Source organism: Rhamphochromis longiceps, linkage group LG17, assembly GCF_057381845.1.
Source record: "Rhamphochromis longiceps isolate RC_006_pf linkage group LG17, R_longiceps_female_GT1.1, whole genome shotgun sequence".
Taxonomy (NCBI): domain Eukaryota; kingdom Metazoa; phylum Chordata; class Actinopteri; order Cichliformes; family Cichlidae; genus Rhamphochromis; species Rhamphochromis longiceps.
In genome coordinates, this window is record NC_140573.1 from 16047949 (window position 1) to 16192127 (window position 144179).

Genomic DNA, 144179 nt, shown 5'->3' on the forward strand with positions numbered 1-144179 from the left:
TCCTTCAGGATTTTCTGGTATAGAGCAAAATTCATGGTGTGGCACTGTTTTTTACTTCAAGTCATGTTTCTCTATTGCTATTGCTTTATGCTATTATGCGTTTTAAACTAAACTACAGTGTAGTTTAACTAAACTAAACTACAGTGTAGTTTAGTTTAGTTAAACTACACTGTAGTTTAGTTTAAAACGCATAATAGCATAAAGCATAAGGTTAAACTAAACTAAACTTTAGCCCATCCTGGAAGACGGCAACAACCAGTTTACTGCCAACACTTACTTATCACTCATGCTTTCGCTTATGTCCAGATCTGTCCTGCTTCCACGGCATCTCCACACCAGACTAGCAGCTATTTATAAACACAATATTCTCAAAACATTTTGGGAATTTTTACTTTTACACAAAGTGATCACTAAAAATCTTAGTGTTTTAATTACCAACAGTTTAACTTCAGTGTAATCAACCAAAATCAGTTACTGCAGAGTGGTGGGGCTGCTTTCAAGGGCTCCCTTAATCACACGGATTTGCCACATATTTGTTTTGGATTTTTTTTTAACATTTATTTTTATCCCAAATGCCCCACTGACACAGCCCTCAAGAGATCTGTGGTTCCTCCCGGGACTGCGTCAGGGGGCTTTTGCTTGTTAGGGAAAGGTGTGAAAGGGAGAGTGGCTAAACTGCTGGTGCAGAGTATCAGTGCATAATCTGGTTAAAATGACAGATTAAGGTTTAAAGAGATCTCTATCTATACAGTAGTATTCACAGTTGATTTTATGTACAGTAACTACATTATTGGTTACATTGTGCTGCAAAGGAAGCAACAGCATTATTATTAAAAGGTGTTTCCTTCATTCTGTTGTTGACATTTTTATCAGGCAAGTTTTTCCAGCAGGCGATGGTGGAAAGAACGAAGGCGTGCCAAGATCTCCTCCAGAGTGGAAGGAGGAGTCAAAATACACAGCCTGAGAGAGAAGGAAAAAGAAACACACCAACACAACATTAACATATACTACCTTGAAAAAGAACAGTCACATGAAAACTACTTACATTTTTAATGTGTTTAGATCACCAAGCATTTGACCTTTGGAATAGTGCCTGCATTTGCTCGATTTTACCAATTTTAAATATATACAACGAAACTAAATAGAGCCCTACATTTCATAAAGTTACAAATAAAGGATCCAGATTGTGTGCTAATTATTAGAACCTAATTATTAGTATCTGATTAACTAGTACTTATATAGCATTTCTTGCACTTGCTCTAACTGAGCACTAGAAGCACTTTATTACAAGACATGTTTCCCTATTCACACACATTCATATAATGCTTTAATCTGTACTAAAGTGTTAGCCAGTAAGCGTGGCTTCACAGAAAGATCTGTGAAACTGGTTTATTTTATTATATGTCTTTGTGTTGTTTCTGTGCTGCTAACCAACCAGGCTAGCAATAGCTGACAACTCTGTAATATGGCCACTTCTGGCTTTAAAAAACAACAACAACACAGTTAGGGACTTGAATGTTAACATTGAGGCTTCAGAAACCAAAGAGTGACAGTTCGTGGGTTAACTTAATCTTTTACATACAGTTTGCTATTTAAGATTTTTCAAAAACCTCTTTAAATAATGCGGTAGGAATGAGAATGCAATTCCAATAAAATTAAGCAATTAGCAATCAAAAAAGACCCAAGTAAAAATGTTAATGAGATAATGGTCAGCACAACAGCATCAGCAAACTGTTTATTTTGTCTACAAATCATTCTCTACATTTTTTTCACAAAATCACACATTTAGGGGACTAAGGGCTAATTAAAGATCTGACTAGAAACATAAAATAAAATTTTACCTGATGTGATAGTTTTTATCTTCCTGTCCATTCTCACAACCTGCCCCCACACAAATACCCTCTTCTCTCAGCAACCTCTGACAGTAAAGCACATCCGCCTTCACTTCCAGCCTCTGAAATTAAAGACAGTAAAACATTGTATCAATTTATGATTTTCACTGTTACATAAAAATGCAAGCAATTAAATGCTGGATTTTTAATGTTAACAATTTTTTTTACTCATATATACTGCTCAAAAAATGAAGGGAACACTTGAAAAATCCTAACTTTTCCTGACTGAAATCCTTACTTTTGGTAAGATTATAAATCTCGCTCATCCAAGTTGTGGGAGACGAAAAAATGCTTCTCCCGCTAAATTGATTCTTTCATTCACCCAAGTGACAGAAGAAGTGACTTGGGTGAGATCCAAGTGAAGAGAGACCTTTTTTTCTTCAGGGTGCATTTATGTTCCCAAACTGGGAAGTCTAATGTGATGTGGGGCAGTTTATAAGTTAATATAAACTGCAGTGGGCTTTTATTTTGACATTATCTTAAAAGCAAAGCTGTAAAAACATACTGGATTAAATTTTACCCCTGAAATTTAAAAAAGTAGGAATGTAAAGTTCCCTGAAATCGAATTTAAAAAAAAACAGGCACACAATCAGAATAACATCCATATTTTTATCTTTGAAATCTCACCTTAGCCTCCTCTACGATGTGAGGTGGCAAGTGTACCCGGGGATAAAGAAAGAGTCCTGCCATTGATGGCTGACAGCTCATCCCTTCTACTCTATTCAGAAACTCACACGCCCGTTTAGCATTCTGGGAAAGAGTATCCTCAATATGATGAATCTCCTTTAAGAATAAAATAAATATTACTGTAGGCTGGGGAGCTCCTTGAAAAACACTCATTTACTCAACTGCAGTTTTATTCAACATATTGTATCTCATATCCTCTTGGATGCTATGGCTCACTGGGTCATGCTGACGCTGCACCAATGCTGTAAATATTCACAAGACTTTGGATTCACCTAACAGAGTATATCAGGGAAAGGAACAATCCCCCTGCCAGTTTAACAGTTCAAGTGTTATGATAATGGTAAATGGCCTGCATTTGTATAGCGCTTTTCTAGTCCATAGGACCCCAAAGCGCTTTACACTACATTCAGTCATCCACCCATTCACACACACATTCACACACTGGCGATAGCAAGCTACATTGTAGCCACAGTTGCCCTGGGGCGCACTGACAGAGGCGAGGCTGCCGGACACTGGCGCCACCGGGCCCTCTGACCACCACCAGTAGGCAAACACGGGGTTAGTATCTTGCCCAAGGATATTTGGCATGCAGCCAGGGTGCAGCCTGGGATCGAACTACCGACCTTCTGATTAGTGGCTGACCTGCTCTGCCACCTGAGCTACCATAGGACAGTCCCCTTACCTGTGTGTATGAGTTATAGGAAGAATCTTCAGGTCTAGGTGGATTAACACTAAGTTCCAGTGCCAGCTGTGGTAACACTGAAGCGCTGGAAATGACAGTTAAGTACTTTTTCACTGCTGGGTCAATGTTGATTACCTCCATATACCCTCCTCTCAGACCACCCCTAAACAAAGCAAATGCAGAGTTTAATAAACAGCATTGATTAACACTGATGAATGCTCTATCATTCAGGAAAGGAAATTCCAAAAGGTTAATTGTATTGATCTGGACATTGTATTTTCAGAGGCAGAGAAAACGCTTCTCGAACTCATTCCAGTGACTCCTTCAGTCACTCAAACCAGTGACTGACTAGGATGAGTGACAGAATCAACTTTGTAGGGTGTTCTTATATTCCCATCAGCAGTCGATTTGTATATCAAAAATGGACCCTACCGAGATGCCAACCACTTTTATGCTCTGAAGCTTTAAGAAAAAGTCAATTTTAGAGTTATTATATTTGAAGGCAAAAGTGATCATATTTAGACATGAGTGTTCATTTATCAACTAACAGTAGCAAGCTTGGTTAGAAAGTCCATAAACTGTACAAGTACATAGATATCTGTGAAATAGAGCTAACTAATAAGGACATTGGGATAATAGGGACAATGACTAACACATGTTGAGGTTAGACATTGATCATTGAATGACACTCACTCTCCTATGTGGGCTGTGGAAATTGAATGTAAAGACACCAGCTCCATTGTCTCAGCATACATTTTACCCATCTCAGACAGCACTTTCTTGTAGGAAATAAATTCTTTGTCCTGGCCGTACACACTATCCTGGTGCACCTAGACAGTACAAGTGAACATCAAAAGAAAAAGTGAAAAGTGAAAACCTGCACAACTCCTCCAAAGGGCAAGGGCTAAACTAAAACAATGAGGTTTTATGATATTTGAATTACTACGTGCTGACCTCGAGCTGCTTTTATAATAGCCCACTGCTTTCTGACCTTGGAACTATGATCTTGAAGGATTACATACTAAAATTGTGTATTTTATTGTCTTTACCCATATGGTTGGAGAAGAATTTGCTTATGTGTGATTTTCTGAAACATTATAGCATCATTGTGGTAATAAAAACTGTTGTATAGCTCTCTCCATGCCCTTTTTAATATGACATATTACTTAACATGGTTTCTTGAAGTCAACCTTGGATGCTAACAATGAAAGTTTGAAGACAATCTATAAAAAATTGTGGGTAATATAAGTTTGTTTGTTTTTTTTTTACATATTTTTATATTTGGTTTCACTTGATTTTCACAAACATTAAGTCAGCTCGAGCTGTTACTGGTAGCTACCATCACACAAACTTTGTACATGATATTTTGAAAACTGTGGAGGTTAGACTGCTAACAAACAGGCAGGCAAAAACAGCCAGACTGATGATGTACTCTTTCTCTTTGAGGGGAGAGTAAACGTTATGCTTGTGGTCACCTCTTCAGCCAGTATGATGAGGCCATTGGTAGCAGCAAAGTGAATCACCTTCTCAATAGTTTCTCTGTCTTGCACGTAACCTACCAGGGGAAAAGTCACGTTATTGAATGAGCTTCTATGAAGTAGCTGTAAACCACAAATCCACATGTGCAGTGCAAACAGCTAGAAAGAGACTCACATTTTAGTTTTTATTTAACTCTTAGGCTTTAAGACAGTTGACCTCTTAGCATGATATAGTTTTAAAAAGAGGACGAGGATTCTCTTAACGTATACACGAATATAGAATAGATCAAAAGCTGTGCAGGATGTACCAACAATGGGCTGCTCACCTGTAGGTTTTCCTGGGTTGCTGATGTATATGGCTTTGGGCTCACAGTGGACTCTTCCAGCCTCTAAAGCTCTATGCAGCTCATCCAGGTTTATAGCCCAGCCTTGTTCTTCAAAAAGACGGTATGGAACCAGTGCCAGCCCAGTCATGTCCAGCAGCATGGGCAGAGTATGTGGACAGGGCATGGGGGTCAGCACACCTGTCTGAGTTTTGCCCTCTCCGCTGGTAAGCAGGTTCAAAAACACCTATAGTGCAAAAATTATGTTGTTTTTGTCATAATAATAATAATAATAATAATAATAATAATAATAATAGATGAAAATAGTGGGTAGTTTTGTGCATGATCAAAAGATGTGGTTGCAGCAAAGTGGTGAATTCACAGTAAGGAATGGTGTGGGACTGATACACAGTGGCGGTGGTGCTCATGGTCAGTGTTCGGTTACATCAAGCATAGCAGAGATTAATTTTAATTTAAGCTGAAGAGAGTTGATTACAGCTTAGACTCATTCACTCAAGTCCTCCTTTATGCCAGTTATATACTATGATAAAGACACTGTTAGTGTAGGAAATAGAAATCAGTCTAAATAGCTGGGGGGTTTTTTGTTTTTCATTCACTGCTTGTATCCTAGATACAGATTCAAGCTAAGTACATTTGTATTCTCGTGTGCTGATATTTTTATATTAAGATACCAGCAGGTTCAGTTACCTTTGTATAAAAATAGATGGTAGAATTGTCCTTCAAGGAGCTACCTTTTACTTTCTTACTCTGAGTACATTTCAGAGTCTGCACTTGTTCGCTTCTGCAACTTCTTAAGTGAAGAAGTTGCAGAAGTACGTTAACTTTTACTGCATTTTACTTTTCCTTTTTCTTGGCTTTGCCAAGTGGTTACATTTCTGGTGGTTACAAGTTAAAGGAATGGTTGGCCTGCGTCTCACAATCAGGATTTAAAGTGTCTGTCAGAGTCCAGAGAATAAGAATGATTTGCTAAGAAACACACCACATCACTCACAGATTACATCTGGTGGAACACCTTTCCAAGAATTGGCCAATTTTTAAGCATTTCTTAAGTAACTAATTATACAAAGCAGAAAGATATAGCTTTATTTAAAAAAGAAAACAAAAAGAAACCTTCATTAAAATGTTCAGTATAAAGTGTCACACCGACAAACTCTTCTGTAATCCAGTAGTTAAGATAATGTCTTCTGGATGAGAAGGCACGCCACCATCTCGCCTTGTGATAAATTCAGAAATGCTTTTCTGGACTTGTGGTAAACCACCGGAGGTTGTGGAGTATGAACCTGTCACAGGCAAAGTGATTAGACTGGCCAGCAGAAGCATTTATACTCACTTTGTGCATTGCTTGCAGATATAATTGTTTTTTCTCACCCACACTCCCTCCAGAACACATGTCCAGAAGCTTCTGTGCCCTTTGCCTGACATCCAGAGGAAGGCTTTTTTCTTTGAGGAGCTCAGGGTACAGACACACTGCCATAACCTAAGAAAGCAATCAGAAAGTGATGTGCTCAGGTTGACAGAGAAGTGCAGGTAAAATTCACAGATGATACATAAAACACCAACCTGGCGAATAAATGAGATAGGTGGCATTCCTGCCTTGTGTGGATCACCTGAGCTGACATCAATCACACTCTTGAAGGGTTTTTTTACACTCTGGAAAAATACATCAGTGTTTATCAATATTGACCGTTTTTTAAATTGACAGCTAAATTCTATCTATGCCAATCATGTACTTATCTCTTTAACCCTTTGACATTTGGTTTTCCCTTGGCTAATTTAAACTATATAGAGATAGAGAATGAATTCAATATTAACCATATATGACATAACCATAGCTTATACTTGTGGTTAAAAATGTACACTCATCCTCATCCATTTCCTTGACGTGGAGGTCAAGGAAATGCTGGCCTTTTTTTTTTGAATAAGTAGAAGAATAAGAGAGCACAAGGGAAAAAATAGTCTGATCCGTGGCCTTAATATTTATTTGGTTTTCAGACATTTCATTTGTAGTAACTATCAAGTTACTATATATATATATATATATATATATATATATATATATATATATATATATATATATATATATATATATACCACAGGTGGATATAATCCTTTGACAAAAGAGGATAAGCTGCAGATGTGTGGTTGACCAAATTGAATGACTACTATTTACTATTAAACTGCTAAGAATGACTCATAATTTATACTGTCTCTCAACTTCTTTACAGCTGACTCACCTGTGCAATCTGCTCTGAGATGCATGCTGCTAGACCCTGCAGGTTCACTGGGGCTCGGATCCCACGCACCCTGGGATTCACGTCCTGCACAGTGCTCATCTCTCCTGATTCAACTGTCTAACTGATCAAGGTCCAGTGAGAGGCCTGGAAATACACTCAGGAGGCGGGTACTTTGTAATTAGAATACCCGCCTCCTGATGAGTCTGGTCTTTAAGAGAAGACGGTGTCAGATTATTCAGCACCTTTTAAATTCAGATTTAGAAAAGAGCAAATGAGGAGAAACTAATACGGAAGAAATATACTCTTTCCTTCAAAGTTGCTGCTGACTGGTACACTCCAGGCTAATCACAGTTTGCCAGTGGTAACGCAATAGTGTTATCTGATTATATCTGAAGTTTTTGTGCCTTAATTGTTAAACTGCCTTTAATATCTGAAATTGTCCATATGACTTTTTCACCTGTGACACTTTTTGTATAAATAAAGCTTAAAAATGAATTTTACATACTTGGATAATAGCATATGTTTGAATCGGAATCCTTTGTAGTTTTTCTGCAGTCTGTTCATTTTGTTCGCTTTTAAATGTTTACCAGAGAAGTCTACTATTCTTAGAACTTGAACTTGTTCGTTTAAGACTTTTCCTACTTTAAAAACAAAAGAAATGTTTTAACCTTGTGACAAGCAGCACAGTCTGGAGTTTAAATATAAAACTAACTGCTTGTTACTGACTGACATAATGGGCCTTAAGTTCAAAAGTATAATCATACAGCAAAATAAGATCTTTTATTATTCCTTGGTGTAATAACGTTTTAAAGAGTTAGTACAAGCAGATATTGTCATGCCTTTTTAAAAAACTGAGTATATTTTAATCTGGGAGTATTTCCTGTAATTATATCTATTGTCGCTCTATGAATTATGTTAACTTTGCAGCTTTCTTCTTGTTTGATGGCAGATACTCCCTTCACCCTGGCCAAAAAGCCTAAAATGACCAAAGAAAAGTGGGAAACAGCTAAACATGAGAGGTTTTTAGACAAAATTGGTGTTTTTTTTCCATTGATTAAGCACTTTTTCCAGCCAAGAGTGATACCATATATGCCCTATAGCTGCAGAAAAGGCTAACATTGTTATCTTTTTACAAAAAAAAACAGCTAAACATAAGAGGTTTTTGGACAAAGTGTGTGTTCTCCATTCTTTAAGCACCGGTTCGAGCACCAGTTCGAGCACCGTTTAAGCACCGGCACCATTTCAAAAGTACCGGTTTGTTACTGGTATTGAATAAAACCTAAACGATTCCCATCCCTAGTGCTCAGTGTGTCTGGTTTTGCTTCCCCTTGTCTCATTAGGTCTGATTCATCCCAGCTATCTTACCACCTGTTTCCATCCTCTCGTTGTCCTGCTTGTGTATTTAAGTCCCGTGTTCCTTCCTGTTAGCTGTTATGTTGTACCTTCACTATACTGTGTTTCTTCCCTCCGCATTCCCACTTAATTCCTAGTTGTCAGTTCCTCATTTATTTTGTAGTGTTTTAGTTTGAGTTTTTTAGTTTCAAGTTTTCTTTTTGTATTTGTAGTAAGTTATTTACAGCGAAATAAAAGCTGCTTCCTTTAGTTCATTCCTCTGTGTCCTGCGAGTCCTGCATTTGAATCCAATATCCTGCTTGCACACAAAACATGACATTAATCGTATGCTAATTGTTGCCTACCTACCGAGCTATGGTTAAGATAAGGTAAACACATTAGAAGAGCAAAGATGGAGGATGAGTGTTAGAAGGATGAGAAAATAAACTTTTTTCAGTAAAAGTTAATGTGGGAATCCCTGATAGGCAGAGACAAATGCAATCATATAGTAAAACAGATGCTGAAAATGGACCAGACTTCAGTCAAGACAACATCTGAGATCCATCCACAACACAAGGTTAATTAAGCTCCATTCTGTCCATGTAATCTTTCAGATATACCACGTGTTCATGTGTGTGTTTAAACATTCAACGATTACATTCCTTTTCAAGATAAATAAAGCACATAGAGACAACATGTTTCCATGCACCTCAATTTATTTAAGATTTCCACAACACATATGAATCAACGATAAGACCTAGACAGTTATAATTCATCTAAAAGCGTCACTCTTAGCTTTGTTCACATTAACTGGAAAACCAAAAAATCTGTTTTATTTGTTGTTGGATATCATCCACCTATGCTTTATTCAAATTTTTTATACAAGCCCAGATAAATGGTGTGGGTTGTATCATGAAGATCATAAAGAATGAAATTTCTGTACCACTTTGTTCGTGGCCCAGGTTAATAATGACTGACTCTAGTGTTGTAAGCTGACAGAGTGCTGGCTAACACTCTAACTTCTAAATAAAGTGCTCTGATTTGTAAAGCTGATATGATGGAGAAAAGGAAGGTTTTGCGTGTGAATGAGACCAGGAAAGAATGAGATGGACATCAATGATTTACTGTGGCACACAAAAAGGGAGCAGCTGAAAGAAGAAGAAGAAGAAGACGCTCACTACTGAGAATCATGAGCATCATGTCAAAACTTCAATATAGCCTATGTTGTTTTTGGCTAAATTCTTTACTGTTGGAACTGTTGCAAAGCAGATGTTACTATTGCAGAATGACACTGAAATCTTTCTAAAAAAAAATATTATTTTAGTTATACAGACAGTTATTTGAATTATCCTCTTGAGATACTTCACATAAATCTGACCAATCTCAAGTTTACACTTAGTTTAGGCCACCCTCCTCCACAGGGCACTATAAGCTGACTTCTTGCTTCTCTTTCTTTACACTTCTGTTGGGGTCACAGTGCCACCCATGAGACGGCAGTGAAAGGAGGTGAGGCGAGCTAGGACCTCTACCAGGGTGTAATGAGGAACAAGGATGCATAATCTGCGGGAGAGCACCACAAACAAGAGTCAACTTTTTGAAGCAATACAACATGCAGTACAAACCTCAAAAGGTTTTATGATTTCATATACTTTACCTCAAATGGAAGCTGTCAGTCATTTCCCCATGTTCACCTGCACCAGCTAATACACCCTCCTCTTCCAGTAATTTCTGACAGTACAGAACATCAGCTTTCAGCCCCAATAACTGAAAACAGAAGTGCATATAGGACAGTATGGCTTTCAACTTTTGTACCATCAGAATGATGGTTTTTTTTTTTTTAATATTCACATTTTTTTCACAATCCCTCAATAGTCTGTTTTCAAGGTTAAGCCATGTAAGGAATAAAGATGGAATCAGGTTCAAGTAAGGATAATGGTTTGGCATTCATTTGTAATGGCTAAACTTAGTGGTTAGACTTGGTATTCCATTAACATTGATAATAGACTGATGGAGAAAGAAAGATGGAAGATTGTTGGAACATTTCCCACCTTGGCCTGCTCCTTAATCCCACATGGTAAGTGCAGGCGAGGAAAAACATAGATTCCTCCAAGCACTGGCTGACACCTTACCCCTGGCAGTTTATTTAGGAGCTCCTGAACCCATTGAGCATTATGGGACAGAGTAGCCAGGATGAAGAAGGTCTCCTTTGTGAACAGAACAACCAGTAATTAAAAGTAAGAGTGTAACAGAGGACAACTGTTGGCTTTTGCTGTTTCCTCACCTGCATGTATGTGTGATACGATGGGTCTCCAGATTGTGGCGGATTGACCATAAGATCCAAACCAAGCTGTCCTGTGACTGGAGTACTGATATCACCACACAATGTGTTATCAAAATAATAAATCACCTCTGGATCCATATTAACTACCTCCATGTATCCAGCCCTCAGACCACACCTAAGATGCAGACACAGATTATCTTAATTAATTTATCAATATAATGCATTTAAAATTTGAGAAATGTCTAAACTATTCATTTAAATGCATGTATGGTATAAGAAGGCATGAAAAGTGAAGCTTGAAAGTATATTTCAAAGTGTATTTAGCCTACATTAATTCTAATGATCAGTATGTGGTTGCATAAACAAGCTATGCTATAGAAGCCTAAAGCCCTTTTCACAAAGGATATGGCGCATACAGTGCTGCGCACAGAAACACATTCATTTCTATTGCTTGTGGTGCAGAATAATGGTTTACTGCTGCGTCAAGCAAAGTGCAGCGCAAGCATATCAGCAAAAGGTACTGACACATCCCGTGGTCAAAGTTCAAACCAGTTTAACTTTGACTGCTGCGCGTTGTTATGTAAATTTGTGCAACCAATAAAAAAGAAGCCCACAGTTGCACTAAGTTCTATGAGGTGCCGTAAGGGACATTATTACTGAAACGCTCTCACACACACTACTGAAACGCTCTCACACACACTACTGAAACGCTCTCACACACACAACTGAAATTTTAGCTCTCACACACACTACTGAAACGCTCTCACACACACAACTGAAACGCTCTCACACACACTACTGAAATTTTAGCTCTCACACACACTACTGAAACGCTCTCACACACACAACTGAAACGCTCTCACACACACTACTGAAACGCTCTCACACACACAACTGAAACGCTCTCACACACACAACTGAAACGCTCTCACACACACTACTGAAATTTTAGCTCTCACACACACACTACTGAAATTTTAGCTCTCACACACACAACTGAAATTTTAGCTCTCACACACACAACTGAAACGCTCTCACACACACAACTGAAACGCTCTCACACACACACAACTGAAACGCTCTCACACACACACAACTGAAACGCTCTCACACACACTACTGAAATTTTAGCTCTCACACACACACAACTGAAACGCTCTCACACATACAACTGAAACGCTCTCACACATACAACTGAAACGCTCTCACACATACAACTGAAACGCTCTCACACATACAACTGAAACGCTCTCACACATACAACTGAAACGCTCTCACACACACAACTGAAACGCTCTCACACACACTACTGAAACGCTCTCACACACACAACTGAAATTTTAGCTCTCACACACACACAACTGAAACGCTCTCACACATACAACTGAAACGCTCTCACACATACAACTGAAACGCTCTCACACATACAACTGAAACGCTCTCACACACACTACTGAAACGCTCTCACACACACAACTGAAATTTTAGCTCTCACACACACACAACTGAAACGCTCTCACACATACAACTGAAACGCTCTCACACATACAACTGAAACGCTCTCACACACACTACTGAAACGCTCTCACACACACTACTGAAACGCTCTCACACACACTACTGAAATTTTAGCTCTCACACACACAACTGAAACGCTCTCACACACACTACTGAAACGCTCTCACACACACAACTGAAATTTTAGCTCTCACACACACACAACTGAAACGCTCTCACACACACCACTGAAACCAGAGGCATTTCCGCTGAACAGGAAGTTGTTTCCTGACAAGGAAACTGATGGAAAAAGTGGTATATTTCAAAACACTACAAGGATCAGCAACCTGCTAGTACGGCAGTCCCCAACCTTTTTTGCGCCACGTAAATGATATAAAAATAAAAAAACGATAAATACCATGAAAACCATAAATAGAAATGTGTTCGAATTTTTGTGGAGGAATAAAACCCATTACATAGAAAGATCTCAGCTTGTGAAGGGATACAATAAAGGTGGTATCAAAACTCCAGAATTGGAATTTATGGTTGGCACCCTTAGAATTAAATGGTTAAAATCTTGTCTGTCACAGCCAGACTCTACTTAGCTCCACATCCCATGATTCTTGTTTAATAAAATAGTATACAGGATTAGACTTTATTTTGAAATGTGATTTTGCGGCAAATAAAATCCCCATAAAGATATCAAACTTTATAAAACAGACGTTGCATTTTTGGGAAAATGAGATTTACCCACAACTTCTCCTCATAATTCAACCTTATGGAATAATAGGGTAATAACACTTAATCAAAAATCAATTTTCAAGAGTGACTGGTTTGAACAAAAATATTATATTCATAACAGATTTGTTGGATGATAACGGTGTCATTCTAAGTTACACAGACTTTTCAGAAAAATATTGTCTAAACTGTTCTCAAAGAGAATATAACAAATTTTGTGAACTGGTCCCACTGCCTCTGCTTCATTTGATTAAAATTTTTATGATATACAATAATTTCTCATCAGTGCTCCCAAATTTATTGCTAGGGCAATGTCAGCTGTTTGATAAAAATGCAATAAGAAATTTGTTAGTAGTTTCTTCAAAGACAAAATATTTCATAGTTACAACAGAATGGTTACATGGCATGGTTCTAATTTAGTTATTTCATATACACTGGATAAAGCATACTAAAAATTTATGAAATAGCCTATTCTACCTAAAGTTAAAGAAACACTTTAAACAAAACTAATACTGTGGCAGAATTTCTAAAAAAAGAGATTTGGCTTTGAGGTGGATCAGTGTTCTTTTTGTACTGATGAAAATGAAACCCTAGAACATCTTTTTTTTTCTATGCCCTATCACACAATGTATTTGGTGCAACTTAAAAAATTGGATTTCCCTAAATATTAATGATGTGCCACTGTTTGAATTACATCATAATTTTTTTTATATGGATCATCTAGCATTGGATGTCTCAGACATTATTAACATCATCATACTTTTGAGTAAATATCATATCCATTGTGCTAAATGGAGGAACGCTAAGCCTTCTCTCCCTGGTTTTATTGATGATTTTAAGATATTTTTCTTTGCTAAAAAAGACAAAAAGCACATATGCCAAAAAAATAACCAGGATAATGCACGTCTCCCGCTATTCTAAATTTTGACTTATGCTGAGGCTAATATATTGTTAAGTAATGCAGCTGTCTCACTAAGGTCCAGAATCGATTTGTTCCACGATTCGATTCAATTCAATTCGATTTGATTATGGGGAATTTTGACAGTCAGAAATATTATAATTCAGATCAGTACATTTACATATTTTTGTATTTAAAAAAAGGAAGCTGACACACGCAAGACTTTATCAAAGGTGTGAGCATCACAGCAGATGCCTTTGTGTCAAAGTAGCTGAAGATAAAACACATAAAAACATGAAGGTGGTTTTCCTGGCCTGGGATTTTATAAAAAATATTCTGCAGTACATCAAAAACGAAAGAAAACCATTAATCAACATATGAACGTTACCTCTGACGTTACAGCGGTTTTATTAGAGACACGGCTAACGTTTTGCATTTTGCATAATTTTAAAAAGTTTAAATTTATTCAGTATTGAACGGCAGAAATTAGGTTTTCTTTTCGGAAGTATGTAAAATGAAAAAAAAAAAAACAGCGGCCGACTGCGCTGTAAACAACAGTAGACTTGTGCCTAACAAGCAAGCGAATAATGCAGAAAACAGATTTTTAAACGGAAAACTGTTCTTGAAGTACAGAGAGAGAGAAAGAGAGAGAGAGGGCTGTGCATGACGTGCGATTTTATCGTGGTGGAAGCAAAACAGTGAGGGAATTCATGACGATGTTTATGTGAAGCGCAGTTTGGATCTTCTTTTGCTGCTGGTTCAGTCAATATTGTTTGGAGAGAGATCAAACTAACAGCTTTAGAATCGGCGCAAAAACGGCGTGAAAACAAAGCGCGGACCTGCCGACAGATCAGAATCAGTGAGCTGTCGGCTTTCAGCCCCGACCGTGTCCGTGCTGTCGGGTGAGAAAGGCGACATCTCACTGATTCTGATCCGCGGGTCCGCGCTGTGTGTTTACGTCTTTGTGCAGAAGCCGTGTACCTGCTCTGATTTACTGTCTTAGCTTTTTGGTGGTTGTTGAAATTTTGTGAGGTTTCACCAGAGATTCTGGCATTTCGGGCAAAATAAATTTATATTAAAAAATCGATTCAGGATTTTAATGAATCGATTTCACGTTATCCAAGCCAGAATTGATTTTAATCAATAAATCGATTATAAAAACCCACCCCTAACTAACAGGTTGCTGAGTAGACATCTGTGTAGTGGTTTGTTTGAAATCTAACACTTTTTCCTTCAGTTTCCTTGTCAAGAATTAACTTCCTGTTTAACTGAAATGCCTTCCTGTTCAACTGAAATGCCTTCCTGTTTAACTGAAATGCCTTCCTGTTCAACTGAAACGCCTTCCTGTTCAACTGAAACGCCTTCCTGTTTAACTGAAATGCCTTCCTGTTCAACTGAAATGCCTTTCTGTTCAACTGAAACACCTTCCTGTTTAACTGAAATGCCTTCCTGTTCAACTGAAATGCCTTCCTGTTCAACTGAAACACCTTCCTGTTCAACTGAAACACCTTCCTGTTTAACTGAAATGCCTTCCTGTTCAACTGAAATGACTTGGTTTTTCAGTTGTGTGTGTGAGAGCGTTTCAGTAGTGTGTGTGAGAGCGTTTCAGTTGTGTGTGTGAGAGCGTTTCAGTAGTGTGTGTGAGAGCGTTTCAGTTGTGTGTGTGAGAGCTAAAATTTCAGTAGTGTGTGTGAGAGCGTTTCAGTAGTGTGTGTGAGAGCGTTTCAGTAGTGTGTGTAAGAGCGTTTCAGTTGTGTGTGTGAGAGCTAAAATTTCAGTAGTGTGTGTGAGAGCGTTTCAGTAGTGTGTGTGAGAGCGTTTCAGTTGTGTGTGTGAGAGCGTTTCAGTAGTGTGTGTGAGAGCGTTTCAGTTGTGTGTGTGAGAGCTAAAATTTCAGTAGTGTGTGTGAGAGCGTTTCAGTTGTGTGTGTGAGAGCGTTTCAGTAGTGTGTGTGAGAGCTAAAATTTCAGTAGTGTGTGTGAGAGCGTTTCAGTAGTGTGTGTGAGAGCGTTTCAGTAGTGTGTGTAAGAGCGTTTCAGTTGTGTGTGTGAGAGCTAAAATTTCAGTAGTGTGTGTGAGAGCGTTTCAGTAGTGTGTGTGAGAGCTAAAATTTCAGTAGTGTGTGTGAGAGCGTTTCAGTTGTGTGTGTGAGAGCTAAAATTTCAGTAGTGTGTGTGAGAGCGTTTCAGTAGTGTGTGTGAGAGCGTTTCAGTAGTGTGTGTGAGAGCTAAAATTTCAGTAGTGTGTGTGAGAGCGTTTCAGTTGTGTGTGTGAGAGCGTTTCAGTAGTGTGTGTGAGAGCGTTTCAGTTGTGTGTGTGAGAGCTAAAATTTCAGTAGTGTGTGTGAGAGCGTTTCAGTTGTGTGTGTGAGAGCGTTTCAGTAGTGTGTGTGAGAGCTAAAATTTCAGTAGTGTGTGTGAGAGCGTTTCAGTAGTGTGTGTAAGAGCGTTTCAGTTGTGTGTGTGAGAGCTAAAATTTCAGTAGTGTGTGTGAGAGCGTTTCAGTAGTGTGTGTGAGAGCGTTTCAGTAGTGTGTGTGAGAGCTAAAATTTCAGTAGTGTGTGTGAGAGCGTTTCAGTTGTGTGTGTGAGAGCTAAAATTTCAGTAGTGTGTGTGAGAGCGTTTCAGTAGTGTGTGTGAGAGCGTTTCAGTAGTGTGTGTGAGAGCGTTTCAGTAGTGTGTGTGAGAGCGTTTCAGTAGTGTGTGTGAGAGCGTTTCAGTAGTGTGTGTGAGAGCTAAAATTTCAGTAGTGTGTGTGAGAGCTAAAATTTCAGTAGTGTGTGTGAGAGCGTTTCAGTTGTGTGTGTGAGAGCGTTTCAGTTGTGTGTGTGAGAGCGTTTCAGTAATAATGTCCCTTACGGCACCTCATAAAGTTCAACCATAGGATGAAGAAAAAATTTTTGTGCATATTCGAGTTGGGTGAACTTTTTGACAGAAGTTAAGGTGCATAGTTTTTAAACTTCCAGAACTTCTTCTTTAAAGCTTTCTTCTTTGAGAGATACTTTTTTTTTCTTCACATTTGAACATAATACAACACAAACTCTCAAAGAGGACACAAAGTCACAGAGATACATGTTTTGAAATGACACGGAGCTGGGGCATCTAGTACATGTAGAACGGCCATAAACAAAACTGACATACAAGCAGAGCGCAGCGGCATTTTTAATAGATAAAAGGCAAATGGTTTGAACATGAATTAAGGCTGTAGATTGGGGAGAGCCTCAGGTGGGACTGGCAGAGGCTCTCAGGCCAGGCAGATCTCTGTGTACTAATGACAAGCTTGTATAGCAGAGTGTGTCAGATATAGATAGAGCTAAAGCAGACCCAGCAGACTTGCTGTGGTGCAAGTAGTGGTAGAATGGCCTGTTCTGGCTGGAACCAGGCTGGAACCAACTCTGGTGTTTCCTAGCATTTGCTACAATTGATTCATTTGCAACTTCAGCCAAATAGCCCAAACACTCACTAACCTAACATCTCCCAAAATTCCTTTTCAGTGGATGCCTCCACTCAAGAAGCCTTTGACACACTCTTCGGTTCAGCCTCCATCCCCATTAAGCCACATCCATCTCAGGTAAAATGCACCCATATGCCTTTTTCTCTCGCTGTCTCTTTCCCAAAAAACAATAGACAATGATGTTGGAGACATTGGCTAGAAGGAGTTGAGCACCCTTTTCTTTGCATGGACAGACCTTAGCCATGCCTTTTGCTCATCAAGCCATACAGATGCAATTTTTTCTGCACAAGTCTGGAGGCCTCCACCCGAGCCGGAGGTTTCTGCACCTGCTGGTCCCATCACCTCCGCCGGTCCACAGTGGAGCATCGCTGGACTGGCAATATCTCAATTATAAAGTATAGAAAATTGACTGAGGCCTAAAATGATATTATTACAAATATCTTTAAAAAAAACTACATTTTTGCGCCTCCGGCTTCCAGTTGAGCTCCAATGCCACCACTGTCCATGCGGCCATCCACCAGAACTTTTGTCTAGGATCCTGTTGGAAATTGTTGTTGACAAACATAAGAGACAGAACTCACTCTCTAATGCAGGTACTGGATAAAGAGTGGAAGGAGATCAGCTGCACTGTTTCTGCAAGCTCTATATCCATTTCAAACAGGACTTTCTTATAGGAAATAAACTCTCTGTCCTTCCCATACACGCTGTCCTGGTACACCTGGAGTGCAGAGGAAAGAAACTGATAGATAAAGAAAACCTGACAAATGCATAATAAAAAGCCAATCTGAAAAGACAGCTCATGGTCACCTCATCAGCTAACAGTAGGACTCTCTCAGCTGCTGCGAACTGAATCACTTCCTCTATTGACTTCCTGTCCTGCACATGGCCTAGAAAGACAAAGGTAATATAAACAGTGATGAAAGAAGACTGTATCTCCATCTAATGTACAGTACAGTGCAATAGTTACACCATTTGGCACATCCTCTACAGTGAAAATAACAAATAGCAAAGTTTTACAGATTACAGTCTAAAGTAAAATGTCAGTCATATATATTTAACCTCTTTAATATTCTGGATATTTATAATTGAGCTATTTGTATATATTAGAGCTATTTCTAATATTTTGTAACTTTTTAATATATTGTATTATTGAATTTATTTCAGTCAGTTGCTGTCCAGCAACTGTAACCACATAATTTCCTTCGGGATTAATAAGGTGTGCTGATTCGGATTCTCATTTCACTTAGCTACTGTGTTTTACTTACCTGTGGGATTTCCCGGGTTGCTGATGTAAATGGCTCTGGGCTCACAGTACCCCCGAGCAGCCTTTAAAGCTTGATGCATGTTGTCCAGGTCTACAGCCCACCCTCTCTCCTCTGTCAGCTGGTACGGTACCAAGACTACCCCAGCCTCCTCCAGCACATTGTACAGCATGTGTGGGCAGGGCCCAGGTATCAGCACGCCTGTCCGAGTATTCCCCTCACCACTGGCCAGCAGTTTCACAGCAATCTTATAACAATAATCGAAAAAGCTATATTTTTTTCCTTTAGGGAGAGCAATCTTTTCTGTCACTTTTTGCTACAGGTTATTAAAAAATCAGGAATAAATGAAATAAAATAAATGTTTGAAGCAGAAAACAAAGTAAAACTGTTTCCCCTCGCAACTCCCTTTGCAACAATGAGAGATCACTCACACATTTAAGCTTTTCTTTACAACTAACTCAATAAACTATGTTTAAAGGCTAAATTAATACAATACACCTGGTTGTTTCAAAGATTCTAAAAATATGTTACATGTAGAAGTAAAAATGTTTAAGCTGTTGTTTGAGAATATTTTGGTTATTTTGGTTGAGGTTTTTACAATGTGTAAAGACTGGACATTATTATTAATACAAATCATATTATTTTTCAGTTAAGTGCAAAGATAAAATGTGAAAGCTAAACAACTACTACAGTTTGCTATAGCAGAAGATACATAAAAAAGTCATGGAAAGGATTTCCACGTCATCAAATTGCTTTATTTCAGCATTATGCAGGTCTGTTATTCCAACTTAATGTACTTGAGTTGGCTTATTAATTAATGATGAATCAACTTATTTACTGCAGTTGAGTCCAGCTTAATTTAATTGAGTTGATCCAAGCCACGCAAATTACATTAGTCCAGCAAAAGCACTTAATGCTGATAAAAAGTCATTTATGAACAATAAATAGCAATAGCATACACGTGGTGTGTGTATAATTTCCTGCCTCTTGTGACCCTAGTGATTTTCCTGTGGTTTGTAATGATTTTGTGATATTGCTAGTCCAGGCAACTAACCAGTCTTGCTAGCTTGCATTATGTCATCTCAACAAGAATAAATTTAGCAAGTGTTATGCTGATGAATTTGATGCAGATTGTATATGTTTCAACTATGTTCACTATAGAAACATCAAATTGTTTAGTTCAAATTATAACTTAGACTCTTTAAATGAAATAACTATCCAATTTTAGTTTTTTGAGCGATGGTAAACCCTAAAGATTTGTGGGTGTGTGGTCTGAGTGATAGGTGTGTTCACTCAGATAACTGCACTTTCCAGCTGTCTGTTTTTATGCTATTGTGTCCTTTCAAAGCATTTTAAAAAAGATAAAGTGGCTGATAAAGTTGGACATTGCATCTTGCTTAAAATGTGTTTTATTGTGTGGCCTCCCTTGATGTTAGACATGTTTAATTATGTAGTGCAGCGGTCCCCAACCCCCCGGGCATCGGACCGGTTCGTGAGTCGTTTGGTATAGGCTGGGACTGATCCACTGCCCTGCGACTTATAGGAATAGGTGGCTGAGATGAATGTCATACGTGCTGTTGATATTAGTTTACTTGTTTCTAGTTTTCACGGTGCTCCATGATTGTGAGAGGAATAAAAGAATTGTGGACATCAGTATGAAGCGTGGATTCTTTCGACCAGAGTAGATACATGTAGCATTTGTGTAACTAGAAATAGTACGAATAGTGTTCATAGTCATACCATTATAGCCCTTTGAGAGCCAGCAGAAATAAAGATGTTTTGGGCATATGAAGGAACTCCATCTCTTTTTGTGATGAACTCAGCGATGCTTTGCCTCACATGACGAAGACCAGAGGATGCAGTGTATGAACCTATCAAATTATAATTATTTAAGTATATTTCAATATACATGTGAGTTAAAATCCCAGACTCTCAAGTTTAAAATTCAGTTTGTACATGCAAATTTTTTAACCCTCACCCACACTTGCTCCGTCACAGGCCTCCAGGAGTTTCTGAGCTCTTATCTTGACATCCAGAGGAAAACATTTGTCTTCCAGCAGCTGAGGGTATATACACACTGCCAAGACCTGAGGAAGTAGGCCAGATTCAGAGAGGAGTTTGTAGACAAGACTTTTTGAACAAGGAAAGTGTTTTTAACACATTAAGAAGACAACATGGTTACAAATATAGGATATGTATGGTGCAAGAGTAATATAAAATGCAGGAATTAACAATAATCACTATACATTACATCCACTGCAGAAAGTAATGGACATAAATAAAGCACATGAAAATAAAATGGATAAATAAGATTACACTTAAAAAATCACAACTTATATGACAGATACACAAGTTTGACAGGAATGCTTACACAACACAAAAAGTTACACAACACAATTAATGAACACTAACCTGTCGAAGAAATGAAACATGTTGTAAATCAACTCTGTGGGGATCACCTGAGCTAACATCAATCACCTTCTTGAAGGGTTTCTGCGCCCCCTGCAGACAACACATGTTTAGGACTCAATTCTCTAGACCCGAAACAGATTTTCTCATTTCTCGCAACATTTCTGAGGTTCTCAGCTCCCAAGTTAGCTAACAGTTTTAGAGAAACAACTCAGTTAAAACAATTAACTCATAAATGAAGAAGCAGTTTGAATGTTTATTACAGCTGAAAGTTTCTTTGATTTAATGAAAACCAGCCTGGTTAAAATATTTAGATTTTTAATCAAAATGGCAGTGGACCACAGAAGTGTGTTCCTCATCTTCAAATTTTCTTAACTCTTTAACCCTTAAGTAACCCCTGAAGTTCCTTTCTGAAGTGAGCCATTTCTGTCATATTTAACGCTTTTGGTTTAACTCTTTCACTGAGACTTCAACTTTGCTAGCTCTTCATTCCTCAAAGATTTTATCCAAGCAGCTCCGCTATGTTTGAAATTGCTGCAAACCTGTTGTGTGTGTGCTCTGTGAATATGCTTACATATATCAGGGGCAAATATGGGTTTAATATCTTGCCCAAAGACACTCAGTTAATCAGACTTGAAGAATCAGGGACTGATATTGTGTTTAATTAAAAATATTAAGTAGGTTGAACTCAATTTTTAACAATTTGTTATTAGAACTCAATTTAAGTAAGTTACCAGTACTTTTTATGCAAAAACGCTGATCAACTCAATTTATTTGAGTTGTCTTAACTTAGAAAAACTAAGTAAGCTGGAAATGTTGCTTCTCAGTGCGGAAGGCTGAAAGACGTGTTTTGAAAGTGCCACGCCACTACTGTCCCCCTCCCTAGCATGGATGTTAATGTTAGCTATGTTATATTGCTGCCTCTGTTCGGTGGTGTCGAGCCAAACGGACTTTAACGTGTGTTTGAACGAGCTGACGGTTCACTCGTTAAGCTGAAAGAAAGATGCTTTAATCACAGGAGTCACACATGTGTCCACTGAACCATCTGGGAACTCTTCTTGTTTCGTAATAACACAAATACTAAATCCTCCTTCTTTTGTGCTGTTTTGTAGCAGTGTATACACCTGAGACTGTCACCTGTCTGTCTGTGCTGCACTCTCTCTCTGTTTCTTTCTCTCTGTGTTGTGTAATAAAAGTATGAACATGTATTTATAAGTTACACTTGTGTTTGAATCCTGCAGCTTATCACACATTTGATTTCCATGTGTGACAACTGCAAGTGTCCAGAGTGATGACAGACTGAGGGACCCACTGCTGCACATCATCTGTGAGGCATTGCACTCACTGAAGGAATAACTGAAGGAACAACATTTGTCTCTTATATATGATACACCTATATATGCACTGTCAAAGATACTTGTCTTTGAGTGAAGATTTAAGGTGATAAGACATATAAATAACTGCAACTTGAATCTGTACTGAGGCTCAGTATTTGACACAGAGTTCATGTTCACTGCTGTAATAGCTAATAATGATTAATATAATAACTATAATAATATTGGGCATATTATATTTACATTACCAAAGTGATATGACTTTAGTCTCATGAACAACATTAGCTAATTGTTATTTACTAACTAATCTTGAAATAACTGTTCAGTACAGAAATGAAGCCCAAAAATCATGTTTTACTGTCCTGTGGTCTCAGCCTCAGATACTTATCAAATCACACAAAGCTCTTGTAGAAACAAACAAACAAATGAACAAAATATGTTCTCCCTCATTTCTGTCAAACCAAGTTGTATGACACATTTCCAGCGGTTAGTATCATGGTTGCTAGGCAACCTGGGAAGCGCGACGGAGACTAGACCGTCGCATACAGACAAACTTGCTGTTTAATTTGCAAATCGAGCTCAACACTGCCCCTAGCGTCCTGGAGCACTTCCGTTGTGTTTTGGAATTTGCATGTGTTTTGGAGTTTGCATGTGTTTTGCATTTTGCAAGTGTTTTGGAGTTTGCATGTGTTTTGCATTTTGCAAGTGTTTTGGAGTTTGCAAGTGTTTTGGAGTTTGCAAGTGTTTTGCATTTTGCAAGTGTTTTGGAGTTTGCAAGTGTTTTGGAGTTTGTACGTGTTTTGGAGTTTGCAAGTGTTTTGGATTTTGCAAGTGTTTTGGAGTTTGTACGTGTTTTGGAGTTTGTGAGATTATAATATTATTTTATGCCATGTTATACCCCTAATTAAAGATTGTGAATTATTATGTAGTTTTAGTTTGCATTATTCTCCTGAATTAGAAGAAGGTGATAACTATTGCATTTGTTAAACTGATTTGCATTACATTAGATTGCTGATTTATTGTGAATGAATGATATTGTTTTATGATGCATTATACTGCTGAGTTATAAGAAATACTGTTCGCAGAAAGTCATCGCCTTATTTGTCTGATTAGAAGAGAACAGAACATACTGGAGTTTTCTGCCCCATCTCAGCAGGAGCAGATAAACAGGGAGCCAAGGTCGTAGCTTAGGCACTGTGTGAGAGAAAGCATGTGAATGTTTAGGCTTTTATGATAAGGTGGGGGCCACTAGAGGCTATAAGAGTTTGATCAATGCTCCACCATTTTGAGATCTGATGCTGTCTGCGTACGGTGTCCATCTCCCACGCGTGTGATCATTAAAATCATTGTTTGACTCAACCCGGCCGGACCAGTGTTGTTATTGTGGTTTTTCCTCTTGTGTCCATCCCCAATATTTGAATCCGTAACAAGTTTGCAAGTGTTTTGGATTTTGCAAGTGTTTTGGATTTTTCATGTGTTTTGGAGTTTGCAAGTGTTTTGGAGTTTGCAAGTGTTTTGGAGTTTGTACGTGTTTTGGAGGTTGCAAGTGTTTTGGAGTTTGTACGTGCTTTGTCTCTAGGGGCCACCGTAAGAATGTAACCAAACTGTTTATCATTGAGAAAGTGTGATGGAACATTAACATAGTGTTAGTTTTTAACCAGCTGTTGTTATTATTTAGCCAGTTTTTGTCTGTTGGAATCTTTCTCCTACAACAGAACATAGATGTGATGCTTCATATCTTGAATATGGAGGAGCAGACATGAATTAAAATGTATCCTCACAGTATGCAAATGCCTACGGGGACTCTCTTCTCTTCTACATTTGGTATTTTACATTTGGCCCACATAAAACGTGATTAGTCTGATGAAAGAAGTCCTTCCCGACCACTGCATTCAAATAGAGTGGGACAACATTGCTGCTTCCACAAACTGCAAACCCACTGATGTGTATTTTTAATAGATTAATTATATGTTTGTTGGAAGACGTAATTACACACCAACCTCCTATATATTTCGGAGTACACTATGGTTTTTGGCTATTTAATAGTGTAAAATAAATTACTGACTTCACCTTTAAAGGTGGTGTAACACTACTGCTGTGTATGTGGAGAAGATGTAGACATTTGTTCACAACCCTGTGACAACCATTAAAAAAATAAACAATTAAACAGGAATCTGTAACTCTCAATTTGTAAGACCTTCTGATTAGTAGACGGCCTGCTTCAACATCTAAGGCACAGCCGCATAGTGTAGTTGCATGTTGTCACCTTACTGAGATGCTGTATGTTACTTTAACTCCTTTAATTTAGCACTCCTCAGTAGATCTAAGAGTGTGTAGATAACTGTAAATCCTGTAAGCAAGTAGAGCTGTCTTGTCACAAGTGATTTTTGTGATTGTTTGCTATGACAGATCTGTAAATACCTTTTATGTGTAAATCAAGGAGTTTGGCAAGTGTCAACTTACCTATATTTACATCTCCAGTAGGGAAATGTATGCATTCTCATTTACACATTTGGCTACATGTTCTAAAAATAAATAAATAAATAAAAAAAACCACACATTGCGTTACCACTTGAAGAGAGGCTAGTCTTTCCCGATGTTTGCTACAGAGATTGCATTTACTTTATTCCACGGACACTTTTACTTAAAAGAAAGATATTTTGGATATATACGTTTGAGCTGATTGCCAGGACTTACCAGTGAAATCTCTTTTCTGATTCGTTCAGCCAGATTCTGAAGCATAGTTTGCGGAGAGTCTCTAAGCCCTCTCACTCTGGGGTTCACATGTTGAAGAGAAGTCATCATCTCCATGAAACAGTTGAACTCAAATGTTGGAGCTGTCCATTTAAAACTATTGCAGTCCGAGGAGCTTTGCCAGACAGACACTGCTTCTTCCAAATTACTTTCTAGCACAGACTTTCCCAAAATGTGGGGCCCGCCCAAAGCCATTGCGGGGGGCGGGGGCAACGCTTGGACACTGCTAGCACAGGGCGCCACACAAATGCAAAGCAGGAGATGAAGCATCGCTGAATGTTTCCAAACCAACTTCATTCTAAGCCAAAGACTAGAAAATATGGTGAAGCATATCTTCCCTTTCAGATGTTAGCTCTTTATACAGTAAAGTTACAGTGGGATACAAATAATATCAGGCTGATTCTGCCATCCTACCACGATTTGGTCCCCCTGTCTAAACAGACAAATAGTATCCCACAGCTGTTTATGTTTTTAAACCCATTTTGCACAGAGAAGCATTTTTTGAAAAATGTATTGATAGCAATGTTGAATATTATTACACAGAATAAAAACAACTACATGTAAAATAATTACACCGTGACGCCTCTGCCGTTCTAAATAGAGACAGTAACTGCGTGTTTATATGCAAGCGTGTAAAACCTGTAAATCTGAATATCTGCCATTCTGCAATTCATCTCATGTAAACAATAACGTGACGCACAGCGTGACGTGAAAAAAGGCACATACCTTTGACGTTGCATGACGAACTCTGTATTCCTCCTCCACACGTAAACGCAAAAAAGGAGTTTTAAAATCTCCGTTTTCTGTGATTCGAAACGCCGTTTACGTGCGGACGAAACCGCTGCATTTTCAAAAATACCCGTGTAGGTGCGGACGTAGCGTAAAAGAGTTATTAGTTTATTTCCTTACTACCTGTAATTTATTGCAATTACTTGTATTTGCGTAACTGTTTACTAAATATTTGAGGTGTGAAATAAACCGCAATGGAGCAAAATATGGGTGTGTGTGGTTGGAGGATGTGATTGTGCGTGAGTGTGAGTGTGCGCGCGCGGGGGGGAGGAAAAAAAGTTTGGGAACCACCGCTTTTCTTTGCAAGCTCCTTTGACTACGATGACCTGGATGACTGAGAACCTTCACAGACATTTTGGGAACCACTGTTCTACCACAACAAATTAAAGAATAACTAACTGGTGGACCACTTCAACAGAATGAAATGGGACTGCAGGTTTAATATGTAATTCTTTGACCAGAAAGAGACCTATGTACTGGTCTAAAAGAAAATAATTTAATGTAAAACCCAAGCAAGAATATTTATATATTAACTTGTATTTTTAAATAGATCACAATATTTTAGAAATTTGTGGTTTTAATACTGTTTTTGCAGTTATTAATGACACCATTCCTTTTATAAGGCTCTTATTTAATTTACACTGGGGCTCCAGTCACATACATATCAGCATGTTCCGAATAAATAAACAAGGGTCAATAAATATTTTTATCATATGACTACCTGTTGAACAAGCTCTTTGTAATGCTTGTAATGTAATGCTTTGACAAAATCAGAATAGAAATCTACTTCATTTGCCGATCAAGGATAAAAAGCTTGGCAACAACAATTCTTCAGAAATGCAACATAGGAATAAGGATAAACACCGTACAGAGGAAAAATAATAACTAATAAAACAACATTAAAATAAAGTGGGAAATCTTTTTACAGACAACTATGACAAAGTGCAAAAGTAGAATATTTTGGGAAGTTTGGAATGAAATGGATTGTGCTAGCCCATAACTTTGAATTTTCTTTAACTGGTAGCAGCATAGCAGCATTTAAACAGTTCTTAATTTGGTTCACATAATGACTCAGTGAAAAATGTTGCTTATCAATTACTTGACACATATATAATTGTATAAGTTTAGCTTTTATACAACAGAGCAGACTTGGACTAGACCAGGGGTGCCCAATCCCGGTCCTCGAGAGCTACCGTCCTGCAGCTTTTAGATGCATCCTTGTTCCCACACACCCGAATCAAATGAATGGCTTGTTATCAGGCCTTTGCCAAACATGATGGCATGCTGAAGAGGTAATCAAACCATTTGATTCAGCTGTGTTGGAGTAGGGATGCATCTAAAAGCTGCAGGATAGTAGCTCTTGAGGACTGGGATTGGGCAGCCCTGGACTAGACGGTCCCTTTCCTGCCACGGGGTGAAATTACCTGAGACGGTTAACCAGGGCCCCACCCTGGAGCCATACCTGAGGAGGGAGCTAGGTGGAGAGCGGCTGGTTGCCGCACGTTAGGGGACAGAATTTGTTTGGATGCAATTTTTTTTAATCATTAGAAGAAGAAAAAAGAAGAAAAAAAAAATATATCAATAAAAATGTGATCACTCCTTTTTCTGGATTTTTGTTTTAAAATGAAAAGACACTCTGCCGATTACATGAAAGAGCTTTATTAAATGGAAACTTGCACATGATTTGCAATGCAGAATAATAATACTGGACAGTTAGCATAGGTGCAGAGAGAAAAACACAACTTGTGTCAACCGCCTAATACACAATGGCTATAGGCCAAAACGATGACCTTTGCATAGAAGTCCCTACCCAGTGCAACTGCAGTGTAGGGAGAAAGATAGGTTTGTGTCTACGGGGACAGTTAAAGGGAGCTCCAGGTACACAATAATAATTTCTACATAAAGTTATAGTATCTTCAATCTGAAGTCCGCTAGCATCCTTGTAGCACGTTCTTTTATCTATTAAAACAGGATCTACAGCTGTCTGATAAATAAAAGAAGTTATATACAATGAGAAATCAGACAGGGGAGGAGATGAAGTAGCTACAGGGGTGGGTGGTTAAATATAAAGTCATGCAGAGGGTCCAATCAAAGCTGCTTTTGGCAAATTCAGGACCAGTTGGGCCACATCTGTTGATTAAAGTCAGATGATGGAAACTGATCTTGATCGATGGTTTAGAAACAAGGCATGAAATCAGAGCTGGCAGGTAAAAAGAATGCTTTACTAGGTTTTTTTTGTTGTTGTTTTTTTTCTTTGCTTGGTTTTTTTTTTTTTTTAGTGATAGCCCTTTATTTGTGGGTGTTTCCCTGTAGAGGCGAACACATCTGAGCCCCTATGCAGACACCCAGGGGAGCGTTCTCGTCTCCTCCCCCACTCACTGTTCTCACACTTCTCTGAAGGTAGTATAGATAAATTTAGAGCCCTTTGAAGAAATATTGAAAAAAAACTTCTCTACGTGGTTTGGTGAGAATTTGTGCTCTCCCCGGCAGAACAAGAAAGTCTATGACAGAAGCCCCCACCACCTGGAGGCAGAGTTCAAGTGATCAACCGAGGACTTGGTCTTGATTAGGAGGAACAGACTTGCATCTTTAGATCCCTTTAAACCCTATTTCATGGGTAGTGGTCAAAAACCAAATGAGCATGTTCCTCTAGACTGTAGATCGTTTTCCCTAAAAGGGAAATTATTCCAGTTGTAAAGAGAGCTCCTGTTCTTTCTTAAATACAAGAGTAATTACACTCCAGAACAAAGGCACATACAGGATACTTCCTTTTTGCTACAAGTGCCCTCTAACCCCTTTTTCCATCCATTACGAACAGTTTAATTTTTCATTCCCCACATTTGTGTAACCTGAGTTTTCGTCTCCCTTTTTATCCTGTTTTTCTTGGTAAAGCCTGAAACAAAGTAAGTGCAAATTTCAGGGGGAGCTTTGTAGGTAAATTATTGTTTAAATTGTACAGCATTCATCTGAAAATGTCAAATGGAAATTTATATTGTGTTTGCATTTGAAAAAGTGCTAGCTGTATTTACTGCTGATTCCCACAATGACTCTTTATAATAATGGCAAATAATAATTAAAGAATAATTTCATTATTTGTTATTGTACTGATTGTTTTTCCTTTTTAAATAACTTCCAGGTCCATCAAAATAATGAATAATGTCTGTTTTCATAAATATTTCATTTTCAAACACTTTCTTTTTCTCACCAATGGTTTAAACTTCCCCAGATTCCATTTCATTGGACACTATTGCCAAAAGTATTAGAAACACGTTGTAGTTTTGTTATGCGATCTACTTTTCATGAAATCTGTCACAGAAAAACCAGTTTGCAATTAATATGTTTCAGCCTTTAGTCCACGATTGTTTTTATAGCTTAGTTTTATGTCTTTTCAGTCCATGAGATACTTATGTTTGTGTTTACTTTTTTCATTCTGCCCTCAGCACAGAACGTTGCTATACTATATGATATTTTCTCGTCAAAGAACATGTTTTCTTCACTTCTAAATGGATTGCATGTGGCTGCTGTAGAAAGCCTGCTAGAGTCTACTCCAGGAAGCAGGTTTATCTAACAACTCTTTGTTAACCCTGAGATGAGGAAAACGCCAGGTTTTCTGTTCCAGAAAGCGAGTTAACTTAAACTCAGTCACTGGGTAAACAGAACTAAACCCACTCAATGTCCTGCTGCTGCTGAATCAGCTGACTGATACTCTGATTCAGCTCCTCATTCACTATGAAAGTGCATAGCACAGGTAATTCATTTAAGGAAATTTACATTTTTAGAAAAACACAAATCCCAGTTAGACCTCAGTTAGCTGTTTTTAGATTTGAGTGCTTTTACCCTCACTCAGATCCATCTCTTCTGTGACCCTGTGGACAGCTGTGTAACTGTCAGCCTATCAACAAGTTTAGAGCACTGTAGCAATTACTGTTTATGTTAAATTGATCTGTATGAAGCGTTAGACAGACAACACACTGGTCAATGAACTTCATTTCCCGTGTTGCTATCGGTCATACTATCAGTCACAGATGTTGGAGATGAATATTTGAATGAAGATTAGGCTGAAAGGGCATTAAGAGTCTAAAAATGTATTTTAAATTGGCTTTTTAGGCAAAATGCGGTGTGTTCTGTAGATTTCATGTTGAAATGTGTTCACAGATTGATATTCAGTCATTAACTCATTAAATTAAAGTCAAACATCAGGCTGAATGGTAGAGAGTCTGAAAATCAGAATTTGAATCTGATGTTTTCGACTAAAAAAATCACCTGAATCTTTCTCATTGGATCAACTCAGACCCAGATTTGCCCACAGGTAGCCTATGATAGGCTCCACAATGGATCAAAAACTATGTTCAGGTTGGAGTCCACTTGCACAACAGAAAAGATTAAAAATGGACAAGAATCACAGATTCATACTGGATCGGGCCTGGATTGAATTCGGCTTCAGTAATTTCCCAGTTCATGCGTTTTTGGTCCGTTTTGGATGCACATCTCATGTAAAGGACTGTGAACACGATAGAAAATTTTAAATTTCATATAAAAGTTTGTAAGGTCTGTAATGATAACAGACTGGTCCAAGCAAATTAAAATGAGTCCCCCCCCCCCCGATAAATGTCATAGTCAGCACTGGCACATGTTCACATTCCTCCATTCATTTGATTAAAATTGAGACTCTGCACTATATTCCCCTGTTGCATTGTGGTATCTGATCTTCAGTGATGAGTGTTTCCTTTCTCTACTCATGCAAGTGAGTAGAGAAAGAAAACACTTATGAGCAGTTCTGAAACTGAAAACCTTGAGCTTCTGATATCAGAGTTAATCAACTAAGAGTTTATCAGACTAACAGTTTATTGAATATACTTCCTGGAACCGAGCCCTGTTCTATTCAGGCTGTCACCACACAACCTATGAGGCACAGTTTGTGTTGGAGTTTAGCGCTCTCGGGTGGACGGGAGGATTAGCTGCGCTTTGCTATCACCTGTTGTCTCAGCTTCTCCCTTCTCTTCTTCTCCATCAGCCTGAAAGAGCAGCAAGAAAAACAGTGACAGATTAGTGGAAGACAGACAGATAGCAGATGTAGCAGATACAGATGTAATTTGGAGATGTTAAATTAAAGCTTGCAGGAGCCACTGCTAAGGGACTAACCTGCGGTTGCGAGCCTCCACCAGCTCACTCAACTGGTCCTGAGCGGCTCGGAGCTCCTCCAGACTTTGCTGATAGCTCAGGTCTGCGGAGCCTGACCTCTCCAGGAGAGAAACCTGGTTGGACAGCTCGCAGGTTCGATCTCGCAACCGCTGGATGGATGTGTACAAGTTCTCATCGTCTTCCTCCTTGTAGCCACAAGGTGGATAGAGAATACAACAGCTTTATTTCAGAATGTAATACTTAACAGTGGGATTTGATAAATGTGGATTTGTAATGAATCATAAATTTTGAACATTTTTAACAATTCATGAATTTGTGACTTTTAGTGCCTAGTTGAAAAAAGAGGCTGTGTGATATTTGTTTTGTGGAAATAATGATGAAGACGTGTTCAAAAAGGTTATTTCACGCTGGAATTTTCACGTTCAGATGGTGGTGTTCAGCTTCAACTAACAGCAGTGCTGCTAACTGGAAATCCAGAAATCATCAAATATGACTGTGCTTAGTGAACTTTATTTGCTGATACCATGTTATTTGTGGCTATGTATCTCACAGCGGTGAAAGTCAGGGGTTCTGTGTGTAGATTCCACATCAACAGATCTTTGAACTACAAATGGAAACCAAAAATCTTGCCTCATGCCTGCAGAGTACTATTATTCAGATGTCCTGTTTGTTGCAGAGATAAAGTAGCCCAAACCTTAGCATTGACGATTTCTATGTGAACCAGAAGGGACGCTAGCTCGAGCTCCTCACTGTAGCTGTTCTTTAGAGGTACACTCCTGTAGCCTGGTAAAACAGAAAATTAAACCAATTCAATGTAAATTAAGATTAGGAAATATTTCCAGAAACATTGCAATCTAAAAAATACAAAAATAAATAACTCATAAGTTTGTATTCTGGAGACATTTGCGCACTCACCTGTTTTGAGCAGACGGACTGGGTAGGTTGCCTGTGCCAGGAAGTTGGGATCGCTGAACATGTCCTCCTCGTAGACAGTGAAGCGCAGAAAGGCGAAGGTGGGGTTGTGGATATCAAACACAAACTGCTTCTGCACCCACACAGGATTCAGACCATTATCAGCTAGGAGGGTGGAGAAAAGCAGAGGGTTAACACTGCAGTGAGTGCACATAAACTGCTGAAATGTTGCATTTTCATTGCTGCTATGCAGCAGCTGTCTTACCTACAACATCTGTCTTGCACTTGTAGCTGTCATAGTCGGCTCCACAGATTTCCAACTCTACAAAAGGACAGACAATGCTCCGACCATTCTTAGGCAGATGGCGAGCTCCCAGCACCTGGGAAACAGAGCAAGAATAAGCAAGACAGTGGGAAAATTGGACACTTCGATTTTACTTTGTCTATAAGTGCTCCTGGCCCACTTTAATATTCTGTCTGTATTTTTTAGAAATCAGCTGAAATTGGCTCATGATCATATTGTCAGACAACTGACTTCATATGATATTTTTTTCACTCCGCTTTGAAAAAAGGGGGGAGCAAAAATACCACCTTCTGTATGAACTGATCTGCCAAAACGGTGGCTGAGTGTGACTTTGTGGCCTTTCTAACTCTAGCTATGGTCAGTTTCTTCCATTAACTTTCATTATGGTTCAAAGAACAATAAAAGTGTAGTTTTAAGCTTGTTCTCACCTAGAAAGGGAGCATGCCTGGACAATGTGAACTGCTCCTTTGCTTTCTCTTAGGATTGACTTAGCTGTACAATCAAACTCCCTCTATCCTGCTTATTTAATCTGACCTGTAATTGGATGGTGATTGGCTCCACGTGCAATGTGTCCTTGTCGAAAGGGTCAAACATGTCATCCCTCATGATGTCAGGCTGGGGAACATAGCCACTCCCACCTCCAAGCATGAACAAAGCTTGGTTCAGCTGCATGGGTTTATCTACAAACAGACAGGTTTTAAAGAATGAGTGTAAAATTGTATTTAGCATCACTAATTGATTACTGATCCATCACAGGTTGAGTATGTGGACAGACTGCGGCCTGTTGTTCTTAGAGGCAAATAGGAGCTTTTCTGTTAAAGTAAGCCAGATGTTACACTGTATCAATGTCTCCCCCTGGTGGCCACTGCTTGAGTCAAATTTGTTAGGAATTTGTTAGCGATAACTTGCTCAGGAGCCAGGCCCGGGGAGCGTGCCTGAGGGCAAGCATCAGCCGAGTGTAAAGCAGTGGGAACAAGAGTCTGCGCCTCCAAATCTGAGGCCATGGTACTCAGCTGGAAAAGGTGTGTGTCCACTCCAGGTCAGGGACGAGTTCCTACCCTGAGTCGAGGAGTTTAAGTATCCAGGGTGACAGGTCACCAGTGATGGTAGAAGGGAGCGGGAGATCCACAGACAGATTGGTGCTGTGACTGCAGTGATGTGGATGCTGTTACGGTCTGTCGTGGTGAAGAGAGATCTGAGTATAAAAGTGAAGCTCTCGATTTACCAGTTGTTTTACGTCTCCACCCTCACCTATGGTCACAAGCTGTGGGTAGTGACCAAAAGAACAAGACTGTGGATAAAAACGGTGGAAATGAGCTTCCTCCGAAGAGTGGCTGGCCTCTCTCTTAGAGATAGGGTGAGAAGTACAGCCCTCCAGGAGGGGCTCAGAGTAGAGCAACTGCTCCCCCACATCGAAAGGAGCCAGTTGAGGTGGTTCGGGCATCTGTCACGGATGCCTCCTAAGTGTCTCCCGGGTGAGGTGGGTCTGCCCGGCCTCTTGCTCCTCCTCACTCCTCCAATGGGAGGAGGCTACGGGACAGACCCAGAACACGCTGGAGAGATTATATCTCTCGGCTGGCCTCGGAACACCTTGGTGTTCTCCCACACAAGCTGGAGGAGGTAGCCAAAGAGAGGGAGGTCTGGGCTTCTCTACTTAGGCTGCTGCCCCCACAACCCAGCCCCAGATAAGTGGAAAAAGATGGATGGATAAATTTCTCTGAGAACAGACATGAATTAGTGTCTGAGATGAGGAAAATCTTACAACTTGCCATCAACCCATGCTGTCTTGGACTCACTGTGTGGATAGAAAGGCTCTCTACAGTAATGCATCCACACACTAACCTGGGGTCTGGAAATTGAGTGCAACCAGCTGTGAGCCGCAGAGCCACATAGGTAGAGGGTCATAGTTGGAGGAGTCCAGCCTCTGTCCTCTGGGATAAATCCTGGAAAGCTGACGACGGTTGTACTGCAGAAAGCGTTTCCCTCGGCCACGGGTCGCAAACTTTTCTGCCTTTGTCTCCGGGAAGGAGGACATATCCCGGTAACATGCTCGCTCCGTCCCAATCTCTGCAAATGAAACAGGAAGTGAGACATGAGATTGCATACAGCAACAGTTTATAATGGTAAAAGAAATGAAATGGTATGGTCCTTACTGTCCTCATTGAAGGGCACTGGTCTGCAGTAGACCACGAGGTCAGACAGCTCCACTGCAATCTTCTTCCTCCTCTCCATCTGTTTCTCCTCCTGCATCTGTTACCATGGAGATGAGACAACCATACAAATATGAACATTTCTTAAACATATGTCACATTTTTTTCTGCAAACGGTTTTCACACCATGAAAACAACAACATGGACAACAAGGAGCAACATTCCTGACCGCTCCGCTCAGACTATGCATGTGACAAATAAAGAATCTTGAATCTTGAACATGGCATCATCTTCTGACAACATTAACTATATTTTCTATAAACAACCGACATTATAACAGCATGTATCTGACATATGAGTATGAGGAAACTGTCAAGTTTGGAGTTTCACTATTTGACAAGGTTGTCCCGTAGAAAACTTTATACATTCACACTCTCTACTCTAGCTGAGATTACTGCTGGTGGTGTAGCAGTTTGATTCAAAAACATGCTTCAGCAGCTTCTAGGAATCCCATTTGGAATGTACCCACCTATGACCTACAACTCTTATATCAACTTAAACTGACAGCAACTTCCAACTAAGTTCCCCATGTATCATTCTGTGATGTAAACAGTGGACTAGGAAACAGATCCAAGCATCTTGAGGGGATTGCTTTCTCCACTGCCATGTTGAACCTAAATGCCCAGACCCGGTTACAGAGACAAAATCCAAGTGCATTTATTGCTATCGCTTGAGAATTTAACCACAACACCTTTGACACCGCAATAACCACCTTCACCCAGCAGGCTAGCTGCCCCACCAAAAATGACAGGACAATAGATCTGCTCCAAACCTGATCCTCCCCCCCACACGCTTAGTCGTTTGGATCACAGCCTGGTTCACATCACTCTGTGCAATGCCCCTTTAGTCAAGAGATAGCCTGTGACCACAAGGACGGTGGGGAAATAATCAGTGGATGCTTTTGTGGCTCTCCAGGGCTGTTTTGAGGTGACTAATTGCCAAGCACTCTGTGGGAGGATATCGATGGGCTCACAGAATTAACCACAGACTACATAAATTTGTACACCGACTCCACAATTGCAACAGAGAGTGTGAAGTGTTATCCAAACAACAAGCCATGGGTAACAAAGGACATCAAAGCACTGCTCAACAGGAAAAAGAGAGCTTTGAGGTCTGCTAACAGGGAGGCAGTGAGAGAAGTTCAAAATGAACTGAAGGCATAAGTCAGGGAGGCCAAGGACAAATACAGGAGGGAGCTGGAGTGGAAATCTCAGCAAAACAACATGAGGGAGGTCTGAAGACCATCACTGGTTTAAGGCCAGCCAACAGCAGTGGAGTCGAAGAAGTGGGGAGTTAGCATGCAAGAGTCAACAAAGTGATTCCCACAGTGTTTTTGTGTTTCTCACAGACTTGTGTGTTGCTGATCACAAAACACAGGAAACATATCTCCTATCCCGTCTCCCTTTCTCTTCACCCCAAACACCACAGACTTTAGGCTGGTGATGAGGAAGAATGCAGCAAAGCACAACCATCTGCAGCTTAATGAGGTAACGACCTAGGAACTGGTTGTGGGCATGAGGAGGACAACAACACCAGTGATCCCTATTTCCATTCCCAAGCTCTGTTTGGAGACAGCAGAGGGTTACAAGAACCTCAGTGTTCACACTAACAGTAAAGTGGACTTCTGCAAGACTGAGAGCGTGTTCAAGTTTTACACTACACCATAACGTAGGGGTAGGGAACTGCAGGTTTTAGATGTGTCCTTGATCCATCACAGCTGATTTAAATGGCTAAATGACCTCCTCAACATGTCTTGAAGTTCTCAAGAGACCTGTTAATGAACTAATCATTTGATTCAGATGTGTTGACCCAGGGTGAGATCTAAAACCTGCCCTCGAGGCCTGGAGTTCCCTCACCCCTGCTGTAGTGTATTAAAGAAGACATGAAAACGTGGTGCATGTAGACAATTTTAAAGTGAAATCTGAATACAACATTGTCAGGAGCAGATGATGTCCTCGGCAAGTGACTAAAGTGCTTTGACCAGGTGAAGAGAGAGCCCCCTTCATAGCACAGATATAACTCACCAACCCATTAATCTCTCAGTTTGTCACCCCCAAAATTAGATATTCAGCAAGACAAAACTGCTAAGCTCACCACAGGCTCGGACCCATAAATGCAGACTCCGCTTAGAGATGAAAACATTTCCTAATCTCTAAATTTTTTATATGTAGTTTCCTGCTTTATGATCAAAAGAGTAACCATAAGTCAGTTTGACAAACACAGCAAACATCCAGTCCAATCGAGCATAAAGATAAAACAAATCATTTTACACAAACATCTGAAAAATATTCATACTTAATTGTTCTAGAAAAGCCACATATATCATATACATAGTCATAAATATTGCTATTTACAAAATTTAGTTGTGATGCGAAGTGTAATCGAGGCTCTGTCACGTTTTCATGTAAGCAAGGAAAGTCCTTAAGTGAAGTCCTGACGACCTGCGGTCTAATTATTCAAGTAGCAAAAACTCTAACAGATGTGTTTGCACTCATCTGTGTATGTGTGCGGAGTTGCACTCACTCGTGCATCAGCATTCTGTGCAGCCTCTCTGATCTTGCTGACCCAGCCGGTGAGATCTTCCAGACTGTCAGCTGCTACGTCCAGAGTCTGGACCGGATGAGAAGAGAGGTGTTGGGAGTGGATAGTGAACACAAAGGCCCGGGAATTCTTTCCGTCTTTATGCACCACTGCAGAGATTAAAGGAGGTACAAGTGGAATGAGAAAAAAGGGAGGGAAGAAGTTAGAATTGGATAAATGTGCCTGTGTAGTTTCTCATTCATCTAGGTCATGATAGTCTTGAGAGCTGGTTTATGAAAACATTTTACTGATCATCCAAGAGGCTTCTTCAGTCCTAAAACAACTGGCTGGACTTCCTGGTTTTGAATTTTGAGCCCAGTATCATCTACATGTGCAAAGCAGTATTATGCCTAGGTAAGAGCCCAGAGCTTTACTTTCCACTAATGAATCCACGCAAATCTAAAACCCTGACTAATTTAATTTAGGCCAATCTCACCTTCAAGTTCATCATCTTTTGCATTTCTGCCTCGCTACCAGTGATGGGTTTTTTTTTTAGACTGCTCTGTTTTGTGGCCTCTGTGATGCACGACAAGTCTCTTTCATTCTGTGTCAAAACACAGAAATCTTGAACTTGAAATTCATGTTGGTGACGATGATGAAGTCTTAAAGTTGAGAAAGTTGAGACATGTGGAAGTCACAGCAGGGGCAAGCCTGCAAGGAGTGAGAACAGGACTTCCACAGAGCAATCTAAAAACAGCATTAACAAAATCTGTTATGCTGTTTTTACTTTAATACTTCAATACTAATATAACTCTGTAGAGCCCAGTTGTCACCATGTAAGTGCAACCGCTTCACCCACATTTGTGACTAAAAATACACCTGCAGTAGAAATGTATCATGTGTATGAATAAAAAGTGACGCCCAATTTTTCAACAAAAACACTGATTCAGATCAACTGTTAACTTAGTCTGAAACCATGTTTCAATTTGGTAGCTTAAGGTTGACAGCAGCTATCCAGCTTTAAATAAGGGCTTGGAGTGTACAAGATGTATGTATTTCACATAAAAACCCACAATTACCTCACTCAGGAGATACAATACTGTCAGAGTCCTTTTTTGCCTCGTAATAATGTTGGAAAGCATTCCAAGAAGATAAAGGCTTATTTTTTTATATACCTTATTTAGGTTGCATGTACACCTTATCTTATTTGACACTACTTTACTTATTTCTTTTCTTTTGCATGTAAGAAATTGTTTTCTTTAAAATAATATTTTTTAATATGACATGTAAAACAATAAATTGTTCTGGTAAACACATGTATGCAGTTAAACTATTAAAAACATTGCATTGTCTAAAATACAAACCAGAGAGCAGCTCGTTTTAAAAGACCAAATCCTCGATTTCTAAAATAGTCAATGATCCTAGTTGTGGACTGATCTTTTTGATCAAGGTTAAATTTCAACATCATTTTGAGCAGGAACTAGTCCCTTCCTGCAGTAATTATTTAATATACCTGATAAAACTATAACACATAAGAACGTTTATCCACTAACCCAGGTGGCAGGTTGGTACATCTATGAAGCCTTTGAGGAAAGTTCCCAGAGGACTGTTCTCTGTGGACTGACACAAAAGAATAAATATTTGTCAGAATAATACACAGTGAAAGCTGGAAGCTCATTTGAAAGTAGTGAGTGAATCAGAGCTCACTGCTTCATCCATCTCTCTAGTGGGGGAACTAGGGACCTCCTCTACATAGTTTGCAGGGAACCACAGCTGCTTCTTTCCTCCATAGTCACCTCTCCACCTAAAGGCAGGTCGCATATCAACAGCAAGAAGGTATGCAGAAAACAGAAGAAGGTACATGTGCACCTGAGCGTCACTCACCAGCCGCCCTCCTGCTTATCCACATTCAGGATGAGCGCTTGTTTGGGGAAACATAGCTCGTCTTCTCTCTGAGCTCGATAGTCATACAGAGCTTTGACCGTACACTAAAACATGCAGGGAGAAACAGGACCAATTCACAAACTCTGATGCAATTAAGAAAACACAATTTTAGAGAAATGAGAACGCACTTTGAGACATAACTAATGCTGTGGAGGTTTGAAACGTGAATTAAAGTGATAAGAAGCATCACATGTGTTGCTTTCACTGAGTTCATTGCAGCATTTATGCCACTGTTACGGCCCTAGCTGGGCCTCCTGATACTGCCCTTGTGTGGGCGTGGTGTTTTCTTCTCCCTCTCCTCCTCCTTCGTTCTGGCCCCTCCCCTTGTCTCTCTCTGCCCCTGCCTTCTCCTTTAGGTCACACCTGCTGCTCATCTGCTCTCGTTACAACCAATTACCCTCAGGGGTGATATAAGCTGGAGAAGAGCAGTGTGGAGGAGGAGGGAGAGGTTTCGGGTGGATTTCTGCTGTGCTGGTCAGAGTGTGCTACTGGCTTAGGTGTGGAACAGCCTTCTGGTGTGTGGCTCTTTGTGAGTAGTGCTTAACTGAGCAGTGATTGCCCATGAGTGACGGCAGCCTTCATTAGTTTGTGTGGCCTGCCTGGATATTGTTTGCTAGCAGCATTGCTGTCTCTTTCTGTTGAAGCCTTATTGTTGCTTTCTTTGTTGAAGTGGTCATTACCACTTTGGGTTGACCTCCCTGATTTCTCATTAAAGCAGCGGCGCTGTCTCCTTTTGTTGTTGCCATTTATATGATTATTGAGGTGTTTGCCTACAATAAAGATCTATTTTATATTAAATACCTCTGCCTGGCGTTCTTTTCATTCCACCTGGATCTAACTGTTACTGTCCCCCACCCTCATCGCCTAGCTTTTAAGTGGGGACGTAACAGCCACATTGTGCTTTAGATGCAGCCGCTTGATGGCGCCAAAGTTAATTACATTTTTTTTTAAACTGTCTCTTAAAAACACAGCTGGTTCTTTCCTTCTGTTCTTTCTTCGTTTGTTTCTTTCAGTCACAGCTTCTCTTTTTAAATAAACAGTCTCTCTTTTTGGTTCCTTTAATTATTCTAAAAGCACAAACCCCACTCTCTTCTTTGGTGCCAGTAGTTTTACTGTTAGCCCCTCAAGAAGGACATTGGACTCCCAATACCTGACTGAAAACAAACATTTCCTGTACTTTGTACTTGTGCTGCTACTGCAGAGAGCTGCCAAAGGCTATTAGACCGTGTTTCCATAGTAGCAAAATGAGGCAATTAAAACTACTAATCATTTACTAAAGAATATGATAATATGTGATAATCAATAAACAAACCCATTAAACTTAAGGGCCATAGGCCATGTGTTTCCAGTCACACTCACCCGTGCTGTGGGCATCTTATTAGCCTCCACATAGAAATGAGGAGTGCGAACTTCATACAGCGCTCCATAGTCAAGCTCCTGGAAAAATAAATAATCAAGTTTTCAGCCACCATTTTTGTTTTGTTACTTCTGACTGACTTTGAATTAATTCAACATACACTAACATCAATATTTGACTTTGGCAATGTTTAATAGAAGCATTCCACCATTGGAACAGTGTGCATGTTTAACAGGAAATACAAGGTCTGCCTTTTTGTTTGCTATTGTCAGACATAGACTAAACAACAACGAAATATTAAGCACATTAAATTATTATTAGATTAATGACTCCGTTGCACCCTAAAACTCTGAAAATCAGCTTTTTATATGTTCATATTGAATGGAAATTCACTTAGTTGTGTAGCATTTCTTGATGAGTAGTAGTAGTATAATGTAAGAACTGATTTTGTACAATTTTAACAAGCATGAAAGCCAATATTTAGTATCAGCACCTTTATTCTTCAACATAGCCTGAGATCTTTTAGGCAAGGTTTCTTGTCATTTCTGTAAATATTCTTCAGGAATGGTTCTCAAAGCTTCTTTAAAGTCATTCCAAAGCTCTTCTTTGGATCATGGCTGCCTTTTGTTCTGTTCTCTGTCAAACTGATCCCGCACCACTACAGCAATGTTGGGACTCAGGATCTGGGGGTGCCATGACTGACAGTGTTCCATTGGTGTGTTTTTGTATGCAGCTATGCTTTTACTGCATACGTAATGTATCAGGGATCATTCTTATGCTGAAAAATATAGCTGCTGCCATTCAGGTGCTTTCCAGATGCTATTGCATGACTGATCAAAATCTGATGGTACATTTCTACATAATTCCATCAATTCTATTAAGATCCCCATCCCCACTGGCTGAAATTCAATAGTGTATAAAAATGGTTGCCACTGATTTTCAGTCCAGCTCTTCTGTAATTTGGCATATGTCTGATTTTTCACTGTGCATTTTTCGTGATTCAACCAGTGAAATGTAAACAAATGATGTGTCTTTGTGACCGGCTGCTAGTTACAAAACGATAAAATGTAAAATTCGTTCTTTGCCAAGTTGTCTGTTATGTGTAACAACACAGGTCCGTGCCTTGAGTTAGATGCATTTTCATGTTTGAATAATTCAGTGTTGAGTGGCTCAACAAACAATCAAAACACTGAAAATGGTCCAGTACAAGGACTGGACTGAAAAGGAGTGAAAATTTCATTACATTTTGTCTCCCTGTAGAGAAAATAAAAAGAAATGAGGGGGCGCTTAAGACTACACAATACTGTACAACAAGGTTATGCTTTGAAGTGAGGTGTGTCTTGACCAACCGTGGTGCCCATCCGGTCCAGAGTGTCTTCATTGATGGGGTAGCGGAGCCTCATTTTACGATACAGAGGATGTTTCTCATAGTAGCTCACCAGATCCACCAGACTCTCAAACTCTGCCGAGCTACCCAACATGAAGAGACGGCCTTCTTGCTGGATACGGCAGTGTTTGATCTTACCCTCTGCCCTACACACAAAAAAGTTATAGACAAAAATAAATGACATTTTTATGCTGGCTTTAAGAATTAACTGAGCAGAGACCAGAACTCATATTTTTGTCCTTTACGGTGTGTCAAGTTCTACCTGAAGGAGATGGCGTAGGAGTTGTGTTCACTGCGTTTTCGAACCAGGAAAGCTCCGTCTCTGGGCACACGCATCAGCATGTGTTCAGCCTGAACACGGGACAGGTTGGAGTGGTACCACCTGAACAGCAACAAACTTCATTTTAACAGTTTGTTATTTGCACTGTCACTTGTGGAGTACATTGAGCAATGAATTCAGTTTGCTCCCTGGGCTTCAACCTTTTAAATTGCTGGCAGGACAAAAGCTGTTACTTTAATTTTATGATTGTTTTAATGAACTAATTACTAACATAATTCAAAGACGATTTGATTCAGTAATGAAAATTATGTAACCTGCAGTCTATAAAATACAATAAATATTAAAGGCATCAATAATAAAGATTCATATTTTTTCCTCTATTCTAGCATCATTTTGCTTACATTACAGGACATTTTTAATGCACGACTTGAACTTGTAATGTATTTTTACACTAAAGTATCAATACATTTACCCTCTACTTTATTATATTAAGATGTGAGTCACTCACTCTCGGCTTTCGTGTGCATTCGGCTGAGGTACAGGGTTTCCCAGCCTCATCTCAAACTCGTTGCAGCGGAGCGGCGTGTCTCTATAGTGGCAGATGAGCCGGTAGAGGCTGTCAAACACCAGGTTATCAGTCAGGTAGAAGCGGGTGGAGCCAGACTCTTGACGTGAATGTATCCTGCAGTGCTGGACCCGACCAGAGCGCCTGGAAGGCGAATAAGATTGCATTAGTACTGTGATTTAGTTCCTTCTCTCTAGTCTCTTTAGTCCTATCTTCTTCAGTCAGAGTTTTATCATATGTGGGTCCCTGAACTGTCGATGATTTATTCTTCTGTAGGCAACTTCTAAACATTTAGGTTCCTTATTTGCTAAAGTTTTTTTTAAGCCTAGTTACCGCTAGTCATTTTAGGAAAGCCTGGGCTTTCCTAAGCGAGTCTGTCTAGTGTGTAAAGCTGTTCTGTTAATGAACTTTCAAGATAATTAGAAACCTTTTCTGACATTCCTGGATATGGGGTTTGGAGATAATTTAAATTTGAGATGTCTGATCATGAAATGGCAATTTTTTTTTTACAAATGTTGTTTTTTTTTTTCTTTCTCTGCACCAGATTGTGTTACTAATTTATCAGCTATTTTATGACAGAAAACACACGGACCAGAAGGAGAGGGTGTAGTCTCCAACAAATGTCTCACTCTCCCGGACCAGGAAGGTGCCGTCTTTGGCCCCGCCCTCGCAGTACTCCTGCAGGAGTTTCTCAGCCACCTGTCGGCCATCGCGTCCTCCACCCAGCTTCCCATGAAACCAGCGCTCTGCACAGTGCTGCTCATTGTTGTTGCACTCCTGACCAATTACAAAGACATAGGAGGTAGTAATACCAAAGTTGGTTGCGAAAGCACCAAGTTTTGCCATGTGTTGCTATGTGCCACTTTTCTACCTCCTTTCCTTCATCATCCTCCTCTTCATCAGCTGTCTGATAATGAGACGTCTCCTCAGAGTAGTAAATCTTATTACTGGTCAAGACAAAATAATGTGGCGTCCATGTCTGCAAATGGATACACACATTTTAGACACACAACGATCAGTATAGTTAGAGTTAGAGGTTAAAGTATATTTTCTTCATAATCACTTAGCCAAGCTTACACAAACTCACATGGTCAATGGGGTCTTCGAGGTAAAGGATGCCGTTCTTTAGGGAGTTACTGATGTCGTTTTCAGAGTAGCTGGCTGACGTCACCTCTTCATACAGGGTTCCTTCAACCAGCTTCTTGTGCTGTGACAGAGGAAGAAAGAAAGATGCTGAGCACCACAGGTTTACTGTCCCAGGAAAATCTCAACCAGGTGTATTTTCCATTAATGTGGAATCTGAAATGTTAATTGACAGCTCAAGGTAAACAGTGATCTCATTGTCAGACATCACCATTTAGGGAATGGAACTGTCAGTGTTTGCATTTGTACGATTTCAACACGGCCTGAAATGATGTCAAAGAACTGGCCACCATGCCATGACATACAAGCCATTTTTAAGTAAAATCAAGGGGAAGAAAAATCTACACATACAAATCAAAACAGTGTATTATTTTGCCGCACTCATTACCAAAGCAGTTTTTCTTGAGTTTCTTGTCATAATCAGAAACCTTTTTCTCTTTTTAAATTATGACAAATTGTGTGGAAAAAAATGTGGGAAAAAATATATCTTGCCTAGGTGGAGGTAAGAGTATGCAAGTGATATCAAGACAAGAAATAAATACCTGGCATTATAAATTTTATAGTGGTTTGAAAAAGTGTTTGTCCCCTTCCTGATTTCTCCCTTAGCAGCAACAACTGCAATTAAGCATTTGTGATAACTGGTAGTGAAGCACTGTGGAGGGATTCTGACCCACTCATCTTTGCAGAATTGTTATAATTCATCCACATTGGAGGGTTTTCCAGCATGAAACACCCTTTTAAGGTCATGCCACAGCATCTCAGTCAGATTCAGGTCAGGACTTCGACCAGGCCCCTCCAAAGTCTTCATTTTGTTTTTCTTAAGCTATTCAGAAGTGGACTTGCTGGTGGGCTTGGGTTCATTGTCCTGCTGCAGACCTGAGGTGTGCTTCAGCTTGAGGTCACAAACAGATGGCTGGACTTTCTCCTTCAGGATGTTTTGGCAGACAGCAGCATTCATGGTTCATTTAACACAGCAAGTCTTCCAGGTCCTGACCTGCCCCAGACCATCACACTGTTAATATGATGTTCCTGTTACTTTTACGCCAGATGTAATGAGGCACACACCTTCCACAAAGTTTAACTTCTGTCTCATCAGTCCACAGAGCCTTTATGTTGCTTTTTGCCCAGTCTCTTTCTTATGGTGAACACTGACCTTAACTGAGGCAAGTGAGTCCTGCAGCTCTTTGGATGTTGTTCTGGGGTCTTTTGTGAGCTCTTGGACTAGTCGTCGCTGCGCTCTTAGGCTAATTTTGGTCAGCCGGCCACTCCTGGGAAAGTTCACCTCTATTCCATGTGTTCACCATCTGTGGATAATGGCTCTCACTATGGTTCACTGGAATCCCACAGCTTTCGCAGCAATCACATTTTCACACAGGGCGATGCAGTTCATTATTAAGGTTTGCCCCTTAATAATAAAGACCTTCATTTAGAAATGGCATGCTGTGTTTACTTGTGTATCATTGTCTAATATTTACATTTTGTTTGATGATCTGAAACATTTAAGTGTGACAAACAACAAAACAAAATAAGAAAACAGAAAGGGTGCAAAAACACTTTTTCACACCAATGTATAAATATAAAACGATTTTTCGACATTTCATTTAACACCTTTTTTGTAGGTGGCATTTCATTAACTTAAACTTCAAAGAGATTTTTGTTTTTCAAATGGCCAAAAGTAACTCTTTGTCTTAACTATAGGCAGACTAATTGTGCTTGCGTGCATTTCTAGCCTATAATCAGGAAGGATTGGCTGGTCATAGACAGGGTGGGACGCTGTGCTTTGGGGCTGATGACAGAGAGCTGAGGGCAGCATCGTAATTACTGTCAGCTACTCTATCTACCACTCTGTGGAATAGTCAAGCTTTCTGGTGAACATGTGGTGTAAATTTTCAGGATATGATGAAACTTTTGACCAGATATATACAGAGCTGAGAGCAATACAGCTTTGAATCTATTTTGAAGGCAACCTTTAAAAATAGTTTTATTTTTCCATTATCTACACCTCCTCCATTGTTCTGAATTAACTCACATCTCTGCACACATTGTTACCACCTGACAAACATCACTGTGTGATATTAACTTCAATTTAAAATGAAAAATCTCTTCAGTGTTGAGGTGTTGAGTATATACTTTGATGAGGATCTTCCTGCGGAGCTGGTAGGGCGAAGGAAGCTCCTCTGCGTTATTGTCAACCGGTTTGGTGAGCAGCAGATCTCCGAAAACTTTCTTGAAGTGCGTGGCCATGTTCCTCTGCTGGACCACACTGCAGTGGTCCTCGATGGATAAGATCACAGGATACCTGCAAAGACACAACAGTAGGTAGAAGAGCTGTAATGCTAAAGAAAAAAATGGTGATTCAGTCGCTACTTAAAACTGCTACTTTAGCAATACGGCTCAGTAAATGAACACAATCATGTACTCACTCAGATATAACAAAGGCATGTTCTTTGATGGTATGCAGCACATCCAGGAATTTGATCTTGGAAGTTAATGTGTGGCCGTGGTAGATGATTGGCAGGTCATCAGGTCCATCCCAGCAGTCCACTTAGATTAGAAATTAAAAATCAAACATATAGTTAAGATTTTAGACCCTGAAATGAAGCCTGTATTGGTTAACCCAAAGCTTGTGGAACAGCACTATGTATGTAATAAACTGCAGGAAGGAGTAGTTCACCAGTGAGTTTAAAAAACATCTCGCATACGTTCAATGCAGCGGCAGCCCATCCTCAGACAGCGAGTGTAGGCTTCTAGAGATGATTCACTGGAAAACTGGTCACCTGTCAGGTACCTGAAAAAGCATGAATGTAGAAAACAACCTGGTTATAGCAGCGGTGGTTATAGAATAACTAATACTGTAGCAAGTAAAAATATACCGTAATGATATTTAAAAAAATAAATACTAACAACCCCCAGCACTACCCCTCGACGCAACTAGCAAGCAAAAAAAACCAAAAACAAAACAGACTCCAGTCTTTAAATTTCCACAGAAATATTGAATCGTATTGTTTTCAGCAGTTACCAGCAAATCCGAGGATTTTGAATATCTCTCTTGAAATATCTCTGTCATGAAGGACTTTTCAATTTCCAATTTTTTTAACTCAACATTTTTGATAATTAGATGTCAAAGAACAGCAATATCCCTTTCACTTCTGCGTTGGAAAAAACATTCAAAAAATGTATAAAAATCCTAAAAATATTAGCAAGCAGAATAAAAATTCCTATCTGCAAACTCAGTCTCTAATGACATGCTCTCTATAATAATAAAGTTGGTAGTTTATCACTGAACTTTTTAAACTGTCATCTGTGTTTAGCTTAAAAGATGTTCTTATTGAATTATGAATATTTGTGAACTTGAAAGATTTCCTGTGAGACCTACGTGTTGTGCGAAGATGAGATCCAGTACTGAGACAATGGCCTTTTCATGTCATCAGGAACTACGGGTGAAAGACGAGGGTCACACACAGAATTCTCTTTAGAGTACAGGAAGGTCAGGAACTAAAAAAAAAACAAAAACAAAAAACAGCAAAAAGATCTAATTGTCAGGAAAACACTGTGATTTGACTGTATGCTCAAGTTTATCGAGAACATCCATCAGGCCAATGGCATTTCATCTCAGGTTAGGGTTTCACTTCAGTAATGTACCATTTTCCTTTGGTCATTTGGAACACCAGCACTGACCACGTACAGTGGGGCAAAAAAGTATTTAGTCAGCCACCGATTGTGCAAGTTCCCCCACCTAAAATGATGACAGAGGTCAGTAATTTGCACCAGAGGTACACTTCAACTGTGAGAGACAGAATGTGAAAAAAAAATCCATGAATTCACATGATAGGATTTGTAAAGAATTTATTTGTAAATCAGGGTGGAAAATAAGTATTTGGTCAATAACAAAAATACAACTCAATACTTTGTAACATAACCTTTGTTGGCAATAACAGAGGTCAAACGTTTACTATAGGTCTTTACCAGGTTTGCACACACAGTAGCTGGTATTTTGGCCCAGTCCTCCATACAGATCTTCTCGAGAGCAGTGATGTTTTGGGGCTGTCGCCGAGCAACACGGACTTTCAACTCCCGCCACAGATTTTCTATGGGGTTGAGGTCTGGAGACTGGCTAGGCCACTCCAGGACTTTCAAATGCTTCTTACGGAGCCACTCCTTTGTTGCCCGGGCGGTGTGTTTTGGATCATTGTCATGTTGGAAGACCCAGCCTCGTTTCATCTTCAAAGTTCTCACTGATGGAAGGAGGTTTTGGCTCAAAATCTCACGATACATGGCCCCATTCATTCTGTCCTTAACACGGATCAGTCGTCCTGTCCCCTTGGCAGAAAAACAGCCCCATAGCATGATGTTTCCACCCCCATGCTTCACAGTAGGTATGGTGTTCTTGGGATGCAACTCAGTATTCTTCTTCCTCCAAATACGACGAGTTGAGTTTATACCAAAAAGTTCTACTTTGGTTTCATCTGACCACATGACATTCTCCCAATCCTCTGCTGTATCATCCATGTGCTCTCTGGCAAACTTCAGACGGGCCTGGACATGCACTGGCTTCAGCAGCGGAACACGTCTGGCACTGCGGGATTTGATTCCCTGCCGTTGTAGTGTGTTACTGATGGTGACCTTTGTTACTTTGGTCCCAGCTCTCTGCAGGTCATTCACCAGGTCCCCCCGTGTGGTTCTGGGATCTTTGCTCACCGTTCTCATGATCATTTTGACCCCACGGGATGAGATCTTGCGTGGAGCCCCAGATCAAGGGAGATTATAAGTGGTCTTGTATGTCTTCCATTTTCTGATGATTGCTCCCACAGTTGATTTTTTCACACCAAGCTGCTTGCCTATTGTAGATTCACTCTTCCCAGTCTGGTGCAGGTCTACAATACTTTTCCTGGTGTCCTTCGAAAGCTCCTTGGTCTTGGCCATGGCGGAGTTTGGAGTCTGACTGTTTGAGGCTGTGGACAGGTGTCTTTTATACAGATGATGAGTTCAAACAGGTGCCATTCATACAGGTAACGAGTGGGGGACAGAAAAGCTTCTTACAGAAGACGTTACAGGTCTGTGAGAGCCAGAGATTTTCCTTGTTTGAGGTGACCAAATACTTATTTTCCACCCTGATTTACGAATAAATTCTTTACAAATCCTACCATGTGAATTCATGGATTTTTTTTTCACGTTCTGTCTCTCACAGTTGAAGTGTACCTCTGGTCCAAATTACTGACCTCTGTCATTATTTTAAGTGGGGGAACTTGCACAATCGGTGGCTGACTAAATACTTTTTTGCCCCACTGTATGTGTCTATAACAAAAGCAGCCGTACAGCGAGGTTGTCAGTGACCTGGTGGATTGTTGAGAGGTTAACTTTTTGTGCTTATTTAGTGTGTCACCTCATCCAGTTGTAGCATCGGCTCAGGCTGTGGTGCCCCCCTCATGTAGCCCATAAGAAACTCCCTGACACGACCAAGATCTGACGCCCAGGACTCCTGAGACGAGCCGGATAAAGAAAAGTAAGCGCAAAGAAGTTTTGGGAAGCTTTTTCTGTGTGCTGATGGGCACTCAATCTTTTCTGTACCTTCTGGTCCATCTGTAAAAACTTTTGAAAGTCATAGAGGGAGATTTGACATAGCTCTGGTCTGTCAACATTTCTGAAAAGACAGTGATTTACAAGATATTAGATGGCAGATGTCTGAAAGTACTATTGAATGAGAAAGCAGGCATGAAACATCAAGAATTTTAGTGATAGATAATTTCATTGTGATAGCTTTCTTTATTTTATTACCACCGCCCCATCGCATACATAACTTTAAGAAAACATTTCACTTTTTTGGACATCCAAAACAATTATTAAATTTCATTAATGTGACAAATCATATAAAGATTTGAAATGCAAAACTTCCCTGATAAACTGGGAAAACTGGAGGAGTAGTGGGATAGCAGGGGATGTGAGGATGAAGGACAAGACACTGAGGACAAAAAGGTGGAGGAACTCACCGCAGAGGGAAGGAGAGCTCCAGCTGCTCAATAATCTGAAGAACAAAAGGGAAGGAACCAGGTGATGGACAGGTGGGAGGGAGCAGTAAAGGACAAAGTGAGCAAAGCGTGCATGAGAGCAGAAGAGGAAGTATCACAGCACTGGTGTGTTTACTTAGTGGAATTCTGAGCTACTGAAACTTTTAGCTAAGTGATATTTAAGTACAACAATCAAGATCAGATAAATATAATACTGTATAAACATATAAAATATTGCTGTTGTTTCTTCCTTGAGCTAGACCCTCAGGGGTTGCCACAGTGGATCATCTCACCCTATACTTTGCAAACTCTTCTGTCACACCAATCCTCTGCATGCCCTCCTTCACTACATTCATGAATCTTCTCTGGAATCTCCTTCTTTCCTTCCTGCTGGCAGCTCAATGGTTAACATCCTTTGACCAATATATCCCCATCGCTTCTCTGCACATGTCCCAATCATAGGGTTGCCAACTTTTTAACTATCAAATAGGGACACTGGTGCACCAGAAGCACAATGCACAGTCAGCTGGGCAAAGTTTAATATGCACTTTATGTCCATATTCTTATAATAAAAATGCAGTAAAATGTTGGTAATCAGTTTCAATGCCTTTTCTAACACAATAAAGAAAAATAAAGTAAATGATGGTCATTTTTTTGAAAAATAATCAGAAAAGAAAAAAATATTCAAATAAAAATACTGTAAATACAGGCTTCAATTACCCAGTTTATTATGCTACGGAGACCAAACGTTATTTTTACGAATCACGTGTTACTCCTCACATGTGGTGTGCCTGATAGGTCATCAGTGTTGGTTGTGACTGGACACAAGCATCCAGGGACATTAATAAGGAACAAACTAATTTGCCTCATTATACGCCATGTCTAGGCTAAAACGGGACAGTTGGCAACCCTACCAAACACTCTCATCCTTACCTCTTTAATTTTGTCTACAAATGTTTTGAAAACAATTATGTTATATTGCTGTTGTAGCAGCCAGAGCTTTAGAAAATTGAAGAATATAAAAACGACTAAAATCGTGCTGCATGATTTCTTGAATAAAACATCCTGAACAGGATTTCTCTGTTTGGTCTTAGGTATCAAAACCAATGTGTGCTCGTAGCATGCTAACACAGACACTTTGCTAGCTACTTAACATAGCATAGAAGTCTAGGAAAAAAACAACTTCATGTGTTGACCATAGTAAATTGTGAGCTCAGTTACTCATTTTGGGATATACTAAATAAAAAAATGAAGCCTATTTTGTACATTTTGGTCATGCTGTGTTTCAAAATGGAGGACCCGTGAGAAACAGCAAGCTAACTGCCTAAAGAGTTGTTAGTGGCATCATTTGCTAATGAGTGTGCTTTTCAGCCAGACCTGCCTTTCATGTCAAGTTTATTGCAACCAAGATGAAGACAGCGAAAACATTCATCTTGAGGGTTCAAAAGTTACTTCAGAAACTGATGGTTGACATCATGACAGCTCCATTTCCTTCACTGTCTATGCTTGCTAAGTCAACAACAAAAAAAGGTTCTTGAAAGATTTTCATCAGTTGCCACTTTGGGTCATGCTGTATAACACCCTGTAGCTACGAAGCACTAACAACATGTAATGGCATCCTAAAAAAGGCAACTGAGTCTCAGTTTCCTCAGTAAGCTTATTCCTGATCAAAGTGAAAATTGTCGCAGGACGTAGCATGCTTAGTTTATAGCGCTAGTTGCTGATATTGAACTTAACCCAGATTTTTTCCTACAGTTCCTAATGTCAAAATGAATCCTCCAGAGGACATGAAACAATTTAGCTGGTGAACAACCTACTATATCTCATCATATAGATTTAATGAAATCCAAACTCCAATAATGAGTTCCTTATCATATCATTAGTGTAGGCTGTGCTCAAGCTCAAGCTCGCTGGCTTATTTCACATTCTGGTGTGGCAAGGTGTACCCCCCACCCTTGAAACCACTTGGACAGTAAAACTTTCCTTGCATAACATTTAGTATATGGTTTATAATAGTGACTTAAGAAAAACCTTCTTTATTGTCTTTTCCATCCTGATGATGCTACTTATTAAGTATACGATTTTAATACTTCCTCCAGTGCTCTGCAAATGTATGTAGGTTTATATCTGACACTCACACTCCTCTGTGCATCAAACATCAGTGTTCTGTAGAGCTGTGCAAAGTTGGGGTATGACAGGTCGCTCCTGGCCTCCACCTCCTATGTAAATGGGTTTGTTGTGAGTTACAGTGACACCAAACAGTGCTGTGGTCAAGTCAGAACATGCAGGAGAGCAAATTCAAAAAGGCAAAGAAGCTGCAGGCAGTAAAACATTAAAATGATCCTCAGACTTATGTTTCACTCTAACCTGTAGCTTGTCTTTGAGAAAGCGCATGTTGGGCACTCGATAGTTGACCTGAGGCAGCAGAGCTTTCACATCCTTTACTGTAATGCTGGGATGGGAACAAAAGAAAAGAAAGAAAAACCTTATTCAAGTGCAGTGAATCTAAACTCAGCACATGAAAAAATCATCTAGTTTGTTCAGAGTGAGTCACATGGTGGCAAATACCATACCGTTACATATGCAACTTCAGAAATCAATAAGAGATTACAGAAGGAAGCTGGAAAAGAATCTAGGTCAGCGCTCTTGGGATCTTTTAGGTTCAATGACCGCTATCACTACTGGTCTCAGACCTGCCACCTCCCTCCTCTTTCTCTCTAGCTACTGTTACTATTTTCACAGGAGACAGGAAGTTGCCCTCTCCCGGCATCGCATCACATCACTTCCTCCTCCTTATCAGGGGGTGGCAGGCTGTTTGTCCTGGAGCTACTTCCACCCAAACAGAAGCCTGGATTTAAAATAGTCTGCGTGATATTTGCCTCGGAGCATGGAGGTGTATGGGCAGGTCCCTGGCAGAGTCTCTCTGATGAGATCTGGATATGATTTCACCGTAATTCCACCTGCTGTGGCACCCACTAATGAGCAGCCGTCATAGGCTTTACAACTGGGTGCTGAAGGCCTGCATGTCACTCACCTGCCCTCGTGGCTCCTGTCCATGACTTCAAACTGTTTCCTCAGCCACCTACAGAGGGAGAGAGGGTAAAGTAATAGGAGAGAGAAAGCATTTAAAAGCATTAAACTCTAACATACACACTTCTGGGTACTGTGCTAAAACACTGAAGTTAAAGGAAAGCACTGAATATTTTTAGACTTTGTTTTAACTGTTAACATAGAAGCAGAACATGTATTCTGACAGACTGTGCTCTGAAAAGAAGTCATTCTATTTTAGGTAAAACTAATAAATAATTTCCTGATGATAATGTGCCCAGTGCATCATTTTTGGTCATACTAACTAAAACATTAAGTCGATGTTATCGATTTTGGTTATTCTTAGTGTGAGGAAGGAACATTATCCATGGTGTGCTCATTTCCTAACAACTTGGGATTGCTGCAGATGGCTGACTCTCCCTGAGCCTGGTTCTGGTGGAGTTTTCTTCCTGTTAAAAGGGAGTTTTTCCTTCCCACAATTGCCAAGTGCTTGCACCTGATTGTTGATGTTTTCTCTATATTATTATAGGGTCTTTCCCTTACATTCTAAATTGCCTTGAGGCAACTGCTGTTGTGATTTGGTGCTATATAAATAAAATGGAATTGAAATTGCCGGTCATAGTGCCAAGTCATTCAAGTAGGATATTTTTATTGTCTTTCATTAAGAGTACCCTTCTTTTTCTTTCTTTTAAAAAGATCATCATTTATATTTGGGATGAAAAAGTTTCACTTTTAATGTCTTCAATATTAGTGCTACTTACAACATACTGTAACATTACAAAGCTAATCTAATTAGTGTTCCAGTGTTAAAACACACAAAGACACACATTACCAATGTTATACAGAGTTTCCCTTTTTGTTTAACTATTAAACTTTCAAAGACATTGAAGTTGACTTTTGTCATAATGCCTGCGTCTATTTTAAGTATTCAGCCAATGGTTCTTCTCCTTAACTTCATAAATAGATAAAATTATCCATTTCATTCCCTTCGACCACTTCCAAACATAAACTGTGCTCACTATGTAGACAACAAAACTGTCTTTCTGCCATACAACACCTCTCTGTTCCTCTGCTTTCACCACATAAGCCAAAAAACTGCCTCCGCACATTTGTCCGGAACAAATATTTTCATCCCAAAATAAATATTTGTCCTCACTGCTGACTCACAATTCCGTTTCTGTCCAGGTCACCACTCCTTTGATATACCCAGATCACAAATATAGACAGGTTTTTTTTAATTGTTTCCATTACTTCAGTTTTGTACTTTTAATTGGCACCAATTGGCCTCCCGTTTTGGTGGTTGTGGGGAGCATTGTCCAGTTTAATGTTTCATATTAAAAACAACCCAATTTCCGCACGTATATACAGCGAGGACAATAAGTATTGAAGAAAGGGAGGTGCAAAAAGGCATGGGACACCAGCTGATATCTAGCATCTGCCACTTAGTGCAAATTAAAATCAGCTTTTTCAGTCCCAACTGATGGCTTATAAAATGGTGTCTCATTACCAAGTTGTCACAGAAGAAACATCTCATGATGGGTAAAACCAATGAGCTCTCTCAAGACCTTTGCAAAGTTATTGTTGCAAAATATACTGTTAGTATTAGTCACAGAAAATCTTCGGAACTACTCAAGGTTCCAGTGAGCGCTGTTGGATCCATAATCTGGAAGTGGAAAGAACATAATTTCACCGTAAACTGGTCACGACCAGATGCTCCCCACAAGATTTCAGACAGAGAACTGAAAAGAATTATCACAAGAGTTTCCCCAGAGCCAAGGACCACTTGTGCAGAGCTAGAAGAACAAATGGAAAATTTACTGAGACATTCTTGTGAGAAACCAGCTTCCATCTATCAGGATGATGAAGATAAAACAGGGATGGAAGTTTCAGCAGGACAATGATCCCAAACACACAGCCAAGAAAACTCTCAATTTATTTCAGACAAAGAAAATAAAGCAGCTAGAATGACCCAGCCAATCACCTGACCTGAATCCAATTGCAACCTCATAGAAAAACAGAAGCCTCAGGATTTGAAGACTCTTTGTGTAGACCAAAATCACATACACACATATGTGTGTCTTATTTTGCCTTCCACACATTGTATTTCTAAAAAGCCCTAAGTTATACATTGCTACTCATTAATAATGGATAGTGGCTGCTGTGCATTTGCCCCTCTCTCTTGCTGTCCACTACAACAAGAATTGAAATTGAATTGAAAATGATTGCCAGATGATGTGAATGTATAGGTAACGTGAGATGCAGAGACATTGCAGGTGAGGCACTGAAAAGCCTTTTTTTTAGTTTTGGGGAAGAGAGTGGGAGGGGGTGTATAATTTTCCTGCTCATTTTGTTTAGTTTTTGTTCAACAGTTTCCTGTTTTTTCCCAGAGAAAAGGAGAATTTCCTGTTGTTACTGCACTGATTATCTTCACCCCTATTTAAGTCAAATTCAACGTAGATCTTTTTTTCATTGTTAATAATCGATAAAAAATGTGGGCTATGGGGCTTGACCCGTTGGGCTGTTGAAGTGGGGCATGCCAGAAAAAGTTTAAGAGTTCATGTTTAGATTTTGACTAAAGAAAAGCTACTTGTTAACCTATAGCTTCTGCTGAACCCAGCTGGCCAGTCTATATAGGTTCCTGTGGGCAACTTTACAGCATTTAAAAGCATGTTTATAGCCTTCTTTAGAAAGCTTCCCTCTTCATAATAACTCTGAGTGGGGCTAACTTCTTTTTAACTAATCAATCTGAATAAATGAGTTATAGATAATCAACCAGCCAAACTCCTTTTCAGGGAAAGGAAAGAGAGCATACTTGCTCCTTTATTGACTTCGTACACATCCATCACATCGAACTGACATCATTGACATCAACTGGAGTGAAATCAGAAAGCCAGAAAAAAAACTCTTAATAGGTTGTCATGTAAATAGTACTAACACAAGAGACTACAAGTTAAGTTTCCTACACATATAATCTTATATTAACACAATAAGCAGGTTAGAACTTCTATTACTGGTTTGTCACAAAACACACTATAATCAGTTCCCAAAGAACTGATGGAACTCACATCCTTTGCTTTCCAAAGGATTGTTTTGATGAATGGTCTCAAAGGTGCAGCCATGCTTTCCCCACTATTCTCTGAACTTCCAGCTTCCTGTTTATTTAAATGTCAAAATAAAAGCTTCACAAACTTCTGACATTTAATAAAACATCCTGTACATTAATACTTAATAAGTAAGTAAGTAAAATTTTATTTATATAGCACATTTCTAGATAAAAGATCACAAAGTGCTTCACAAGGTATAAAACAAAAACAGACAAAAGTTAACAAAATGCAATTCTAAAAAGATGTGTTTTTAGTTGTTACTTACTTACTGTCTCTTTAACACACCGAATAAAATCAGGACACTTGACATATTTCTATGTAAAGCAAAGCTGCAGAGTGCCTATATCACCATACTGCAGCAATTGGATCACTATTTGTGGAGGAATTTCTAACTTTCAGTTTCAAATCTATGAGGTTCTAGCTAGACCCTGGATGTAAGTAGTTAATGTGAATTTGTGAGAACAGCACCCCCAAGGCTGGAGACGGAGCAATACTGGAAGAGCTTATGGGAGAAGGACGCAACCCTTAACGGCAATGCTCAGGGGCTAGTGGATCTAAGAGCAGACCACAGCAACCTCCCTTAACAGGGTCCAGTAACCATCACAGTGGCAGAAAGGGTCTCCAGTATGAAGAATTGGACAGTACCAGGCCCCGACATGGTTCACACCTACTGGTTGAAGAAGCTGACTGCACTCCACAAGCTTCTGGCAGTACTAATGAACCAGCTGCTAGACACCCGGAATGGCTAACCGAAGGCTGGACAGTCCTGATCCTCAAGATCCCCCAGACCGGACCGGTCCCTTCCGGTGGTCTATATATGTGTAAGTATATGATTATTGTTTTCTACTCTTATTATTACTCATAATACAGATTTTCATCCAGAGTTTCTTCTGATGTTTGCCACAGGTTTCTTGTGATACTTGTCATTCTGGTACAAAGCTACACTGATGTGATCAGAAGACCAACTGTAATAAATCTGAGAGTCTCTTTGTCGTTCCTCTACCTTCCCAGCACAAACTGCCCTTTAAGATGATGGACAGGAATGATTTGTGTGTTGATATAGGAGCATATCCATTTGTGTATATGAAGCCTCAGGTTTACAGCTCTCTCAAACACAAACACACAAACCTGTCAATCTGTTGTGGTGCCGGTGCCCTCTGCGTGTCCATCATTAGCCAGTTGAGTCCAGTGATCCACATGTTGACTTCCTCTTCACTGAAGGCTACAAACACAAATTCACAGAGCAAGAATGTTTTTAGGGCAACAATTGTCCTGCTAAAACTGAATTGTAGGTATTTTAAATTTTGTAGTTTTATTGTTGTCTTGAATTCCTCCAGAAATAAAAGACCATACCCAACAGTAAAATGATTCTCATAACAAATATAACTCTGTATCAAAAACTATTAAAAACACACACTAACAAATAAGAGTTCATTTTCCCCATAGTTGTTATTTAGATTTACACCTTCACTTGGAAACCAGTAGTTTTAAACCCACGTAGGTTCCAGGTTTACTCATTATAACTGAGGTCTGTACGATTCATTGTAAAGTAACAGTACAATATAAAACACGGTTGTTTTATTTGTTGTTGAAAATCAAATTTTAAGATGTGATTTTAAGTTGATTACATAACTAAGCTTTGCTTATATGGTTACTTGGCAAATTATGATACTGTAGACTATGACAGTGAACACCAGGGGCCCACCAACATATGTTTGCAGTAGAGCCTTAACATCATGATAGAGAAACCAAGCACATTGTTAGATTGTGTCAAAATGTGGCATTTTGACAGTAATTAAATAAACAGCAGTGCTAAACTGATTGTTTAAGATGAACAAAGTTGTGAAAATGAGTAACAGAAAATATGTTATGTGATGTGATGCGAGTTCTAGTTGAGCAGCAGACATGACTGTGAGAAAAACCAAACAGTAGCTGTGAAAACACTTTGGGAATCATCAGTACACATACACAGACAGTAGCTTATATACACACACACACTGACCAGCTACACTGAGGGTCCGGAGGCGAAACTCCAGGCCGTACAGCACTATAAAGCAGTGGGTGGAGTCCAGCTTACGAGCCTCCTCAGGGTAGCGCTCAAAATCACGGGAGCCCTTCCCCAACCGCAGCTCCCGGATCTCCCGTATGTCGACTGTAGGAGGGAGAGAGAGAGGAAGGAAAGATTGTGTTGCATGAATGCAAATATGCACAACCATAAATCACACTTTGGCACGTTGTTCATTTCAGTGCCTGCAGTCTTAGTCATAACATAAAGTTATTATAAATAAGTCATTTTTATTTCTCAAAATATAGCACGTCAAGCAGTTTTGTTTATTTGATGAAGATTTACATGCAATCTAACCGTTGGCTTATTTCCTGTGTCATATAAAGGCTTTCATAGATGTAATGCACACTTGTGGCTCAGTCAGTGAAAGCTCCACTGGCAGGCTTATGGAGTCGGGTGACAGACCGCCGAATATGATGTAAACTCCGGCCTCTGCTTTGACACTGGCAGCAGTCGACACACCCACAAAGAAAACCCCAGCTTACTGACATAGCAGATGTCTTGTGCAAACACACATAAACATAGGCTCAAAAATGCTCTGCCATTCACAGACCACAGAAAGACCCACTGTAGCACACAGACACTTGAACTGAATGTGACTTTTATAAGCCTGGATGTGATTTTTCCACCACAGAGAAGCTTCTTCCGAATAAAAACAGGAATCAAGCAGAAGCCCAACAGCTTTTTTCCCATTGGCATAAAAAAATCCCACCAGGAAAAAGCTATCTTTCCAAAATGTACACTGCAGGGCATACACAACAGGGAACACACAGCAGGGGAAAGAACAGTGTTCCGGGTCTTTATCAAGCCAAGGCCATCCTCAGCAGGTTGTAAATAATCTGGAATCAAACAGAAATCTGGTTCCTATCTGAGCCTCCTGCATGTGGAGATGACATGGAGCACGTTTGGCATGAGATTAAGAGAAAGCCATTTTCCTCAGATGGAAATGTGGCCGTACTTCATTGAGATGGGGTCCAGCACTGGAAGCAGCAATTTCTTAACCAGAGATCTGTTTGGTTTCAGTACATGGAAATAATAACTTTATAAGATGTAAAAAAAAACACCATTATAAACATAAATGATTCACACATACATTAGCTTAAAAAATATCCCTTTGATTGTCTCAAAGTGAAAATCATGGTAAAATTTAAAACAAGATCCAGGTTATTCGTACTTGGAAATACTAACCTGGTGTTGCACTCAAACTAAACCAAGAGGAAACACAGCTAATGTTTGCTTGGTAACTCTTAATAGCGGTCTTCATGATCATATACAGTCATGTGTAAAAGAAAGTCTTCACACGAATGAGGACCAAGAAAAACCTCTAAAAGCACATAGAGCAGAGCTTAAGGTTTCAAAGGTACATCTGAACAAACAACAAGACTTCCTACAAGAAAAGAGACAAAAGTGGAAATGTTTGGCCATAATGCACATAATGCACAAAGCATACCAGCGCAAACACCTCATACCAACTATCAAGCACAGTGGGGGGTTGGGGGGAGTGGACTTGTTTTGCAGCCACAGGACCTGGACACCTTACCTTGACACCTTGAATCAACTATAAACCCCTTTGTATACCAAAGAGTCAAATGTCTGACAGCTGAAAGTTGTCTGAAACTGGGTTCAATTCAATACAATCTTATTTATACAGCGCCAAATCAAAACAACAGCCACCTAGAGGTACTTTATATCGTAAGGTAGACCCTAAAATAATACATACAGAGAGAACCCCAACAATCATATGACCCCCTATGAGCAAGCACTTTGGCGACAGTGGGAAGGAAAAACTTCCTTTTAACAGGAAGAAACCTCCAGCAGAACTAAGCTCAGGGAGGGGCGGCCATCTGCTGGGGAGAGAGAAGACAGATAGATGTCATGCAACAGGACAGTGATCCCAAACACAGCAGCAAGCCTGCAACAGACTGGCTGAAAAAGAAAAGACCTAGTCAGAGCCCAACACCAAAAACTTTCACTTTTTTAAGTCTAATTTTATTTTTGTTTGTCTGATGCATCATAAAACTCCTTTTTAGGCCATGGCCTTTTTTATATCCCTCAAGCTAGACATGTAAAAAACAAAAATGCCTCACTATATGCATCAGTCATGAAGCTATACAAAGTGCTTCACAGTCTAAGCTGAGTCACTTTCTTCCCAAACTAATTTTAGAAATACCTCAAAACCCTCCTATTTGTTTTCCTCTGCTCGCTCTCGTTATTATTTCCTGCCATTTCGTTTGGACTCCGGACAATAAGGCAAACAGGCGCTCGGCTCACCAAACGTCACACTTCGCTCACCATAACTATGGCAGCACACACCCAGCCTTTCCCACTCCGCAGTATGCAGAGACTGATAAATACCACACATATTACGGTCTTTAATCCGGGTCTAAGCTGTAAACATAGCTGTGATAAAGACACACAGACTCTGCAATCTAAAGTAAAGTTTAAAGAATAAGTAGGGAGACGTATCCAAAGGGCCAATTGCACATTTAGCATGTAAGAGTGTGAGGTAATGTCAGAAGCCTCACAGAAAGAAAATACAAGGTAAACCTCCATCACAAAAAGAGATATAATCAGTTGTTTTATCATGAGAGCAGCTTATGAACTTCTCTGGTTTGCTGTCAATACTCAGTGCTAGACGGACACTGGCTGTAGAAACTCTCCTAAAAGCCATTTTGTGCATAGCTGACCTAAAACCACACACCACTGATAGCTGCAGTGGACTTCCAGTGAAACAAATTTCTTCTGGTACAGCTAGTAACAGAATTTCCTGCCCGTTGGAACAAATAGTTTATGGCAGCTCAAAGAATTTGAATTGAAGGGAGGGAGGTGTTCAGGTTAGACAAGGACTAAATAATGAACAGTTAGAAGGACTCGTCATTGAAAAGCTTGATATGACATAACTGTAACATGGTTTAATAGTATTATTGCTGCGCAAAACTTCTAAGCTTTCATTATCGAAGAACTCAGCTGACATCCAAACACAGATGTATAGCCCAGCTAGACAAGGCAAAATGAAGTTAAATTTAATGGAGATTACAAATTTGGAATTTAAATATTTAAAAAATAATCAAAAAATCCCACTTTAATACATATTATGACTTATGGAAGCTGTCATTACCGTGCATGAGCAATGCACTCTGGGTCGACGATGTGAACCTCTTGCACTTGCTGTAGTTATATAAAAAGCATCAAAAATGCCACGTTGCCCCACTTCTGGCTCTGATTTCCATTTTCTACTGTAATTCACAGATGTTTACTGTTAATAAGAAGAGTAGAAAGGAGTGGGAAAGGCTGTGGATGAAGACAACTTCTAAAAGTTACAGCAGCTTTCTTCAGGCACTTCAAATACATGTAAACTGGTCATCAGAGGTGGACTGATACTGTGGCCTCTAATGGACAAACTATGCAACACGACTAAAGGATATTTCTCTTCTCTCTTCTTTACTTTTTAGTTTTCATTTAGTTATAAATGTAGATACTGAAAGACTGCCAAACAGCTTATAACAGACAATAATTTAGGCCCATGTATAAATAGGTAGGGCTCTTCAGACGCTTTTCTTTCCAAGCCCTTAGACCTGGATGACTGAGAACCTTCACAGACATAGGGCTCTACTGGTAATTATGTTGCATCTTCAGGAAGAGACATGCGTGGTAGCCATGCAGGGAGCGATGGAGAGCCTGAAGCCAACCAACACTGTGCTCCAGGACTGGTGAGGTGAAACACCTCTGGTGATCTGTACACAAAGGCACCTACCGCTGCTAATAGGCAGGTTCACTTGTCAAAAACCTTTACACCTTTTACTTCTTTTAGACAATCTTGTCAACCAAATAATGTAGTTGAACTAAATTTTGAGTTGGCTCTGAAGGAGGGGAGAAAGTGCATTGCTGTAAAGGAAAATGTTCATGCTAGACAAGAGAAAATGATAGTAAAAATGAATACAAAAATGCAATTTATCCAATTTTTTGTGCTGTCAGCATTAATCTCGTTAAAATGACGTTAACGCCATAACCACATTAACACGGCAAATCTCCGTTAGCGAGTTAGCATGGGTCGTCCCGTGCGTGGGACTGCACGGCGTCAACACATTAGAGCGGTTAGCTTGTTACCGCGTTAGCGCCGTACAGCCCCATGAAGATTAACGCTGATAGCACTACTTTTTTTTTCATAAATACTAAAAGACAAAATCATACCTAAAATTTATATTCGATTAACTGTTAAGCACTGAATAATGCCTGGCTCTATCCTTGTTTTTCACTCTAATGGAGACAATAAATTAGAAGGAAAACATTTACTGAGGTCACAGATCAAATAACAAAGGAGAAGTTTTTCCACATACTTACAACCTTCTTTTAGTGACCACAGGAGTTGCCCCCTGCTGGCCATTATAAAGGATGCAGACTTCATTTTTCAGATTCTGAAGCTACTTTTCTATACTCTGTATGGTCCCAGCTTAATGGAGCTAAAGAAAAAATTTAAAGATGGGAGGACAATCGACACCGCTGAGAGCAATCTCATATTTTTCAGCATAGTGATCTTACATATGCACATTTCAGATAAACTGACTCTGGCTAACCCTAATCAAGAACAAAATTGTTCTTTGTTGATTCAAAATACTCTGAGTATCTCAAACATCCAACTCCTCATTTGTGGACCATGTCTCTGCTTCCTGTAGATGACGCTGGGCCTTTTGTTTTCGGCCCTTCAATCTGAGGCAGGAAGTGAGACACTCCTTGATAACCCCATACTTCCTTTGCCTCAAGACTTAATACCTCCACTGTTTGCCAAAGTGCTCATCTCAGACAAAAAACACTGAATCCAAGCATGCAGGTGTGTACATAGCTGAGCAAACAGTAGGGAAAAAAAACAACAAAAACAAAGGAAAGAAAAGCAGGAGAGAAGGGGATGGTCATGATGGTCTAAGCGTGAGATAAATGAGCTTGTAACTACAAAAAGAAAGTGAAAGAAAGCAGAGTGAGAAAATAATGTGGGAGGTCAGAGAAAATCTGGAAATGAGAAGGGTGTTTAGGTGAATGCGTGGGGGCAGGAAAATGAGAAAGGACAGCTGGGGGAAGAAAATGGAGAGGCGAGAAGAGGAGGGATAAACATGGGTGGCTGAGAGTAAGAGCTGTGGGAGCTAAAGTCAAAGAGAGACCTGCTGAATTCCTAGAATCTACTGATGAGTTTTTCCAGTGGGAGGATTTTTGTGTTTTTGTGTAAACGGGGTGTTTTTGTTTTTACCATTGTGGGAATGTGTAGACTTGGACAGAGTAGGTGTTCTCTGTGATTTTGTACATGCTCACACTTGAATGTTTTTCCCTTCATTAGCCAAGGTGCTGTTTTTTGCTAGGTTTACAATTAAGGTTAAATCAGCCTCTGAGCGTTCAGAGAAAGATTGGCAGAGGAGAGTTCAGAAGAGAGGAGGGGCAACTACAGATAACTAAACAGTATTAATAAATTCTTCATTATTCACCTACTGGACATCATCTGCAGAGCAAGTAACAACATGTGATTGTGAAAAATGAGATGCAGAGAAGTCCAGAAACCATCTTTTACTTACAGTCTGTGGTTCTAACAACTGCTGACTTGCCCAACCCCTTAAATGACTGCTAGCTTAAGAAATGCTTACTGATACTGAACTGTTTGTTGTTGAAACAGAGGGCCGAGATGGCACACATGAACTTTGCTACAGTTTGAATATCACAGCTCAACAATTTTAAAAAAAAAGGAAGGTCATCTAAAAACTATAGGCTAGCTTTTCTGTGTTCTCCCAGCTTCTGTGCTGTATGTTTTAGCTTTTCATTGTGAATGTGTTCATAAAATAAAAATTTCATTCTGCTGCTCACACAACAGACAATGATCGAAACCCTCACAAAGCAAATAACACAAAATATCTTATTATTAAGCCAAATTACACAATGACTTTAATAAAAATCAGTGGCAACAGATCCTGTAGTGAATCCTAATTTCAAATGTATGTCCTGGTTTAGGGCTGCTTTTCAAGGAAAATGTCTGATTGGCAGCAGCCTCATTTTTCAGCATGACAATGACCCCAAACACATCCAGTAAAAGCATACTTAGATACAAAAACACAATGAAATATTATCGGTCGTGGACTGGCCTCCCCAGAATCCAGACCTGAACTTTATTGAAGTGGTGTGGGATCATCTTGACAAATAACAGCACAAAGGGCAGCCACCATCCAAAGAAGAGCTTAAGAAGCTTGGAGTGCTACTCATGAAGAATACTTATCGAAATTACAAGGAGGCTGTTCTGAACCACTCTCTTGTTGCCTTATAGATTATATATCCATTTATGTTTGGATAGCTTTCAATAAATCGCTGCACCAATTTCCAATTTTTCACAGAAATTCAGTTGTCTCAAGACTTACAGAATACTGTATATATATATATTTGTATATATGACCTACTTGGTTTGGTTTTTAAAAAATCATGGCTTGGATCAAAATACAACACCTGACACCTATTTAAACCTCAGTTTTCTTGGTTGTCAGGGTGATGCGTCGCCTCTGAAGAGTTGCTGGAGTTAAAATAACACATGGCAGACAGAAGGAAACTCTAGCATGCCAGTTGTGAATACCATAAGTTTTCTCAGTACTAACAGAATCTGTAACAAATCCACTCCCGGGCAACAAAATCCAGGACGCAGACAATAGCGTCCACACCCCAGACAGGACGAATCAACAGCCCAACAACAGCCGCCTGCTTTAAGTTTACCACTGCCACTTGACTCCACTCCAATAGGCTGTCTCAGTCGTCTAAGCCCACAACCTGCCAGTCAGTCAGTCAGGATGTTGGGCAGCCGGCAGAAAAGCTAAAGCTGGCCAAAGATCCACGCCGCAGCAGCATGTGTGCTGAGAGTGACAGGCAGGCTGACTTGGAGGAAACAGAGGTCACAGGGTCATGATCTGTCTGTCGTCTGAGGGCCCTGTCACAGTGTCGGGACGGGAGACACTCCGACACTGTGGGGAACAGCCTGCCACAGCAAAATGTCATTTTACAGCAACGCTTAGAACGAAAACCCCAGAAACCTGTTTTTTCAAAGGATCAGTTAACTATATATTGATTTTGCTTCAAGCTTAAGCAGCATCCAGATCTCAGAGCTTTTTGCATCACCAGCAAAACAATGCCTTTTTCCTGAGCTTTCAACCACATCAGGTCTGGTTTTCATCCAGTGACTACAGAGGGAATCTCATAGCTCAAAACCCCCGAAAAAGGAAAGCTACTGAGCCATGAGTTCCATGAGAAATCAAACTTTAAAGCTCTAAAACACTCTTAAAATTGTTAAATACAAAACCTTTATAAGGAATCTGAATTAGAGCGTAAAACTGGACAAATTTAGTTTTAAATCAGAAGAAACTTGATTAAACAGTTGGCTAAGCCTTCAAAGTCAGCTTTTCCTACATTTACTTTGAAGTTGGTTTTATTTTAGGCTGTCAAAGTTTCTTTGCCCACAAGCGCACTGTGGAGAAAGAAAGTGCTGTACACACAAACACACACGGTGTGCATAAATATTTGTGTCATTTGGTTTGTAAAACCTCACTTTCTTTATCCATAGTGCACTTATGGACAAAGAAACTGAGACAGAAAAGCAACAAAATGTGTAATTTTTGTACATTTGCACTGTCTCAGTATAAGGCCTCACTGGGCACTTGACTGTACTTTTATCCTTTATCCTGCTGCCATAACAGATAAAAATTAACATTAAACTGCATCTTAATGGGTCACAGCTGGTATGCTGTATTTAAAAAAATGGATGGATGGATTTAAAAGATGTAACCGCTTGAAGGTGGTGTTTTCAAGAAGTGGATTTCACACTGTTTAGGACATTAAAGCAGAGTGTGGTTTAGGACAGGTCTCTATTGACAATGGCACCTGCAAAAATCCTCAGCTTGAGGCTTTAAAAAGCTTTGCAGCCCAGTGACCAACATCAAGGTGTCCATATCCATCTTTTACATACAGTCTATAGTTGGTAATCACCTCTTAAAAGCGTGAACACAGAGCTGAGGAAGCAGACTGTGGTGTCCTGTTTCTTTGCTTGTCAGCATATTTCACTGACACCTAATCGTTGGCTGATACTTCAACATCTTCTGATACACAATCTGTGCATGTGATTTGTGGAAAACAGCGCCATCATATCCTGTATGAATGTGTTATTCTCAATAGTTAAAAGATTTCTGAGCACAAATATTTAAAATCAATCAAACCTCTGCTATAGAGAAATACACCCAATTATTGTTATTTTGCATTTTTATAAAGCTTCTTCATAACTATGTAATCACTGTATGTATCTGGATATTTGTTTGTTGTATATATTCTTTTTTAATAATAGACATAGATTCTCTTTTTTTCAATAAAGAGAATTCTCTGTATGCCTGCAACCCTTATTTACAGCAGTGTTGCCAACTATATATCTCTATATCAACTATTTTCTCTAGATTTACCCACTTTTTATAGCCCTACAGCAGCCCCACCTCCCAAAAAAGAAAAAAAAATACACAGTACCACATCACGCAATTATGCCTTGCTTTCAGAACAAGGTATTCTCTTTGTACGGATCAGCAGTGAGCACTCAGACAGAGGCTGTACTGTGTGAGGTGTGTAAAAAATGTTAAGAAGTTCTATGGGATCTATTGTTCTCCTTCATTTAACTCATAAATATAGCGTAAACACAGCCATTCACATTCATTTGTGTGAATACAAAACTTTGTCACATCCGCAGATTTATCTTTGAGGCTTGATGAGTCTGTGAACATGGGTGTGATGGTTCAAGACAGAAGGCCTTTCTGTGCTGCTGCCTCAACTTCAGGTCATCAAACACATGATCCACTGCCCCTGCTGTTGAGCTCTCATTATTTAATAGCACGATACAGAAATCTTGCATAAGTGCAGCAAGTTAGGGAGCATATGAGCATACACATAAATACACATAATAACTCTTTAACATTTTTATACAGACTACAGTTTGTAATGGGATGATTGTAAATAAAGAAAGGAAACAGGGGTCAGGACATAATTCTGATAATGTGAATTATATATTGATGGCTAATTAGCCAAGTGCTCATGTTGCCTATGCTAGTTAGCCATGTTAAGCAGATTAACGCCTGGAGAAAACTGTATTGATCACTGCCTTTCATTTCAGCTTTTAATGTAACTGACGTGGGAAAATCTGCTGTCTAGTGTTGGCACTGCATCTATGTGAGACTGTTTCTAACCACTTTTATATGACGCATAATATCTATTTTGAAGATTTTTCAAATAAAGACTGAACTGGAACATCAGAATATTGGATTTTCTTTAATAACCTTGTCTTGATGAAGTGATGGTGGGGGGTTTTTTCCTAAAAATTCTCATTTACTGCCTTAAAAAAAAGCCAGGTATCAACCTAAACCAGACAGAAAACAGCGAGCAGAGGAGAGAATCAAGCACAATGGTACCAAAACAGCAGTAGAGACTTTCACAATGAGCTGAAAGAGTCCACATAAATAACATCATACTCAGATTTCTAATAATGCGTTACATGCATGGTCAGCAGCTCTGACCATGTGTCAAACTCCAGTCCTCGAAACTTTGAAATGTGTCCCTGCTGCACAAACCTGAATAAAATTAGGTCATTGGAAAGACTTGACTGCATGCCGAGGTGGCAACCCCTAACCCTTGTGCAAGTAAGTTTAAATAAATTTAAGTTTTAACTTCTAAAAGTACTTTTATTGCACCATATTCATGAGCTGCTGTACCATGAATCAAATGGCTGAATTGCCACCTCAGCATGCAGTCAAGTTCCATAGAGTTCTGATAATGACCTACTAATTTTCTCCATGTGTTGCAGCACAGACACATGGAAACGTTTCAGGACTGCGGCCTTCGAGGACTGGAGTTCGACACCTGTGATGTAGAGCAAACCTATACGTTTATGGGATTGGTTCTTCAGGTTGTTTTATATGGAGCGCTGCTGTCTGAATCTGTGGTCTTGTTTCAGAACAGCTCCAAGATGGAAAGGCTCAACCAGGTTGACTCTTTGGTTGACTCAAACACACTTCTGCGTGTTATAAATGTGAGACAGATGTTTCCATGGTTTAAACATGCTTGTGTTTTGCGGGCTGGTTTAAACTTGGCAGACGCAAACATTGGATTAGCCTTAAAAGCCTTAAAAGCACAATTGTTTCACTGCTGCTAGTTTAGAAGAACTGTTTGACTTTTCAACATGAATTACTGACTTTAAACATTTCACAGAAATCAATCCCCAATTTTATACTTACTCTCTCCTTCTATTTTGTCTGGGTTTCTGCTCCACACTATCTGCCTCGTGTCCTGCCTTATCTGGAACGTTCTCCTCTCAGGGCGCTGAGACTTTTTCTGATAGAAGATGGTCATCACTGTGCCCATTTCCAGGCTGTGGAGGATGCGGGCACCTGCCTCAGACCAGTCCAGCATCCTGGAGACCATGACTGAACCAGCAGCCCCTGCAACACTACTGGGGGCCTCCTCAGCACAGCCATTGAGGCAGCCACTGAATCTGGCTGCACACATCTTCACTGCATCGCTAAAAGTAAACCTTGCTGGATTACTAATCTGTTGTGATTTGTCGAATAGGATGCTTATCCTTCAGTCACCAGCTGCAAGCAACAAGGACAGGGGTATTCAACATGTTCAAGCCCACTGGGGTCAGGAGGAAATCTGGTTATGAACTGTGTCAGTTGGGGCAGCCAGAGTGAAAAAAACTATTCCCCAATAAAACACAAGCTAAAAGGCATCAGTCAGCAGCTGCACAGCTCAAACACCGACCCGTCTGAGATGTGAACTATCCTCTGGTACTCTGGAGGGGGGAGTGTATTCCTGTCTTATCCTTTCCAGATGCTTCTGGCAGCACACCAGTGAAATCCACTCGGGGTGAGTTCTCATCACCGCCAGACAGCGTGATGATCCGGCTTAAAATCCTGCTTGGACGCCTCGCTGCTCTCGCTGGGCCGGTAAACAAGATGTGGATCCCCTCACCGCTGACTGACGAGAATCAAGTCGGGGCTGGTGACAAAGACGCTGGGTTATGCAATAACGAGCCGGGCAAATACCCGGAGTGGCGGCGGAGAGGAGGACGGGCAGCGGCGGCCGCTATGTGGCGGCTTCACGGAGACGAAGAGACGCGCGGATGGGAAAGCACGGAGCAGCCGCGACGAGACTCGGGAGCGCTCCCATCTGCCGAAGCATTCTGCTCCCTTCTCCCTCTCTGTTCCTCCTCTCCCTGCTCACAGGATCCACTCACCCGTGGTAGAAAACCCCTTGAGACGGGTGCAAGACTGTGCGGTTAATTTCACCAGGTCCTCCCTGCTGCTCCTTCCCCAGGATGTCGCTCTCTGTCTCTGGATCTGTGCGTATCCTCAGCTTCAACGCCAGAGGTCTTGAGAGGAAATTAGTGCCAGCAGACCGGAAAAGCTTGATCCGACTTTTTTTTTTTTTGCCTGCTGTACAGTATCTGAGGGAAGATGAGGGGAGTAGAGGGAGAGTCGCAGGGACAGCCAGAGAGGGAGAGAAGCCAGAGAACAGAGCGCCCCCTGCCGGCCTCTACAAGATCTGCAGGTGAAAGCGTTTTCTGCAGCGAATGCGCAGTGGACTCAGCGGGTATCTGGGCATGTCAGGAGGTTAAGTGCGGTTCAAATTACAAAGGTCACTGATGTGTCACCCAGTAACAGTAAATCAAAAGACTGGTGAGCTCGCTAGAGGTTGTTCTTTTTGTTTATTTTGTTTTGTTTTTATGTCGTAGCTGAAATTTAGATTTCCAGGACATTATACATATAATCGTTTTAAACTAATACTGTTAATAAGGGGAGCATGTTTGGGAGCATTTTGATGGATTATCTGACCAACATGTTTGTAGTGTACAACAGACCATTCAGCAAGTTTGTGCTTTAATTCTGGGGGGTGAAATTGTAGTGGCTTATCAGTCCATTACCTAGCACTAATTAGCCAATATGTCTGCATCTTGCGCTTATTTTATGGATGCACTTTGCAAATTGCGTGTGCTATTTAATATGCCCCCCCTCTTTCCAAATATAGTAATTTATGTCCTTGAAATAAAAAGAATACTGGTTAGAGTCAGAATCTGAGTCTAAAACCAGTTTGTCATTTCCAGCTAGTATATACAGTATTTCTTAACCGCTTCCACTCCCTCCTCTGGGGTATCCCTAAAAAGTCATCCTGAACTCTGTTCAAAATGCTGCTCTGTGGTTTCTTAATGTACCTATTAGAACTAATTTTAGGATTGTATTGATCACTTTTTTTCCCGCGTCACTGTAGCAATCGGAATTGTCTTCTGAAGTCCAAGGAAAATGCCCAGATTGATTGTGCCAAGTGGACCTTTTGCTATTCTGGTCCACTTGATTGTCATAGTTAATTAGAATTTTGTCAGGATTTTTTTTTATTACTTTTTAAATTTTAATATTGTTATTTTATTTTAAGTCATTACAATCAGAACAGACATAACTGGGGGATGACGAAGAGAAAGAAAAAGGACAGAGAGGTTGGGAGAGAATGAACAGAAGGATAGGGAAAATAGAGAAGAAGAAGTCCAAATATATGTGGACCTAACAGGATAATAAATTGATTCTCATCTTACTGCACAATGCAAAACTTTAGTAACTTTTATTATGTACAGTACTTTGCAGAAGTCTTGAGCCACTAGTCATTTATTTTTCTTATAATAAAAAATGCATTCTTCTAACTTTTAAAGTGGTCCCGAGCTTTTTTGTGTGTGGAGATTTTCACTCGTTTTCAGTCGCGTCTATGCACATCGCCACTTTTGTTTTTTAAGTCACTTACCACTGACCTATCAGCCAAGCATTAAAAGCAGTGTATCAGTGTGTTGTCTGCAGGAAACAGAAAACTTAGCAAAGAAACAACTTAAAATTATACCTTTAGACACTTTGTTACTAGCAGCCAGAGGCAAAAAGCACATAATTGGTTCCCATTTCTTTACACAAATACAAAAAACCAAATTGACAAATTGCTAAAGAAAAGACTGTTTGACAGGCATTGAGTTGTATCTTTGCACAAACAAGGTGGATTTGAATTGCACTTCAGCCAGTGGTGTTGGGGAACTTGTCAAAATTGATGGCATTAAGAACACAAAAATAGAAAGTTTTTTTTTTTATCATGACAATGATCCCAAAACAGTGTTTTATCCATGACACTATCAATCATGGACTGGCCTCAGCAGAGACCAGACCTCAACATTATTGAAGCAGTGTGGGATCATCTTGGCAGAGAACAGAACAAAAGGCAGCCAACATCCAAAAGAAGAGCTTGAATGTCTTGCAAGAATCCTGGAGAACTATTCCTGAAAACTACTTATAGAGTAAAGGTGGTCATGCCTTACAGACTTTCAAACTATAGAACAGCACAAACTGTTTTTGCCTTATATACTACATTTCCATATATTTGGACATTCCAATAAATCACCTATTTCCCATTTTTCCAGCAAAATATAAAGAGATTAGGGATGGCTTAAAAGTAGTGTCGTGGAATTTTGGATAGAGGATTTGTGCCTTGTGATCCCCATAACTAAAGGAATAACTCGCCCACTACTGACCATTATTTATGTAGTGAAATAGACTAAAGTTCAGTAATGTGCATTAGCAGGACTCCCTGAGGCTGTAAAAGAGTGTGGACTGATCCACCGCTGAGACAGTCAAGGATGATATCACTGCCTCTCTGTTTTTAATCAGCTCCATATGTCCACTGGGTGTATCTCCAGTTCCACTACCACTGGTCAGCAGGCAGCCAATCAGAATTCAAGGGAACTCTTCTCACATGTCCTGCAGCAGCAAGGAAAAGAGGCTTGGGGGGTGGGATGTAGAGAATCGTTGCCAACAGTTTTCAGATTGAAGCAGAGTAAAGAGGAATGGTGAGCATTCAGTTAATCGCCTAAAGGTTAAATTTTACATCTAAACTAAGAGCAGTACCATTACACTCTGTCTCCATCTTCACTCTGCTGCTTCTTTTCAAACTTAAAATGAATCCTGCAAAGAAACCATAAACTGCAAAAAGCAGAAAAACATGTTGAAATGAACTTAAAGTTGTTATCATGGCACATTTAATACTGTTTTAGTGGCATGCGTTTGGTTTGTAGGTAAATGAGAAGAACACTTGGAAACAGCTGCAGTCTTTGATTTTCAGTTTCTTTACCATCACTGGACAGAAACACAGATACTGTCAGAACAGCTGAAAGAAATAAGCTACACGTGAGTCCAAGGACTTATACACAGCTTTAGAACTTTCTTTTTCTGTGTGGATTTAACACAAGCAGCCATTTATCTTTTACTGAGTCCTTCCATTGGATTTGAGAGACTTTAGTTGTGAATAGGTTTTTATTACTAACACATATCACTACGAAACTGGGCTTGTTTATTACTAACATAAAGAATATGTTTACAACTTTTTTGTTACATTTCTATGTTTAACTTGAGCATACCTTTTCAAAACAAATGTGAATATTTGATAAAAACCTCATTGTTGTGTCATTTTATTTTCATATTAAGAGCCCAGAAAGAAACACATTAGGTAAAACTGTTCCATAAATCAAGCACTCAATGACAATCAATACACTTGTTGGTTAAAAAAGTGCTATAATTTGCAGTAATACAGCAGGAAAGTTCAGAGATGTAAATACAACTGAAGTGGTGATTTCTTGCTCACAAAAAGCAGCCTTTGTTATTGAAGATGAGATTTTATTATTAAATACAAGTTATCAGTAAGAATTTTAAAGACCCCCACACTCAAGGTGATTATATGAAGATAATTTACCTTTTTTTTGCATGGCAGGATTTCTGGAATTTTACAATTAAATATGAAAAGTGTGTGTTTTACATATTACATATGAATCATTTTACATTAATATCATGTAGACAAAGGAAACGTAATCTATAATCTGGTGATTTCCTCTTAATTTAAGTGAAAAGACGACAGTGTGATGAACCTAAAGTAACCTGAAATTTCGATATTCCTCAGTGCCTTCATCCTGTGTAGTCTCACCTACATAAAAATGTTGATTACTGTGATTATGGATGAAGTGTTATGGATAAGAAAGCACAAATACTTTAGGGTCAAACTTCCTTAGCTTCTATACTGTCAAACAAAATCATAATCTTTGACAGGAGCTAAAATATCAACCTGTAATTGCTTCCACTTTTTCAAAAGCATGATCAAAGGGTCTGAGGTTACATATTTATTTAAAAAATTCCACTAACCTGAGTCTTAGTCCCAAGTTTAGAATATTATTAATATGAAAAAATAATTAATGCACGGGCAGCTTTCTATTTTTTTTTCTAGTTTCCAACCACGTCTTTCTTCAGCACCTTAACATGAACTTAATGATATTAATCTGCAACAAGGCAGCAAAGTCTGGTTCAGAGAACATGATTATTTCTGCACTGTTATGTCTTCATTTCACAGTGCAGCTCCTGTTTTTAGATTTGTTGGATGTTTATTGTCGAAAGTTTCCAAATGTAGAAAACATAACTATAAGGATATGTCTGAAAGAGTGTCTAACCCTGATGATCATTGCACTAAACACCTTTATTTTAATCCTTCTTTAAAAACATTCGTTACATCTGAATAACACCGGCGACACAACAGCTGTTATTCCAGTATTTGGAGTGTCCCCACTGTAAGGGTTCATTCAGACGATGCTCTATAAATATAAGAACTTCTGTGAGGCAATTTAGGAAACACTTGATTCGCTTTAGTTGGCTAAAAGAAAGTTGGTGTTGTTGCTGCTTCCTTTTTGGATCTCTTTGACCATGTTGTGGAGTTTCTGGGAGAGGGCCACCTAGTGGAAGAGAAAGCCACAGGCATAGGTAAAGAAATCTTTCACAATCTGTGAGAGTTAATTTCTGCATCTTAGTGAAGGACTAAGTTGGTCTGTACTCTTGCATTCAGTACAGCTTGTACTGAGAGACTTACTGTGTAGGAATCCGGCTTCTGCAGTCTCTTGTGCCGAGGGTGCAGAGTCTGGAGGGAGCGCTGGACCTTTGCTCTAGTTTCTGCAGTGCTGCACAAAGGCTGTGTGACCTAGAAAATGTTGGAGACACTCATAAAGGCAAAGCTCCCACACACTATAGTGGCTTGTTTGGTACTGTTTAGTACATGAAGTGTGATTTTTTTTTAATAGTTTTTAAAGAAAGTACTTTTCTTTGCTGTTATATTACATACGTTTGGTGTTCTTTGTAAACTTATTAGTCACTGATTAAAAATCTAAATGGAAAATCTTTAAGATACAAAGCTTAAAAAAAAAGTATGTATTCAGTGTGATTATCCCACAATTCTTCATAAGCTGTCTGCTAATGTTTGAGAGAGCGGCCCATCCTCACCTGTCCTTTACTAAACACTTCCTGACGCAGACAGGTGACCCGAGCTGGAGTGACTGAGAGGGCGGTGTGGTTGCATCCCAGGGGGTAACAGCTCAGTGGGAGTCCCGCCTCTGGAGGAGACTCCACCGCCAGACATACCACGTCTAGAAATGGATGACCTGCAGAGGAGAAAGGACAGAAACCAATTATAGATTTACAGGAACATATTCATTTCTGCCTAAAGGGACGATCATACTGCCATTCACGGACCTGTCTCTGATCATTTATAACAAGTAATTTGTGGCGTTCCTGTTGTTGTGCCACACAGAGAAAGAAGCTCAGCTGCAGCAGGTAGTACTCAATTCTCACCTTCAGGATCTATTAGCCGGTAGACAGCTTTCCTCCCAGGAACAGTGCTCTTTTCTGGGTCCTCACTGACCTTCATCCTGGGTCTTCCTCTCACCTCCACCAGCTAATGAACAGAGGAACAAACAAAACCATACAGGTGTTAAACATGGCAGGAGAGGAGAGAGGCTAGTAAGTGTGAATTCTCATTAAATCACCTTATATACACAGCCAAGGGAAGGTTGTTTTGTGCAAGTCACCAGATGTGTTCCAACACCAACTACACTGATCGCGTTCTCCTAAGACAATGACACATCAAGCTGACATGGAAAGGTCTTGCAGGGAGTCACTTTTACAAGTCACAAAATTTGACTGACTCCTAATGAATTACCCTGTATGGCCACTCAATTTACCTTACTGTTGACTTCAGCCAAGCTCTCTTCTGAGATGTTATTAGTCCCAACGATGATCAGGGAATCAAAAGCAGGAATGGAGAATCTGCAGAGATGAAATGAACAAAAAGAGAGGAATCAAAAAGCAGTGACACAAAATTAGACGCGAGCCACAGATCTCTGGAGGAGTCAGAACATATCTCACTGTAAGTTTAAAGACAGACGGGAGGACACCTTACTCACTGCTTGCTGCAGAGTCTGAAGACACGGTGCACATCAAGGGACTGCTTGCAAAGGTCCCCGCTGTCAAGACGAACCCCCACCGGCCTGTAGCCCAGCTCACACAGTACCAGTGCCACAGCACAGAAGTTCAAGATGCCGCTGCTGAAATTATATTTACACACAGAATAGATGAGATCATTGAACTGCTTTGTGTTTAGCTTTGTTTAATGGAAACAAAGCTAGGGAATGGAGAAAAGACAAGGCTTAAAAGAGAAGGGCCAGTCAGTGATATCAATTCCTTCGTCCTCCAGGAGCTGACTGCATACTCTCATCACATGAAACTGATACCTAATGTAAGTCAGGGTGCCACTGCCTAGCCTGTACAAGTCTGTGTCCTTCCATGGATATGCCTCCCCTGACCATCAATGACCCACCACCAATCCAGTCATGTTTAATGATTTTACATAACATTCCCCACAGCTTCTCCAGACACATCAGTCACATGTGCTCAGGGTGAACCTGCTCTTAAACTGAAAATCACAGGGCACCAGTGGTGGACCTGTCAGTTCTAATATTGTATGGAAAATGCTAATTGTGCTCCAAGGTCATCAGGCACTCTTGTGAAGTCTGTTTGTGATTGTTAGCTCAGAGACATTCACACCAGTGGCCTGTTGAAGGTCATTTCATAGGACTATGGCATCACTCATCCTGTTCCTTATTGCGCAAAAGAGCAGATACAGGTCCTGCTGGTGGGTTAAAGACCTTTTCCTGCACAGTCCAGCTCTCCTAGAGCAACCGCCTGTCTCCTGGAATCTCTTCCATGCACTTCAAACTTTGCTGGAAGACCCAGCCTACCTTGTGATAGACTGATGTGGAGTTGGATTACCTCTACAACATCAATTCGTAGGGTCCAGGTATCACCTCATGCTAAAAGTAGTGACTCTGACTGTAGCCAAATGCAAAACCAATGAATAAATCAGTCAGAAAAGATGAGGGAAAAATGTCAGTGGCCTCCACCTTTGTTTTGGGGCTTGTCTCATTATTTTAACTCTAATCCCAGAAGTTTCAGTGACTAGATGCTTTATTCTGATTAAAAAGTGTTCCTTTAGTTTTTAGAGCTTCTTAGTTTTCTGGCTTTCATTAGCCAAACTGCCAATTTGTCAGCTTTATCTCATATATGCAGTGTAAACTTTAACTTTAACTTAATGTAAGGCAGGAGTTACCAGCCAACACTGTAGCTGTCAATCACTGGGAGGAAGTTCTGAGGATACGCGATGGCATAAGACAAGAAAGCAGCCAGCTCTCCCTCATGGATCTTCCCTGGCTCTGCTCCCAGAAGATCACACACACGACTCAGCCAGCCTTTTGTTAAAGAAATGATATCGACTGGATTATGCTCCCCGTTCACCGCCGAAAGTGTCTGTAAAGAGACAAACAAGACGTTTAAGAGTTTGTTAAATGCAATAGAGCATTTCAGTTACCAAATTACAACATAAGGAGAGCCTAACGTGTGCCTCTCCTGTGAAACCAGCCCTCAGGAGACTGATACCCTCTCTACTTTTGAAATTAGGGTTCAAATGGGAGCTGAATCTTTTGAACCATCCCGTAGTTTTGGTGGTGATAACTCAGGTGGCTGGGGACTGTGGTGTTTATATGCCACTGGTGCACGTCGTTCATTTTCATTTGTCAACTCTCTCTGGTAGTTTGTGTTTTTTGGACGGACCGAATCCCGGGCCCAGGGGCCCACTGTCAGGGGGTGCCCCACCCCCTAGAAGGGGCCCGACCAAGTCCCGGGCGCCAGGCCTTGTCAAGCAGCCACTGGGAGTGAGCCAGTACATACCTGAGCGCCCAGTCCCAGACACCGGGAACCACCAACACACGAGGGCATCAGGCACCGGCAGGGAGTGTGGTAAGGGGGGGGGGGGGGTGTCCTCCTCACTGTCGCCGAGTGGTCTGATTCTTGCATTCTCTCTAATATTACATCACCTTTACCTTACATAAACTCCCAGACCAGCTTTTTTGGTAGACCTTGCTAGTATAGTAATGTTTTAATTCGCTTAATTGCATTGCTGCCATAATTGCATTGCTGCCATGTGATTGGCTCATAGGATATTTGCATTAATGAGTCGTGGAACATGTCACAGCTGATCTTTACAAACCCTGCCGAGTGTAAAATGGAAGTCATGTTCTGGTTTGCCAGTATAAACACATAAGATGTGTAGCTCAATTATCTGAATGGTATGGTTCCATTCAGATGACGTAAAGACAGAGTGCACATACTCACTTGCGGCCACACTTCCTCCAGGGAGGTAAAAGAAGTTACGTACGAGTGTGCCATGGTCCCTGCAACTGGGATTCCAAACAGGAAACCAGCCTGAACATTACTGGTAAGATCAAACCCTGAAAGATGGAATAAAGTCTCTGTGTGTATGCAGAACAGAAGAAAATCATTTCCACATTATTTCATGCATTATTTCAACATAAAACATGCTGGTTTTTGTTCATTTGATGTCATATAGTAATGTTCTTTGGGAATTTCAGTAAATACTGCAGACACGCTGTGTAAGACAGCATGGAAATGAAGTCCAGATCGCTACATTCCTTCAGAGGTTACAGATGGATGCTTTTATCCTCTCATTAAGACAGGCGTCCTCTTCATGAGTTTTGTTGGATGGAATGCCAATATCAAAAAAATCACATTTCTGATTTTTGATATTGGCATTTAAAAAAAAAAATATATATATATATAGGAAAGCAGCCTTTAAGTGACAACTCCACAAATGTGCCAAGTTATCTGTCGAGATCTGGGAGGATCAAAACAAAGTAATCACACAGCAATCACCTCCGATGTGTGTGTATCGGGAGGCGGTGAGTCCTCCATCTGGACCCTGAGCCCTCCTGAGGCCCATTTCCAGCAGCTTCCTCTTAGGGCCTGCCGCCAGACGGAAACGGGCAGCATTAGTGCAGACCAGACTGACAACAGAGAAGAGAGAGGACACTGAAGCAACAGTCCATTATATAAATTTAGCTTTGCTTCAATGAAGCTACAGTATATGACATTTATATTCCATGAAAGCAACAAACAAAATATCGCAAATAAGCTTATTTACATTTTCCCAAATATGAAATAGAATTCTTCAGAAATATATTTCCTAAGGTCCTCGGGGTGAACGCAGTAGCTTTAAAGATGGCACAACATGGGAAAATAACCAGGACGTTACTTTTCCAGGAAAGACAGAAATATGACTATGTATTACCTGGCATAGTTGACAAGACACAATAGACTTGTCTCCAGTAGTTGTACCACAGCCAGTGGACCAGCCACTTCCATGAGAGGCACCTGAAGATATGATGACATGCAGCACTAGTTAGTCCCTCAGACTGTGACCTTTGAACCTCAGTTTAACCTTAAAGACTCATAGCTCACCCTGGCAAAGACCACAGTGCCTTCGGGGACGGAATGGAGCGTTACACCCGAACAGTCGAGGCATCGCAGAAACTGGAAGAAGGCAGGGTCAGTGTCTGGAGGCATGACAGAGCGCAGGAACTCCACATCTGGATCCATGAACACAAAATGTTAACACAACCCTGTAACACTCTCCTGACTCACTTCTCTGTTTGTCCTCCTGTCTCACGCACCTACACTCACAGGAACAGAAAAAAAAAAAAAAAAAAATCACATCGTTTCCTGTAAATCAGTGGTGCGACTATAACGAAGGTTAGACTAAACATGTTTGTTGCACAAGTGTGGCACAGTGATCCTGTCTTAGCGCTGATTACTTTTCACCTGTGCAGCTGCTAAAGTTTTAAAAAGTGCATTAATTCAAGTATTGCAAAGAAATTGGTGGTTTTACTTAACTGATGATGTTATGCTACTTTAGACCATACTTTTGTGGTAGAGAAAATAGATTTCCTGTTTTTACTCAAGTACACGTTCCAACACATGTATAGAAGGAACATCATAGGTCCACCACTTTGAAGGCAGTGTGAAACAGTGCTCCTCTGCTGTGTACTACTGTGCAAACCTCATCACTTTCAAACACTGAAACAGTCCTATATCAAAGCGAGGGAAGCACATTAACATTAGTTACTGGGATAGGTAGCAACATCTAATGCAGTCATGTTATCCGATACTGATGCTGGACTGGCATATCTGTGTATCCAAAATCAACAGTGGTCCCACTCGGACTGACTGCTGTCACTCTCATACAGACAGACAGAGCACTAACACCTCGCAGTCAGTCTGAGTAGATGTGCAGTGGGCTACAGATGATTTGCTTATATTCCTACATAAAGCCAAGGTTGCAGAGCCCCTGTGTGCCTTTTGCGGTTAAATCGGTCCTGGAGTAGCAAAGCTGCTGCTGGTGGAACAAATAGTAACACGATCATACGATTAATGGTGGTATTCTTAACGGCTTTGGGGAAACTGGACTTTACGAACTTAAAGAAGCACAGTTGCTTCTTGGGCTTCTGTAAGTTTTCACAAGTCACTACTTTCTCTTTTCCAGTTCTTAAGAAATAATAAGTAGTATTGCGCAACCAGTTCTGTATGCCTACCAGAGCTCCACGGGAGAGAAACGTGACTGTCAGCGGATTAATAACGAGACTTTTATTATTTAATCTAGCGTTTATGTCCAGTTTGTAGTCAGTGACAGTAACATGTAGTTAGTTGATCTCCTCACCTTCGTCTGCGAAGCGAAAGCTGCGCAGGAACAGCAGGCAGTCGTGCACCCCGGCGAACAGCGAGAAGCCTCCGCCGAACGGATTGTCCCTGAAGAAGAGATCGAACACGGCGTGCTCGTCGTGGCGACCGGCCCGCCAGTACGCATACGCCATGGTGAACTGGTACAAGTCGGTGAGCAGCGGGGGAACCCGCTCCCGGATACACCGCTCCATAACCCCGCTGCACGTGCTGCTGCTGGACGGCGCTGCCATGTTCTCCCAGGGCTGATGCCGAGACCTCTGGGACTTGCAGTTCTCCCACCGACTCCTTTACCCCCTGAGGCAGAGACGGAGCGGGGCAGCTGGGAGATACAGCCACGGCTCACGTTGTTGCATTAAAGACTTTTCAGTTAGTCTCTTTGTTGGCGTACATTTATGGTCTAGTGATTCCCATTAGTGTCAGCCCGTGTCACGAGTCATGCGCTTAACCTAACGCAATTTTGGATGATGAAAACTGGATTCACTTTCAAAATATCGCGTCCATGTGGCCACCTGCTGTGAAGGAGCGAGATCCTTCAGCTCGCAATGTAAAAACCCACCATCTATGCATATATTGCAACTACAAAATTAGTCTTTATTTATAATGAGCCATGAAAATGTTGGAATATCTTATTTGATTATTTCTAATTTCTGACTAAATTTATTCCAAAATGTCAGCAAGCATCCTCTGGTTTTAACCTTATTCAAGATTCTTTATTTGTCAGTTGCATAGTTATGAACAGGGTTGGTCAAGTTACTTGAAAAAAGTAATCAGTAACTAATTACTGATTATTACCCCCCAAAAGTAATCCTGTTACCCTACTGATTACTTATTTTTGAAAGTAATTAGTTACTTAGTTAATCTTTAAAAACATTTACACCATTTTTCTGCATAATCCATCATATAAAATGTAATCAAATGAAAAAGTCTCTTTTTAAAACTTGTTTTATTAGTTTTAATTTTTAAACTTTATGCATCAAGCAAAACTTTAATTATATGCAACATTCTCTGACTGGAAGAAATTTGTTTAACATTTAAACCTATTTTCTGCACATTCCAGCATATAAAAAATAGGCTTTTGTGTTTAAACTCACACTTTCAAACAGATGCTGTAAAAGTTTTCTTCGAACAGCAGACGCTAATGTTTTTGTCACTTACGGAATCAAACTCAAAGTAAGGTCAGTACTTCCACACTTTAAATGCTGCACGGTCATACTCTCTCTCTCGAGATATATTATAGTATCCATTATATTATCCATTGTTGATCTGCACGCAGCTGTTGCCACGAATGCCGCACTCGCTTAGGTCACTGTCGTGAGACACTCACACACAAAAAAAAAATCATGGTTTTAGTAATGCAGTAACGCAGCGTGCTCACGGGAAAGTAACAGTAAACGAATTACCTTCTTTGCAATAGTAATCCCTGTCTTTACTCATTACTTGAAAAAAGTAATCGGATTACACTAACGTGTTACTTGTAACGCGTTACTGCCCATCTCTGGTTATCAACAATCTAGTAATGACTGGTCTTAGTTTGTTCTCTGCAGGCCACTATGTCAAGCTGAAATTAAATCTGGCAATGAGCTAGAGTCATGTGAAAAAGTCTTCCCGTGACTCTATGCAGTCCTATGAAAAACTAACACATCCTTAGTGCTTCCATAGGTAATTGAGAGGGCCAGTCACAGCAGGAGTTGTTTTAACACACTCCCACAGTGTTCCCAGACTTGAACATCACACAAATTTACTCCAAGGTCATACTGCTTTATGCTTAGAGAACATTAAAAAAAACAACAACCATAAAGCCACAGGCCTCTGGATTTTAAATGTTAACCATTATGACAAGAGAATGTAGATAAAAAAGAAAGAACAAGCATGTCTTGTTTGGAAGGTTGCTATGAGAAAGTCTCTTCTCTCTAAAAAGAACATGGTAGTACGACTTAGATTTGCAGAGTTGCACCTGAACAAATCTCAAGACTTTTGGAACAATGTCTTTTGGACAGATAAGAGCAAAGTGGAGAAGTTTAGTTGTAATACACAGCACAGTGGTGAAGGGTTAATGATTTGGGCTTGTGCAGCCATAGGACCTGAGCGGTTTGCAGCAGGAGCCTATCCCAGCTGCAACAGGGGAAGAGGCACCAGTCTGTCGGAAAGCTAACACAGAGGGGCAGACTATTCAAACTCACATTCACATGCATGGGCAATGTACAATCATTAGTTAACCCAGTGGTTCCCAAACTTTTTTTGCTGGCCCCCCTTTGTTTTACAAGAAAAATGTTGGCCCCCCCCCCCACCGCGTGCACGCGCGCACGCACACGCACTAACACATCCTCCAACCACACACACCCATATTTTGCTCCATTGCGGTTTATTTCACACCTCAAACATTTAGTAAACAATTAAGCAAATACAAGTAACCTGCAATAAATTACAGGTAGTAAGAAAATAAACTACTAACTCTTTTACGCTACGTCCACATCTACACGGGTATTTTTGAAAACGCAGCTGTTTCTATGCGTTTTGACCTTTCGTCCACACGTAAACGGCGTTTGGAGTCACCGAAAACGGAGATTTTTTTTAAAACTCCTTTTTTGCGTTTACGTGTGGACGAGGAATACAGAGTTCATCATGCAACGTCAAAGGTATGTGCCTTTTTCCACATCACCCTGTGCGCCACGTTATTGTTTACATGAGATGAATTGCAGACTGGCAGATAGAGACAAATGTGTTAATCTGACCATCTTCAGGTTTTACAGGCTTACATTTACACACGCAGTTACTGTCCCTCCATTTACAAAGGCAGAGGCGTCACGGTGTAATTATTTTACATGTAGTTGTTTTTTTTCTGTGTAATAATATTCAACATTGCTATCAATACATTTTTCAAAAAATGCCTCTCTGAGCAAAACAGGTTTAAAACATAAATAACGGTGGGATACTGTTTGTCCGTGATTTGAACCGGGGGAACAAATCGTGGCAGGATCAGCTTGATATCATTTGTATCCCACTGTAACTTTACTCTATAAAGTATAGTATGTATATCTCCAAAATGTCAGGAGTAGTTAGTCATTACAAGAAGTGTTTGTGAACTAAATCACGAATGTGGGATACTGTTTGTCCGTGATTTAAACAGCCCAGCGCTGCTCCCGACGAAGGGAAAACCAATTCTGCAGTGGAGACCTACCTCGGCACTTGTGCAGGTGAAACCAAAGGGAAGACATGCTTCACCATATTTTCTAGTCTTTGGCTTAGAATGAAGTTGGTTTGGAAACATATTCAGCGATGCTTCATCTCCTGCTTTGCGTTTCTGTAGGCGCCCATGCTAGCAGTGTCCAAGCATTTTGTTTTTTGTGTGACAAAAATAAACTGAAAACTAAACCTTGGAATATGTTATTAGTTTAATTCCAAAATATTTCCAAAGCACACTTCAGTTCACACTGCTTGTGATTTTACAGTGTTCAAATGAATACTCTTAGACTTTGCATTCAACACAATGAATGCATTTGTATCAAGTTTCAACTTTTAAAAGTGAGGCTACATCTGAATCTTTCTTTAAAAGGAATTGCACCTAAATTTGCAAAAACTGTAACTATAATATGATATATACAACTGTTAAAAAAAACTCAGTTTTACACCACATTCTATTGTGATACAACAACTTGGATTTCTTTTCAAGTTTCCTCAGGAGAACAGCTTAATTAATAGAACAGAAGTATAAATAATATCCTTCCTAAAATACGCATATCTCAGGACTGTGGGAAAGAGCAAGAGGAGGAAACCCACGTAGGCACAGGAAGACCACAACAGAGCAAATAACCCACAGAAAAGTCCCAGCCTGGATTTGAACTGGGTACCTTCTTGCTGCAATGTAACAGTCCTAAACACTAGACAGCTGTACTCTTTTGACTGTCTGGATAATTTCATCGCTTCAGGCACATAAACCGAATTCAAATGTGACACCTTTAGTGGGCTACAGCCTCAAACACGGAGACAAAAGAAGGCATTTCTTTGTTTGCAAGCCAAAAAAATGTTGGAGCTATTATTCATTAGTGATTCTCATTTCTCACACATCCCATCCCTAAGAAGATTTTAAACTCAGTCTGGAATCATTACCAAATTATCCCACTTCTCCCTGGTGTCCATTGCTCTGCTCAGCTACAGGGAAGTATCCTGCAAGCTCATTGGTCAGTGCGTGCTTCTGTCCTGCCCATACAAAGTATGTAGGCTGTCCTGACTGGTCTCGCTCTTGTGTATACACAAAGAAGGGGCTGAGTTCAATTGCCAGAGCCGACCTGACCAGGCCGACTCCACCTGAAAGCTCTGAGCAGGGGTGGTAAACTCGCCCGCTGACAGGATGCATGTACAGCGCCTCGGGGCGGAACAGGACAGAGAGTTTCTCTGCGCCGCCACAGTATGATAGCAGCTCCTGCTCGCCCTGCGGTCCAGTGGGGCTCTGCAGCAGGTGGGTGAAGACCACAGGTCGGTCATCGCAGCGCAGGAAATTCCTCTCCCTGCCGCACAGTGACAGGAAGGGGAAGTCATCCTCGTAACGACCACTATGATTCATGCGCAGACGAGTGAAGAAGAAGACTAGGAATTCCTTATCTGGTAACAAAAAACAAATAAATAAAAAATGAGGGCATCAGTAATGGTCTCACAAGTGGTATTAATGCAATTTACTTGAAATTAAAATAATTCAACTGTATATGAACATCGCACTACATTTTGTATAAAACTTTTTTAGTATAACATAAGAATGTGATATTAAATCCATAATTAAATGTCACAGTTTATCATCTCAGTGTAACACAATTTAAATGTCTCTCAAGGATTATCACAAAGTAAATTTTTTTTTCTTTTCCCAGTTTAATGTACAACACTACAATGTATTCAAGCTGGCTGCAATTTAAGTGAATTGCGAATTGTGAAATGTCACAAGTTACCTCTCATTTCTTTAGTCTGGTTCCTTGCATCCAAGAATCCAGACATTTTTATAATTAACTGAAATACCTGGTATAAGTGGTCTCAAGCACTTATTTTCTGAAGTATTTCTACATCATGTGTTTAATGTACATAGCTAAGGACCGGCCGCATATGTAATACACCTTATAAGTTGTTTTTAATTTAAAAAGCGCAAATGGTTCAAATATAACCATTTAACATTTGTACATGAATAACAGTAAGACAGAAGGAATAAATAACAAACAGGAGAAATATATACAATCAAAAAGGAAATAAAGGCACACACTGGAGAACAAAGTGCTTGGAAGCAGTGCATTATCACGTGTATCATTCTTGTAAGTGGTCTGAATGGTGAGGTTTACTCAGACCATAGCTCATATTGGTGAGGATGGTGGGCAGGGGTGGGGTGTGGGAGAACAATTTTTGTTAACAGTCTAAATGTCCCAGGGAAGAACCTGTTCATGAGTCTGGAGGTGTGGGACATCCTGGGCTCAGTAGTGGAGTACAAAACACCCAGGCAGTAGGACGGCTCGCTCTCCACTGAGGTGTGGTAGAAGACCAGCGGCAGCTTCTGGTCCAGGTTATTCTTCCTCAGGATGCGTAGAAAGTGCAGCTGCTGTTGGGCCTTCTGCTTGAAACACTTCATGGCTACAGACGTAAGGGCTATGGGTCTGTAGTCATTGAGGCGGTCTATTCCAGTCTTTTGGAGGATGGAAATGATGGCTAAGGCAGACAGGTGGGAATGGTGGCATGAGTCGGGGAGAGGTTGAACAGCATGGTGAGGATTCCCTGACAGTTGTTTCACGCAGGCTTTAACAACATCCCATGGGATGCCGTCAGAGCCGTCAGTTCTCCTGGGGTTCACCGCAAGGTTTGATCCACTTCAGAGAAAGTTTCATCAATGCTGCCTAACAGCAGCTAACAATGGTAAAACAGCACCGCTAACCAACAGAAAAATTCAGGACATCCTCATCACCTCATCTCAATATCATGTCATCTGACAGACGTGAGCTTAAGTGATTCATTGATGTGTATCAGACTCCATTCACAAAGTTTTGCAGCATCCTCCAGAATAAACAGATGTGGACACTCAGAATTCTGATGTTTGAGGTAAATAGTGGACTGACTGCCTGCTCTTACTACAGATTAACGCTGGCCAGAGTTGTTTGTTCTACAGAAGTCACTAAAGCTACGATAATGCACATGATTTGGGAGGCGTAAGAAAACAGAAATCAGTCAACTGCAATCTACCAGCATATAGCGGTGATATTTTACACGCTGTACCTTTAAAAAAAAAAAAGAAGAAGAAGAAGAAGAAGAAGAAGAAGAAGAAGAAGAAGAAGAAGAAGAAGACATTCTTAAGGATGGGAAAAAGGGGTGTGACCATTACACCAGAACCGGACTGAAAAATCAATGACAACTGGTCGTATGGAGTGATGAATACAAACTTTACATTTTGGGCTCAAATTGTCGGCAGTATGTACTGAGGATACCAAACGGGACGGAAGAACAAAACACTATCTTCCCTGAGCCTGGACCTCAGAATTAATGAAGGGATGAGAACAAAAGAGTGCCAAAATCCAAGAGAGAGAGGTTCCAAGCTCGTTAGAATTATACAAACTGTTTATGCCTTAAACTGTATTTCCATGCATGTTTGGATATTTTAATAAATCGTTACATACATTGCCCATTTTCAATTATAAAGAAATGATGGGCCAGTCAAGAGTTTTGCTGTGTACTGTAACGCTGTCATTTCTTAATGTCAAAATAAATAATAAGTCTGTGCTGTATGTTTCTTGGTTACCTTTAAAGCAGGTGACAAAGTTTTTCACTTTGGTATCATCGAGGAAAAGCTGCAAGTAGAGGAATGAAAGTTAACATGATATTTACTGCTAAAGGGAGACTCCGGATGTTTACTTTTTGAAGAGCTAGTTTACTTTCTTACCTGTCCTTGATGGTCGATATAGTAGAAGTATTCTCGGATGCGTGGTGTGGGGCTCTGGCCCTGGACGTACGTAGCGGTCGCTCTGGAGGCGGTTAAGCCGGCTGGTCCGCGGCGCAGAGCGGCCAGAGCTCTGGCGCTGAAAGCCGCGGTCCGGAGGAACAACATAACCGAGTAATAGTAAATAGGCTCCGTATTAAACACGGGAACCGAAAATGTGGTGTTTCACAAACGACAGCCTGTGTGTTTCTGCTATTTGCACACCTTACACAACTCAGATTAAAGCCCCAAGTGTTTACAATCGAACAAACGTTACCCGGAAGTGTTTAAGTGGTGCAATGTGGTCATTTATTTTCTGCTGCCACCTAGTGGATGATATCATGCACGCGTTTGAAATGCAGATGTAACGCGCGTATATTTCATGAGAGGCTCGACACATTAGAAAAGAATAATAGAATTCTAATTGTAATCTTTACATATTAAATACCTGTGTTGTTATTTTACTTGGCCGTATCTAAAAATGTAGTGAAACAGACATTTTTAGACTTTGTAGATAAGAATCAGGTCATCCTAAAAAAAAAAAAATCTGATGTGTTTGACTTGTCGGTTTGCGGTAGAAAAATGTGAAGTCCAACTCCAAGGTTATGATAGATGGATGAAGCCTTTATTTGTCACATTTGTTTTTTTACAATTATTATTGTTTTGTTCTTATTCTTTCAGTTTTATCAAATACTATTTGGTCTTTATTATCAGTCAATCAGACTTTATTGCTTTTTTTTATGTCAGTTCTTTCAGTGCTAAATGTACAGCACCCGTTCTGCAATGTCTGATTCGGCTGGTTCATATTGAACACCATGTAAAATCTCTCACATCAGCTAAAAGTGAAGATGTTTGAGAAGATATAGCCATAGCAATTTTTTAAAAAAAGGCCAGGTGTACAGCATAGACCAAGTGAAGGTAAGAACAAAATACAGAGTATAACACATATGTATATGGATGTTACATGTTTGACAGTGACTGGTTGCATTAGTTGGTACTAACCTCATAACCACAGAGTACATATTGTTTCTGTTACAATGTTATCTCATTGTATATTAACTGCTAAAGAAAGAGTGATCAGGTTTATTTGAATGCACCCTCTACAGGGAGTGCAGAATTATTAGGCAAGTTGCATTTTTGAGGAATAATTTTAATATTGAACAACAACCATGTTCTCAATGAACCCAAAAAGTACTTGGACGCGTGTGATGGAGCATTGTCCTGCATGGAAATCATGTTTTCCTTGAAGGATGCAGACTTCTTCCTGTACCACTGCTCAGAGGTGTGGACTCGAGTCACATGACTTGGACTCGAGTCAGACTCGAGTCATTAATTTTATGACTTTAGACTTGACTTGAAAAAATGTTCTAAGACTTGTGACTTGACTTGGACTTGAACCGGTTTACTTGAAAAGACTTGATATTTTACCCCAAATATAAAATTTAACATGCATATTATATGGAGATTGAAAATGTGACGTCATTCACGGGTAGAACCGCAAAGGATTCTGGGAACTCGTGGCAAGCGGTACTAGCGCACGCAGGCTTTCAATTAAAATCAGTCACACAGCGATAAAAAGAAACACAAAAATGTCAAGAAGCTGTTGTATTATTAACTGCAATAGCCGGTCGCATGACAGCCACGGGAAGCCGACGGGTAAAGAGATCGGTTGTTATCGGATTACGTCGTTGAAGAGAAATTGTTCGAGCCATGTTTCCGAAGTAACAAAGAGGCGACTGGATTGCAGCCATTCAAAGATCAAATATAACGTCCTAGAACACTCCAGCTCACAGGTTAGTCTGCTCCAAGCATTTACACAAAGGTCAGTCTTCTGTTGTAGTTAATGCGTCATTTTTCTTAACATAATTGGTGATATAGGTTACAAGCAAGTCTGGCGCTGAACAGAAATTGTCGCGCTATGCTCCTTTGTTTATTGTGCATAAATAGTGAATTGTCCTGACACAATATTGCGTTTCGCTTCTGTTATTATGGTACACTGACAAAAACACATACTTTTATTCACAGGATAAAACAGGTTTTTTGTATCACTAATTGCCCAGTACGATTACAGCATACAATATTATTGTCACTGCTACATTTCTGTGATGCTACCAGAAATTATTTCCACTACTAATTAATTACCGTTGAGCTCAAAGGTTATATTAATAAACGGTTAACGAATGTGTATTTATGAAGACGATTTGTGAGACTGGTAAACTTATGATGCGTACGATGGTCTTTCGTTCTACACGGTGCATTTCAAGGTCCTGCACCCATCCGTCGGTAAACTGTACCTGGGCTTGTTGCAGTGACCGGAAGTTACTAAACTTCATGAGTGTATGCACTCACTCCAAGAACCGTATGATTATAAATATGCATATAAATATGCTAAGATGAGATAGCTGACTTCATCTAACTAGCAAATGTTTTCCAGGCTACGTTGGTGATACAGTTTTTTTTAATGTGTATGATATTTTTGTCATGCGATTTTAAAGCTGGTCCTACAACCGCATCCAAGAATAACATGCAGCGTATCTCAGAACTGTCGGTGAAAATTATTCTTGGAGCTAAGTTTAACTGAGCTGCATTTTAAAGAGGTGCAATTTCACAATTTGTGTATATTTTCTAAGTTCACTATTTTGTATGTGTTGAGAAAAACACAGATTTTAAAATTACATGGTCTAATATTTACATTTAGCATATAACTGCAACATTATTTTTTCGTTTGTTTTTTTTTAAAGACTCGAAAGGACTTGAAATTCAAAGTTTCAGACTTGTGACTTGACTCGGACTTTTACACCAGTGACTTGAGACTCGACTCTGACTTGCCTGACATTACTTGAGACTTGACTTGAGACTTGAGGATAAAGACTTGAGACTTACTTGAGACTTGCAAAACAATGACTTGGTCCCACCTCTGCCACTGCTTGAAGAAGGTGTATTCCAGAAACTGGGAGTTGAGCTTGACTCCATCCTCAACCCGAAAAGGCTGTAGCTCAGGTGGCAGAGCAGGTCTGCCACTAATCAGAAGGTCGGTGGTTCGATCCCAGGCTGCCTCCGGGCTGCATGTCAAATATCCTTGGGCAAGATACTAACCCCATGTTTGCCTACTGGTGGTGGTCAGAGGGCCCGGTGGCGCCTGTGTCTGGCAGTGCGCCCCAGGGCAGCTGTGGCTACAATGTAGCTTGCCATCGCCAGTGTGTGAATGGGTGAATGACTGAATGTAGTGTAAAGCGCTTTGGGGTCCTATGGACTAGAAAAGCGCTATACAAATGCAGGCCATTTACCAAACCAGTACTCCACCTCCACCTTGCTGGCGTCTGAGTCGGACTGGAGCTCTCTGCCCTTTACCAATCCAGCCACGGGCCCATCCATCTGGCCCATCAAGACTCACTCTCATTTCATCAGTCCATAAAACCTTAGAAAAACCAGTCTTGAGATATTTCTTGGCCCAGTCTTGACGTTTCAGCTTGTGTGTCTTGTTCAGTGGTGGTCGTCTTTCAGCCTTTCTTACCTTGGCCATGTCTCTGAGTACTGCACACCTTGTGCTTTTGGGCACTCCAGTGATGTTGCAGCTCTGAAATATGGCCAAACTGGTGGCAAGTGGCATCTTGGCAGCTGCACGCTTGACTTTTCTCAGTTCATGCGCAGTTATTTTGCGCCTTGGTTTTTCCACACGCTTCTTGCGACCCTGTTGACTATTTTGAATGAAACGCTTGATTGTTCGATGATCACGCTTCAGAAGCTTTGCAATTTTGAGACTGCTGCATCCCTCTGCAAGATATCTCACTACTGACTTTTCTGAGCCTGTCAAGTCCTTCTTTTGACCCATTTTGGCAAAGGAAAGGAAGTTGCCTAATAATTATGCACACCTGATATAGGGTGTTGATGTCATTAGACCACACCCCTTCTCATTACAGAGATGCACATCACCTAATATGCTTAATTGGTAGTAGGCTTTCGAGCCTATACACCTTGGAGTAAGACAACATGCATGAAGAGGATGATGTGGACAAAATACTCATTTGCCTAATAATTCTGCACTCCCTGTATATGTATGGAACGCCAGGACTGCCATAATGAATTAATTAAATACACCATTAAATAATTCATTAAATGTGGCAATAATTAATTAAAATTGGAATTAATTAATTAAATAAATAGTTATGACACATGTAATTAATTAATTATTGACACATTTAATTAATTATTTATGTATTTCACATTTTAATTAATTATTGACACATTTAATTAATTAATTATTGACATATTTAATTAATTATTTATGTATTTCACATTTTAATTAATTATTGACACATTTCATTAATTATTGACACATTTAATTAATTATTTAATGATATATTTATTTATTTCATTTTGGCAGTCCTGACGCCTGGCTCTCATCATGAAATAATTTTATCTGTCAGCCTCACCCATCAAACTCAGGGGGCGGGGTTAACGCTGATCGAGTCAAAACCATTGCTTTGGCCTGGTGGCCATTGTTTCTAGCACACAACAACCGGCATGTGGAAGCTAACAGAACTGAGCTTTGAAAAACCCTGTTTGTGTGTTACCAAATACCGTTTTAATATTTTTTTAGCCGAGAATGTAGTGGTTTAATCTTCATGTGTCTGGTCGGTTTGTCAAGATACAGCCTCTTTGCAAAAGTGTTTCGATGATTTCGGAGATGTCGTCCCAGTCTCACGGCAAAGCGTGGGATAGACCCGCTCGCCTCGCAAGCAATCCCACCGACAAAGCGCAGGCCCCGGTACACAGCTGTAGTAACCCCCGCTGACTTCTTTTACTGAGGTTATATTTATCGGTGTTTTATTTCCTGATGTTCTTATGTGTCCTACGTGTTTCAGTCGCCAATTCTGAATTATAACTAACATTAAAAACATGTTTAAGGAGGAGAGAGAGCAAATAAATCTGTTTAACATCTGATCTTTGGGTTTTTGTTCAGTAATCAGCGTGACCTGTGTATAAACACATAAAAGAGATAACGTTGGTGTTTCCGTCATGTAGTAACTGCTGGCTTTAACTGTACAAAGGTTGTTCGACACTATGAAACACATACAGACTTCATGATGTTCGGCTAATATTTTTATTGTGAATATTAATCATGCTGACCTCGCTCTGTACACCACGCAGCGAGGTCAGCATATCCACGATATCCTCAGCTCCATGAGTTAACACAAAGTTTCCCAGCTGACTATCTAACTGCCAACTATTCCAGAGACGTGAAAATATACAGCATAAAGAAAAGTGTAAGAGACTCAGCAGCAGATTAGAATAACAGTTATACATTTAATAAATCACCAAATGAATCCAAGAAACGAGCAAACCTGTTCCGACAATTTGAATTTGTATTCCCTCAGCTGCAGACTCGCTGCTGTTTAAATGTTTGAAAAGGAAGATTAGATATAAAAAACGTCAAACATAGACTCAGTCTGCCTTCACATTTGATATGAGGCCAGCACGTATAGTGGCCTCAGCAGGCTATTACTGAAATACACGTGCTATATCATAAACTATGATATAAACAGGGAGGTCCTATTAACATGTTTAGTTTTAAAGGACACCTTCCTGCCTTTAGTCTCATTCATGAGCAGTATTCGTTTTCTTCTAACATCCAGAAGTCTGCACAATGTGTTTCATAGTTTGTAACAAGCCTTTGACAGGTAAACATAACATGACCGAAAAAGCAAAAAAAAAAAAAAAAAAAAAGAGAGAGAGAGAGAGAGAGTGTTGACATAAGAAGAGAAAATGCTCTCAATTATGGAGACAGGCAAATGGTTCATTTATGTTTGATGTGTGTTTATTCCTCCCTAAATATCGTCGGTGAAGTTTGCCATGCATGTCAGATTTTCCTGCGCATTTTTATACCTCTGCCAACAGAGAGAGAAAAAAAATCACATTCTAACAGACAGCTGGTGCTTAGAATACAGTTGAATAACTATTAAAAAACAGATGATATTTAGATGATAGTTCAGTCTAACACATGTGCCAGTGAACCATTAAACGTCTGTGAAACTATGCAGTTATGAAACGTAACTTTAACCTCAGCCAAACCGATTTGCTCAGTTGTAAATAAAACAGCGAAGTAAACGTGACCCGACAGACAGAACCTGAGTGAATGAAGTCCAGCGTTTAACCACTGAGAGCTAAAACTCAGCTGAGGTTTCAAAGCTGTGTGCTGGTGATTGGACATCAGCCGCTGATAAAGCTGGCTCGCCTATAAAGTGCTCTGTAAGGAAACAAGCTCCAGCAGCTCTGCGCTCGGGGAAAATACTATATTTACTTATCTTGTGCAGAAAAATGCGCTGACATTGCGTTATATCGAGCACCGGCTGCCCAGTTAAACTGTGACTATCACCAGGTAACTAGGCGTGTTTCTTGAATTAGCAGCAGGTGTTAAACAGCTGACAGATGACGAGGAGGATGCATGCAGGTAAACTGAGGGTCTGCTGAGCTGATCGCTGGTTTCGTGAGAAAAATGTCAGCTCGTTCTTTATGTTACAGAAGCACAGAGACACAAGACCAGGCGGAAAGAGACGATCGTTCGGTGAAAATGAGAATCTGCGAATGCAACATGTGGAACACGGAGAGTGGAATATGTAAACAAACCGGTTAATGTACCCCCTCGGTGCACTCTGCATGCTAACTGTTAGCAGAGCTAGTGAAATCTCTGAAAACATCTGAGCACTTTTGCAAGCATGTTCTATGTTGACAACCTGACCAGACATACGGCGCGACATTCGCAGCTAAAACACTGTTAAAAGTGTAGCTGGTGACAGAAAAACGGGGTATTTTAAAACTACACCACCACCATTGCTGCTTGTGATTTGATCTGCATTCTGGGATAACTGGCTGCCCCAAGTCTACACAAGCAATCGATTATCTAGGATCGACCTGTTTTGACTTACTTTGCACGGCAACCAATCAAATGTTAGAGAAGCTGCATGGGCAGCGTTAACCCCGCCCCCTGAGTTTGATGGGTGAGGCTGACAGATAAAATTATTTCATGACGAGAGCCAGGCGCCAGGACTGCCAAAATGAAATAAATAAATATATCATTAAATAATTAATTAAATGTGTCAATAATTAATTAAATGTGTCAATAATTAATTAAAATGTGAAATACATAAATAATTAATTAAATGTGTCAATAATTAATTAATTAAATGTGTCAATAATTAATTAAAATGTGAAATACATAAATAATTAATTAAATGTGTCAATAATTAATTAATTACATGTGTCATAACTATTTATTTAATTAATTAATTCCAATTTTAATTAATTATTGACACATTTAATTAATTATTTAATGGTGTATTTAATTAATTCATTATGGCAGTCCTGGCGTTCCATATATATGTAGTGGACAATACCTAATGTTAAACATTTAGGTTCGGCCTTCATTCGTTGTAGAAAAGTCATTCCAGGTTTGGTTCGAAAAATTTGATCAGGGGCGTTTTATGCCCATTTTTGGGGGTGCTTCAACACCCCAAAAAATGAATCGGGGGTGAATCAAAGCACCCCTGAAGATTTCATACTTTTTTTGACAATATTTGCTGTTTGTGTGACACACTAATAAAAATACAAAAATCATACAGTACCTGGTTGAGACGTAATATTTTAACAACAAAAGGTTTGTTGTTAAAATATATTAAAATGGTTTGTTCCAGCTCGCCTCTCCCCTGCTCTGACTCTAGCGCCCTTTCTTCCAGAGCGATAGTGGCTGAGATGCAGCGGAGCGGAGGTGTAAGTGCCTGGCTTAAAACAGGACATGTTAGCTGCATTTAACCTTCAGTTGCTCTTTATATAGTTAGGTAGGAGTCAGACCATGTTTCTTTTTAGCTGAAAAACATTACATCCAGGTAACCTGCAGTGTTGAAAACGTGTTTTCCGACGATATTTGCTACCCTACAATCCGTCTTACTCTGTAGTAAAATCAGCTACATTTGACCGTCCTGTTGCTTCCATTGAGATTTATACAGCCTATTTGAAATCTAAAACTTATTGTAGCGTAGTGTTGTTACCACTGTCCTGTTTGAAATGGAATGAGAGAAGCTGCTTATTTTGTCATATGTACAAGTGATTTGAAAATTTGCCTTTTAGTTGAAAGTACACTAAGAGAGAACTTTTTTATTAGTGATCTTAATAGTATTTTTTGCATATTAATGTAATTTTTTTCATCTAATTGAATACAATCTATTTGTGTATGATTGTCAGTCCAAAGAAGGAGAGAGGAAAGAGAGGAACGTGAGGAGAAAGTACAAGGTCAGGAAGAACCAGGTAAGAAAACAGACAGGGACTAGTGACAGGCAAAACAGAAACTGTTAAACTGCTTGAGAGATGTGACCACCAAAAGTGATTTGCCTCAAGGTGAGGCGACGGAGGTTAAACTAAAATAAAAAATCTGCCATAGAGCCATAGTAATAGCTGCAGTAGTAGTAGCTTTTTTACATAGTATACATTGTACCCTAGGCAAAGTTGCCTCAATTTTTTATAATTTTTTTAATTAATATTTTGTACATTTGTACATCATCAGGACTCTTCTATTTTTGGAGTGTATTTTTTATGTATCTGTATTATATTGTACATACACAATAAAAGTGAATCTCTGTTCAAAAAAATGCAGTCAGTTTTACTGTTTACTCACTATGAGCACCATGCATTATTCTCCCCCAGTAATTAAGGTTAGGATATGTATTTTTTTTTATTCCAATCAATTCTTCTTTTGCAGTAGTAGCCTTTTGCAGCATTTAAATAACCTTTATCAGATTTGATGGTTTTGTTACAAACTTTTCAAAAAAAAAAGTGTTTTGCTTTTCTTTCACAAATGTGGGGATTAAATTGTGTTAAAATGTACAAAACAGTGATGTCGTGTTTTGTGACGAGGACCCAGGCACATAGAGACTTAATGAATTTAAGATTCTTATGATTTAATGAAGAAATTTGCAGACGAGCACAGAGATGGTAAAATTATGATGACTGATAACGGAGACGAAGACAACAGACGACGAGGACGGGAACAGGGGCTTAAATGCACCAAGGAGACAGTCAGAGAGAACTCGGGGCAACTGGAGACATTTAAGGATGCAGGGACTGACAGAGACAGGGAAGAAGTCTCATCGTGACAAGTAGTTTATCTTGCTTGGCTGGACAGCTCTCTGGGTGCTCAGCATCCCCAAAGCTCTGATCCTAGAATCGCCCTTGCATTTGATCCTGATTTTATTTGAAAGTGTCAACTGTTATAAACAAATTAAATTGTATCAACAAAAATTCAATCATGGTTTCACAATAAAAATGAAAGATGACAGTTTAATGATGCTAGGCACGAGGTCATTCTCATTTATTAAAAGGTTAAAAAATTAAAAAACAACTTACTTTGTTTGTTTTGATGCCTGGATACTTGTTGATTTGAAGAAAACAGGTGTGGTAAGGTGCTCTGACATAGTGATTTGACAAAAGAAGAGTTGAATGTATGAATGATCATGCTGTAAAAATGTAAACACACCCAAACCTGATGTCACCTGTTCAGTATATAAAGTGCAGTGCTGCTCCTCAGCTTCAGTATCACAGCCCAGGCAAACTAATCTGCAGAACTGACCTGTTCATCACAATGAAGCTGCTGTTTTCTCTGTTTCATCTCTGGGCACTCTCCACCACAGGTAACTACACTCATTTCACCTGCAGGTAGAAGGGAGTCTAATTTAAAGCTGTAACCTCCTAGGACCTGGCGTCCACATATGTGGACATCACATTTTGGGTTATTTAGACTAAAATACTCAATTTTGCTCTACATGGGCCTGATATCCACTTACGAGGACATTATACTGCTACTGTTCTTTTAAAATTTTAAACGAATATCCTCATATGTGGCTCTTATTTTTCTTAAAAACAAAAATATGGTTAAAAAAAAAATCTGGTAATTCTTTGTTTTTACATTCACCGGGCCCCAATATGCCCAAATATCAAAGAGAAATTAAAAATGCATGTCTTAGGAGGTTAAATCTTTTTTTAAATCTAACATTGTATTTTTTTTCCAAAGTTAGTGAGCTGTATTGACTCTACTGTAACCTGCTGTAACCCAATATGAACTTTCAAAACATCTCATATTTGCTATATATTTAAATTGTGATCATCATTTCTGTATTTCTCTCCTGATTGCAGCTGGAGCCCTTCTGTGTCAAATCTGAACAGATTTGACGTGTTCAACCACAGTAGCAAATACATGTTCCTCATCGGAACCAATGTGTGTTACAGCTACCATTCAAGGTAATGTTTTCTTCATATCATATTTCATATTTTCACTAAATTACATCCAATGTGAAGCTATTTGTGTTCCATCAACATTAACCAGCTGCACTTTGTATGGGCAGAAATCTGTGCCATCAGAAACTGAATTTGAATAAGTTAAATTTGAATTTGAATTGCTCCGATTGAATCTGAATTGTAACTTGAATAAATGCTTTTGAAAACTGAATTTGAATTAGTCTAAATTGAAATTGAATTTTATATTTTGAAAATGAATTGATTTGCTTTGAAACTGCATTTTATCCTTTAAAAATTCAGCTCTCGAATAATTTCAGTTTCACTTCTCACCATTCAGTTTCAGTTCTACAATTCAATTTCAGTTCCAAAATTCAGTTTTTTGGAACTTACATCCGGTTCCGGTTCAAGCGCAGATTAATAGAACTACGTTTTACTAGCGGACCGAAAGTGTTACTGACGGGAATCTAAAGCGTCTTGAGCTGAATTAAGACTTCAGAAGTCATTCGTCATGTCGAATGACCAGCGGATAAACTCTCAGGTTGGTAATAAATGTATTACATGTATAAAAACAAGCGTCGTGTTAACAAATGATAGCCGTAAGGTAACTTTTATGCTTATTGTAGCTGTTAGCTAAAAACGCTAATTTAGCGTAGTTTGCCCTGAATTCAGCTTTGACAAACAAATATGATCGACTGTTTTTAGTAGAATTCCAAAGTTGTCATCTTGTACCCTCTCAGATTACCCCCTCTGTATGCTTGCAGAGACCCCTACAGTAGGGAAACATGCAAAACAGTGTCCAAACCTTTGTATTTTAGCTTTATTTATGTCTTTCACAGCATCCCAACTCTTTAGCTAACTTAATAACTTTAGCTAAAGTGAATAGTTAGTCTAATTCATTAGTGCCGCATTACTGGATCACCTCTGTTTGAAGTGATATAATATGATATACAACTATCACTGTGTTTAACTACCATAATAATTCTTAGGGTACTGAGTGCATGCTTAATTAGATTTTTTTTTTAAAAGCATACTGCTCCATTACTATGTTTGACAGGCTGAAGTTGTCGGGTCACCTCCTAAATCGACCATCTTTTACAGGTGTTTTGTGCCAGAAATGGAGTGTCCACTGAAGATACTGAATCTCTACGCCTTGCCATTGATCCCTCTTGTGCCTTCATCTAGACAAGAGACATTAACTTAACCACTCTCATATGCTCTGTACCTACATCACCTTCCCTGACAGTTGTAGCTTGGCTCATCTGAGGGTGAAATTATAAGAATGTGTTATTTTGCAAAGTGCTCTCTAGGGTTCCTAAATAAAATATGGCATTGAGGTCATTTCTTTTGAATTAATCCCTTCTTCTGAAATATAAGAACCTCTCCTGGTTTTAATGGCACTTTGGATTTCCTTACTTTCTGTTCCACTTCCAAACCCAAATAGATGCTGACAAGCTGACACAGTAACATGGAAGAGGGAAAGAAGTTGGAAAGGACTACTACAAATAAACCTAATGCCTAACAATGAAAAATGTAAAATAAGAACAATGATAATAATAAAGATAAAAGATGAAGTAACAAGTTTTTAGTTTTTAGTTTATTCCAAATGATCATCCAGATGTCTGTGACATGTGATGACAAACACCATAATGGAAGGCCTTAGTCATCACATGCTTAAAGTCATCATATATTTTTGCATATGCTGAACAGGCAGTCAGACATGCTGTAACTGTGGGGTAGAAAACTGCATGAACACTATACGGCAGGGGTCTCAAACTCCAGTCCTCGAGGGCATGGAAAAGTTGCATGACACTTTGACCCTTGAGAACTGGAGTTTGAGACCCCTGTCATATGGAATATGACAGGTGTGGTTGAACTGCATGAAGACTCTGAAGTTTCTCTTCTCTTCTGGCAGGACAGGAATGTGGCCTTGTCCTGTGAGCCACTGTAAGGCTGTACTTAGAGTAGAACTGGACTGTCACCGGCCTCAGGCTCTTCACCCTTTTCAAAGACAAAGCAGTCATTTAGATAAAATATTAGATATTGTTTACCTGTAAATGCACAAAGTAAATTTTGAAATGTAATTATTGTCAAGAGTGAACAAGCACTGATAGTGTAATCTACAGCTGTGGCCAAACGTTTAGAGAATGAGAAGTGTTGTTTGCTTATTTACAAAGTTTGCTGTTTCAGTGATAGTTGTATATCATATTATATCACTTCAAACAGAGGTGATCCAGTAATGCTGCACTAATGAATTAGACTAACTATTCGCTTTAGCTAAAGTTATTAAGTTAGCTAAAGAGTTGGGATGCTGTGTAAGACATAAATAAAGCTAAAATACAAAGGTTTGGACACTGTTTTGCATGTTTCCCTACTGTAGGGGTCTCTGCAAGCATACAGAGGGGGTACTCTGAGAGGGTACAAGATGACAACTTTGGAATTCTACTAAAAACAGTCGATCATATTTGTTTGTCAAAGCTGAATTCAGGGCAAACTACGCTAAATTAGCGTTTTTAGCTAACATGTCACGACCTGCGGGATCGGCAAGGCGCTGATCAGCGTCTCTCCACTCCTAGCCCCCCTTCTCTTCTCTTTTTCCTCTCTCTCTCTCTCTCCCTCTCCCCTGTTTTGCCGGGGCGGAACTCATGGCGGGTTCACGCCCTCGGTCCACGCCTTCCTGGATCATGCACACCTGGGCCTCATCAGACCAGCTGGTATATTAGAAGGAGGAGATCAGCTGTTCAACGCTGGATTGTTGTGAAGACTCTAGTCAGTACACGTCGAGCCCTAGTTTCCCACACTTCCGTCTCAGAAAGTTAACGTGTGTCTCTCTGTTCTAGATTCCCCGGACCCGTCCCCGTGTTTCCCCGTGTGGAGTGTGTAAGGGGTGACTGGTCACTAGCGGAGAGAGGTTGCGTGAGCGCGTGTGTGATTCCCTTGTTTTCCCTGGAGCCCTGGAACCCTGCCTCTCACATCTTGTATATAGCACTGTCCTCGCACTGTCTGTAAATACACTTGGTGAAGATCTTGTAAATAAACCGTCTCTGTTAAAACACAACTCCGGAGTCCTGCGAGTGGATCCTCAGAGCAACTCGTGACATAACAGCTACAATAAGCATAAAAGTTACCTTACGGCTATCATTTGTTAACACGACGCTTGTTTTTATACATGTAATACATTTATTACCAACCTGAGAGTTTATCCGCTGGTCATTCGACATGACAAATGACTTCTGAAGTCTTAATTCAGCTCAAGACGCTGTAGATTCCCGTCAGTAACACTTTCGGTCCGCTAGTAAAACGTAGTTCTATTAATCTGCGCTTGAACCGGAACCGGATGTAAGTTCCAAAAAACTGAATTTTGGACCTGAAATTGAATTGTAGACCTGAAACTGAATGGTGAGAAGTGAAACTGAAATTATTCGAGAGCTGAATTTTTAAAGGATAAAATGCAGTTTCAAAGCAAATCAATTCATTTTCAAAATATAAAATTCAATTTCAATTTAGTGATGATCATTTTCAAACCATAAATTCAATTTCAAATTAGACTAATTCAAATTCAGTTTTCAAAAGCATTTATTCAAGTTACAATTCAGATTCAATTGGAGCAATTCAAATTCAAATTTAACTTATTCAAATTCAGTTTCTGATGGCACAGATTTCTGCCCATAACTTTGCCTTTGTAGCTACTTTATCTGGAACTACGACAACACAAATCTACAAGGCATGTGCATCTTCCTCCCTGTGTCCAGCCGTAACTTCTCAGACATTTTCAGTCGACCTGGGTTTTCAAAGTGCTCTTGCTTCTGCTCAATGCTGCAACACAGATAACTGCAACTCAGCAACTCTGCCAAGTAAGTTAAATACTATGTTGCTCATTGAAGACAAAAGAATAATATAAAGAGATAAAGACAATAATCTGATGTTCTAAGGGTCTCTGTTCTGAAATGAAATCATCTTCTTTTCTGTTTCAGATCCTGCTTCTCAGTCAAATAATGGTGGGGTATGCAACTTTTGTGACCCTTCCACTGGTCAGTGCTCCTCCACATTACAGTGTCAGGGAGTGGAGAACCAATGCTTCCAATCAATCAGTGAGTCTTTATGTTGTATCAGTTGTGTCATCGGTTTTCTATCAAAGATGATTTCAAATTCTTTTGTAATACATCTGACATATAAAAAGAGCGGAAACTTTTACCCTAATTTATACTAAATGTTATCCTTGGGTGTGAAAGTTACTGTAATAAGATTTTAAATTTCAAGCCTGGAAGTCAGACAAACACATAAATGTTTTAAAAAGCTGTTAAGTTGTTTTTTGCATGAAATATATTAAGCTTCCTGGAAAGTAGCCAATTTAAAACATTTCCTGAAATTCTTCTTTTTCATCTGCAGTCAAAAGCAGCACCAGCACGTATCCAGGTTACGGTTGCGCATCTGCAAACCTGTGTGCAGCTGCTTCAAGCCTGGGTTCTCTACCTTTCATGCAGAGCATTGGTACAGTATCAGGTGTTGCCTGTTCTGCAGCACCAACTACAACTGCCGCCCCAACTACAACCATCCCCCCAACTACAACTACAACCACCACCCCAACTACAACCACCATCACAACTACAACTACAACCACTGCCACAACTACAACCACCACCCCAACTACAACTACAACCACCGCCACAACTACAACTACAACCACTGCCACAACTACAACCACCGCAGCAACTACAACCACAACCACCGCCGGAACTGCAACCACCACCCCAACAACATCTACAACCACTGCCACAACTACAACCACCACTACAACAATCCCCCCAACTACAACCAGTAAAACTACACCCACAACCACTCCCCCAACTACAACCACCGCCGCCATTACAGCTACAAATGCTACAACTGCTACATCAACCACAACCATGCCCACAACTACAACCACCGCTGCAACTACAACCACAACCACCGCTGCATCTACAACCACCACCCCAACAACAACCACAACCACTGTCCCAGCTACAACCACCGCCACAACTACAACCACTGCCGCGACCACAACCACCACCACTGCCCCAACTACAACCACCACCACTGCCCCAACAACAACCACCACCACTGCCCCAACAACAACCACCGCCGCAACTACAACCACCATCCCAACTACAACCACAACCACCGCCGCAACTTCAACCACCACCCTAACAACAACTACAACCACCCCCGCAACTACTACCACCCCCGCAACTACAACCACCACCACAACTACAACCACCGCCACAACTACAACCACCGTCCCAACTACAACTACAACCACTACCCCAACTACGATTACAACCACTACCCCAACTACAACCTCCGCCGCCATTACAGCTATAACTGCTACATCAACTGCAACCACTGCCTCTACCACCAAAAGTGATGCTTGTTCTATCAGACTGGGAATGATCCATCTGCTGCTTGGACTCCTTCTCTTTACTTTTCATTAAAGTCCCGAATAAAACAAAAATAAACAAAAGAACATATGATGCTTCAACAAGACTCAATAGCTTTTTGGAGATTTACATTGTGTTAACAAATCACTGTTAAACGGAAGTCCATAAAAAAAAGGCAATAGAGTCTTGTTGAAGCTGACTTGGGACAAGTATGTAAGACTTCTTTGTTTGTTGACATGATGGACAATTATGTCAATTTTGTCCAGAACATTGAACATTATTTTTTTTATAGATATAATATATACATTTACATGTATCCAAATGCATGGGATTTATTTAATACTGAGTAGGTGATAAAAATGAATCCTTGTAATAATAACAAAGCATGCTTTGGAAATAAAATAAAGCACAATTTCTTTTAGTTATATGTTCATTTATTTCCGTTTGTGCTTTTCTTTCTGCATTTCTCTCTCTCTAATTTTTTTAAGACCAACTGAGGTTAATTTCAAGATGGCGCCTGTGTGTTCGGCACGCCGTCTATCGCTCTCCTTTATTTGTTTTGTTTTATTGTTTTTAGTTAACTTTGTGTTACATGTGTGTTGTACTTTTTCCTATGATCGCCAGACATTATTGGAAATAGGTTTATCCATCCGGATGTCTGACCGGCCTGAATATGACAGCCAAGGATTTTTTCCTCCCTAACTGGAACCAATACCACCGTACTGGCGTTCCCTACCACCGTCACCGGATCTGCGGAAGCGACGCAGGAGACGGGGTAACCGTGGAGGTCGTCTTGTGAAGCTGAAAACCTGGATTTCTCATTTTCCCCATGAGCTCCGCTGCATCCGCCGCTGTTGTTGGGTCTTTCGAAAATGGTCCAGCAAAACTCTCTCCTCTACGGCATATGCGCTGGCGCGGAGTTGACAAGAAAAATCTTCGACCGGTGGATCTGGTTGCTAATACCTCGGAAGTTTTGGACCCAGTCCCTCTCAGGCTGGGTCTAATAAATACCAGGTCGGTGGCCAACAAGACCTTCATATTGAAGGATTTTTTTTCCATCTCGTGTTCTGGATTTACTCTTCCTGACTGAAACCTGGATTTCTCCCAGTGAGTTAAGCGCTTTCATTGAACTAGTACCCGCTGACTGTACCTTTTTTAATGTTCCGAGAGCTTCTGGTCGCGGAGGAGGGCTTGCTGTTGTTTTTAAGGCTCACTTGGACTTGAAGCAGCTTTTCCCTTCGTCTCGCTACACCAGTTTTGAACTCTGTTTATGTAAACTGGGCCACTTGCCTTCGTTGTTATGTGCGATTGTTTATCGCCCGCTGAAATATAACAAGGTGTTCTTATCAGAAGGGGGGAAGCCCCTGGCCAAGGACTTTCTGGACTTAGTGAACTCTTTTAATTTTGTCCAATTTGTTAGTGGTGCCACTCAAGAACGTGGTCACACACTGGACTTAGTTTTATCTCATGGTTTATCTGTTTGCAATGTACGGGTTGAAGATGAAGTATTTTCTGATCATATGCCTATCTTATTTGATATTGCTCTTTCTAACGCTTTTGCAAATCAGGCTGCACCTGCTCGATGTTATCGTGCCTTTGGCTCGGATTCTGATGAACGGTTTTCTATACTGTTTGACAAATTTATGTCTTATGCCCCTGAGTTGCCCACTGCAGATGACCTACTTTTGTATTTTGACTTTGCTTGTAAATCTGTGCTTGATGTTGTTGCCCCTTTGAGACTAAGAAAATGTAAATCTAAGACTAGTCCTTGGTTAACAGAGCGTACCCGAGCTATTAGAAGACAATGTAGGAAATGTGAAAGACAGTGGAAAAAAGACAGATTGCATGTCTCCCTGTGTTACGTCCCCTGGCTAGTCTAGGGGGTTGAAGGGACGAACATAAATGTGGATAGAGAAGGAGGAGCCAAGATGGTAATTTTAAAAGGTTTATTTAACACTGGTGATGGGGTTCAGACCGAGGTGTAACGTCAGGGAGAGCCAAGGCCAACATAACAAACAAAACATCCCTGACGTAGAAATAAAAGAAACTTACCTAACTCCAAGGAAACAAAATATACAACCTATAACCATAACCTACCTAACAACACATAAACAGGAGAAAACAGGGTGTCAAAACAAAAGGCAGCTCTCCCCTACAAGCAGTCTGAACATGAAACAACAATGCTCACACAAAATACAAAGGCATGCAAGCCTGCACAAGTATGGCAACCAAAATGGCCAGAGGGCACAGAAGCACAGCTCCACAGGCCTTAAGTAGTGCTCTGCTGATTACCAATTAGCCGGACTCTGCGCAACATCCAATCAGGACAGAGGAGGTGGAGCCTGGACAAAACAAAGGGTTAATAGGGAGAAGAGACATCCTCCTGGGGGATGTAACACCCTGGAAGCCCTAAAGATTAGTTGGAAAACTTATCAGAGGGCAGTTAAGGCCGATAAACACTCCTACTTTTCCCAACTTATTTCGGCCAACTCTCACAACCCTTGTGTTTTATACAATACGATTAATTCTGTACTTAACTTGGAGGGTTACAACCTTTTGCCGTCCTCTGAGGCTAGCCTGAGGCCTCTGATTCCACCTATTGTCGATCCGGCCATGCATGCTCCTTGCTCAAGCCTATTCCCTGCTTTTGCACTGATTTCTCTGCGTGACTTAGAGGAGTTGGTGCTACATGCTAAGCCCTGTGGCTCCCCGAATGATGTTGTTACTCCCCGTTTTCTCCAAAAAGTATTTCCCATCATTGGACCTTATATCCTGAAAATTATCAATACTAGTCTGTTAACCAACCGGTCAAGTTCCTAGTGCGTTTAAACATGCAGTCATACACCCCTTACTTAAGAAACCTGGCCTTGATAGTTCTACTATGTCAAATTTTAGACCTATCTCCAAACTTCCCTTTTTAAGCAAGATCTTGGAGAGGATTGTACATACCCAACTGTTGGATTATTTGAGCGACTCGCAATTGTCTGAAATCTGGTTTTAAGCCCTTTCACAGTACGGAGACAGCTCTTGTTAAAGTTATGAATGACAACCTTGTTGCTACTGATCGTGGTAAATATGCTGTGCTTGTGTTATTGAATATGACAGCTGCATTTGACACAGTGGACCACGACCTGCTGATCTCCCGCTTACATCACTGTGTGGGAATTTCTGATCTGGCATTGTCATGGATAAAATCATATCTTTCCAAAAGGAGTTTTTGTGTCAAGCTGGAGCTGGCCGCTTCCTCTGTGGCCCCTCTGCTTTGGGGTGTGCCCCAGGGATCTAGCCTTGGGCCATTATTTTTCTCGCTGTATTTACTCCCCCTTGGTGCGATTTTTCGTAAACACGGAGTGTCATTTCATTTGTATGCCGATGACTGTCAGCTTTACTTACCTTTTAGTCATTTGGATACCTCCCCAGGTCAATCACTGCTTGACTGTCTTAGCGATATTAAATTATGGATGGCAAATCATTTTTTGAATTTTAATGGTCGCAAAACTGAAGCAAATTTTATATGGCCCGCATCGTTCTACTGATTCTCCAGATGTTGATTTTGGTGATTTGACCTCTCATCTGAAAAGTTCAATCACTAATCTTGGTGTTAAACTTGATTCTGCGCTTACTTTTGAAGGTCATGTAAATGGGGTGGTGAAATCAGCTTTTTATCACCTCAGACGCCTGTCGAAGGTTAAGCTTTTCCTTTCCAAACCCAATTTGGAAACTCTTATTCATGCTTTTATCACCTCACGTCTGGACTATTGTAATTCCCTTTTAATAGGGGTCGGGTCGGGCACCTTGTCACGCCTGCAGTTAGTGCAAAATGCGGCGGCGCGATTTTTAACTGGTAGTAGGAAATTCGATCACATCACTCCGGTTCTGGCTTCCTTGCATTGGCTTCCCATTGAATTTAGGATTCGTTTTAGAATAGAATAGAATAGAATAGAATAGAATAGAATAGAATAGAATAGCCTTTATTGTCATTGTACAGAGTACAACGAAATTGGAGTGCCACTCCCTTGGTGCAAGTTTCAATAATAAATATAAATGTAAAATATAAAAAGTACAAAAAAAAACAAAACAATCGTAAGTACTCAAACAATAGTATGTACAATATATACAGGATAGCAGCATTAATATGATGACAGTATGAATAGCAGCATAATATAATGACAGTGACGGTATGGAATAGGTTCAATTGTTTTTGTGCTTATTTACTACGGTGATAGCTCTGGGAAAGAAGCTATCCCTGAATCTGTTTGTCCTGGTTTTATGTGACCTGTACCGTCGGCCTGACGGTAATAGTTCAAACAGTTGGTTGCTGGGGTGAGAGTGGTCCTTGATGATATTGCCAGCTCTGCTGAGGTACCGAGAGTTTGCAGTGACCTCCAGGCTGGGCAGAGAGCAGCCAGTGATCTTCTGGGCTGTGTTGATGACCCTCTGCAGTACTTTCCTGTCTGCAGCTGAGCACCCTGCATACCATGTTGTTATGCCGTACGTTAGGATGCTCTCTATGGTGGCTCTGTAAAATGTCACCAGCAGCCTCTCCTCCAGGTTGTTCCTCCTGAGCACTCTCAGAAAGTGGAGACGCTGCTGGGCCTTTTTAACCACCGCTGTAGTATTTGCAGTCCAGGAGAGGTCATCAGATATCTGCACGCCCAGAAACCTCATGGAGTGTACCCTCTCCACACAGCTCCCGTGAATGTAAAGTGGGGCCGGGTCTGCTCTGCCCTTCCTGAAGTCCAAGATAAGTTCTTTAGTTTTCGTGGTGTTCAGTTGGAGGTTGTTAACTGAACACCACTCAGTCAGTCTGTTGACCTCATCTCTGTAGTCCGACTCATCCCCCCTTGAGATGAGTCCAACCACTGTGGTGTCATCTGCAAACTTTATGATGGTGTTTGAGAGATGGGTAGGGGAGCAGTCGGATGTGTAGAGCGTAAACAGGAGGGGACTCAAAACACATCCTTGTGGAGACCCGGTGCTGAGTGTGATGGTGCTGGACCGGTGGGGGCCGAGTCTGACAGACTGTGGTCTATTTGTCAGGAAGTCCTTGATCCAGAGGCAGATGGGGGTGGAGAGTCCCAGGTGAGACAGTTTCTGGACCAGGATCTCCGGGATGATATGATTGAATGCTGAGCTGAAGTCCAGAAAGAGCATTCTCACATAGCTTCCTCGGTGCTCCAGGTGACTCAGCGCAGTGTGGAGCGCTATGGTGATAGCGTCCTCGGTGGAACGATTTGTCCTGTAGGCAAATTGGTGGGGGTCCAGAGTGGGAGGCAGACCGGCCCTGATGTGCTGACAGACCAGTCTCTCAAAGCACTTCATCACTACAGGCGTAAGTGCAACAGGCCTGTAGTCATTTGGGCTGGCCACAGCTGTCTTCTTGGCGATGGGGATGATGGTGGAGGTTTTGAGGCAGGGCGGGACGGTGTTTGATGACAAGGAAAGGTTGAAGATTTTAGTGAAGTCCTTTTTAAAGTCCTTTTATTGGTTTTTAAATCTTTAAATGGTCTGGCTCCTGTCTATTTATCTGATTTGCTGAAGCCACATGTTCCTCCTCACTCGCTCCGTTCAGCTGAGCAGTTGCTGCTGTCGGTCCCTAAGTCGCGGCTGAAATGCTGAGGAGACCGTGCCTTTTCAATTGCGGCTCCGATGCTCTGGAATAACCTTCCCCTCCAAATTAGACAGTGCAGGTCTTTAAGTCCAGATTGAAAACCTATTTTTATTCCCTGGCTTTTAACTCTGTAGGAAACTGACACCTTCTTATTTATTTTATTGTATGTAATGGTTTTATGGTATTTTTAATTTGGTTGTTGTTTTGATCTGTGTTGTTCAGCACTTTGGTCTGCCTGGTGTGTTCGTAAAGTGCTATACAAATAAACGATGATGATGATGATGATGATAATCTGATCTATGTTACCTAGTGATCAGGGGTGGCTCTTATTTCTTGTTTTCTTTAGCAACCAATGCATATGATTGTGCCAGAGCACACTCTGGAAATGGAATGAAGGTGACTGTTATTTACCCTCAGCTGCAGCTATGAGTCTCCATTTCAACTTGTGTTAAAAGTTTGGACTTAAAACTGTATGCCACTTTTTACATTTTAATGATGTCATGAGGCCATGGCACAGTCTGCTCTGGCAGATGGTGTGGAGAGTAGTATAACAAATGCAGACAAATGAAATGTGGACACAACAGAAATCTTAACGAGAAGAACTGTTTATTGTGGGTGAGGCAAAAGAATCTGACACTAAACTGAACCTAAACTGGGAAAACTAGATAATAAACGTGACAACTTTAAACATGAAAACCAGTGTGGAAACCTGGAGACATGGTGTGAAAATAACCAATGACCAGAAACACATGGGGAACACAGCTGATACAAATGAACTTGACGCCACAGGGGAAGCAAAACTAAAAACATTGAACATGGAACACAAGTCTGTCAAAATAAAAAAGGAAACATAAAGATGCCAACCTAAGACATGCAGAGGGGCGAGAGAGAAACGCATACACATGGGAAGGTGAACGTAAACACAGAAGACACTACAGCAGGGGTCAGCAACCCGTGCCAGCTGGGTTAACTGATGGCACAACCATAGCTGAACTGGCCATTGGGCATACCGGGCACTTGCCCGGTGGGCCGATGATAATTTTTCATGTTTATGGGCTGATGATTTTTTTTTTTTCAGATATAAACCAAGTTTATGTGTAGTTTATTTTTGTTGTGCTGCCTTTTTATAGTCAGTTACTAACTCGTACTGGGTACTAGCTAGCATGACGGAGTTTCTATACAGCTGAGTGGGTGCTATGATGTTACTGATAGTGAACTTTATTTTATTCATAAGGTTAGTTATTAGAGTTGCCAACCGTCCCTTAAAAAATGGAATCGTCCCGTATTCAGCGAAAATATTACATATTGAGCTGAAAAGGAATAGTTTGTCCCGTGCTCGAGCTAGAATCGAAAAAGACACAAGCTGGAGTTATTCAGCTTGATGAGCTGTTGTTAGAATTTATTTAATATTAATTTCTAGTATCAGCGGATGTTTGCTGGAGCCACAGCCATAAAAGCTGCTGGTCATGATATTGGTTTCGTTATCTGGTGAAAGGGAAACATGAAGATGAAACCAGATGTCCTCACTGAATCATCAGAGATGAACAGGTGATGGAGAAACAGGTTTAGCTTTTAGGTGACATGAATGAGTTGAAGGGAAGTTATGAACTGTTTCTGAGAAATAACACCAGGATCCTTTTGTAAGTAGCTGACAGCTGGTAACAGAAAACAGAACAGGAAACAGAAACTGTTTTTCACATTTCTTGAATGTAAATGCCTTGAACCACTGTTTGTTATGTTAGAGCATGTCTTTGAAAAATGTGGATGGGGTTGGTCTCCATTGGCATTTCTGTTTGGTGCTGGCTATACAAAAAAAGGAGGCTTCAAAGTGGAATCTGCTAAATTTTGTGGTGGGTCAAGCAAAATTTTCTATATATAAAAGCAGAGTTTCGGTTTTACTCATTGATGAATAATTTAACAGATATATCTTCTCAGTAATGTTTTAAGAATGTGGTATGTTCTGTTATAGATGGCCATTTGCCCTATATTCATGTGACAGTTTTGTTTTCTTCCCTTTGTGACAAAACTTGTGATCTTTCTTTCTTCCTTCCCTTTGTGACAAAACATGTGATCTTTCTTTCTTTCTTCCCTTTGTGACAAAGCTTGTGATCGTTCTTTCTTCCTTTCTTCCCTTTGTGACAAAACTTGTGATCTTTCTAACCCTAACCCAACACCGAACAAAACAAGATCCAGCGAGCCGAGGGAATTGTCCAAAACAAAAACACACATGCTGGAGTACAAGAACAAAACACAGTTCAGGAGGCCGGCCCGGAGGCTGACAACTCAGAAGACCAGGACAATTCATCTTCTGAGGCCGGCCACGTTGGCGACACAGATCCAAAAGCCGACTGCGCGGAAGGCAGTGGTGGCGAAGTGGAAACAGTTCAGGGGGCTGACCGTGCACACGGCAGCGGCGGCGACGGGGAAACCGTTCAGGCGACCGACCGTGCGGACGGCAACGGCGGCGTCTGGGAGGTCGTCCATGTCGACGATGACGCCCAACTAGCGGCCCGGCAGACGACCGCTGATGTCGAGGCGGCACTCCGGGACGCGATGGTGGTGTGGCCCCCGCAGTACCAGACGAGGCAGAAGCAGAGGCTGGACCAGGCGAGGCAGAAGCAGAGCCGGACCAGGTGAGGCTGATGATGCTGGAGCCGGGCTAGGCGAAGCTGATGATGCTGGAGCCGGGCCAGGCGAAGATGATGAAGCTGCAGCAGGCGGCTGGACGGGCTCCTCGGGCCCTCCAGCTGACGAAGCAGGAAGCTGGCTAGGTTCCCCTGAACCTCCAGCTGACGAGGCAGGAAGCTGGACGGGCTCCTCGGGCCCTCCAGCTGGCGAGGCAGGAAGCTGGCTAGGTTCCCCTGAACCTCCAGCTGACGAGGCAGGAAGCTGGACTGGCTCCTCGGGCCCTCCAGCTGACGAGGCAGGAAGCTGGCTAGGTTCCCCTGAACCTCCAGCTGACGAGGCAGGAAGCTGGACAGGCTCCTCGGGCCCTCCAGCTGACGAGGCAGGAAGCTGGCTAGGTTCCCCTGAACCTCCAGCTGACGTGGCAGGAAGCTGGACTGGCTCCTCGGGCCCTCCAGCTGACGAGGCAGGAAGCTGGCTAGGTTCCCCTGAACCAGCTGACGAGGCAGGAAGCTGGACGGGCTCCTCGGGCCCTCCAGCTGACGAGGCAGGAAGCTGGCTAGGTTCCCCTGAACCTCCAGCTGACGAGGCAGGAAGCTGGACGGGCTCCTCGGGCCCTCCAGCTGACGAGGCAGGAAGCTGGCCGGGCTCCTCGGGCCCTCCAGCTGGCGAAGCAGGAGGCTGGACGGGCTCCTCGAGTCCTCCAGCGAAAACAGTCTCTGGACCAGTGGGCACCGGGGCCCCTGGAACACACAGGACAAAACCAGCAAGCGCACGGGCCTCTGGCAGGAACAGGTCAGAACCAGCAGGCGCACGGGCCTCTGGCAGGAACAGGTCAGAACCAGCAGGCACACGGGCCTCTGGCAGGAACAGGTCAGAACCAGCAGGCGCACGGGCCTCTGGCAAACACAAAGCAGACTGCAGCTGCACAGAGCATTGACTCAGCTCAGGCAGCGATAGCCGGGTGCAGTCCTCAGCTGGCTTCTTAACCTCCAGGGGTCCAGAGTGGGCTGGGGGCTGAAACCCAGCCTCTGGAAGGGAGAGGTAAGTGACGGAAGGGAACGGTAAGTGACGGAAGTGATGTTGTAGGTGACGTCAGACGCCGGAGATTTTGGCGGAGAAAAAGCAAATGGTAGCATAGAGTTTAACAAAGGTTTTCCAAGCTTCAGTATTACCAAATATACTAATCAATTGTCATATAACTAACAACATCTGTTTTATCATCTCTAACACCCTGGAGGGCAACGGGGAGAGTTTAGACGCTCTCCAAGATTACATCGACCGCTGTTTTCAAGATTTAGTAATGCATAAGGCCCAGAGTGCATCTTCCCCGGCCAAAATCGAGACGCCGTCATCGAAGAGAAGTCGCCAGGCAGACTCCCCCGGTACAACATCGCCTGCCGGCAAAGACATCGCAGAAATCCTGGAGTCAATCGACAAGCGATTGTCCAGTTTCGATGCGAGGCTGTCCCTGGTGGAGATTTTACACCGGGAATTTAAATCTCTGAGAGAATCCCTGGAATTCAGCCAGCAGCAGGTGGAAACGCTTGCCGCTGAAAATGCCACGCTACGGGAGTCGGTTAAATCTCTCACCGATAACGTGACCCAGCTAAACATTGAAAATAAAAAAATAAAAGAGTCCGTTATCGATCTACAAGCCCGTAGCATGAGAGATAATCTTGTGTTTTCTGGTATTCCAGAAACTGCCGGAGAGGACGCAGAGGCAACGGTGAAAAACTTCATTAAAATCCACCTGAAGCTGCCGGAGGACACCGTAAAGAACATCGACTTCGATAGAGTACATCGCTTGGGGGGCGCGCGGTCGCGGACCGGGAGACCACGGCCTATTGTGGCCAAATTCAGTCAATTCAAACAGAAGGAACAGGTGAAGAGTCGCGGCAGAGAGCTGAAAGGAACGGACTTCAGCGTGAACGACCAGTTCCCCAAAGAGATCCTGGAACGACGCAAGGTCCTGTTCCCAGTTCGACGTAGCTTCATCCAAAAAGGCTCCCGTGCTGTCATCGCCGTGGACCGGCTCTACGTGGACGGACAGCTTTACCGCGACCTCGGCACCACACCGTGGTTATATTAACTGCACTCCAGATAAGAACCCACTACACTCTTTTCTTATTCATTCACACTCTCTCCTTTAACATGAGTTTAAGCTAGTAATATCAATATGATGTCATAGCAGATATAACACCGTCACCCTCCGTTATTGCTTTAATTGGAATGTTTCCGTTTCGTTTCTTTTTTTTTGTTGTTGCTCACAGTTCATGTGGTTTCTTTCTTTCTCTTGTCTTTCACTGCTGTGGTCACCTACTTCCCCACTCACCTACAAACAACACCCTCTATTTCTCCATATTTTCACAACACGATCACGCAAACACATCAGCTCAACGGCAGCACATTCACAACAGCCTCACAGCACGCACAGACTTGCAGGACACATAAGCAAGCCACGCTTGTTCATATTAGTGAATATTCACACACATAGTCAGACTTATGGAGTCTCTCACCACACTTCTTTTCTCTTTCTATTTACAAACAAGGGATGTTTCCATATTCTCTCCACCTGTCTAAACGAAACACCCAGCATACATCATTAGACATACACGCACAATTAAGGGCATGCTGAGGTTTGTCACATGGAATGTAAATGGAGCTGGCACCAGAGGAAAGAGGTTAAAAATATTTAACCAGCTTAAAAAACTACAGGCAGATGTTGTTTTATTACAAGAAACTCACAAACCTGTCACAGGTTTAAATGAACTTAAAACACCTGAGTTTCCTAACGTGTTTGCAGCCGGTTATAATTCTAGACAACGGGGAGTAGCAATTTTAATACATAAAAATGTTAATTTTACAGTACTCGATACAGTTATAGATCCAGAAGGTAGATTTCTAATTATTAAACTATCAATATTGAACAAAAAACTATGTATTGTTAGTATATATGGTCCAAATGTTGATGAACCCTCATTCTTCCACGGTTTTTTTAGTGCACTCTCTGAACACCTTGATTGCACACTCATTCTTGGCGGTGACCTCAACCTTGGACTAAATGAAGAAATGGATAGGCTCAACACAACAGGAACTCAGCGTAATTGGCAGTCCACAAATATAATCAAACAGTATATGAACGACTTTGGTCTTTGCGATGCATGGCGCTCTCTTCACCCCACCAGTAAGGAATATACTTTTTTCTCGCATGTTCATCACTCTTACTCTCGTCTGGATTATTTTTTGGTCAGCAGCTCACTGCTGTGTGACATTTCAGACACTGAGATTCATCCTATAGCTGTCAGCGATCATGCTCCTGTATCTTTAACACTAATGCACAAGAATAATACTACGCCAAGTAAAAACTGGAGATTTAATATATCACTACTTAAAGATGAAGACTTTATTAAATACTTTAAAAAGTAATGGACTTCATATTTAGACTTTAATGACACTCCCGGAATATCTGCTTCTGTTCTATGGGAAGCAGGGAAAGCTGTGATGAGAGGTAAAATAATTTCTTTCTCATCACACAAAAAGAAAGAAGAAAACAAAAATATTCAGGAATTAGAAAAAAACATCAAATCACTAGAAGAAGCCTACGCGTCCCACCAAGATCAGGAAACATTGAACAAAATATGCACAACAAAACTAGAATTAAATGAAACTATTAATAAAAAAACACAATTCCTTATACAAAGACTTCGCTTGCAGAATTTTGAACACAGTAACAAATCAGGTCGATTTCTAGCTAACCAGCTAAAAATAAATAAAGAAAAAATAACTATATGTGCTGCTAAAGATTTATCGGGGAACACAATATATGATCCTGGAAGAATAAACAAAATTTTTAGGGATTTCTATGAAACTTTATACTCACCACAAATAAACCCATCTAAAAATGAAATTGATCTGTTTCTTGACAACGTAACTCTTCCAAAATTACTAGACAGTCAAGCAATGGAACTGGATTCGCCACTGACGCCAAGTGAACTCCAGGAAGCCCTGATAAGTATGCCCAATAATAAGGCTCCAGGTCCAGACGGCTTCCCTGCAGAATTCTACAAAGAATTCTGGACAATTTTGGCACCAGTATTCCACAGCATGTTGCAGGAAATCGAGGAAAAGGGCAGACTACCACCAAATATGAATTCTGCCAACATTAGTCTCCTGCTAAAACCAGGCAAAGACCCTTTATTTCCCTCAAGCTATCGTCCAATTTCTCTTTTAAATGTAGACCTTAAAATAATCTGCAAAGCTCTCTCAAAGAGATTAGAGAAAATGACCCCCCTCTTAATTCATCCTGACCAAACTGGTTTCATAAAAGGTCGGCACTCCTCAACAAACACTCGTAGATTACTTAATTTAATAGACTACTCATACGATAAAAACATCGAAACCATAATATTATCTCTAGATGCAGAAAAAGCATTTGACAGAGTTAATTGGAAATTTTTATTCGCAACTTTACACAAATTTGGTTTTGGAAACTCTTTCATAAACTGGATAAGAATATTATACAATTCCCCAACGGCTCGTATCAGAACAAATGACCAGACATCCTCCAGCTTCTGTCTTCTGAGGGGCACCAGACAGGGATGCCCACTCTCCCCTTCACTTTTTGCAATTTTTATCGAACCTCTAGCAGCAGCATTTAGACAGGCTACAACAATTAAGGGCATAAAATGTAAGAACATAGAACATAAAATCAGTCTCTATGCGGATGATGTGTTGCTTTTTCTGCAAAACACACAAACCAACCTCTCTGAGGTAATTACTTTAATAAACTGGTTTTCAAGAGTTTCAGATTATTCAATTAACTGGCCAAAATCTACAGTTCTCCCCATTAACTGCTCCTTCCATAATTCTTCCTCTGCCCCACTGCAATCCGGAAATATTAAATATTTAGGTATTAATGTCTCTCCTAAGCTTTCAGACTTAACTAAACTAAACCACATCCCACTTCTAAAGAAAGTAGAAGGCGATCTGACTAGATGGAAATCTTTACCCATATCACTCATGGGAAGGGTCGCCACTATAAAAATGATGATCTTGCCAAAAATAAATTACTTATTTTTGATGATCCCTAACAAACCATCACAAGATTGGTTCAGATCTCTGGATTCATATATTTCCAAATTCCTTTGGAAAGATAAACCCCCGCGTATTAGCTTAAAAACGCTACAAAGAACCAAGGATAGAGGAGGATTAGATCTGCCTAATTTTCACCAATACTTCTTAGCCAACAGGCTTCAGTTCATCTCAGAATGGTTAAAACATACCTTCTTAGTTGAGCCCTGGCTAGATGTTGAACAGGCACTATGCAAGGATCTAGAGATTTCAGACCTACCATTTATTAGCTCAAACATCAAAAGACATGAATGCTTTAAAAGTATCAACATCAGCTTTTCTCTAACAGCATGGTGGGAGTTTCTAAAAATAACGGAGTCTTCATTAATCCCATGCAAACGTACACCTATCTGGAATAACCCTGACATATTACAAAACAATAATATGATTAATTTCCCAGAATGGAGTTGTAAAGGAATTAAATACTTAGAACATATATTAGAGGGAACAGAATTTATTCCATTTGACAGACTAGTTGAACAATATGGGATCAACAAGACAAGGTTTTTAGAATATCAACAAATTAAATCCATAGTAAAAAAGAAATTTAACCTCAGTCAAGTTGAATTACAAACACCACTAAGTGCGGCACATTTTCTTACTCTTAAATCCCCCAAATTATTATCTAAAATATACAGAACACTTTCTAAATTAGATGAATCAATATCCCTTCCTACTGCAAAGTGGGAAGCAGATTTATCAGTCAACCTAGACCAAAACTTCTGGTCTCAGATTTGCTTAAAAACTTTTAAATTAATTAAAAATCCCAGTCTGCAATTAATACAATACAAAATACTTCATAGAGTGCACTATACAGGTCATCGGATGTTCAAGATGGGCTTTACATCTTCCAACAACTGCTCACACTGTCAAGGCAATACACCAGACAATTACATCCACGCTCTTTGGTTCTGTCCACCAGTGCAAAAGTTTTGGCGCGAGATATGTGAAGACTTATCAAAGTGTCTGAAATGTAACATTCCAACTTCCCCCTTAGTGTGTCTACTGGGCAGCTTAGATAATGTCACTTCAGAAAAGAATATAGCCCATATGATCTTCACTGCCCTATGCATAGCCAAGAAAACAGTCCTCATGAACTGGAAAAATAAAAATAATCTTAATTCTAACCAATATAGAAATGATCTATTAGATTACATTAGTCTTGACACAGCCTCTGCCACCACATTAGATCAATTGCTCTGGGCCCCTTTTATCAGCTCCATCACCTAGTGGGGGTGGGGGGTCATAGTTTGGTCCCGCCTTCACTGTTGTGATTGGTGAGGGGGTAGGGACAGGCTTAGGGCGTCGGGGGGTTCCCCGGAGGCATCTTCCTTGGGGGGCTCAACCCGGGGTAGCGGTCACGTCCGGTTAGGGGCTCTGTTGGCTCTCAGGTGACTGTTTCCTCGCGGCTGCGTGCAGCGGGGCTAGGGGAGGGTCTGTGCTGACGGACGTGGGTTACTGACCTGGCAACCTGGCTGCCCCTGGGTGGGTCCGGGATGGGCGTGAGGTTCTGGGGGCGCTCCGTCTCTGGGCTGGGGCCCGGGCCGGGCCTCGGGGGCTTGGGTCCTGGTTGGTGTGTTGCCGGGGTTGTGGGCGGGTGGGTGCATGGAGCACCCTGGAGCAGGGTGCCGCCGGTGCGTCGAGCCGCCTGGGGGGCTCTTCAACTGGTGGGGGGGATGGTCACATCTTGCAGGAGCTTTCTTCTCTTCAGGAACTCTCTGCAGGAGGGGGAGATACAGGAGAGGTGGAGGAAGATCTCAGCCTGGGCGTTTACCGTCTTATGTAGTCTGGAAGATGTGTGGATGGTGGGGTGGGTGCAGTTTTCTCTGTGGTGGGGTTGGGTGGACTGTCCAGGGCTCTGTGGAGCCGGAGGGCGCTACTGCACTGGGCCCCGGTCTGATGGGCCTGGGCCCCCCTTCCCTGGCGGGTCGCGAAGGGTGGGAGTGCCTACTGGGGTCAGCGGGGGAGCTGGCCCCAGGGAGGGGTTACCTGCCCCTCCCTTCCTTCCCTCCCCATCTCCAGCTGCCTCCCTCTTCCCGCTCCTCCACAACCACCCACACATGCAGGGCCTTGGAGTGGGGGTATGTCACCAGGGTGCAGAGGAGGCTACCCCCCCCCCCCCCCCCCGTCCCCTTCTGGCTGCCTCTGCCTCAATTTTATCCCACAACTTAGACATTCACATTATTCACACTCTCATTACACATACATATAGGATCTTGGGGGTGGGCACAATCACGGAGTCCAAATTACCATCAGGGTGTATACCTCACCCCTGACGTCGTTGCCCACCTCTCAATTTTAAATACACTTAGTCATTGAGGGCTAGCAGGAGGGACTATGCGCTTACCTGCTGCTCCTTGGCAGGTAGCTCCATGCCCTCCTGGGTTTTAATTGCACCTTAGAACACATACGCATCAACACTACAATGAGCGGGTGGAGGGAGGTTTGGAGTCTTCTCCCACCCCCATTCTCTGCGGCCTGCTGGAGCGGGAGGGCTAGTAGGAGGAGTTGGCCGTCCGACTGCGGTCTGGGGTGTGGGGCCTCCCTGCTGCTGCGGAGTCGGGGTGGTCTGCCTCTCCCCACCGCAGGGAAAAGGGTAACACCACCTGGGTCTGGGTGCAATTCCCCCCTCCAGGGGCAAGGGTACCTAGACCCGGTTTGTAGAGTACGCTTGGGGAGTGTGATTGTGTGTACAGCGTCTCTTTATGTCTGTCTCCACGTTGGTTGAGTGTGGAGTGAGTGCATATGAAAGCATGAGGGTGGGAATGGATGTTTGTGTCTGTGTGTGCCTGTATGTCTGTGTCTATATGTCAGGTTGGGTATCAGACGCCACCTCTCTGGGGACACCTCAGGCCCTCCAAGGTTTGGAGGCCTATCTCCACCCACCACCACTTCCCCTGCCGGTGGCGGACTCCCTCAGGTGTCGGTGTGTTGGTGGTTCTTTGTGTCTGGGGGTGGGCGTCCGGGTACACACCGGCTCACTCCTTGGCGGCCGCTTGTCGGGGCCTGGGGCCTGGGGCTCGCTCGGGCCCCTTTGGAGGTGGGGTGCCCCCCGCCTCTCGGCCTGGGGCTCGGTCACTCAGGCACAGCTGGGGGCCGGCGGAGCTCACGGGCGCGTCACTGCGACTCCCCCTGACTTCTGCTCCGCGGCTGCTGGGCGAGCCCTCATCTGGGACTCTCCTCAGCTCTTACTGGAACAGTGGCGCGGCTGCCCCTCTGTTGGTCTTCCATGGTCTCTTGTGTTCTGGGGGCCTCTGGATGTCTGGAGTTTTGATCTCCTCCATACCCGCTTCACACCCTGGAGGACGGGGCTGTGGCCCCCCCACACTCCCTAGCAGATCATTACATGGAGAAACCTTTGGAATGCAAGCATGCTGATCCACACAGGTATGCACACATGGGTATTCACAGACGCGGACTAAAGCTTTCTTGGCTGCTGCCTCAAAGCACACTGTGCGCTGTCTATCTTGCGTGCTGCACAATATCGTTTATTATTTAGTAAATATTGATATCTATGACTAGCTAGTTTATTGTGATGGTGCTTTGTTTTCTCTATTATTATGTTGCTCTTTGTTGTTTGCTGTCTCCTCTGTTTGTTTGTTTTTTGTTTGTTTTTTTTTTTTCTCCATACAGGTGACCCAGGAGTTCTTTTTTTTTTCTCTCTCTTCCCCCCCCTTCTCACCGTCTCTTCTCCCCTTTGGTTTTCTTTCTTTCTCTCCCCCTCTTTCTCTCATTCATTCCCCCTGTCCTATTTATTAAAAAAAAAAAAAAAAAAAAAAAAAATGACAAAGGATGAACTGAAGCTCTGCCATCACGTAATGTCGCATACTGCTGTTTCTGATGTCATTTAGAAAAAAAACAAAAACAAAAACAAAAACAAAAAAAACTGGGAAAACTAGATAATAAACGTGACAACTTTAAACATGAAAACCAGTGTGGAAACCTGGAGACATGGTGTGAAAATAACCAATGACCAGAAACACATGGGGAACACAGCTGATACAAATGAACTTGACGCCACAGGGGAAGCAAAACTAAAAACATTGAACATGGAACACAAGTCTGTCAAAATAAAAAAGGAAACATAAAGATGCCAACCTAAGACATGCAGAGGGGCGAGAGAGAAACGCATACACATGGGAAGGTGAACGTAAACACAGAAGACACTACAGCAGGGGTCAGCAACCCGTGCCAGCTGGGTTAACTGATGGCACAACCATAGCTGAACTGGCCATTGGGCATACCGGGCACTTGCCCGGTGGGCCGATGATAATTTTTCATGTTTATGGGCTGATGATTTTTTTTTTTTCAGATATAAACCAAGTTTATGTGTAGTTTATTTTTGTTGTGCTGCCTTTTTATAGTCAGTTACTAACTCGTACTGGGTACTAGCTAGCATGACGGAGTTTCTATACAGCTGAGTGGGTGCTATGATGTTACTGATAGTGAACTTTATTTTATTCATAAGGTTAGTTATTAGAGTTGCCAACCGTCCCTTAAAAAATGGAATCGTCCCGTATTCAGCGAAAATATTACATATTGAGCTGAAAAGGAATAGTTTGTCCCGTGCTCGAGCTAGAATCGAAAAAGACACAAGCTGGAGTTATTCAGCTTGATGAGCTGTTGTTAGAATTTATTTAATATTAATTTCTAGTATCAGCGGATGTTTGCTGGAGCCACAGCCATAAAAGCTGCTGGTCATGATATTGGTTTCGTTATCTGGTGAGAGGGAAACATGAAGATGAAACCAGATGTCCTCACTGAATCATCAGAGATGAACAGGTGATGGAGAAACAGGTTTAGCTTTTAGGTGACATGAATGAGTTGAAGGGAAGTTATGAACTGTTTCTGAGAAATAACACCAGGATCCTTTTGTAAGTAGCTGACAGCTGGTAACAGAAAACAGAACAGGAAACAGAAACTGTTTTTCACATTTCTTGAATGTAAATGCCTTGAACCACTGTTTGTTATGTTAGAGCATGTCTTTGAAAAATGTGGATGGGGTTGGTCTCCATTGGCATTTCTGTTTGGTGCTGGCTATACAAAAAAAGGAGGCTTCAAAGTGGAATCTGCTAAATTTTGTGGTGGGTCAAGCAAAATTTTCTATATATAAAAGCAGAGTTTCGGTTTTACTCATTGATGAATAATTTAACAGATATATCTTCTCAGTAATGTTTTAAGAATGTGGTATGTTCTGTTATAGATGGCCATTTGCCCTATATTCATGTGACAGTTTTGTTTTCTTCCCTTTGTGACAAAACTTGTGATCTTTCTTTCTTCCTTCCCTTTGTGACAAAACATGTGATCTTTCTTTCTTTCTTCCCTTTGTGACAAAGCTTGTGATCTTTCTTTCTTCCTTTCTTCCCTTTGTGACAAAACTTGTGATCTTTCTAACCCTAACCCAACACCGAACAAAACAAGATCCAGCGAGCCGAGGGAATTGTCCAAAACAAAAACACACATGCTGGAGTACAAGAACAAAACACAGTTCAGGAGGCCGGCCCGGAGGCTGACAACTCAGAAGACCAGGACAATTCATCTTCTGAGGCCGGCCACGTTGGCGACACAGATCCAAAAGCCGACTGCGCGGAAGGCAGTGGTGGCGAAGTGGAAACAGTTCAGGGGGCTGACCGTGCACACGGCAGCGGCGGCGACGGGGAAACCGTTCAGGCGACCGACCGTGCGGACGGCAACGGCGGCGTCTGGGAGGTCGTCCATGTCGACGATGACGCCCAACTAGCGGCCCGGCAGACGACCGCTGATGTCGAGGCGGCACTCCGGGACGCGATGGTGGTGTGGCCCCCGCAGTACCAGACGAGGCAGAAGCAGAGGCTGGACCAGGCGAGGCAGAAGCAGAGCCGGACCAGGTGAGGCTGATGATGCTGGAGCCGGGCTAGGCGAAGCTGATGATGCTGGAGCCGGGCCAGGCGAAGATGATGAAGCTGCAGCAGGCGGCTGGACGGGCTCCTCGGGCCCTCCAGCTGACGAAGCAGGAAGCTGGCTAGGTTCCCCTGAACCTCCAGCTGACGAGGCAGGAAGCTGGACGGGCTCCTCGGGCCCTCCAGCTGGCGAGGCAGGAAGCTGGCTAGGTTCCCCTGAACCTCCAGCTGACGAGGCAGGAAGCTGGACTGGCTCCTCGGGCCCTCCAGCTGACGAGGCAGGAAGCTGGCTAGGTTCCCCTGAACCTCCAGCTGACGAGGCAGGAAGCTGGACAGGCTCCTCGGGCCCTCCAGCTGACGAGGCAGGAAGCTGGCTAGGTTCCCCTGAACCTCCAGCTGACGTGGCAGGAAGCTGGACTGGCTCCTCGGGCCCTCCAGCTGACGAGGCAGGAAGCTGGCTAGGTTCCCCTGAACCAGCTGACGAGGCAGGAAGCTGGACGGGCTCCTCGGGCCCTCCAGCTGACGAGGCAGGAAGCTGGCTAGGTTCCCCTGAACCTCCAGCTGACGAGGCAGGAAGCTGGACGGGCTCCTCGGGCCCTCCAGCTGACGAGGCAGGAAGCTGGCCGGGCTCCTCGGGCCCTCCAGCTGGCGAAGCAGGAGGCTGGACGGGCTCCTCGAGTCCTCCAGCGAAAACAGTCTCTGGACCAGTGGGCACCGGGGCCCCTGGAACACACAGGACAAAACCAGCAAGCGCATGGGCCTCTGGCAGGAACAGGTCAGAACCAGCAGGCGCACGGGCCTCTGGCAGGAACAGGTCAGAACCAGCAGGCACACGGGCCTCTGGCAGGAACAGGTCAGAACCAGCAGGCGCACGGGCCTCTGGCAAACACAAAGCAGACTGCAGCTGCACAGAGCATTGACTCAGCTCAGGCAGCGATAGCCGGGTGCAGTCCTCAGCTGGCTTCTTAACCTCCAGGGGTCCAGAGTGGGCTGGGGGCTGAAACCCAGCCTCTGGGGAGGCCCTGGAGTGTGTCTCAGTCTCAGAACTGGCCAGCTCTTGAGGAATGTTTTCAATATTGTGTGGTTTGTCTCTCTGCTTGAAATAAACAGATGAAAAATAGTTCTTTTCGGGTTGGATGGACTTAACTTGTTGTACAGGAGGAGTTGGTGAAGATGATGGCTGAATAGGTGGCTGAGCTGATAATAAGGCTGATGAGTCTTCTAACAACTGAGCTATTGACTGGGCTATGGACTGTAACATAGTGTCTAATAAGTCTGGCTGTGACTGTAACTGGGCTATGGGTAGTGAGGCTGAATGTGATGGAGGTGAAGGCTGGGCAGCTAACTGAGCTTCTGGCTGGGAAGCTAACTCAACAAACACTGCCCCGGTATAAACAGTAACAAGATCTGGCGAAACAGACAGAGTGTCTTTTGCACTCACCACAGCCGGCAACTCAGAAGTCCTAATCTCCGGCTGTGGGGTGACGCGCCGACGGCGCGATCCTCTAATCGCCTGAGCCAAGGTGTGGCGATTAGAGGATCATCAGGGGGTCCTTTTGTCCCTCATTGGGGGGTTACTCCCACTAGGTTTATATCTGGGACTCTCCACCATTTGACCTTAGAACTGAAGAAGCTTCTCGGATGAGAGGTGAAACGTCTTCAAACAACTTAAAGAAGTCCTGACGCTTTTCTTTGCAAGCTCCTTTGACTACGATGACCTGGATGACTGAGAACGTTCACAGACACACAGGAGGGAAGAACAGCTGAACCTAATACACACGAGGACCGGAGGAGACAAGCTGAACACAATGACAACAGACACAGACTTTCAGAACAAAACAGGAAATCTAGGACCCGAACCGGACACAAGGGGGGAGGACACAGAATAACTAGAACAGAGGAAAATAATCACAAAACGCTGGGTCAACGACCCAGGACCATGACACTTTGTGACAAAACTTGTAATCTTTCTTTCTTTCTTCCCTTTGTGACAAAGCTTGTGATCTTTCTTTCTTTCTTTCTTCCCTTTGTGACAAAACTTGTGATCTTTCCTTCCATCCTTCTTTCCTTTGTGACAAAGCTTGTGATCTTTCCTTCCATCCTTCTTTCCTTTGTGACAAAGCTTGTGATCTTTCCTCCCATGCATCTTTCCTTTGTGACAAAGCTTGTGATCTTTCCTCCCATGCATCTTTCCTTTGTGACAAAGCTTGTGATCTTTCCTTCCATCCTTCTTTCCTTTGTTAAAAAGCTTGTGATCTTTCCTTCCTTCCATCCTCTTTCCTTTGTGACAAAGCTTGTGATCTTTCCATCCATCCTTCTTTCCTTTGTGACAAAGCTTGTTATCTTTCCTTCCATCCTTCTTTCCTTTGTGACAAAGCTTGTGATCTTTCCTTCCTTCCATCCTCCTTTCCTTTTTGACAACGCTTATGATCTTTCATTCCTTCCATCCTTCTTTCGTTTTTGACAAAGCTTGTGATCTTTCCTTCCGTCCTTCTTTCCTTTGTGACAAAGCTTGTGATCTTTCCTTCCATCCTTCTTTCTTTTGTGACAAAGCTTGTGATCTTTCCTTCCTTCCATCCTCCTTTCCTTTTTGACAACGCTTATGATCTTTCATTCCTTCCATCCTTCTTTCGTTTTTGACAAAGCTTGTGATCTTTCCTTCCGTCCTTCTTTCCTTTGTGACAAAGCTTGTGATCTTTCCTTCCATCCTTCTTTCCTTTGTGACAAAGCTTGTGATCTTTCCTTCCATCCTTCTTTCCTTTGTGACAAAGCTTGTGATATTTCCTTCCTTCCTTCCTTCCATCCTCTTTCCTTTGTGACAAAGCTTGTGATCTTTCCTTCCATCCTTCTTTCTTTTGTGACAAAGCTTGTGATCTTTCCTTCCTTCCATCCTCCTTCTTTTGTCACAAAGCTTGTGATCTTTCCTTCCATCCTTCTTTCCTTTGTGACAAAGCTTATGATCTTTCCTTCCATCCTTCTTTCCTTTGTGACAAAGCTTGTGATCTTTCCTTCCATCCTTCTTTCCTTTGTGACAAAACTTGTGATATTTCCTTCCTTCCTTCCTTCCATCCTCTTTTGTTTTTGACAAAGCTTGTGATCTTTCCTTCGATGCTTCTTTCCTTTGTGACAAAGCTTGTGATCTTTCCTTCCATCGTTTGTTTACTGTGTGACAAAGCTTGTGATCTTTCCTTCCTTCCATCCTTCTTTCCTTTGTGACAAAGCTTGTGATCTTTCCTTCCATCCGTCTTTCCTTTGTGACAAAGCTTGTCATCTTTCCTTCCATCCTTCTTTCCTTTGTGACAAAGCTTGTCATCTTTCCCTCCATCCTTCTTTCCATTGTGACAAAGCTTGTCATCTTTCCTTCCATTCTTCTTTCCTTTGTGACAAAGCTTGTGATCTTTCCTTCCATCCTTCTTTCCTTTGTGACAAAGCTTGTGATCTTTCCTTCCATCCTTATTTCCTTTGTGACAAAGCTTGTGATCTTTCCTTCCGTCCTTCTTTCCGTTGTGACAAAGCTTGTCATCTTTCCTACCATCCTTCTTTCCTTTGTGACAAAGCTTGTCATCTTTCCTTCCTTCCATTGTTTCTTTCCTTTGTGACAAAGCCTGTGACCTTTCCTTCCATCCTTCTTTCCTTTGTGACAAAGCTTCTGATCTTTCTATCCATCCTTCTTTCCCGTGTGACAAAGCTTCTGATCTTTCCATCCATCCTTCTTTCCTTTGTGACAAAGCTTCTGATCTTTCCTTCCATCCTTCTTTCCTTTGTCACAAAGCTTGCGATCTTTCCTTCCATCCTTCTTTCCTTTGTTACAAAGCTTGTGATCTTTCCTTCCATCCTTCTTTCCTTTGTGACAAAGTTTGTGATCTTTCCTTCCATCCTTCTTTCCTTTGTGACAAAGCTTGTCATCTTTCCTTCCATCCTTCTTTCGTTTGTGACAAAGCTTGTGATCTTTCCTTCCTTCCATCCTTCTTTCCTTTGTGACAAAGCTTGTGATCTTTCCTTCCTTCCATCCTTCTTTCCTTTGTGACAAAGCTTGTGATCTTTCCTTCCTTCCATCCTTCTTTCCTTTGTGACAAAGCTTGTGATCTTTCCTTCCATCCTTCTTTCCTTTGTGACAAAGCTTGGGATCTTTCCTTCAATCCTTCTTTCCTTTGTGACAAGGCTTGTGATCTTTCCTACATTCCATCCTTCTTTCCTTTGTGACAAAGCTTGTGATCTTTCCTTCCATCCTTCTTTCCATTGTGACCAATCTTGTGATCTTTCCTTCCATCCTTCTTTCCTTTGTGACAAAGCTTGTGATCTTTCCTTCCATCCTTCTTTCCATTGTGACCAAGCTTGTGATCTTTCCTTCCATCCTTCTTTCCTTTGTGACAAAGCTTGTGATCTTTCCTTCCATCCTTCTTTCCGTTGTGACAAAGCTTGTGATCTTTCCTTCCATCCTTCTTTCCTTTGTGACAAAGCTTGTGATCTTTCCTTCCATCCTTCTTTCCGTTGTGACAAAGCTTGTGATCTTTCCTTCCATCATTCTTTGGTTTGTGACAAAGTTTGTGATCTTTCCTTCCTTCCATCCTTCTTTCCTTTGTGACAAAGCTTGTGATCTTTCCTTCCATCCTTCTTTCCTTTCTGACAAAGCTTGTGATCTTTCCTATTTTGTCACAAAGGAAAGAAGGATGGAAGGAAAGATCACAAGCTTTGTCACAAAGGAAAGAAGGATGGAAGGAAGGAAAAATCACAAGCTTTGTCACAAAGGAATGAAGGATGGAAGGAAAGATCACAAGCTTTGTCACAAAGGAAAGAAGGATGGAAGGAAAGATCACAAGCTTTGTCACAAAGGAAAGAAGGATGGAAGGAAAGATCACAAGCTTTGTGTCGAGACGAAACATTATTTTACATTCATAATCTGTGACTATTCATAATCAATATTACTGTTGCATCATTTATGATTTATCATTGTAATCTTTCATTGACACATATTGAAACTGGTGAGGTTATATTAAAGTCTGTATTTCAGGTGTTAGCATAAGCACATAATATTTCATTGCAGGTGCAACTGTAATCATGTTATACACATATTGCATAATTAAAGGGTTGAAGCTCGGTCAAGTTAATTAATGGTTTGAAGCTACGGGCAGCGCGATGTCTGCCTACATGTTTATCGTATAATTTACTACATATTGCCTGTGTGCATTCAGCAGCCTCCTGCATTGAAGTTTGCCTGGTAACAGAGGACGTAGAGGGGGGTCAGGCGCTAAGGTCACAACACAGACACATAGTCTGCCTGAGGGAACTGATTGCAAAGGCTGTGTACCTGCATACGTGACAGTTTAGTTCTGATAAGTCCAGTGTAAGAGTGTAATAACAGGATGCATCTGTTAGGTGGAGGAACATCGGAATGAACTGTTCTTTTTGGAATATCTCCTGAGATAGAATTACTGGAACATGCATGTTGTTTTTCATCTGTAGTGACGCATGTCACCATGGTCATCATGTCTATAAGTATCACACCCCAACTATTTTCTTTTCTGCTTTCACTTTTCTGCTCACCGAGCGTCCCAGAGACTCCTCTTCCAGTTCCTTCATCCTCTTCTCACATTTTCCTCCTCCAATTTGGAAAATCCGATGGAGGGGTACTCTGTCTTCCAAGGTTTTTTGTTGATCCTCACATAATTTCTTCACCTCATCCTCCATGACCTTACACTCCCGGGCAATCTCCTTAGGAGTTCCCTCAGAGGTAATTCTGATGGCCTTCTTAAGTTGTTGAATCTGGTCCTTAAGTGGCTTGTACTTCTTCTCCCCACTGGGGGTCGCCCTCTCGCTGTCAACCATCCTGTAATTAACCTCACCCACGCAAAATGGCCGCTCTCGAGCTCCTCCCTTTAGGTTAGTTCACTATACTTCCCGTTTTACAGTCAGAAGCGCCCTGACTGCTTGAGCTTCACTTCCTCTAAGCTCTGTCCGCCGCCGCACAGACACACACACACACACACACTCTGTCTCTCTTCCACAGACTCAGAGTTACAGTAGCTCTCCTAAAAAACACAAAACTCCTCAATAGGCCACTGCAACAATTTAAGCACGCAAAGCCAGCAAAAATTCACTCTCACAGCACTTCATCCAGCAATTATAAAGTTTAAAAACAGACATAAAAGGCCACTATGCCCGCACTTCTCCCACTCTTAATAGGGAGAAAACATAAATGAAATAGCCCACTCTATATAATGAGTCAAAAATAAACTTCACACACACACTCACTCACTCGCTCGACCCCCACCTTTTCTTTCTCTCAGCAACAGAGAAAGCGCGCGGCCGCTCTCATGCACTTCACAAATTCTCACAAACCACAGCTTCTGTATTAAATCTTTTTCACAGCACACGCAGTTATAATCAACCTAAGCAATTTACACAGCCGATTTATACTTTATTTATATACTCAGGCCTGTATCAACATGACAAAAAAGACACCAGATGCCAGACACAAGATCACAAGCTTTGTGTGACAAAGTTTGTGATCTTTCCTTCCTTCCATCCTTCTTTCCTTTGTGACAAAGCTTGTGATCTTTCCTTCCATCGTTCTTTCCTTTGTGACAAAGCTTGTGATCCGTCCTTCCATCGTTCTTTCCTTTGTGACAAAGCTTGTGATCTTTCCTTCCTACCATCGTTCTTTCCTTTGTGACAAAGCTTGCGATCTTTCCTTCCATCCTTCTTTCCTTCGTGACAAAATTTGCGATCTTTCCTTCCATACATACATATACTATATATATATATATATATATATATATATATATATATATATATATATATATATATATATATATATATATATATATAGTATATATACACATTTGTGTGTATGTGTGTGCAGCAGCAACAGTTGCAGTACGCACACTGTCACCTTCATTAATATCACACTCAACGACTGTGTTTTATCTTCCCATTGCACTGATGGGTGGACAGTTCTCAGGTGAGGTTTTGCTTCTTTTCTTGGTGTCACTCATTTTCTTTACTATACCTTTCTGATGTGGCAATGTTGTCTCTTGTTGTTGCCCCTGGATTTCTTTCTCTCTCTCTCTCCCTCCTGCTCTGTTTGTGTGCTACTGCTGCTGCGAGTGGAACTACCGCCCCTCCCCCCTCTGCTCAGCAAACACAAGGCTAACGTGTGGCGTGACGGAAAAAACTGAGAGAGAGAGAAAAAAAAGGAAAAAGTGAGAGAGAGGGGGTAAGCAGAAGAAAAAAAAAATGTCTCCCATCGTCGTTCACTTCAAAGCGAGAATGGGAATCCATCCTACCTGACAAACCATCCTACCTGTTGTTTCTGCGCATGCGCACAACACGAAATTAAGTGGCAAACCGTATTGCCTTTGTGAATATTAGCCAGAAGAATACTCTGATGGGTAAAATTAAGTGCCAAATCAGCCTACCTCTGTTAATAAGAACTAGAAACATACTATGACGGGTAAAATGAAGTGCCAAACCATGCTACCTTTGTGAATGTTACCTACAAACATACTTAATGAAGATAAAACAGGGGTGGGCATTTCAGGGAGTAAATGATCGCAATCACACAGCCAAGGAAAGTGATTTAAGAGAAAGTGTATTTAAGTACATAATATGCAGTGCATTTATTTTTATTATCACACAAAATTAATCACATCTGTTAACCATACCACATTAGTAATAGTAATATTACTTTCTCACTTAGTAGTCTGCATGAATGTTATCACAAGTGCGCCCCATGTTTATTGCACTTTTCACAGAGGGCCTGTTGTTTAGTTGAAGATATCCAGACATTCTGCTCAAGGGAGGTGACGGGTGGTTGTAACTTTTCTTAGAGTGGTAAAGGGGTGAAGGATGAGCTGGACTGAAGGTATAGGGATATATGATCTGCTGTGGCATGTTCTTTGTTTGAGAGTGTTTGGGAAGCTATAAAAGAGTCCAGGTCGTTGTCCTTCCTCAGAAAACCATTTTGGTGTTTGGCCTGAATGTTTTCTCCACTGCAGTGTTTCTCTCTTTTTTAATAAACCTCACTTTAAAAGACACACTCACCTGGTGGTTGCAGTTTTATTTAAGATTTTCCACAACACCCCCTAGCTGTGAATGAGTGTGAATATCAAGGTATTCTTTGTAAGTGTCCATTTCAAATTGGAGATAAAAACAGTTCAGGTTATTTCCCCTTGCAGTTTCATCCTCAGCAGCCAAATGGTTCCTTTTATAGTTCATATTTGTCATACAGTAGTGTTTCAGATGTTTCATCCAAAACATGGAAACAGAACAGAGTAAAGCAGTCCTGCTTTACTCTGTTTGGAATAGTAATAAAGAAGAATATATTTGAAAGATAACTAGGTCGTGGGGTGTAGGTGACATAGCTGAAGAATTACTGTAATGGCCAAACCCTTAATTAAGTACATCATAAACAACCTGCATTATTTCTACTTCACAGAAAGGCCATAATAGAACAAAAACTTCTTGTACGTAAGTCAGGTGTGTGTGTGACACATGATCAAACTTGATAAACAACATGCGGTATATTTTTAATTAGTAGCACCCCATCATTAAGTTATAAATAGAGGGTGGCAATGGCATCAATTGAACAACAGCAGGTGTGGTGAATTCAGAGAGTGACAACATTGTGTGACAGATTTTCAGCATCAGTTGTATGGTAATGGCTTAGATGATTTGTTGTCTGTTTGAGCTGTGTAACAATCATATTAAGAGCAAAATGTATAGAACTGTAATACAGAAAATCAATGTTTGAGCTTAAAGACACTTGGGTACAGTAGCTGAGTAAAAGCACAGTTACTTCACTGTTCACGTATTGCTGACCTGCAAGGTAAGGCAGCTGGCACACCTGCAGCAGGTTTTTCACCATTGATCACAAGCTGCCAGTTTCTCAACAAACCAGCTCTACAGGAAAACTGAAGCAGGTGCGGCGCAAGAAAATAATGAGTGATTAGCATCATTATTTTATATTCCATTCAGACAGTTACTGCCAAGTCATAATTGCTAGTTCTTGCATCAAGGTTTTTTTTTTTATCTTACACATAAAATCAAACCGATAACCCCCCCCCACACACACACAAACACACACACACACACACACACACACGCACACACACACTCATGAAACATATTAAGGATTGTACATTAGCATAAAACATAAAACTGTTCTCGGAACCATACTGAATTTCACCAGAGAAACATGAACGGACACACACACACACACACACACACACACACACACACACACACACACACACACACACACACAGTGGCGTGTCTAGAAAATTGTTGTTGGGGGGGCCAGGTAGGGGCACAGATTTGGAGATGGGTGGCAGATGTAATTGGCAGATAATGTTTAAAAAAAAATTCTACCAACCGTTAACCATAATTCAATAATCCTATAAGCCTAATAACCAAATGCACTTTTAACTCTTATTAGAATGAGATTTTAACCACTACGGTGCAAAGTTTTTAGATACTGTGTTGATAAAGTACAAGAGATACAATCAGCGCTTTGTCAGTGTTTACTCAGCATTCAAGGACATCAATATTTGCATAGTATTTTTACTGACATGTATGTACGTATGTTTTGGGCAAAAACATTTTTGAATATTAAAATACGAACATTTGTAATAAACAATTGACAAATTAGCCAGTTCCAATGTAAAACTTTATCTGCCTGTTAAAAAAAGAAGATAATCTTCTCACAAACTGGTGTTTGATTTTGAAACAGGAAAAAAGTGGGGAAACAACTGAAAAGACTAATATTTGAATGAAACCTGAAAGCAAGTAGTAAACTTTGGTAATATTGATAAAGAACAACACTGGCTGATGATGAAATACAGTCAGCAGGCATGGTGACACTGCCAGTATTAACCTGCAGGGCTGGACTGGGACAAAAAAATCGGGCATTTTGACTAGAGACCGGCCCACCAGGTATTAAAGCCGTAAAGACTTTGAATGAAAACAAATGCTGTTGTGACCCATATGGAAAAGAAATAGTAAAAACTTATATGACTTAACTCATGAAAGTGGCCACTTTCATGAGTAAATCATATAAGGCTTACATGATTTACTCATGAAAGTGGCCACTTTCTCATTACTTTCATATATTGTTTTAGTAAGTATCCAAAACATACAAGATTCATTATATAATCTTTCAAGGGATCTTATATCTGTTTTTACTCTTGTATGCTTTTCATACAAGTTTCACACAAGACAGATACAAACTGTATAAGATTTATATATATCTTTTCCATATGTACACTGTCTTGTTGGTATATGTATGATTTCTATACATTTTACGTCAGATAAAAACTTTGGTTGTAAGATTTAGATAATTATTTAATAAAAGCGAGATATTTTAAATGAGAATAAGAAAGAAAAGTATTTCTTTGTGCCCACCTTTCCCTGTTAATGCCCTACCTGGCCCCCTGGCAAAACTTTGCTAGACCCGCCCCTGCACAGTTACCAGCTGTCAGCTGCTTAGAAAAGGATCCTGGTGTTATTTGTCTCTCAGAAACAGTTCATAACTTCCCTTCAACTCATTCATGTGACCTAAAAGGTAAACCTGTTTCTCCATCAACTGTTCAGCTCTGATGATTCAGTAAGGACATCTCCTGGTTTCATCTTCATGTTTCCCTCTCACCACATAACCAAACCGATATCATGACCAGCAGGTTTACAGCTGTGGCTCCAGCAAACATCAGCTGATACTAGAAAGTAATATTAAATAAATTCTAACAACAGCTGATCAAGCTTAAACGTGCTGCTGTTGTTTACCGCGACATCCGCTGGTTTCCTCTTTCTGGCGCAAAGTGGGAGATAAATAAACAAGAGAGAAAAGCCGATCAGCTGATCATTGATCAGTTTCATGATTGAAGTAGCAACAGCAGAGGGAGGGGGAGAGAATGAGAGAAGAGGCAGCTGTGCAGCGTAACGACAGAATAACTCCTTTGTGTCTTTTTCCATTGTAGCTGAAGTCCGGGACAAACTGAGTCTCTTCTCAGGCTCAATACGAAACGTGTAATATTTTCTCTGAATGAGGGACCATTCCATTTTTTTAAGGAGCCGTTGGAAACTCTACTAACTAACCTTATGAATAAAATAAAGTTCACTATCAGTAACATCATAGCACCCACCCAGCTGTATAAAAACTCTGTCAAGCTGGCTAGAACGCAGTAGGAGTTATTGCAACTGAGGGTAAAAAGTCAGCACAACGAAAATAAACTCCACCTAAACTTGGTTTATATCTGACCCAGATAGACTGCAAGTCATAACTTCTTACCTGAAGTTCAGTTCACCTGACACTCGGACTGGTGGCCGCCTCGGGGCTCTCCTCCTGACTCCCCTTCCCTCATCCACCTGCTGGTCTCTGTGGAAGCCCCGCCATAGCCACCACCAAACAACTGAGTTATTTTTACACATCGACCTGCATCTGGCCAATCCACCACCTCTCATTGTTCATGCCATTACAAAAAAAAATAAAAAATAAGTCACCGGGCATATGCCCGGTATGCCCGATGGCCAGTCCAGCTATGCCTGCAACCAAGTCTGCAGCTCCATACAGCAATGTTACGACTTAGATTATATCTAATAATTCATAACTCTTATGTTAGCTGCCCTCAGTAGCCTACTGTCTGAAATATTCCACGGCTGCAATAATTCTTTAAGTGTTATTTTTTCCTTGGTATTCTAATTTCACCGAAGTTTACTAAACTCAACAAACTTAATATTACTTACCGGGACATTTATTCTGTCCTCATTTTCTTTCACCGAAAAATTGTTTCCTGCTTGGCTCTCCTACCTTTGCTAACGTGATGCACATAGCGCAGAAGCCGATGCTGCATTCACTTACACTCTGATGTCTGAGCTTCACCGTGAAAACATAATCGTACATTTGATATTTGATTGAATTGTATTGTTTTGCCTTTGGGGTGGCACCTGGGGTGGCCAGTCTGGTTGGGGGGGTGGCCTGTGCCCCCCCAGGCCACCCCGCTGGACACGCCACTGCACACACACACACACACACACATATGAAGAGAGAGAGTAAGCATTGTATGCAAACGACTACCAAACTGCCATCATAATTTGTCATATGAGAACAGGACAAATCAACAATTGACAATGACTAATTAATATTAAAATCTGTAACATAATGTATTGTTTGGAGTTTAGTCTGTTACTGTTACTATTTTTACCATTTCTTCTTGGACCAACCCACATAACCCAAATAATTTCATTAGGGATTAATAAAGTATTCTGATTCTGATTGTTTCAGGATGGCCTGCCATTATCCAATGACACATCTGCTTACCTGTATCTTTTACTCGTTTCTCCTCCTCTTCTTTTCTCATTTTTCTAAACTGAGCACCTGATGGCTTTGAACTTTTCTTGTCGATCTTCCATTGGTTTTAATTTTGCACTCCAGTATGAACACAAATCCCCCAACACTTGGATCACCACAACATAACCTAATAAACCTACACCTTAGTTCACAGATTCACTTTGTGTAGGGTTTATTTCTGGGATTTCGCACAACCCAGGATTCAAATCATGAATACATAATGGGCTTGGATTTACATCATTATGAATGAAATGTGCTCTATTTGGAAGCAGCATGTCTCCCTCCCCTTTCGACGGGTTGTGTGTGAGACTTTGAATCATCAAACTGTAAATTATAAATTGTTATTGAGCCCTTTACCCCGAGTCCTAAAGTGTATATATATTTTCTTACTCTTCTTATATATATTGTTTGTTTACTTGCACTGCTGTAACTGAGAAGGGTCTGGCTGCAGCCACTGGGGAGCGCCATATTGGGACCTCCACACTAACCAGAAACACGTGATCTCCACAGTAGGCAGAAATACGTTCTGCATGGATTTATTTATTTTTTGTCTCGTTCCTGCATGGATCATTAACCTTGCAAATCGATCGTAAAGGTTGGTACAGAGTCTTCCATGTATAAACTTGCCGTTAGGAATCATCTACTTTGCTTACACTGATTACGTTGGCACTTTGTTAGCGTTACAACAACTGTCATACCCTCTGGTTAGCATTTAGTGGTCAGTTTCGGACGTATTTGATTTTTGCTTGTTATGAACAAATTCACTTCACTGCTTTTCACTATCTGACATCAATGCACATTGTTCCATTTACTGCATATTGCGCTTTTTTCATGTCTCTCATTCCACCTGCATCAACATTGTAAAGTTTGTCACAAAGAGATTTATACATTTATAAATACTAATATTCTTTATTTCATTCTGTTCTGCTTTTTTATTCCGCAGATTTTAGTTAGCCTTTGTTAAATTGTCTTTTATATGTCAATAGATACGTATGTCACAAATAAAGGTGTCTTGAAAATGATGTTTTTGTAAAGAATTTTCTCCCCAAATCTCTTACATGCTAACTGCAACGTGTCATTTCTGCGAAAACCTGAACTTAAATGTGTATATGATCTTTATCTGTTTTTCTCTCTGTTTTAGATGCACATATCAATTTGGAATTCTGCCTCCAAGCCAGAATTGCAGGAATGCACCACATGTTAGCTGTTTCACTGCCCTCTGTCCCCCACTTTCAGCTCTACTGTCAGGGCACAGATTGAGGAGCATATAAATGGACACATTAAAAATGCTTTGCTTTTCAAAGGTATGTTGGTATTAAATATACCTCATTGTTAAAGTTATAAATATGCACTTCTTTTCAGCACTTCTGCAGTCTCTCTGTTGACTTAAAAGTTGCTTTTCACATTGTGCAGTTCAGTGCATTCATCAGCAAGAGAAAAAAGCGTGTTTTCATTAAATATTTTTTCCTGTTCACCACATTTTTTGACAGCTCCTGTGATCCACACCATTTTGCTTTCCTTATTGAGGATGGCTTGGATATTTTTGTTGATATGTACAATCTGATTGTTAGATAAACTACATTTAAATTACATGTTGTTGTTGTTTTTCTTTTTTTCTCTCGTACAGACAAAACGATATGCCGGTGCACTTTCACTGCCATGTCTGTTACATGACAATCATACAGCATGGGGATATGGCAAGTCAATTATTGTCATGTCAGCATTCAGGACTACTCCCCACTGAACTCTCCGTGGAGCCCCATCTCCGTCTCAATGTCTTGTCTGCAGCATCTAAACCATTTTCTGAATCTTTGGTAGAACATTCATGTGTTCTACCCTCTGTGCTAAATGAAACTGCAGTTTATGGAAAGTCCATGAAAAGGAAATACCCTCACTGTGGTCTTAGTCTTCTTGAAAAAAAAAAACAACTTCAAGGCTCACATGATGAGGAGGCATTCAAACAGCTCAACAGATGTTTGCTTGGCCTGTCATCTGCAGTGTTTTTGTGTAGAGGGACTTCTTTCTCTTTGTTTTTCAGTTTGCAGAGGATATGGAGCTCTTTCTAATCAGAATCAGAATCAGAATACTTTATTAATCCCAAAGGAAATTAGGGGAAATTTAAAAGCATGTGCTGACGAGCAGAGACTACGGGTCAATGTGATATTTGACATTTAATGGACAGATGAAGGCACTGGCTGTTTGTTTGTGTTTTTTATGTGTTGTTTGTTTTTCAGTGTACAGAATTCCAGTTAAACTTATTATAAAATGTTGTTCACTTGTTTCCATACTTATAGTAAAAAAATTAAGTGTAAATGTAACAGCATGGTTTATACTTGTAACTTCAAAGTAAAAAGCTTACAGTTGCTATTAACATTAATATGTTACCCTGTAATCAATAATATTTTTATACATTTTATGCATTACCCCTCTGGGCTCTGTGCTGGCCATTTGTGGCCACTTCACTTCTTTTTTTTGACTACTACACTGCAGTGGACCAAAAGAATGACACAGGTTTGATCTTAAGGATCTAATAGTTGTGTGTGTTTGTGCATGACATTGCAACACAAATATGTATTTGCAAGATAGACTGGAATAAATTTTGATGCATCAAATATTACACTGGCTGCAATGAATTTCTCTTGATACAGACTATTGAACTTTGAGTTTCCTAGTCAAACTTATCTTTGAAGCACATGCTAAAAACACTTGTACTCTTGTAAATTTCATAACGACACACCATAGCCAAAATATTAACTCTTAAAAAAAAAAGCTGCAGCACACACAGCAAAAAACACTGTTAATAAATGTGTCCTGGAGTTTATGCAGGTGCAGAAAGTGCTGTTGCTGTAAGTAAGCCTAACAGCTTCCAGATCACTTATTTTTCTGGAAAGATGGCAAGAAGGGCATTCCTGCTCATTTCTACAATCTCCCAGATCTTGGAATACAATGCCTTTGACCTATGAAAACCACTTCACAGTACTAGGAGTCCTCTAAAACCTACAAATGAAGAGTGATCCTGGAAGAAATAGGGCGCACACTTGTGACCTCAACAATTGCAAGACAGCCTTGTCCCCGATGCTCAGATGAAAAAAAAATAGGAAGATTTATCAAACCATTAGGACTTTATCACATTTTATCTGAAAAGTTACTGGTAATACATAGCCTAACTGGCATTTAAAGTGTAAAAAAAGAAAAAAGAATGTAGATAAAATTTTGGTTTTTTGATGAAAAGCACTGGTGCTAATTTAAAGAGTCAAGTCGGTAAAAGTAGATAAATGTTTTAATAAATATACATTTTACAGCATTTTGTGAACATACACAAAAGTTGCCATTTTTGGCAACGAACAAGCTGAGAGACTCCTCAGCCTCTGCCCCTTAATGCTCTCTGGTCGCTATAGTAACGCGTAAATAATCCTTTCAAAATAAGACACACAACTACAAAATGGGAAAAGACCCAGGGAAACCGACTTAACGATTGAAAACCCTGAAAACCATACATTTCACACCCGAGGCTCAACTCTCGCGTCCCGGTACCAAACGACTCCCTGTTGGGGACCGCTGTTGTACAGGAGACACGGCACTAGATTGATTGACAATGGTCTACAGCATTCAGAATGCACAACACAATCTGCTGTAACAAAAAAATAAAATAAAATCAGCGAAACAGTGAGTCCGCTAAAGGTGAACTGCGGGGACCACTGTACAATAATTTCCAGTAGCACTGTTGATATATGAAATGGTGTCTTGAGGTTGTCTTCAAACAAGTGCATTGTACTAGAAAAAGGTGTTTGAAGGATTAAAAATGTAAAAAGTAATGATTATTTTATATTTATTGAAAAACCTTTATGCAGAAAAAGCAAAGAAACAAAATCACATGGACACTTTTGGCCACAAATGAGCTGAAGGGATGGTGATTTTTTTTTTTAAATAAACCCAGAGTGTTAAAACACTTAGAACAAAATTTATTTATCAGCAGCATCAATAGTAACAAAAACACAATTTAGTTTTTGCTGTCAAAGTCGATTTAACTGAAGTTACGTATTTCCGGTTAGTGTGGAGGTCATGTGTTTCCGGTTACTGTGGAGGTCGCAATATGGCGCTCCCCAGTGGGCACAGCCAGGTGCTGTTGCTGTAACTGGAGCCTCGTCGTCTCGTCTCTCTATATACTGGTCTGTATGTAGCGGAGATGAGTTTAGTTTGACTTCAGCAGCGACCAGGTGCACCGAGGGCTCTTCCGCTCACTTTTCGCGTATAGAATTTTGAAAAAACATCGGTGCAAATTATAAGTCTGTATCATGATGTCTGGTGTTTTTGTGTTTGTTGGTTTGTTTTTGCCAGTCTTGGCAGCCGGGGGTCAGTCCGCCAGGGCCTCCGCTCCTGGCCGCCACCCGGCACACAATGCACCCGACCCCTATGGCGCCTCCTGCGGGTGGTGGGCCTGCGGGAGGATGGGCCCATGTCTCCTCTTCGGGCTGTGCCCGGCCGGGCCCCATGGACTAAGGCCCGGCCACCAGACGCTCGCCCTCGGGCACCCTCCCCGGGCCTGGCTCCAGGGCGGGGCCCCGGTAACCCTATCCCGGGCAGGGTAAACTGTTCCCTCGATGTCCTTTTCATAAGGGTCTTATGAATCGCTCTTTGTCTGGTCCCTCACGGGAGGGGCTCAGAGTAGAGCAGCTGCTGCTCCACATCGAAAGGAGCCAGCTGAGGTGGTTCGGGCATCTGACAAGGATGCCCCCTGGGCGCCTCCTGGGTGAGGTGTTCCAGGCATGTCCCACCGGGAGGAGGCCCCGGGGCAGACCCAGGACACGCTGGAGAGATTATATCTCTCGGCTGGCCTGGGAACGCCTTGGTATTCCCCCGGATAAGCTGGAGGAGGTGGCTGGGGAGAGGGAGGTCTGGGCCTCTTTGCTTAGGCTGCTGCCCCCGCGACCCGGCCCCGGACAAAGCGGATGAAAATGGATGGATGGATGGTTTGTTTTTTATTTTGTTTTATTTTGCGAGTTGGTTATTAGATGCTGCTCCAGTCAGAGAATCCCCCGCCGCCCCGCCCTCTCCTCCCTGTGCCGCAAGCAGCAGGCGCACCTCGCAAATGGAGGGCGCCCTTACTCCCAGCAAATGGGCGATAGAAAACCGATTGGTGCCTATGCTGTTCCCAATATGCGCTGGCTGACGTCGGGGCAGCATGAGTACGAGCAATTGTTTGTTTGTTTTTTGCCGATGCCCGTGATGCCGCCACGCAAATGCCCGTGTCTTCTCCCTGTCGTTGTAAGAAATGAAACCAATCATGATATTGTCATACCCCCCAAAACATTGGCAGACGTTAATGCTATAGTACAAGTGCTACACAAAGAGCAAACTGTCAGAGAACCAGATTGCTCTAAATTTCAAGTCTTCCTCAGAACTAAGCTTTGATTTTGTAGATTTACTGATACCCACTGAATAAAAGGAGTAAATTACAAACATGTTAAACGACATGCCAAATGTCTTCTATCAGAATGACCTGGATTTTGGGCATGCTGACAAAGTCAAACACTATATCAAACTGATCAGACACCCTTTAAACAGAGAGCGCGTCCCATACACCCCAATGTCTTCATCTCAAGATGGAAGAAGCAGACAAGCATAAGACAGCATTTGTTTGCCCACTCAGATTTTGGGAAATTAACAGGATGCCCCAGGGGATTACAAATGCACCTTTGACCTTCCAGAGTGTGATTGAGAAGTGTGTCGGCGATATGAAGCTAAAAGAGGTTCGTGTTCATTGATGACCTGATTGTCTTCTCATCATCTCTATGCCGTTCCCAATATGCGCTGGCTGACGTCGGGGCAGCATGAGTACGAGAAATTGTTTGTTTGTTTTTTGCCGATGCCCGTGATGCCGCCCACCATAATGCCGCCCCGGGCAACCGCCCGTGTCCCCCATATCAAAAACCGCTACTGGATTTGCGTGCACTTAAGATTAACAAAAAAAAAAGATCGCCACCACGTCAGACCCAATGGCATTTTCATGCTTCGCAGCATCATTTATTCTTACAATAATCACATGGTTGCTATAACAGTACATTCAATGGCTGCAGCTCTCCCGCTGGCAGCCGTACACATCACCACCACCAAACCTGCAGCAGCATGGCAGAACACGCCCTGCCACATATCCCCATCGCCCGCTTCACCCCACCCCGTGAGCAGGCGAGGGAATCGGCCCGGACCATCGGCCCCCCAATGCCCCGGCCCAGCGACTGGGAAGTGTCCACTCTGGCGGTTGCCCGCGCCTCCAGCGGAAGCCCGGGAGCTGGCCTGATGGCCACCCATATGGCAAGCAGCGGCAGTGCAGCAGGAGTGGAAGTGAGCCGGGGCTCAGAGGCAGCTGGGCAGACGGCCGGCACGCAGGACCATGCAGCCTCCGTGCCGAAGCGAACAGCATGCCGCCCTCAGGCAGGACCCCCGTACACCTCGCGCACCTCGACCTCCATCTCCAGCTTGGCAGGTCCCGCTGGTGAGCCAGCCTCTGGCTCACCCCGAGCCGCACACTGTCCACCCTTACAGTGATCACCCGGTTGCTGTAACAGTAGCCTACATTCAACGGCTGCAGCCCTCCTGCTGCCAGCTGTACACATCAACACCAAAAACAACAACAGCACAAGCAGCGCACAGGTTTTAAGCCGGTGAGGCATCATTGTAGATGCAGTGAAGGTGAGTCCATCTCACCTGCAGCAGCATCGCAGACCATGGCCTGCCACAATAATAAAGCATTTTTTTATTTAATTATAAATAAATTATTTCTCCTAATTATGTCCTGGGTTTTAAGCAATTAATAATACAAAAGGAAAAATCACAAAAAACACTTAAGGTCATGAAAATTAATTGCGATTTAGCAATTCAATGAGGCATCCACCTTATTTATTGAAACGTATCGGTATTGGCGATACTGGCCCATATACATTTCAAGCATCTAATCTGCTAATATGCTCTCTCTTATGCTTTTCTATCATCACTACAGAAGACTAGAACTTTAAATGCTCTAACATATAGGGCTTTGGAGCGTGATGTCACGGGGGTGGGCGTGGAAAGGATTTTGGCCCGATCCACCATTTTGGGGGTCTAAGTAAGGAGCGAAAGCATAGCCATGGTTCGTACTTGCTGTGTGGTCGGCTGCAATGTTCGATCTTACGACCGGCATGGGAATAAGTTTCGATTGTCTTTTTATGCTTTCCCAACCTGGAAGCAACATGAAGGAGCTCATGTATCGGATATTACCAAACGAAGGCGTCTAGCCTGGATAGCAGCCGTGAGACGAGCTGATATCAAGTTCTGTTACGTCTCCAGATATCAGACATTTTCATTCCGGTAAGTTCTAAATATGTTCACATCACACTTTATAGCTGAATAATATCATCGTTGGTGGTCTCGGAAGTTATAGAAATTGCGATCAAACATAGAATGGAGTGACTTGATTGGTTGATGTAAAGACAATAAATGAAATGAGACAGGAAGGACACAAATTGGCGTTAATAATTTACCCGATTATCAATGTGTTAATTTACATGTACTTTACAATTATGGGTATATAATATGATAACGATATTTTAGCAGTTCAATGATAAATGTGTAACATTAATTATGGTGGGGGGTGGAAAATGGCTATTTCACTCGATGCACTCCAGCTGACTTACTTTGACGACGTACTCAGAGTTTGGCAGCTTGAAAATAGCCAAATCTTGCACCCAGCCATTTGTAAATTGGATGTGCGCCTCCAGTGACTTGTAATTACGAAACTGGTTCGCTGTGTAAGCGCTTACTCCACAAACAAGATACGTGAAGATATCGGGGTAGGACAGTGGCGGTAAGTCGTCTGGGTCTTTACTCCACTGCCGTATTTCATATGGGTCCAGATTTGCGATGCACTCTATTTTTTTTCAAGTACCGCTGCTTCGCCTCTGGACGCAATCGGTCTCTATACCGTCCGTTTTCTTTTGAGCTGCTTTTAAGCATCTTTCTTGTCGTCGTCGTTCCAACACAGTGTGTTTGTTTTGATTCGTAGACCCCGAAAATGGAGCTGCGCTCCCACAATGCATTGCGGCGTGACGTCAACTCCAAAGCCCTATATAATCTCAAAGAGTCAGACCGTTCTCTGTTGGAGTAATCCTCATGTACACCTTAACTAATTCTATACAGTCTAACCATGTCCTGCCTGTCTTCCTAAGTCTTAACTTTACTGTTCCATTAGTTCTCTCTGCCTGCAAAAAAATTTTTTTTTAAAGGTATTTAATCCTAGAGTGAGTATAAACCACTGCTGCCATCATTACTCTCCCTCCTGTGGAGACATGGCATAGCCCATGGCTCAAAATAGCAGCAGTCTTATACAAATTCTTAGGCAGTTGTTGAGACAATGCGATTCTTTTGGTCCTGGTAGAGATCACGCTGAGATGTTTCCAAGTATCAAGGTATCACTTTATTTCCCAATCCCAATACAAATGCGCATTTGGAGATCAACACTACATCCTGTGCAGTCCTGTGCAACTATTCTCAAGTTGATCTGAAGAGTTTTACACAGCAGCTACAGTTATAGTCTCTAGTCTCCTCCTCCTACAGTAAACCCCCCACAGTGGAAAAACACTGGTACAGTGGCCAGGTATGCTGACACCCTGACCCCCATCTCCTTTTAAGGAAATGTCCATCCACCATTGTCTGCCCCTCACCCTCAGTAACTCTTGCTACTGTCCTGGGGGTGGGGGTTAGATGTCCCATTGCCCTGCACTTCTTTGTTCCCCCCCTTCCAGGACTATTTTTTATCGTGTATTCCTACATTCTACCTACAACAAAATCCTACTATGACACCCACTAATAAACTACATTCCCTATGACCTCAATACCTAATAAACAATCTATTATTTCTACACAGTATTGGTTTATCACACAGATAATAAACACCATCCTGCAAGCTCGCTCCCTTGGTGAGCCACAACTATTTTTCTGCAGTAGGTAAATAGCCCTACATGTCTACCAGTGCATTCCGGCAACGTCTGCTGGTGTTGCACTGCTAAAATATGAACACCATGTTCTCCTAAAGCTGCCTCTTTTGCGATCTATCTGCAAAAGCATTCCCTAATGCAACTGGATCTTTCCCGCACATGTGTGCTGGACATTTACAAACGGCAATTCTACTGGGTAATAACACTGCCTCCAGCAGATTTTGCAAGAGTTTGGCATGTTCTACAGGTTTCCCTGTAGAGGTTATCACACCTCATCCACTGAACTACAAAGAAATGTACTGTAGCAAATGCATACTGGCTATCAGTGTATATTGTCTCTCTGCAGCTTTACACGCTTCCGTTAAAGCTAGAATCTCTGCTGCTCAAGCAAATATGAAACTTTCTAGGTGTCCTGCACAGACAACTTTCTCACTGTCTACTATAGTAAAACCTGTTTTAGTCTGTCCCTCTGCTGTTGTAAAACTCAAATCATCAACAAACCAAACCTTTCCCTCAACAAGTGGCACATTTGTTAAGTCATCCCCTCGGCTTACACTCCTTCTCCACGTGCTCTCCACACTCATGAGAAGTGCTCTCTTCTTTCGTTGGCAAAAAGGGTTGACAGATTCAGAACTGTGCACCATTTTATGGTTATGTATGGTTGTGAGAGTAATGGTAACATTAAAGACAAGTGTCTTGTAGGTGACAGAAATGTTTAGTCTGCAGTAGTAGACATCTACCTCGTGTGGAACTAACAATGTCAAAAAGTTGAAATAAACTATTTCCTGAAACATTGTACAGCTTAAGCTGCTGCACATACTGATCTCACGCATGGAGGTAAAGCACAAGCAACTAGAGCTAATCTTTTAGGATAGTAAGTTACTGGCTTCACTTGGAAAAAATGCTGTTAGT

General features: G+C 41.2%; 5 protein-coding genes and 1 pseudogene across 6 annotated transcripts; 1 reads left to right on the forward strand and 5 right to left on the reverse strand.

The window, feature by feature from the left end:
• Window positions 1–224: 224 nt before the first annotated feature.
• On the reverse strand, window positions 225–7416 carry LOC146649459 (alanine aminotransferase 2-like). The gene is made up of 11 exons (XM_085387053.1): window positions 7318–7416; window positions 6644–6733; window positions 6452–6560; window positions 6227–6363; window positions 5066–5309; window positions 4737–4816; window positions 3955–4091; window positions 3262–3424; window positions 2520–2675; window positions 1842–1954; window positions 225–960 (listed from the first exon to the last, which is right to left on the reverse strand). Exons 1-11 carry the CDS (start codon window positions 7414–7416, stop codon window positions 870–872), a joined length of 1419 nt encoding a protein of 472 aa, XP_085243179.1. The 3' UTR covers window positions 225–869.
• A 1948-nt stretch (window positions 7417–9364) lies between these two features.
• On the reverse strand, window positions 9365–25694 carry LOC146649460 (alanine aminotransferase 1-like). The gene is made up of 11 exons (XM_085386661.1): window positions 25219–25694; window positions 21191–21280; window positions 20757–20865; window positions 20519–20649; window positions 18782–19025; window positions 18324–18403; window positions 18098–18234; window positions 10931–11105; window positions 10698–10853; window positions 10304–10413; window positions 9365–10209 (listed from the first exon to the last, which is right to left on the reverse strand). Exons 1-11 carry the CDS (start codon window positions 25570–25572, stop codon window positions 10104–10106), a joined length of 1692 nt encoding a protein of 563 aa, XP_085242787.1. The 5' UTR covers window positions 25573–25694; the 3' UTR covers window positions 9365–10103.
• Window positions 25695–28326: 2632 nt separating this feature from the next.
• On the reverse strand, window positions 28327–70730 carry LOC146649461 (1-phosphatidylinositol 4,5-bisphosphate phosphodiesterase gamma-1-like). The gene is made up of 32 exons (XM_085387466.1): window positions 68328–70730; window positions 57988–58137; window positions 57114–57207; window positions 52868–52915; window positions 52201–52285; window positions 51972–52052; window positions 49816–49850; window positions 49397–49469; window positions 49212–49307; window positions 47205–47323; window positions 46531–46616; window positions 46252–46372; window positions 45959–46127; window positions 43773–43892; window positions 43557–43664; window positions 43278–43462; window positions 42629–42829; window positions 42103–42222; window positions 41803–41986; window positions 40456–40533; window positions 39037–39140; window positions 38860–38956; window positions 38706–38772; window positions 37156–37322; window positions 34576–34672; window positions 34265–34489; window positions 32957–33102; window positions 32384–32498; window positions 32122–32283; window positions 31901–31989; window positions 31207–31391; window positions 28327–31079 (listed from the first exon to the last, which is right to left on the reverse strand). Exons 1-32 carry the CDS (start codon window positions 68596–68598, stop codon window positions 31019–31021), a joined length of 3939 nt encoding a protein of 1312 aa, XP_085243592.1. The 5' UTR covers window positions 68599–70730; the 3' UTR covers window positions 28327–31018.
• Window positions 70731–73616: 2886 nt separating this feature from the next.
• On the reverse strand, window positions 73617–80550 carry naprt (nicotinate phosphoribosyltransferase). 2 transcript variants are annotated; one of them, XM_085387467.1, is made up of 13 exons: window positions 80050–80550; window positions 78795–78922; window positions 78625–78707; window positions 78210–78340; window positions 77652–77788; window positions 76591–76787; window positions 75389–75529; window positions 75167–75251; window positions 74972–75052; window positions 74778–74880; window positions 74430–74587; window positions 74023–74130; window positions 73617–73888 (listed from the first exon to the last, which is right to left on the reverse strand). In XM_085387467.1, exons 1-13 carry the CDS (start codon window positions 80300–80302, stop codon window positions 73802–73804), a joined length of 1692 nt encoding a protein of 563 aa, XP_085243593.1. In that variant the 5' UTR covers window positions 80303–80550; the 3' UTR covers window positions 73617–73801. The 2 variants fall into 2 exon arrangements, with proteins under 2 accessions (XP_085243593.1, XP_085243594.1); XM_085387468.1 differs by having other exon boundaries at window positions 77652–77767; window positions 80050–80540.
• Window positions 80551–82520: 1970 nt separating this feature from the next.
• On the reverse strand, window positions 82521–87317 carry lg17h8orf82 (linkage group 17 C8orf82 homolog). Its single transcript, XM_085387469.1, has 3 exons — window positions 86974–87317; window positions 86833–86881; window positions 82521–84671 (listed from the first exon to the last, which is right to left on the reverse strand). The coding sequence occupies exons 1-3, from the start codon at window positions 87136–87138 to the stop codon at window positions 84184–84186; spliced, it is 702 nt and encodes a 233-aa protein (XP_085243595.1). The 5' UTR covers window positions 87139–87317; the 3' UTR covers window positions 82521–84183.
• Window positions 87318–101364: 14047 nt separating this feature from the next.
• On the forward strand, window positions 101365–102694 carry LOC146649464 (uncharacterized; annotated as a pseudogene).
• The last annotated feature ends 41485 nt before the right edge of the window (window positions 102695–144179 follow it).

What these genes read in the sequence shown, in the direction of transcription:
- LOC146649459 (XM_085387053.1), bottom strand. Translation starts at nt 7,416, where the DNA reads ATGAGCACTGTGCAGGACGTGAATCCCAGGGTGCGTGGGATCCGAGCC. An exon ending in CAACCCAGGAAAACCTACAG is followed by an intron (nt 4,817 to 5,065) that starts GTGAGCAGCCCA and finishes TTCCCCTGGTAG; the next exon opens with GTTACGTGCAAGACAGAGAA. An exon ending in GATAAAAACTATCACATCAG is followed by an intron (nt 961 to 1,841) that starts GTAAAATTTTAT and finishes CTTCTCTCTCAG; the next exon opens with GCTGTGTATTTTGACTCCTC.
- LOC146649460 (XM_085386661.1), bottom strand. Translation starts at nt 25,572, where the DNA reads ATGAAGTTGGTTTGGAAACATTCAGCGATGCTTCATCTCCTGCTTTGC. An exon ending in ATGTTTCATTTCTTCGACAG is followed by an intron (nt 20,866 to 21,190) that starts GTTAGTGTTCAT and finishes CTACTTCCTCAG; the next exon opens with GTCTTGGCAGTGTGTATATA. An exon ending in GCTCTCAAAGGGCTATAATG is followed by an intron (nt 19,026 to 20,518) that starts GTATGACTATGA and finishes TATTGTTATAAG; the next exon opens with ATTGCTGTGAAACTGCTGGC.
- LOC146649461 (XM_085387466.1), bottom strand. Translation starts at nt 68,598, where the DNA reads ATGTGTGCAGCCAGATTCAGTGGCTGCCTCAATGGCTGTGCTGAGGAG. An exon ending in CGATGCTACAACTGGATGAG is followed by an intron (nt 47,324 to 49,211) that starts GTGACACACTAA and finishes TTTTTTTTTTAG; the next exon opens with TTCCTGACCTTCCTGTACTC. An exon ending in TAGAAATCGTCAATGCTAAG is followed by an intron (nt 31,392 to 31,900) that starts GTTTGGGCTACT and finishes TGTGGCTACAAG; the next exon opens with GAGGAAGACGATGAGAACTT.
- naprt (XM_085387467.1), bottom strand. Translation starts at nt 80,302, where the DNA reads ATGGCAGCGCCGTCCAGCAGCAGCACGTGCAGCGGGGTTATGGAGCGG. An exon ending in GCACTGTGGTCTTTGCCAGG is followed by an intron (nt 78,708 to 78,794) that starts GTGAGCTATGAG and finishes TCATATCTTCAG; the next exon opens with GTGCCTCTCATGGAAGTGGC. An exon ending in TGGAGGAAGTGTGGCCGCAA is followed by an intron (nt 76,788 to 77,651) that starts GTGAGTATGTGC and finishes GTCTCTTTACAG; the next exon opens with ACACTTTCGGCGGTGAACGG.
- lg17h8orf82 (XM_085387469.1), bottom strand. Translation starts at nt 87,138, where the DNA reads ATGTTGTTCCTCCGGACCGCGGCTTTCAGCGCCAGAGCTCTGGCCGCT. An exon ending in ATATCGACCATCAAGGACAG is followed by an intron (nt 86,882 to 86,973) that starts GTAAGAAAGTAA and finishes CTCTACTTGCAG; the next exon opens with CTTTTCCTCGATGATACCAA. An exon ending in CTTTGTCACCTGCTTTAAAG is followed by an intron (nt 84,672 to 86,832) that starts GTAACCAAGAAA and finishes TTTTGTTACCAG; the next exon opens with ATAAGGAATTCCTAGTCTTC.